This window comes from Protopterus annectens, chromosome 2.part0, assembly GCF_019279795.1.
Source record: "Protopterus annectens isolate FY-2018-M chromosome 2.part0, PAN1.0, whole genome shotgun sequence".
In the NCBI taxonomy this organism is placed as follows: domain Eukaryota; kingdom Metazoa; phylum Chordata; order Ceratodontiformes; family Protopteridae; genus Protopterus; species Protopterus annectens.
Window position 1 is genome coordinate 1,615,850,870 of NC_056728.1, and position 144,179 is coordinate 1,615,995,048.

General features: G+C 39.7%; 1 pseudogene; it reads left to right on the forward strand.

Moving 5' to 3' along the window:
• Window positions 1-28,315: 28,315 nt before the first annotated feature.
• LOC122792859 lies at window positions 28,316-95,756 on the forward strand (annotated as a pseudogene).
• The last annotated feature ends 48,423 nt before the right edge of the window (window positions 95,757-144,179 follow it).

Here is a 144,179-nt window from a genome sequence, read left to right on the forward strand (position 1 = left end):
GAAACAATGGGAAGATATATGTATGTTTGGTTCCACTTCATATCATCGAATTATCATTTCATTGAATTGCAAACCATCGAGACCAAATAGTCGAAAACCCATTTCATCGAAAACTCATTTCATCGAATCTCAAATCATTGAAAACTATGAAGCAACTACAAATAACATCCCAGACACTTTGTACTATGTGTATGCAGGGGGGGCAAGCCCCCCTGCACCCCCCGTAATTAAATATACCAACTCCAAGGTTGCACTACAGTGGGGGAAAAAGGTAATTTCCTAACCCCACTGTAGTGTGACCTTGGAGTTGGTATATTTAATTACAGGGGGTGTGGGGGTGGAGCCCCCCACTTGGGGGATGCAGGGGGGCTTGCCCCCCTGCATAAACATAGTAAAAACATTGTGGAATATTATTTGTAGTTGCTTCATAGTTTTCAATGATTTGAGATTCGATGAAATGAGTTTTCGATGATATGAAGTGGAACTATATGTTTGCCAAATATGCAACAAAATCTAGACAACTTAGGATTTTTGCCTGGAAATGTTTACATAGATATTTTTATACCCCAGGTAGACTCAAAAGAATTTTTCCTCAGTCAGGCAGCAAATGTTGGAGATGTGAAGGGAAGAAAGAGGTACTTAGGAACATATTTTCTGGGAGTGTGGTGAGTTGGTGGACTTTAGGGATTCTCTGTGGGTTGCACTGTTTGAGATGCTGGGTGGGCAGATTGGTCTGATGAGGGAGATGACTTTTCTGAGCTATGATACAGAATCAGAATTGCCTACACATGGTAGGGCCTTGCTGTGTCTAATAATGGTGGCTGCCAAAAAAGTAATTACTAGAAAATGGAAATCAAAATCTAAAGCAGCTACACTGGAAGTAGTGAATATAGTAACAGAGAGAAAACAATTGGAATTGAGATCTTTAAAAAAGGGTAGGAGCAAACTAAATAGGAAACATGTGAATTGTGGGAACAATACATACAAGGGAGGAATGAGGTTTAAAAGGTGGCAGGACTTAAATAAGCTATGTAATGTTTGAGTGAGAAATATTGGGTAGATTATAAGTGATGTATAATAATGTTTTCAACTGGGAGTATGTCAGTATGGTTTATGATGTAAAATGTTTGCAACTAGGATTGTGTCGGTGTGGTTTGTTTTCATTTAAATAAATGTACGATGGCCTATGTAGTAAGTAATGGTTTAATAAAGACGTGTCTTTAAAAAATGCAGGGATTGAATCATTCATGTAATATTGCATAGTTTACATGATATATAGCAATATATGTGAAGTATAATGTTTGTTATGTCAGTATAGTTTGATTACTTTTATACAAATGTAAATTTGCCTATGTCACAAGTGATAATTCAATAAAGGTATTTGCAAAAAAAAAGAAATCAGTAAGTTAATTTGTCACTGGAAGGACAGTATACTGTGAAAAAAGAAAGACCTGAAAGCATAGACTGTAAGAGGGCTCAGCCATGGCTAGTCTGTAAAGTTAATAAGGGGCTGTGCTTAATTTTGTTTGAGATGAGAATAAGGCCTTGGAGAAAGGTCTAATAATTTCTGGAGCTTATAGTGAGGACTAGGACAAAGGCCAAGAGATTTATTTAGCCAAGATTGAGAACTAAGAGAAAGGCCTAATGCCTGGCAGTGAATTACTGGAAATAAATGCCTTCTCAAACTAAGCATGAGGCCTACAAAGAAGGCCTAGAATTTGGGAACATACTGGGAGTATCTGAGCTTGGTGTGGGGCATAGGGAGAGGCCTAAATGCAACCTGAAAGAACTTTTTATAAAGTGATGAACTTTATGAATTAACCTATTTTGAAAGCGCTATTTGTTTTGTACCTTATAAAACCATAGTTTTAAAAGCATTGTTTTGTTGTAGTTTGAAAATCCAAATGATCTGATGTTTCAGTTGACTATTAAAAATGAATGTCAGTTTGTGTATATTCTACCTATTGTGTCCTTGTAAATACTATATAATGAATATCAAGAAGGGATGCACTCATGTCTTACCTGGTATTATAATAAAAAAGTAGAATTACTGTAAATGTCATTGTGGTGTTGAGTCCATGCAAACTATGGAAAGAAAACCTATGCCATTGCTTGTGGGAATAATTGATAGGATGGAAGAAATGAACCCTTCTGAGACCTGTTGATATCATACCTTTCAATTGATCAGATTTTTACAGAATATCCACATTGCCTCATATTTTTTGTGTATTCTTCATAAAATTTCTGTTTTCTGGCAAATTACTGACTATTGATGTCACTAAATAATGACAGACATCTGAGTTTCAGATTTCATATCCTTCAGAAAAATGCTTGCTGATATGAAACCTGTTATTCTAGCAACTTTGTAAATTTATAAGAGTAGTAATTAAAATCTGTCCCTGATTTTGGGCCTTTGTCACCCATTATTTATGTCTTTGTCCAGATTTCTTGGGGTAAGAGGTTGAGAGATCTGGTTTAGACAATATGTCATATGTGCAAGCAATGTTAGAGGTAGCAAGTATGGGATCAAAAGCCCTTGCATGAACAAGAAAAGGAAGTAGGAAATGTGGTCATCTCTTTGCTCCAGGTGGTTTCAGGTTTTGGTAAAAGTCCTGCTAGGACTGCATCATAAATGGACTTGCCTTTATCTTCCTCTGTTAGTTTGTCATACTTTATTTCTGTTTAGAAGGTGTGGCTGGGAGTCAGTGGAGGCGCTATACATAGATTAGGCCATTTTCTACTTGTTTCCTTAAAACTAGAGATGGCAGAGTTTATAATATTCATAGTTTGACTTTTATTCTGCAACTGGATCCACAAGTTAAAGTTTTTTAATCCTCTTGGTATATATATATATATATATATATATATATATATATATATATATATATATATATCCATCAGTGCCAATCATAAATCAATAGCTTTGGCTTCTCATATGAAAACTAATTTTTTTTTCAAAGTGGATGACTTATAGGGAAATTGCTCAAATTATTATTTTTTTGTTTATTTTATCCATTGCTTACTGGGTTAGTCCCACTAGGCTAGTGGGCTTTTTTTTAGGGGAGACCTGAGGTGGTATTTCTACTACTGCAGGAAATTTGACCAGGATATCAGGGAATTTCCCCGACTCTTTGGAGCTGCTGCATGCTGTTGGAGGGCTCCTACAACAGCAGCTAGGAAGAGATCTAAGGGATGCAGCAGCATGAGGGAGGAGAGAAAATCCATGGAGAGTTTGGAGTGGGAAATGAGAATTAGGAGAAAAACATGTTTGATATGGAGCATCAGAATGTAAATAAAGATTCCTGCCTGGTGGATGATACAAATGAGCAGCCTTTAGCTGGCTCAATAGAGAAGGAAGTAACTGAGGCTGCTGGAGTGGTGCAGATAACAGAAATGGGATCAGGTGAGTTTGCAGATGCAGGATCATCCAGGTGACAGGTCTGATGTTTCATAGGGTGAGATGGCAGGTCATTTTTTCCGAAGTGCTGAGCATGGAAAGGTGGAGAATGAACCAGGAGAAAGTAAAAGAGGAAAGCAGGAACAAACTGATAAGGAGTCTGTTTTTGTGGTAGAAGATAATGCAGTAACTAAAACATATGCAGCAGAGACAGTGGGCAAAAAAAAGACAGCAGCAAGAAACTGTAAGTAAAACTGTTCTTAAAAAGAAGAGAAGGCAAACTGTGAGAATAAAAACAAAATGACACTGCAATAGACAGATTATGTATGGGACAATTTATTAACTGTTCTGGGAAGGTAAAAAAATGTGGTCTATATATAAAGGGACAGAAATGTTTGTGACAACATTTGAAATTGAGGGACGGATGAATTTCTGGAACTGTGTAACAAAAAGAAGAACATTTATCTGTGGAACAATTATTTGTTTTCTGGTAGTAACTTAAATGTTAAAAAATGTTACTTTGCAGTTTAGAACTGATGAACTGAAAGAAGAGGATGTTAAAAACACATGAAAGGTGTTTGTGACACTGTTATAACACTGTGAAAGTTAGAGATAAGAGAAACTTATGGAATGGAGGTATGAGTTGGAAGATGTTTTAAAATGTGAAAAAAAACATGATTTGATACTTGCCAAGTGTCATTTTTGTGGCTGGTCCAATAGGGACACTAAGCTATACTGGTCTGCCTAAATCATATTCCTCTTGTAGGTACTTTTCTCATTTAATCAATGTGTGAGAAATTACAATGCAACCGTCATACAGTAAGAAGGTGTGTGCATGAATGCAGGTTGTATAAAAAAAGAACACATTTGGATGGCTTGTCAAGAGCAAACAGTAAATAATGAAAAAGAAGTGAAAAGAGAAAAAAACATACATGAGGAAGGACAACAAGAGGATAGGGATAGGGAGGTAAAGAAGAAACTGTAGAAGACAAAAACATATGGAAGAGGAAATAGAGGAGATATAGTGCATGCGAAGAGATGTCAGGAGAAAGGATTGACACTAATATTTTTTGAAGTTGTAGGCAGTGAAAAGTCTGATTCTGGTGACAAGGATTATTTGCACACAAGCCTGGGAAAAATATTCAATTGCAGAAGGAGTAAAAGTACGAAAATTTAAATTTAAAAATATTTCCCCTAAACTTAAAAAGAAGGAATAAAGCAACATTTTTCAAATAATTTTGGTAAATGTGGACAGTATTACTAACACCGTAAGAAGGATAGGGATACTGGAATAGTGTGCTAAATGTGATGTGGATATTATTCTGTTAGAGGATGTAAGATTCCTGACAAGTGAAGAAAGATTGCAATCAGAAAAAACTGTGAGGTGGAAATATAATATGAAAGTTAGGAAAATGAAAGTTGCTGTGGAGTGGCTGTGTTGTGTAAAAAAAAGACAGTGAAAATACTAGATGTAACATTGGTAAGGATGGGAAGGTTAACTGTTGTGGATGTGAGGTGGAAAGAACATGTTTATAGAATTATAGCATTATATGCATATTTATATCTGGCAAGGAAAGAGATAATCTGTTTCATCAAATATTAAGCTAGGTGGTGGTTGACATGAAATTTAATTGTGATTTAAGGGAAAGACAAAAAAAGAAAGGGAAATATATTAAAAACGGGAAGTGAAAAATGTGGCAAATTATCTGTATGGAACAAAAGTCAATGGACATATAGAAGGGAGAACTTGGATTTGAAGTTGATTACTTTGTATTATCAGAAGGCTTGTGGGTATCAGATGGTAATATAGTTATGAGAGGTATTTCAGACCATTTAGAAGTATGAATGGGGTTGATGGAAGAAGGGGAGGATATTAAAATAGGAAACAGAATGAAAAAAAACAATAAATGAAAAATTATAGGATAAAATTGGACAGTACTGCAGGAAGGCTCATATAACCATGAAGGACTTCTATAAACCTGGTCAGAGTGGTGTTTTGAATTTAAAAAAAAGTATAAGAAAATGTTTTTTTTTCAGAGAGAGGATGGTGTAAGAAAGGAAGGGAAAGTGAAGCATGGGAACATGTATAAAAATGTGTTACAGGATTTAGCTATTAATACAAAATATATTCTGACTTGGAAAAAGAAATATATAAAAGAAATTGAGAAAAAAACAAGCATTACTATTTATGCAGAGATATTATTTACAAGTGAGAAGGGAGTAGGTATCTGTATATTTGGGTGAAATAATAAAGGAGGATATTACTACAATGAAAGCAATTAAAAATGTAAAAGGAAAGGTAAAAAGAACAAAAGAGCAAATTATATTTATTGTAATATAGCATGTGGAAAATATCTATAAAATTATAAGGATGGAAAATAAGAGAGAGAGAAAGTAAAAAAATAATAATAATCCAGAAAGAGTTAAGGAAGAATTTGAAAAAGAAATTGCTTCTAGTGAATTGGGGGAAATACTTAGAAGAGTTAATGTTGATTCAGTATCAGGCCCTGATGGTACAGGGAATGAAATGCATAAGAAATTACTGGACAGGCAAATACAGTATTTTGAAACTGTACCAAATAAATGGTTGAAGGAAGGGTTTATATGCAAGAAAGATAAGACAAATGAAATAAAAAGTTGGAGACTCATCACAGTAAATAACCCAGATTACATATTTTTATGGGAATAATACAAAGGAGAAGGGAAGGAAGGATGAGGGATATTATGGAAGAATGTATATATGGTATAAAAGGGAGGGGATGCCAAGAATTGTCATTGATTGCAAAATAAATTGTGGATGATGTTGTAAGTAAATGTGAGGATATGAAACTTATAGTAGGTGATATTAGCAATGCATTAGCTACAGTAGGAAATTATTCTGAGTAGGATGTTATGGAGAAGTATGGAATAGGTAATAGAATTAGGAAAGTGTGTATGTCTGCATATCAAAGTAATACAGAGAAAGTGTTAAAGAATGGGTGGCTGTATAAAGAAATATTCATGAGGTGTGGTATAAGACAAGGATGTCCCATGAGTAGAATATTGTTTGCATTGGTAATGAATGTAATAGTGGAGTAGCTTATAAAATGAAAGATGCTAGATATGTGATGCAAAAGGAGGAGGTAATTCAGGTAGGTATGACATATGCTGACACTGTAATTGTAGTTGTTAAGAACAAAATATGGATAAGGGAATTGTTGGTTTATCTGTATGGATTTTTAAAGGAAATGGGAATGACCTTGAATAAAGATAAAAGGGTGATGTGGTAAAAACTAGGGTGTGCATTTTTCTGTGAATGAAGTGTTGTTACTAGAAATAAAATTTGGAAAAATGTAGTTATGAAGCAATGGTTGGGTATGATGAATGAAATGAAAGAATTATGTATTCTGTGGATGTATTGATTACCATTCAGCAAAAGTGTTTATCTTGTATTAATGAGAAAAATAATGTATATGCCAAATGTTTATGTGATCCCACAAAAATGTAAAAAGGAAATTTTGCAATTGTTTTCTTTCATACAAGATTAAAGATTACATCAATAGAAAGAGGTGTGTTATATATGAGTGAAGATGATGTGGGGTTGGGGTTACTAAATCCAGTTGTTTATTCTTCTTCTTTAAATTTGTATAGCTTAGTAAAGGTGGTAAATGAAGAGAATGAGAATTTATTAATACAAATATGTAAATATAAGGACAAACAATCATGGGAGATGAGGAGAATAATAAAAAGAAAAAAAGAATATGAAAATGAAGACATTAAAAGTTATAAAGAAAAAATACTAACATGGAAAATAAAAATTTATGATATACAAAAAGATGGATGGATGTGGTATAATAATGTGATGAAACAATATTATTACATTGGGAAACTGTACCAGGAGAAGTGATTAAAGCCATTAAAGTAAGGACAAAGTGGTGCATCAAGATAATAGAGTAAAAGAATTTCCTATTGAGACTGTAATAAATATGTTACCAATAAATGATTATGCCATATAAAAATAAAGTTGAAAGAGTGTGTTTATTTTCTGGGGAGGAAGAAACATTAGAGCATGCTTTTTTTTCTGAAATGTAAAGAGTAGTGAAACTCTGGAGAAAGTTGTGTGATGAAAAAAGTTTTTTGAGACTATTAATGACATATACAATATATATATGGCCATGATTATGCATGGATATTCTAAGAATACGAATTAAGATTATGTGAGAAGGGCAGATATGAATGTTATGAAAGAACTAGTGCAACATAGGTGCTTCTTGTCATTTTAGAGCTCCTTTTTGTCATGAAAAATGTAGAATACCCCACACTGGTAAAAATTTGGGAGGTCTGCCGAGGAGACATATAAAAAAATATTAATATGTAGACAAACAAAACTCCACCAGGAACCAAATGCTCACCAAACAAATTACTGGAGGAGAAGAAAGCACGGATCAAAGTAGAAGTGCTGTATCCAAAGGATGATCAAACTACAAAACCACAAAATGTAAGTGTGGTACTGCAAGGCCAATAAACGCTCCAAGGTACAATAAGTATGTTTATTAACACAGAATACAGTGCGTCGACCTAGGTTTCGTCCGACTCCTCGGACTTCTTCAGAACTCAGGTTCTGAAGAAGTCCGAGGAGTCGGACGAAACCTAGGTCGACGCACTGTATTCTGTGTTAATAAACATACTTATTGTACCTTGGAGCGTTATTGGCTGCAGTACCACACTTACATTTGGTTTTGTAGTTTGATCATCCTGATACAGACTACTTTGATCCGTCTCTCCTCCAGTAATTTGTTTGGTTAATATGTAGACACATCCCTGACCTATGACAGTAACACATGGTGGTACCAGTTCACAAAGTGGGGGTCATGTGGAAAATGGGCCAAATGGACTGATAATTATAAACTAGATAACATATTTTTGTACTAAGGTGCTAAAGCTCACAGGGATAGTCTACAATGATATAGTTTTGATGTTGTATTAATGCTGTCATGTTCAATGTCAATATGTGTAGTGCTATGTATGAGACTTGGCAATAAGAACATGGACTATGATCACAAAATAAAAGATTGAATCATAAAAATAACACCATCCTTAAAAGTCTGGGGATAGTACACAGCAATTTAAAATTTAACTAATGTGTATCTATCAAAGTCAAAAGAGCATAGTCTGTAACCCATCTTATTCTAAAGGACATGTCTAGTCACTTGGAAGAGAATTATATCACTTTATACCTTACTGACCTGATCTATTACTGAATACAATGACAGATGCTTGTAGCATTTAAACAAGCTTCTTGAAAATAGAAATGGAACATGAAGAAAAGAAAGCACTGAATCTTGTCTTGGAATTCAAAAATGGAACTTCATAAGTTTAAAGGTTCATAGGTGCTTACAAGGCTAAAGACCACAAGAGCCTTTTTAAACCTAGCCATGCATCCTAAATCTCTGACAAGTTCTGGAACCCTTGCTAAGTGTAAGCAATGGCTTGAGAGATTAAACATTTACAAGAATTCCTCATTCCATGCAGTTGTTACAGTCTTTGGTTCAGCAAGGTGTTTTTGAATTGCTGATCATTGAGCTTTCCTTAAGAGTAGTTATTTCTCCTTTCATCTATGTAGCCACCAGTATAGTGATTTTGTACATTCACATGTCCAGTTGCAGTACAAACCCACTACCTAGCAGTGTTTTAACAAATGCAACATGAAATAAAAATGCTAACCCTTGTCTGGAAATTGAGCCATTCTTTGAGTTTGCCACTGTTTCTAGACTATCAAGGAGTTACTATACTGTTAAGTACTGAGCTTTCTTTAAGAGCAGTTATGTCTCCTTTCAGCTGCGTTTTTAACATACAGAAACCCATATGCAGTTCAGATCTTCTTCCTAGCATTGTTTTAACAACTAAAACATGAAAGGAATATACTGACCCTTATCTTTGGAAAGAGTCTCTGGACATTTGGAAACTGAGCTTCACTTAAGTGTTTTGATTGCACTCCCTCTGTTTTGGCATGTAATGCCTATCATGCATTCAAATTCACAGTCAGCTGGGGGAGAATATCAACATGACCCCATTTTTCTCTCACCAGATTGCACAATACAAATTTGGATCTGGTTGTAGTCCTAATTATACTCAATAAATGTAATTACCATATTATAAACAATCATAGAAATCCATGATCCCTTCAGTGAATAAAGAATACTATAGCTAGTAAGAAAAGTTAAACATTAAGCCAAATATCATTTGTATGGCTGACTTCACTTATCCACGCATAAACTGGCAAGCATAAAGTACCAGCAAGAAGTACTTTCCCCTGCTTGTACCATCCGGCTTTTTATACCTTTTTTAGTCAAATCTAGTGACCTTGCTATGATCTTCTCCTCGAAGATGTGCATTGCAGCTCATAAGAGCTCCTCTACATTCAGGGATTACTCACAAAACAATTACATATAATTTGCTGATCTTATTGATAATCACTTATGATATAATTCAACAACAACCTAGTATCTGAGGCTGCTGCATACATCTCTGTATTTTACTCCATCTCAGATAGCTGTATTGAGGCAACTGTATCAGCCCAACATAACCATAATGGCAAGTTTAGAAAACATATGGTGGAACTACAACTGCAAAAGAAAAAGAAAAAAGCTCATGGCCATTTTGAAAAGATGTCTGTTACATGATTATAGCAGGGATATAAAGATGGCAAATCCTTCAAACTTACCATTAGGAAAAGCAAAGTCAGTTACGAACTTAAGGTTACAACTAATTCAAAAACAATCAATGCTTTCTTCAGATATGTTAGGAAGCATAGATATAACCAACAATTCTGTTTTGAACTCATCTCTAATGGTACCTCTTTCTTTGACTCCAAGAGCATTACTACTATTTTTGCGGACACATTTTCTTCTGAAGTCACTCCACCCACCCCATTATCTTTGCTGGCTGACTTCAGAGTTGTGCACTGTTATTTTTGCTTCACTGTATAGTTTTTCAGATCTCTGCTGAAGGTGTTGGTTTTCCCATACCCACCCTTCCTATTCCTGTGTTGTTGTTTAAATTTGGAAGTTTTTGCAGTTGCCCATCCCCAGTGTAGATTTGATCTGGGACACTCCCCCCAGTCCCATCTCTTTACCTCATTCTACCTAATAGACTCCTTCTGTATTGTTTTTAGTCATTTTTAATTTAATTGCATTTTTAAACTGTTTGCTCTAACATTGCTACATACTCAAGTGTGCTAGCTTGCACTGCATTTGAATTGTTTTGACTGCTGTTTTAGCTACTTTTCTGTATATATATATATAAAAAAAATACCTTTCCTGTAACTAGTGTAGTCCAGATTCAGATTTGCTGTATCCAGGACTATATGTAAGCTTCTGAGCTCCTCAAGCTTTCTGTGTTGAAGGGAAGCCTTCTAGCTTATCAGTGGGAGTGGTAAGCACTAGGTAACATATCTACCACATAAGGAGTGGTTCTGACCCAGAAATTGTAGTTATTGGCCGTTTGGGCAGTTTTTCCATCTCTCTCAACTTTCTGATTTAAAAGCCCACATTTGCACTTGTTTCCCCCCTTTCCTGTAACTAGTTTAGTCCAGATACAGATTCTTACTTTTAGCACTTGAATTTGCTTATTCGTGATCAGCACTTGTTCAGAACATGTAAGCACTAAATAACCTACTAATTACTACAGCACTCAACCTTCCTCATTACCTAGAGGAAAACAGTTTTGGTACTTACTTTCCTCACTTGCTTAGCGAAAAACAGCTCTTGTACTCACTTTCCTCACTTATCTAGAGGAAAATAGTTTTTTTTTTATTCAGGCATGTCCAAGGGTCAGCTCCAAGTGTTCTCTCCTATCTATCAGATGAATCTGGGCATTTTGGGGCAATGTAGAAATTGCCACATGTACACAGACAACCCTCTCCTCCTACCACCCAACACTACAACCTGTGAGAGATACACTTATCTAGCCAAACTGGAGGTAAAGCTCTCTCCAAACAAGACTGAACTTGACAGTCAAGAGGAGAAGGTAAACACTTGCACCACACCACACTCATCACATAGTCTCACTAAATCTACACCACCAAAATCCACACATAGAAACACAAAAACATTTGTGGAGGCTCTCAGTAATAATCTGCTCAAGCAACAGAGATCTCCAAAGCAGAAATGCAAGCAACTTCCACCCCCCCAACAATACCCAAATGACACATAGCCCGCAGACTCAGTGTGCCACTCAACCACAGCCAATAAGGCAAAACAACGTACCCAACACACTAGTCATAGGCGACTCTATAGTCAGACACACTGATGTCCCACTCACCAGGCTAAACAAGGAGAAGGTTACTGTCAGCTGCCTGTCAGGTGCCAGGATCCGCCACATTACCCACGCACTCAGGTCACTCCACAACAAGTACAAATATGACTCTGTCATTGTCCATGTTGGTGTGAATGACCTGAGACATACCTCCCTGGACTACATGAAAAGAGACATGGAAGAGCTCTCCAATGTTGTAGCCCAGGCAGGTATGACCCTAGCCCTGAGTAGCATTCTGCCATCGCCCAGAATGATGTTGCAGTACAAGGACAAAATGATGGACTTCAACAATTGGTTAAGCTTCTGGTGTCATTCTAAAGGGATCCAATATCTGTCTGCCTGGGATGACATGGTCGACAGACCATGATGCTTTGCCAGAGATGGCCTGCAACTGTCACCCCTGGGATTCTGGATACTGGCTAAGGTTCTTGCCGCCCCTATAGTGTCTTTTTTAGGCAAGGTTCAAATGACAAATTCACCACCATAACAGGAACTGGCAAGCAAAAGCTGAGGGTGATGCTACTCAATGCTAGAAGTCTAAATCTCAAAATGCACTCACTCGAGGCACTCCTTAAAGTGGAGAACATCGATATCTGTGCAGTGACTGAGACCTGGTTCAAAGCTCCAGAGAGCACCCCTGCACTACCAGGCTATAACTCATACTACACCTTTCGGCCATGTAACCTGGACCGGAATATCAAAGGCGGAGGTGTCCATATTCATTAAGGATATCCACACCTCCAGGCTAGTTGCTCAGCATAATGCAGCCAAGGTTATCCAAGTGCAACTAACTCTGGGCAAAACTGCAATCCAAATTGTAGTTTGCTACAGATCATCCACCATGCCCCAGGATTCCCACTCCTCTTTTCTTGATGTACTGGAAAATATTAGGGTTCAACCAAACACCCTAATAATGGGCGATTTCAACTACCCCACCATTAACTGGGAAAACTACTCATGTACCAACTCCTTCACTCAACGCTTTCTGGAATTCATAAACTCCAATGCCCTGGATCAGCTTATCCACATCCCCACCAGGGGCAACAATATCCTAGATCTAGTCATTACCAATATGAGTGACCAGTGTTCCACACCTGAAGTCAACGCTTCATTGGTCCGATCCAACCATAAGCTAATTATCCTAGATATCCACATCTTGCCTCCACCCCCCATTAAGGAAACCATGGTAAAAAATTTCTCCAAAGCCAACTTCATGCTTCTTAAGACAGAAGTGGTGAACTTCATGACACCCATGCAGATGGACAATACAGTTATGACTACTGAATCCTGCACAATTTCACTTTATAAGCACTTACATGAGTGCATGGATCATGCTATCCCAAACAGAACCAAGATGCTATCCTCCAAAAAAAGGAAGCCAGTCTGGTGGTCCTCTGCCATAAACAAACTGTACAACAGAACTAAGAAACTCTTGCAAAAGAGAGTAAAATCCCACAAGTGGAGGCGCTCCTTGGTCAGCCTCAGTAAGAAGCTGCGATCCCTGATAAAATACTCCATGGCGAGTTACGAAAACAAAATCGCCACTGATTCTAAAGACAACCACAAAGCATTCTATAGCTGTGTCAAGAATCTCAATGGCAACACTCAGATCTGCTCTGAGTTACAGCACAATGGCACTAAATATACAGACCCAACTGATATTGCCAACATCCTGGCAGATAGTTTCAGTGCTAACTTTACCCCCCTCTCACCCCCTAAAGAGCCCATCTCTATACCGGAAGAATGCAAAGCTCCTATAATCACAGCTGCACAGGTAAAAACCACACTCTCCAAAGCCAAGAACAAAGTATCCATGGGACCAGACAACATCCCCGGCTGCGTTATACATGAACTACAGAACAAACTGGCACCCCACCTAAGTACCATGTTCAGTCATAGCCTCACCTCAGGCTTTGTGCCTGCTGAATGGCGCACATAGGTTTCATAGGTTAGTTCATAGGTTCATAGGTTAGTAGTAAGCTAACTGCCCTTGTGAGCCATTTTAAGCCTAGCCAATTATCCCTTGTGAGACTTAAACCCTGCACCTTGTGTTTGTAAGGCAAACACCTTAACCATTAGGCCACCCTCCCAAACAGCAACGGTTATCCCACTCCACAAGGGGGGAGCCACCACGGACCTCAGGAACTACCGCCCCATTAGCCTGACGAGCCTGGTTTGCAAGGCCATGGAACGTATCATCATGGAACTTATAAACAAAGACATTGGTAATCTCCAAACTCTGGATCCCACCCAATTCGGGTTTGTAAAAGGCAGATCATGTCTCCTAAACCTGATAGACTTCTTTGAAGCAGTCACCAAAGCCATAGACAAGGGTAAGGTGGTTCACACAACCTATCTAGATCTTGCCAAGGCTTCCGACACCATCCCCCACTCTGGAATTATAGATAAACTCACTAAACTAGGAATAAATCCCTATGTCACAATATGGGTTGCCAACTGGCTCACTGACAGAACCCACACTGTGAAAGTAGCAGACTCCATATCCAACTTCAGACCAGTGACAAGTGGAGTACCACAGGGTTCAGTCCTGGGTCCTCTCCTGTTTGGTATCAACTTTTCTGAAGTACAGGCTAACACAGAAGGTCTTTGGCTAATGAAATTCGCAGATGACTGCAAACTAGGAGCCATAATTGAAACTCCTAACGATATGGACATCCTACAAAAGGGCCTCACTGAGACAGATGCCTGGTGTCAAAGCCATGGCCTCAAGCTCAATGCCAAAAAGTGCATTGTCATCCCCTTTGGTAAAAACCTGTACCCATGAACTACAACATAGGCGGTAGTATACTTAACACCGAAAGTGTGATAAGAGACCTTGGGACACAGGTGGACAGTAGTCTCTCCTTTGATAATCACATCACCACAGTAGTCAGGAAATCCTTCTATGTGGCACACCTCATCACAAAGAGTTTCTCATCCAGAAAAAAAGAGGTCATTGCTCCCGTCTACTCATCACTCATTAGACCCATTATAGAGTACAACGCCCCTTTTGGTATGTACCTCACAAGACATCTACAACAACTGGAAATGCCACAGAAATACCCCACAAAGAGGATTACTGCCTCAAACAGATGCCCTACTCAGACCGTCTCAAAAAACTCCAGCTTTACTCCATCGCATATCGCCTACTCAGAGGTGATCTCTGCCTAACATACAAAACTATGTCAAACCCAGAGCTGTTGGACATGCTCCACTTAAAGAAATCCCAATCCCTCCGAGCTACACGCTCTAGGGACCTAAACCTTGTTACCACAATAAACAGAACATGCCAGAGGGATAGATTCCTGTCCCAGAGACTTCCCATACTCTGGAATAAACTACCTATATATATCAAACAAAGCTCCTCGTTAGCACTCTTCAGGAAAAATCTTGATGATTGGATGGGAAATAGGAAATTCACCCCGGGGATCACCTCTGTGGCTCTGCTCGACAGTGGCACAGGAAAATAATTTTCTTGGGTGGCAAAAGCCAGGGTACCTTTTTGCTGGGCTTGTATAGGCCCCAGGGCTGATAGCCTAGTACCTACCTATGAATCTATGAACCTATGACCAATTCTGTTTTGAACTCGTCTCTAATGGTACCTCTTTCTTTGACTCCAAGAGCATTACTACAATTTTTGTGGACACATTTTCTTCTGAAGTCACTCTACCCACCCCATTATCTTTCCCCCAATTCCCCCTCACACCACCCTTCCTGAAATCACTTTGCCCAAATCCTTTTTTTCCATTTTCCCAAATTAAAATTACCAGTTTCATGGGATATTGAGAAGCATTTTTGCAGAATTTCAAAAGAAGATTCTTTTGATTTTCTAGGTATAAAATCAATAAGGGTAAAACAAGGGCTCTTTCAATTCATTTTGTCCTATCAATGACCTCAAAACTGGAATACCCATATTTCTGTGATGTTTAGTTTGTTAAATACTTAGAGGTTTGGTTTAAAAGTAATTGAATGCCATGCATAAATAAAATAACAGAGGACTTACTGAAAGGGATTTAAGGAGATGTGGTAAAATGGATGCTGATAAATCTAGAATTGGATACGTGGGTGTAAGCCTTACAGTTCTTCATGTTCCCCTCCTGTCATATGCATTCCAATGATTCTACATAGAACCTTCCCAAGCTTTTTGAAAGGAAGTCAAAAATATTATAAATGACTTCATATGGGCAGAGGTAAGACCTACAATTTCATGGGATGTGATTTTTGTGGTCTTTTGGTGCTGAAGCCGTATCTTTGATGGCATCCATTTTAAACTCTTATATTGACTGGAGTTTCAGGGTTATAGAATGGAACGGAAATCATGAACACATTTTAGCTGGGCTGATTTGGTAGAACTGTCAAGAATATCACGTTGGTTGTTTTTAAAGGAGAAAGTGAAACCACTGTCTTTACTGAAATATTCTATTAGTGTACTGAAAAATATATTGAGGTATAATAATACAGTTGAATAGAAATATTTATTAGTACTAATAGGGTATTTGAAATAAGGCATAAGGGGAGGCTGGTTTGGAAATAACAAAAGAGAACTTCAGGAATATTTTGGAATAAATGAGATACGGAAATAATTAGACAGACTGGAACACAGCCATGGAAACATTCATGGTACAAAGGGCATAGTTTGTAGAATATACGGCTTAATAGCTACAGTTAAGACAATGAAAACTTTGGAGTCTGGAATAGACTCTCGTCCCAGATTGGTATCAATCTTGTTTTAATCATGGGAAATACAACCATGATGAAAGGGCTAATTAGTAAAGTTTGCAGAGGGCTTGTAGACTTAAAGACAGAGACTGCAACAAAAATGAGTGAATCCTACTAAACTGCTGAGTAGAAAGGGCACAAAAAACATGTGGGGTACAATTTGCTTTTTTGCTAAAATATGCCAATAATGCCAATAAATTCAAAATATTTTCAAGGAAGTGTCTACGCAGTTATTTTTGCATCTCAGTACAAATTCAATGTATATTCCCTCAAGCACTTGACATCTGTTGGAAGTGTAAGGGGTATGAGATTAACACTTTGGAGCATATCTTTTGGCTGTTAAGCTCCTTCAGATTTTTAAAACATAATTTCATAATCAGCCAGCTCCATAGTATAGAGTGATAAAGCCCTGACTATATCATTGGTGAGCTGAGTTTAATAACAGCTTGGGTGCTTGTAGGAACTGGCAGATATAATGGGAGTGGGCAGACATTGCTGACTTATCTATCCTGTTGGGACTGAGGCTGCTCCAGCTCACCACATGGGTAACATCTAGCAGGAGTAGAAGAACTTCCACTCCATGGAACCCAAGTGTAGAAAACCTACATTCCCATGTGCAAGTCACACAAGAAGCCAAGGGGAATCCAATGTATGGAGGTACCCTTCCCCCTCAGACAGCAACACATGGCAGAGATTGAAAGAACAGCTTCAGGGCAGGGGTGTTCTCTCAGGTTAAAGTTAGGTCATCTCATGGAACCAGCAAGCTGACATGCTCCGTACCACCCGATTCTCACCATTGAGAGGATATACTAATTTGGATACCTGGGCAGGAACAAATGGGCCACAGGACTCTTTTCTAGTTTGGGGATTCCCAGTGTTCACTGAATAAATAAGCCAACTGAGTTAAGGTAGAGGCGCCACTGGTCTCACCCTGGGGAGATAAACAAAAAAACACCATTTTATAATGTCCTATCAAATCTTTTTTTTTTTTTTTTTTTTTTATCCACAGGGAATGCAGCTTAAACATATGTTGTTTTGCTAGGTTTCAAGGATAGTTATGATTTAACACTAAATGAAAAAAAGCTAGTATTCCTACTAATCACTGTTGCCAAGAAAGCTGTCATAAGAACCTGAAACAAAAATATTTGTTGTGACATCCAGGAAATTATCAATATAATTTCCATAAGGCCTTTTCATAGATGCAGAGAGAGTTTCTTATATATATCAATTTATTTTCATTAATGAATTAATAGCCTTGAGAATAGGTTAATTTGAACACAGAAAGGGAAATTGTCTAGGCTTAAAATGGCCCGCAAAGTCAGCTACCTAGTGCTTACCTATGAACCTATGAAACTATCAGGAAATAGGAAAAGGTAATAAATGGGTTTTAGCTGGGTGGAACAAAATAACCAAATGTTGAGAAATGAAAAAATAAGTAGAAAAGATATGAGTGAATGGTAACTATACTAACTCCCAGTTGCTTCCTAGACTTAAAATTCCCCTCAATACCTAAAGTCCATTTCCCCCATTTCACTTTCCCACTTACCATTTCTGTGAAGAGATGTTGATTGCATCTGACCATTGTGGCACCCACATCCCTGAACTTACAATTGCATACCTGTTTGGGCAGCATGTCAGTTGGGGTTACAACTATTTGAGTTTCCAGCTGAGAGTCACTGGAATTTGGGCAGCTGGGGTTGAGTGGCTATTATATTCCCCATGAGTATAATGGAACTGTTACTTCCTTATCCCCAACTGAAAATGAGCCAGAACCATTCTGTTATCTGTTTTCCACTTTGTATGTAGTGTGGATTTTATGTAGTATGCCTGCACTTCCATTTTATAGCAAAACCTGAACACTCTTGACTCATCAGCTGTGGAGAATTATCTGATACAACTCCCTCAAGTATTCCATGTCTAAAAAATGGAATCAAGGACAGCCCTCTTATTGTGCCTTTTAGTGTCTCATACTTGCATAGCTTCATGACATTGGCTTACCAGTCTACAGACACAAGATGATAACTCTCTTTACATTGATATTTAATAACTTCTTTTATATGGCTACAACTCAATGACAGCTTTCATTCATGGGAGACTTGGTATTTCATGAGATATTCATTTTTCATGAATGTTTTGTTACAACATGTATTACAGATATCACATTTCTGGATAAGTGCTTCTGTTTTCCCTGACATTTTTGGTCAGTATAGGATCTTATGAACTCTTTCTTTACATTTAATAATGTCCAAGTGTGATTTGTGAATTTTGTGTAGCACATGTGTTGTTTTAGTCATGTGTTTATGGCATAGTTTTGAGTGGACTTTCAGCAATTGTCTTTTGAAGATATTTTCTTAATAATAATATAGTAGCAACTGACAGACTTTGATTATTCCCAGCAGTCATACTGTTTGTGTGAGACAATTGTTCATTGTTGGTGAGTATTTTCACTTCCTCACTGCTTTAGAACTGCAATAAGATGGTAAAGTTTCTACATGGTAGTTACAAGGAGCTTAACCTCCTCCAACATTTTTTTTGCTCAATGTAAAAATAAAAACAGCAAACATTACTTGTAAAAATGCCATTCAGTTTAACACAATGAAAGCAAAGAAAACCCACACTGATCTCTGAATATATTGAGTTTGTATTGGCTATAAGTTCACAACATTGTCTCTTAAGAGCCGCTCTTCTCTATTTTCTCTTGTGCATTTTCTTAGTTCATCTAGCTTGTTGGCTGAAATATTTAAATGGGAAATTTGTCATAAAATGTTCAGATTTTTTTACAGCAAATCCTGTTTCTATTCCTGAAAATAAGCTTTGATAAGTACATTTACTGTATGCTAACAAGTCAGATTTCTGCAAACTTAGGAAAATTCTCTGAACTGCTCCTAGTGCCTTGTAGATAGACTCCTTAAATGATTTGTAATGGCTTGTGATCTTATTCCAATGCTATTGATTTGCCATAAACAAAAAAAATGTTGATAACTGTAGACAATTACTAACATTCTTTTTTCTTTTTACACATATCTTGGTTGTGCTTCTGTTAGTGCTCCTGGCCCATATGCTTTTGCCATAAAATTGTACTTAGTCCTTGTTTACTATCCTCCACTTGAAGTATTAGATGTTTAGACATGTTATAAAATGTCAAGGTAGGAGATTTTGTAACAAGTGTTTTCTGCATTTTGAAACTTCTGTCCTCCTGTGGCCAGTACAAGATAACGTCATGCTCTAGTGGCATCCTAAATGGTACTGTAATATCTGATTTGTTTGATATGAATATTGAGACATTAAGCCATGGAAAAGAAATCACATAATATATGACTTTTCCTGAGGATTTTGCATATTGGCTATATATTCACCTTATTTAAATACAGCTTTAATCTTGGTAATGTTAGAACATGACCATATTTTTAAACCTAGTCATTCATATTTGACATTTGCTTCTGTTGAGATTCAAACTCTTCTGTCTAAGTCTATTTAATAGCTTAATAAGTCTAGTATCTTGCTTTTACTTTGTGGTTCCCCACCTACAATAGTCATCTTTTATATTAACTTCATCTTTCTGGCCTTCTATCAGTTCACCTACAGCTCTTTGGAATATCTCTAGGTCTAAAGGCATACCAAAAACAATCTAAGAAACATGTATGTGCCCAAAAGGGTAGAAAAAGTGCATAACCAAAAACTATATTTGTCTTGTTTAATTTTTCTAGAGCCATGATTCACATCTTACGTTAAGAAAAATCTGGAATTGGGCATTACACAACTCATGACAGTTTGAAATGGGTAATGCATAAGACAATCTACCTTTTTAAGTCACAGAGATCTCTACACATCCTGAACTTCTCTTTTTCATGACCATAACCATATTATTAATCAAATATGCGGGCTCAGCTTGCTTAACATTTGTATCAAGGCTTTGCAGAATTTCATTTATTGTTCAGTTCTGCTTTTAGAGCTATGGGAAACCTTAATGTATTGTTTTCCTTGAAAAAAATATAATCAATCCTGTAAATAAGTTAGTATTGATCTGTAAAACTGCCATATTATCTTGATTGTTATGCTTAATAACTTTCGATGAAGTGCTTATAATAGTAATCCTGTTATTACAGTCACTCGCTGTGGCTATCACTACTGTTCACATCTCCAGAATTTTCTTGGTACTCCATAATGATACATTGGAGCTGGCATTAAATTGTGGGCTGTTTATTTTTCTCCAAAAGGTTTTCACAATTACTCTCAAAGTAACATCAGAAACATTCAGTCTGGTACCAGAAATCATTGCCCTCTGTCAGTTTCTGTAAATTACTTTTCACCTTTACTTTTCATTTTTTAAATGATGGGTTTCTCAGAAGCATATGAACTAAATATGTTTGGATGCTTCACATGATTTTTAAAAACATAATTTGGAATACTGGATGCATTTCCTGTGCTTGAACTCACACATATACAAATGTATGACCCAGTGATTTTAGCCTGACTATGTCAAAAGAGTGCATGGAAATTTATACACAGCAATAGGCAATTTCAGAACTTTAAAAGTAACTTCTGAAAATAAAAATTGCATTCAGCATTGGTATAGAAGTTATTTCTGTGTGTATATATATATATATATATATATATATATATATATATATATATCTGGGTCCCCTTCACATGGTCGACAGTCCATATAATCGACACTCATTTGGTCGACAGTTCATTTGGTCGACAAGCAGATTTGCCACCTTCCCCAATGTTGTGCAACCCTGGAGTTGATATATATAGTTAGGGGGGTGTGGGGGGGTGTGGGGCGAAGCCCCCCACCTAAAATGCTTGTCGATCAAATGAACTGTTGACCAAATAAACTGTCGACCATATGAACTGTCGACCATGTCAGGTAGACCCATATATATATATATTGTTGTCTCTGTACTGTCCACACATTCTGAGTTTTATGGCCAAAGATTCAACAGTACAACTCATGTTGCAGAGATGAATTGAATTCTGCTGCTCCGTCATTTAGTAACTCATATTCATGCATGTCCCCAGAGGTGCAGCATCTTATTAAGTAGCAATGTGAATCACTATGAATTGCTCGAAGCTACAGGTTTATATTAAAAACACGAATGTTTACTTACCCGAATACCTAAATGCCAACATGTCTTCATCAAACTGCTTAAACATCGATCGTCCTGAAGAGCAAATTCCGAAATGTCGAATCGTCATGGTTGGCCCTTCTGCGGTATAGCTCCGTAAGGTAAGTGTGCGATAGTTACGGACCTTAGGGTTAGAGTGTGGGTTAAGGTAAGTCCATAGATGGTAATGTATGTTAGATTTAGTGTAGGGTTTTATTAAGTGTATGTGTGTGAATTATTTAGTTTGTTTGGGTATAGATTTTTAAGGTAAGTGTGCGATAGTTACCGACCTTAGGGTTAGGGTGCGGGTTAAGTTAAGTGCATACACGGTGGTATATGCAAGATTTAGTGTAGGGTTAGAAGTAGGGTTTAGTTTAGGGTTAGAACTAGGGTTTTGGTTAGTGTATGTATGTATGTGGTTTATTTAGTTTGTTTGTGTAGGTAGTATGTAGCGGGCAGTGGGATGGGACAACTATGACATTTCGAGTTTTTGAATTTCGCGGTTTAGGGCATTTGATGTATTTGCGGTTCGTGGAATATGTGTCGACATTTAGGTGTTCGGGTAAGTAAATGTCCGTGTTTTTAATATAAACCCAAAGTTACAGTTTGGAACACTGGTTGTACTTTCTGTGCTTGAACTCACAGGTATACAAAAGTCTGACCCACTGATTTTAGAATGTGCTATATAGTAGCTCAGGAACTAGCAGACCTACCAAAGGGACACACTTCCCCCTACATATGGATGAGCCTAGCAGGCCACACACTGCTCCCACCACTTGGACAAACCTAGCAGAGTATACACTAACACTCTCTCCCTCCTACACACAGATAAATCTAGCTCACTATACATACTCCAGTCGTTACACAAACTCATACACACTCACATGAATACATATGAGCACACATGCACATTTACAAATGCACATGCATGTGTTTATACAGAAAAACATGCAAACATGAACATGTGGGCAATATTCATAGTATACCTACATGTGTTTCACCCTGCTATTACTTAAATAACAATGCAATGTCTACTTTCATTGAATCTATTTTTTTTTCAACATTTACTCTTCAAATCTCTGTAATGTATCCAATAGAAACTATTAAATTTATACCCACCAGCAAAGTACCCTACTTTGTAACTAAATGGGAAGCAGGCAGAAGGCTCTGCACTGTAAATATGTAAATAATGTGCATGCTCTACAGATTTAGCTGTATAAGTAGACTCACTTGAAGTATATTTCTAAAACTCAGTCTTAAGTATAACACTCTGTATGATCATAAAGTTGCTACTATGAAACTGAAACTGTTCTCTATTTACCTCTCTCTATATATAACTTGTCTTCCCTCTTGTTTCTACTATAATTTCAGAACTGTGGATGAACTGGGGCCATCTGGGATCAGTCCACTAGCCTAGTAAACCAGCAAACCAAATAAATAAAATACCTACCTGTGGCACTATCATGCTGTGAATAGTACATAGAGTAGAATCATGCTATAGATTATAGCTTTAAGGTTGCCATCCATCCTCTCTAATAGCGCAGACAACACACAATCAGACAGGTATACATCCTGAACAAACACTCTGACACTCACAAAAACGCTCCCATACTCGCATGCACAAACACACACACACACACACACACACACACACACACACACACACACACACACACACACACACACACACACACACACCCAAGTACCTGCACACTGTGCATCCACAATATGCCTGTTAGTACTAACCACAGGCCATAACAGGCAGTGGTCATTCACCAGTTACAAATGTTCATATACTGTACATTTTATTTATTATTATTTATTTCCAGTTTAATTACTGGGGAAGTCCACTGGGCCCAGGGAGCCTGTTTTCAGTGGAGGCCTGGGGAGAAAAGCTCAATATTATAGAAATACAGTAGAAATTGCAATACAGATACTTATCAAGAAAATAAAATGCGCCCAGTATTTGCACAGAACATGCTATTATGTGAATTACAGAGTTCAGTTACATTTAACAAAGTATTACATCCTTCAAATGAAAAATGAAAAGCTATTTACAATATTTACATTAAGCAGCATAACATATGGGAGTTATCAGCTGTTAGATTAAGCAAGTTTGTCAAAGTCTTAAAGCCCTAGGATGATGACACATCTGGTCTTTCGCATCAAAGAAGGACTAGGTTGGTAGGATGCAGTTGCATTTCCATTTAGAAGAGAGGTAGGAGTGAAGCTGAATTTTGAAGTTTTCAATATTATGCATAGTCCCTAGTAAGGTTGGGAGAAAATTCCATTTCTGGCCTAGTGAGAATGAGAGGAGAAGTTACCCAGCAGGGCGTTTGGGTTTATGGATAGTAATTAAATTTTGGTGTTCAGATCTGAGAGTTCTATTAGGGGTACAAAGGGGAAGGATGTTTGAAAGTGCAGGGCAGTTGATTGGGTTGAATTTTAATCTATGGGCAGTGGTAAGTTGTAGGTAGTCTAGATATTTGGAGAGTTCTAGCCAATTTAAAGACTGGAGGATAATGCAGTGGTGGGTACTATGTTTGGCATGTTGGCAAATTTAGAAATGTTGTTATAACAAGTTTTGAAGAGAGAGAGAGGCAGATAGGTTGGATAGCAGAGGGGCACCATGCATTAGGGAGGGAAGGTGAAACACAACATAAAAACACAACAAGCATTTATGCACAGAGATTCACAGTCCCTCACACAGACTGCCGCTGTACCTGTATATATATATATATATATATATATATATATATATATCTATCTATATATACACACACACACACACACACACACACACACACACACACACACACACACACACACACACACACACACACACACACACACACACACACACACACACACACACACACACACACACACACACACACACACACACACACACACACACACACACACAGTCAAGTAGACTTCCACAAACACATGCTCCCATACACATGAATACACTTTAACTTGCTCAGCAATGTTTTTAGGGTGAAACTACTCTGCTTCCCTTGTGCAGATTCCTTCCCACCAAAACGCATACATACATGCATCTAAGTAGATGTGCACAATTATGCATCTGTTGCATTGCTCTTAATCTGGATTGTGCGGGGTGTTTCATTATTGTACTATTAGAATTTCCTAACTGAGCATGTCTATGGCCCTCATAAACTTAGCCCCACCCACAGCCACTACATTTATGTGTTGTACCAAAACTCATACTGGGCAGTTGTGCCTTCATTTTTCTTTTCTTTTCTTTATTCTTTGCTTTATTTTATCATTTCAGTTGCAGCCTTAGTTTGCACCCTTCTAATTCCTGAAGCAAATATTTTAGCTGTACACTTGAAATTTCACTTACATACATTTAGTGCTTTATCAAATATAATTTCTGACTATTAAAAGTCTTCCTCTGAGTTGATTATTCTTGATACATGCACTATTCTACTTTACAGTGAATCATGCAAGTTTTTAAACGTACTAATTTTAGCTCTATAAGCTTAGTCAGATATACATGAACTGCTTCCTGAATACCTTGATTTCTAGTGAAAGAATAAATAGCTTTGTGTTGAAATTTTTTTTGGCTAATATCATACTTAAAATTTCTCTGTCAGTGCTGGTGATTTGTTATTTTCTTCCTCCTTGATGCTAAAAGTCTTAAATAACCTTTGTTTCTTCAATTTTTCTGGCTTCTTTGCAGTTTAACAAGCAGAGAGGTACAGATCAGACGTCTGGATCCAGATCTTCTAGTTTTCAGACAAGTTATCATTTATACATATGTACACGTACACATATTAAAGTATACTCAAATGATTAACTAAAGATGGACCCCTGCCCTCAAAAAAAAATATATATATATATATATATATATATATATATATATATATATATATATATATATATATATATATATATATATATATATGACTTTACTATATTGTAATAATGTTCTCCTTTTCACTAAAGTGCTTATGTATTTATTTATTTTATTTTATTTGACATGTGTTTACTGTGAAAGTCCAACTGGGATAATATCCCATTTTCAGCGGAGGCACTGGGAGAAACTTCAGAGATGTTAGTGGTCCTGCAGATAACATTCTGAGCTAAATTAAATTATTTCAGGACTGAAGAGTGGTGGTCCATTGCTTCTCTTTGTTAAATATGAAAAAAAGTTGAAGATCAAATCACAAAATATGGAAACTGTAGTTCAGACCTTTATATAAAAATCCAGTGGAAGTACTCATTTCAACATTATAACTATAAACATGTGAAAAATAAATTCTTGCATTAATTTGTTTTTCAAAATCTGAAAAAAGAAATGAAATGTTACTGCATGCAGCTGAGGTATAACTTCTTGCAGAAGAAATTAAGTCCTTTTCTGTCCTTCTCTATCTTTGAAAGTTTTACAGATAAAAGTTCAGCAAAAAACATTTAATTTTTGGTGCCAAAAATAGTTTTTATTTCTCTCACTGTGTAATATACTATATATACACTATTTCATGGTATACACTGTCAGTAATATTTAAATAAATAGACTGAACTGTTTCTGTAATGCAGTGGTTATCTCACTCACTACAGACAAGAAATGCCCACAGTTTGAAACTGGTCTGGATCAGGTGCTCTAGTTTGAGTTTGTTGATCATGGCAAACTCAAAGTGGATATCAGACCCATTCTGACTAAGCAAATGCTTGGTGTATTAGACATGGGCTTACCACCAGCACTAAGAAGTGCACCGTAGCCTCCTTTGGTAAATCTAGTATCAGTACTGTTTACTATAAGGAAAATATTCAACCATGTCTGATGCAGTTATCAAGGGACATTGGCATCTATACTTTTAAAATGTTCTCCTTTGACTTCCACATCTCTGCTATGGTTTGAAAGTCCTTCTACCTTACACACCTTATCTTTCATAGTATCTCTTCAAGGTCCAGAGAAGTTATAGTCCCACTTTATTCTTTACTTATTAGACCCATTATTGAATATTATGCCCTGTTTGGCATATACTTCACTAAACACCTAAATCAACTCAAGAGGCTTCAGTGTTTCCTCACTAAAATTATCTCATGTCTCAGTACCCTTAAGCACTCTGACAGAGTAAAAATCCTTTTCCTCTACGTAGTGTCTTAGTGGCCTCTGAGGTGTGATTTGTGTTTAGCCTTCCATGCTCTGAATGACTCAATGTGCTTTGCCCTCCTTCACCTAAATAGATACATTGATAAAGCAAATACTCTCGTTAGAAGCCTATACCTATCCTGCAACATCAACATTATCATCATTGTGACAGATATGCAGTTTCATCATATGTTTGCTCTAATATATCAAACAGAGTTATTCCCTGACAACTTTTAAAAGCAGTCTTGATTACTGGATGGGTGATCACCAATTTTTACCTAAGATATGTTGGGAAAATCTACTTAAAGGTGGACATTGTTGGTCTCCTACCAGTACTGGGTGATGTAGATAAGCTTCCCAATAGTCTCCTTGGCCAAAAGCTTAGAAAGAAATTATGAGTCTATGAGCCATTTGGTGTATTTCTTCAAAATATTTCCTTAGAATGCATTAGAAGACATGCATCCTCTTTCTGTTAACTCCCTCTTAATGTTATATACTCTACATGTATGTATATGATGATATACTTCAGCAGTCATTTACATTTCCTCACTAATCATCACTTATGTATGAGCTTCTAAATTTATGCTGTTCTCCATGTGTTATACAGGTGTATAAGTCATTATATACAAAATATCAACCAATAAAATACTAGAAACAATTAGTAAAACACTTAAATGCTGTCAATTAAAAAATACTAGCATTCTCTTGAAGTACACTTAACATGCATTCTTTTAAAAGGCACTTTATATTAATTGTTTCATTTAAACCTGGGGGGGGGGGCATCAGCCTTTAATTTAACTTGCCATTTGACCTCTCATTTCTTAACAGAATTTTTATAATCACCACCTTTCCTAATTTCTAAAACTTGTTCTAAAATAGCAAATGTAATTTTTTTTTTAATTCTGACACAGGATGGGATGTTTGTAGAGAGCATTGTTCATATCTTTGCTTTTAAGTGCATAAAGATGTTCTCTTATTCTCTGCTTAAACTCCTAGTTTCCATTCCTACATAAAAACTAGTGTATCCAGAGCATAACGCAATACAAACAACCCATGTTGCACTACAATTGACTCTACCATATGCTTTTATAGTACATAGAACATCACCCTGGGGAAACAACTGGCCCTTCATTCAAAAACCTAGACATTACACCTATAACATTTGTAAGTACCTAAAGGTTTTTTAGTACTTGGAGATTCAATTTTGGTAGTATCTTGTTTTAACATGTACCCAATACAGCTGTCGTTTTTATATATAAATTTTGGAACATCTCCTAACACTGGCCTTAGATCTTGATGCCAGCAATAATTCTCCACTTATTTTCTGTTATCTATTTGATACGAATATTGTCCACTGAAATATCCAAACAATAAGAAGGAATGGTATTGTACGTGCCACCAATTCCAATGTCTGTAATTGTATAATTTTCATCACCCCAAAACTGTTATTTACTATTTTTTAGTTGAGGTTTCCATTACTTTGGAAACCTACATGAAGAATGGGACCAAATTTTATATGCCTTTTAGAAATTATTCCTTAGTGGAAATAGTTAAACCTTCCCTAGGATAACCTCTAGAAAGAAAAAGAGAAGAAATAAATTTTACTTCTTGTAAAAATACTTCATCACAACTAGGCGCCGTGTGTAGCTAGAAGGAATTCAGATTATTAAGGCAATGTCTGAATACATTTGCGTAACAGAAGACGAGAATGAGGAGCCTATTAAAACCCCCACTGAAGATGATGGCACCATTCTCCTATCTACAGTCATGGCTCAGTTTCCAGGAGCCTGTGGTTTGCACTACCACAATCCTGCTTCGGAGAGTGTGCATGGAGTGCAGCTAGTGGAGGGAATCTTACATCCTCCAGAGACTGGTTGGTCTAACCTTGTGTTTATTGTCAATTATCCTAAAGATAATAAAAGGACAATGGATGAAAGTGATGCATCGTCGGCAGTAAATGTGAAAAGAGCAGAACAAAAGACATCTGACTTGATAGTTCTTGGCCTTCCATGGAAGATGACAGAACAAGATTTAAAAGAATATTCAGCATGTTTGGTGAAGTTATTATGGTGCAGGTTAAAAGAGATGTGAAAAGTATAAATAACTCAAAGGGATTTGGCTTTGTCCGTTTGCAGAGTTCGAGAGACAAGTGAAAGTAATGTCCCAGTGGCACATGATAGATAGAAGGTGGTATGACTGCAAGTTGCCAAATTCCAAAGTGGGTCCAGATGAGCCTTATCGATGCATGAAAGTGTTGGACGTTGCACTGAAGACATAACTACTGATGAGCTCCGGCAGTTTTTTAGCCAGTATAGAGAAGTGACTGATGTCTTTATTCCAAAACCTTTTCGAGCCTTTGCGTTTGTTACATTTGCTGATGATCAGGTGGCCCAGTCTCTCTGTGGAGAAGATTTGATTGTTAAAGGAGTCAGAGTTCACGTATCAACTGCAGAGCCTAAGCAAAATAACATGAGGCAAATGGAAAGAGCTGGCAGATTTGGTAAGCCAGGCTTTGGGAAACAGGGGGGCTTTCCTGGCAGGGGAGGTCCAGATGGCCCTGGAATGGGAAGCCAAAACAGCAGTATGGGTGGTCACGGGATGAACACAGCCCAAATGACACGTAGCCCACAAACTCAGTGTGCCACTCAACCACAGTCCATAAGGCATAACAACGTACCCAACACTCTAGTCATAGGTGACTTTATAGTCAGGCAAACTGATGTTCCACTCACCAGGCTAAACAAGGAGAAAGTTACTGTCAGCTGCCTGTCAGGTGCCAGGATCCACCACATAATGCATGCACTCAGGTCACTCCACAACAAGTACAAATATGACTCTGTCATTGTCCATGTTGGTGTGAATAACCTGAGATGTACCTCCCTGGACTACATGAAATGAGACATGGAGGAGCCCTCTGATCTTGTAGCCCAGGCAGGTATGACCCTAGCCCTGAGTAGCATCCTGCCATCACCCAGAATGATACCACAGTGCAAGGACAAAATTATTGACTTCAACAATTGGCTAAGCTTCTGGTGTCATTCTAAGGGGATCCAGTATCTGTCTGCCTGGGATGACATGATCGACAGACCATGATGCTTTGCCAGAGTTAGCCTGCACCTGTCGCCCTTGAGATTCCGGATACTGGCTAAGGCTCTTGCTACCTCTGTAGTGCCTTTTTTAGGCAAGGTTCAAATGACAAATTCATCACCGTAACAGGTACAAGCAAGCAAAATCTGAGGGTAATGCTACTCAATGCTAGAAGTCTAAACCTCAAAATGCATTCACTCGAGGCACTCCTTAATATGGAGAACATCGACATCTGTGCAGTGACAGAGACCTGGTTCAAGGCTCCAGGGAGCACTCCTGCATTACCTGGCCATAATTCATACCACACCTTTCGGCCATCTAACCTGGACCGAAACACTAAAGGTGGAGGCGTGGCCATATTCATTAAGGATATCCACAGCTCCAGGCTAGTTGCTCAGCATAATGCATCCGAGATTATCCAAGTATAACTAACTCTTGGCAAGACCGCAATCCAAATTGTAACTTGCTACAGATTCCCCACCATGCCCCAGGATTCCCACTCCTCATTTCTTGATACACTGGAAAATATTAGGGTACAACCCAACACCCTAATAATGAGCAATTTCAACTACCCCACCATTAACTGGGAAAACTACTCATGTACCAACTCTTTTGCTCAACGTTTTCTGGAATTCATAAATTCCAACGCTTGGATCAACCTATCCACACCTCCACCAGGGGCAGCAATATTCTAGACCTGGTCATTACCAACATGGGTGACTGGTGTTCCACACCAGAGGCCAACTTCTCGTTGGTCAGATCCGTCCACAAGCTAATCAGCCTAGACATCCACATCCCGCCTCACCCCCATTAGGGAAATCACTGTAAAAAAATTCTCCAAAGCCAACTTCACGCATCTTAAGACAGAAGTGGCAAACTTCACAACACCCATGCAGACGGACAATAGAGGTACAACTGCTGAATCCTACAAAGATGCACTTTATAAGCACTTACACGAGTGCATGGATCATGCTATCCCTAACAGAACCAAGATGCTATCCTCCAAAAAAGGAAGCCAATCTGGTGGTCCCCTGCCATAAACAAACTCTACAGCAGAAGAAAGAAACAGTTACAAAAAAGAGTAAGATCCCATGACTGTAAGAACTCCCTGGTCAGCCTCAGTAAGAAGCTGAGATCCTTCATAAAATCGTCCAAAGCTAGTTATGAAAACAAAATCACCACTGATTCTAAAGACAACCACAAAGCATTCTACAGCTATGTCAAGAATCTCAATGGCAACACTCAGATCTGCTTTGAGTTACAGCACAATGGCAATAAATATACAGAACCAACTGATATTGCCAACATCCTGGCAGATAGGTTCAGTGCTAACTTTACCCCCCCACCCCTAAAGGGCCCATCTCTATACCGGAAGAATGCAAAGTTCCTGTAATCATGGCTGCACAGGTAAAAACCACACTCTCCAAGGCCAAGAACACAGCATCCATGGGACCTGGCAACATCCCAGGCTGAGTTCTACATGAACTAGAGAATGAACTGGTACCCCACCTAAGCACCATGTTCAATCATAGCCTCACCTCAGGCTTTGTGCCCACTGAATGGAGCACAGAGATGGTTATCCCACTCCACAAAGAAGGAGCCAACACGGACCCCGGGAACTACTTTCCCATTAGCCTAATGAGCCTGGTCTGCAAGGCCATGGTACGTATCATCATGGAACTTATAAACAAAGACATCGGTAATCTCCAAACTCTAGATCCCACCCAGTTCGGGTTTGTAAAAGGCAGATCATGTCTTCTAAACCTGATTGACTTCTTTGAAGCAGTCACCAAAGCCGTAGACGAGGGTAAGGTAGTTCACACAACCTATCTAGATCTCACCAAGACTTTTGACACCATCCCCACTCTGGAATTATAGATAAACTCACTAAACTAGGTATAAATCCCTATGTCACAAGATGGGTTGCCAACTGGCTCACTGGCAGAATCCACACTGTGAAAGTAGCAGACTCCATATCCGACTTCAGACCAGAGTACCACAGGGTTCAGTCCTGGGTCCTCTCCTGTTTGGTATCAACTTTTCTGAAGTACAGGCTAACACAGAAGGACTTTGGCTAATGAAGTTTGCAGATGACTGCAAACTAGAAGCCATAATTGAAACTCCTAATGATAAGGACATCCTACAAAACAGCCTCACTGAGACAGATGCCTGGTGTCAAAGCCATGGCCTCAAGCTCAATGCCAAAAAGTGCACTGTCATCCCCTTTGGTAAAAACTCTTTACCCATGAGCTACCACATAGGTGGTAGTCTACCTAACACCAAAAGTGTGATAAGAGACCTTGGGACACAGGTGGACAGTAGTCTCTCCTTTGATAATCACATCACCACAGTAGTCAGGAAATCCTTCTACATGGCACACCTCATCACAAAAGGTTTCTCATCCAGGAAAAAAGAGGTCATTGTTCCCCTCTACTCATCACTCATTAGACCTATTATTGAGTACAATACTCCTTTTGGTATGTACCTCACAAGACATCTACAACAACTGGAAAGGCCGCAAAAATGCCTCACAAAGGGGATTACTGGCCTCAAACAGATGCCCTACTCAGACCATCTCAAAAAACTCCAGCTTTACTCCGTCACATATCGTCTACTCAGAGGCAATCTCTGCCTAACAGACAAAGCTATGACAAACCCAGAGCTGTTGGACATGCTCCACTTAAAGAAATCCCAATCCCTCCATGCTACACGCTCTATGGACCTCAACCTTGTCACTACAATAAACTGAACATGCTGGAGGGATAGATTCCTGTCCCAGAGACTTCCCATACTCTGGAACAAACTGCCTATTTATATCAAATAAAGCTCCTCATTAGCACTCTTCAAGAAAAATCTCGATGATTGGATGGGAAATAGGAAATTCACCCCAGGGATCACCTCTGTGGCTCTGCTCGACAGAGGCACAGGAAAATAATTTTCTTGGGGGTGAAAGCCAGGGTACCTTTTTGGCTAGGCTTGTAGAGGCCCTAGGGCCAATAGCCTAGTACCTACCTATGAACCTATGAAGTAGTCATCTGAGAGGCTCTGATGAATGGACCCCTGGGTATATTTCTTTTCATAAACTTAAGATGGTTACTGGTAAAAGGCAAATAGCTATTAGAAAAAGTTTCTGTTTTAAAGATTTTGCTATCAAAACCATTATTGTCTATACTCCATGATAAATATACATCTAAAAATGAGATGTTGTGTCCCGTATTTCCAACACTAAACTTAAGAAAGGAAGTACTACTGTTCAAGTTACTTAAAAAATCGAAATAATTACATTATTTTTTAACAATAAAAAAATACTCTACAAAATGCCTGTAAAATAATATATAATAATATTCAGGAATATTTTTAAAAATTTCTCTTTCCCACAAACCCAGAACTAAATTGGCAGCTGGTTGATGGCAGCTTTGGCGCCAAAAAGTTTTTAAAAACATGTCCGTTTTATGTATGAATTGTTCTGAAGAAGTCTGTATGAACAGATGAAAGCGGTTAACCAGAAGTTATTTTCAAAATCTATGTTACAGCTTTTTTGTATGTCATAGCACTATTGTTACTTTATTAAATATGTGGATCCCTGGTTCGAGTTCTGTCTACCTGCTGCATTATTTTACATTACACAAACGGTAGTGGCCGTCTAGTTGTTCGTTATTCAGGTGTTGTCAGTGCGCTTCCTTGTGGATATTATATAATCATATTCAGGAATATTTTTAAAAATTTCTCTTTCCCACAAACCCAGAACTAAACTGGCATAAGCTGGAGATACAGCTGACCCAATAGCTACGCCCTTAACTTGTTGGTAGTATTTATTGTTAAAAAGAAAAAAAAAATATTAGTTAAAAAAAATCTCAAGTAACAAACAATACAAAATCTCACTTTTCTGATCTACAGATGTATACTTGTTAAGATACAACCTAACAAATTCAAGTTCTTCGCTATCTGGTATAGAAGTGAACAATGCTACAACATCAACGGTAAACATAACAGTTGCTAGCAGATTCACAGGTAGACAAACTAAACATTCTAATGTTATGTAAAAAGTCCCAGCAATCCTGAATATAAGAAGGTAACTATTGTACCAGTGGATTTAACACAGAATCAAGAAAAACATCTACACCTTCAGTAACATTACCTGGGCTGGAACAATTGGTCGGGGGGGGGGTCAATGCGATTCTTGTGTATTTTTGGGATACCAAACAAATCCCAATTCTTGGGTTTTCATTTAACAGGAACTCATAAACTTCTGTTATCTCTTTATTCATTAAATAATCATATAAACAGTAATATATACATTTATAACTTCTTTGTATATCAGCTAAAGTAACTTCACAATATTCTTCAGTGTTACTCAACATTTTCTCAATAGATTTATTATACATGGAATACCCATTGCCACAATTCTACTCCCCTTATCAGCTTTCATAAATTTTTATTTATTTATTTTACATTTGTTAACCGGGGTGTCTGACTGAGCCAAAAAGGCCCTTTTTCAGCAGAGGCCTGGGGAGAAAAGCTCCACACAGAAAAGTTACAGATACATTTAGACATGATCAGTATACACACAAATTACAACAGACATGATTTTAGAGTGGTATGCAGCACATCAAAAGTTACAGTGGAGAGAACAAACAAAAAAAATATTTAAAAATAAAGGTACTTAATAGATTTGTGGTGTACAGCTGAAATTTGGAACATAGGTAGAATACATACATAGTACACAGGTACAGTATATACATTGTAGATTAGCCAATGTTTGTGAGAATAGTTTTCAATCTTGATCAAGTACTCTAGGTTTAGTATGTGCACCTTATCTGTTTTCACAAGCCTGGGGAGCAATCATGGCACTGCCAACTTTGCTTGAGATGTTGCCTGATGAGGTCTTTAAAGGAGGCTTTGGATGATGTGTTTTGAATGCTAGTGGGGACAGAGTTCTATTTTTCAGCCACTGAACTACTATATAGTGCATCTCCAAAGCTATTGTAGCTGTTGGTGACTTCTAGTAGTAGCTTGCTTGATGATCTAAGAGGCCTTTTGGCTGAGTGATGTTGTACTAGATTTTTGAGGGCAGAACACTTATTGGGGAGGTAATAGATAGAATGACAGAGGCAGAGCTGATTGTAGGTTAGGAGGTTGGGCAGTTCAAGCCAGTGGAGCTGTCTCAAAGCAGTACAGTGATGAGTTCTATATGAGCAATTTGCAGCAATGCAGGCAATTCTATTATAGCAGGCTTCCATTTTGCTTAGTTCAGTTTTGTTGAGATTAGTCAGAATGGGAGATGCATGGAGTAAGGTGGATAGAAGTTGGGAGCGAGCAATGGCTGTTCTTGTGTTGTTGGCAAGAAATGGTTTATACGGTAGAGTGATCCCAGTTTGGCATGTACTTTTTTAATAGTTAAGTTGAGATGACTATCAAATTTTAGGTGGGAGTCTATGGTTATTCCCAATAGCTTAGCATGTGCCATTGAAGTGATTGGAGTAGCATTTGTGTAGATAGTGAATTGACTGTTATCAGTGATTTTGTTAGAACTGGTTATAATCATAAGCTGAGTTTTCTTTGGATTGAGGATAAGTTGAGCTTTGGTTAGGTAGTTTTCAACGTCAGAGAATGCTAGTTGAGTTGTTTGCAGGAGGGTGGGAATGTTTTGTGCAACACAGATTAAGGTAGTGTCATCTGCATACTGAATGACAGATGTATGCTATGTGGAGGTATGGAGGTCATTTGTGAAGATTGTGAATAATAGTGGTCCTAAGATAGAACCCTGTGGGACTCCTATAGTTATGGGCAGCTGAGAAGAGAGAGAATTTTCCCATTTCACAGCTTGGTACCTGTCAGTTAAGTAGCTTTGGAACCAGGTAAGAGTGTAATTTTATAGGTGATACTGGTTTAGTTTATTTAGCAGGATTTGGTGTGAGACTGTCAAATGTTTGGACATATCCAAAAAAAGAGTTGACACCTGCAGGCCTTCATTTTTGAGACGGTTTACTGTGTCTGTGAAGCAGAGGAGGGCTGTAGTGGTACTATGGGAAGGTCTGAAACCATGCTGAGTAGGTGACAGGATGTTGCTGTCTAGGAGATATTTTAGCATGTGGGTATGGATGCATTTTTCAAGGATTTTGGCCAGAGGGGGAGAGTAAAGCAATAGATCTGTAGTTATTAAGTTCAGTGGAGGTCCCACCTTTATGTATGGGTGTAACATAGGATAATTTCCAGAGTTTGGGCACATAGTTTTCAACAATTGATCTCTTTATGAGAGTGGAGATTGGGATAGCAATAGCATCTGCTATGAGTTTCAAGAAATAGCTGAGGAGTAGGTCGGCTGCTGTTGATGAGGTTTTTAGTTTGGAGAGCATGCTTTTGATTGAATTGGTGGAAACTGTTCTGAGGGTAAAGCTTGTATTAGTGTTATTTGTGTTGGGGGGGGCTAGTGAGGAAGGAACTGTCCTATGATACTAAGGATAGAATTGAGTTCACAAAGTGGGAGTTGAATTGTTTTTCGATGGGAACTTTAGTGTCAGTGGTGGTTGGTTTGGGGGTAGCCTTTTGGGTGGATTTTAGTAACTGGTTTGCATTTTTCCAAAATTTTGGGGGGTTGTGTTGGTATTTAGTTTGTAATGTCATGTAGTAGGATTTTTTGTCCAGCCTAATGCATTTTTTGCACGGTTGTGCAGTTCTTGGTACTTAGTTAGGGTTTGTGTTTCTTTGTTTTTTTGATAGTAAAGCCAGGCAGCATTTCTGGACTTGAAGATTTGCTTGGTTTCTTTACTGAGCCAGGGGTTTGTAGAGGTTCTAACCTTGATTTTGTGTAATGGAGTGACAGTATCTAGGTGTTGTAGAAATGTTTTGTTGAAATATGCTACAGCCTGGTCAAGTGGGAGGGTTTTTAAGGGGGTCCAGTCACAGTTACAGAGTAAAGTATTGAGGACCTCAGGAGAGAATTGTTTTGTGTTTCTAGTGGATATATAGTTAGTGGTTTTGCATATGCTTGTTCTACAATGTATAAAGTATATTATGTTGTGGTCACTTAAGGTGTCTGGGAGACAGCCTGAGTGGGGGTACAATGTGGGGTTGTTAGTTAGGATCCAGTCAAGGATGGATTCCTTTTTAGATTTTTTATCGCATCTAGTTGGAACTTGGACTAGCTGCTGGTAGCCATGGAGATGTATTAGATGACTTGGTGGTTCTGATATGCAGGTGAACCAATCTAGGTTGAAATCCCCCAGAATAAGGGTTTCTTGTGAGTATGTGGAAGAACACCAAGATAAGAAGTCTTCAAGGCTAGCAGGTGTATAACCAGGTGGAATATAGATCACAATTATGATGATGACCTTTTTAGGGTGAAGTTGAAGTTGTGAGATAAGTATGTCCCAATTATTGGGGGAGGGGTAGGAGTTTGGTAATTGACGTACAGTTAAGTTGGACTTATACAGTAAGGCAGTTCCACCCCCTTTACGAAGTGGTCTGTCTTGTCTAATGATATTGTAGTTGGTAGGGAGAACTTCTGAGTTAGCTATGTTTTTATTTAGCCAGGTTTCTGTTAAAGCAACTATGTCTGGGGAGTAGTGTGCTCTTGTGGCCTGGAGTTCAGGTATTTTATTTTTGATACTTCTATAATTAATATTTAGCATTAAAAGATGGTTGGTTTTGCTGCTGTTGTTGATTTGCCCTGGGATGAAGATAGTGGGGGTGTTATGTTCTGACATTTGTGTTGGAGCAGTTTGTGTTGGACAGGATGGATTTGGGCCTGGGTTGGGGTGGATATCCCCACTTATGGTGAGCCTGGTGTTAAAATGGTGATACAGATGTTGGAGTTTGGTGAGGAGTGTGAGAAAGTATTGTGTTTTTTTTGGAGTAGGAATGAGAGCATGTGTGTTTAGCTCTGAATTGGTCTGTTATGTAGTTCTTGAATAACTATGGGCAGATATTATTATAATGTGTGGTGTCTGTATACGAGAGTGCATAATGCAGTGTTGTGCTACTAAGTTTAGGGATATTGCTAGAGTGATAACTTGTGGTATTATAAAGAATTATGAGAAGACAGATTAGACTTAGTTGTGTGATAGTCATGGTTATAAATTTAATATGGTACTAGGTGGGGGTCTGAATAAGAATTATAGGGTTGCACTATATGTGGATGGGTAAGTAGTGTGGGTGATATAAAAAATGGCTAATGGGAATAAGCGTGATTGGGAGTATTTTTTGTGGAGCAAGTTGGTGTGGTATAATGTGATCTGACTTGATGAGCTGTGATTGGTGGATGTGATGTGAGGGTGAGCTGTGGGTGTGGCTGTGATTACTATAAATGTAGAGGTAGTGGGAGCAGGAGGGAATAGGGGGCAAGGCAGGGGAGTGGAGAGAGCCCGAGCGTTAGCAAGGGTGAACGGAGCAGGGCAGAGCCCACCAAGACAAGAGTAAAAAGTAAATATTACTTTACAAATCTGAACACTTTAAACAAATTCCTGAGGTCTAATGGCTTACCAGCAAGCAGAATGCAATTGCTGAAGAGCACTTGTGTCCTGTGGGAGACTAGAAATTTAAAGATGGCTCCATGCTCAGCGGGATTCTAATATAGACTTAGTATCAGGGGAGGGAGATAGCACAAGGGATGTAAACCAGGTGGAATGCAAGCAAACCAGAGAGGCAATCAGTGAAAAACTATCAGTGAAGGCCTCAGAGTGGGTAAGTAAGAATTCAAGCTACCTGTAAAGTGAAGGAGAGAAGAGACAGCAAACTTCATTAAGGTTGGGAGTGTGTCTTCACTTTGATTTGCTGATTAGTAACCAGTTTGTGCACAGATTAGAGTAGGGAGATACATTAGCAATGAAGGGGAATGTATAGAGATGCAAATAAACAGGTGGGCCTCCAAGTGATACAAACTAAGGCAGAAAGCACTGAGAGTGCTGCTTGATGGTTAATTTAGTCACAGGGATCTGAATTAAATATATAAAGTAAATAAAATAAAAAAATATTCAGGATTCCTGGGACTTTTTGCATAACATTAGAATGTTTAGTTTGTCTACCTGTGAATCCGCTAGCAACTGTTATGTTTACTGTTGATGTTGTAGCATTGTTCACTTCTATACCAGACAGAGAAGGACTTGAATTTGTTAGGTTGTATCTTAACAGGTATACATCTGTAGATCAAGAAAGTGAGATTTTGTATTGTTTGTTACTTGAGATTTTATTAAGTAATATTTTTTTTTCTTTTTAACAATAAATACTACCAACAAGTTAGGGGCATAGCTATGGGGTCAACTGTATCTCCAGCTTATGCCAGTTTAGTTCTGGGCTTGTGGGAAAGAGAAATTTTTTAAAATATTCCTGAATATGATTATATATTATTTTACAGGCATTTTGTAGAGTATTTATTTATTGTTAAAAAATAATGTAATTATTTAGATTTTTTAAGTAACTTGAACAGTAGTACTTCCTTTCTTAAGTTTAGTGTTGGAAATACGGGACACAACATCTCATTTTTAGATGTATATTTATCATGGAGTATAGACAATAATGGTTTTGATAGCAAAATCTTTAAAACAGAAACTTTTTCTAATAGCTATTTGCCTTTTACCAGTAGCCATCTTAAGTTTATGAAAAGAAATATACCCAGGGGTCAATTCACCAGGGCCTCTCAGATGACTACTTCATAGGTTCATAGGTAGGTACTAGGCTATTGGCCCTAGGGCCTACACAAGCCTGGCCAAAAAGGTACCCTGGCTTTCACCACCCAAGAAAATTATTTTCCTGTGCCCCTGTCGAGCAGAGCCACAGAGGTGATCCCCAGGGTGAATTTCCTATTTCCCATCCAATCATCAAGATTTTTCTTGAAGAGTGCTAATGAGGAGCTTTGTTTTATATAGATAGGTAGTTTGTTCCAGAGTATCGGAAGTCTCTGGGACAGGAATCTATCCCTCCAGCATATTCAGTTTATTGTGGTGACAAGGTTGAGTTCCCTAGAGCATGTAGCACGGAGGGATTGGGATTTCTTTAAGTGGAGCATGTCCAACAGCTCTGGGTTTGACATAGCTTTGTCTGTTAGGCAGAGATCTCATCTGAGTAAGCGATATACGACGGAGTAAAGCTGGAGTTTTTTGAGACGGTCTGTGTAGGGCATCTGTTTGAGGCCAGTAATCCTCTTTGTGAGGTATTTTTGCAGCCTTTCCAGTTGTTGTAGATGTCTTGTGAGGTACATACCAAAAGGGGTGTTGTACTCTATAATAGGTCTAATGAGTGACAAGTAGAGGGGAACAATGACCTCTTTTTTCCTGGATGAGAAACCTTTTGTGATGAGGTGTGCCATGTAGAAGGATTTCCTGACTACTGTGGCGATGTGATTATCAAAGGAGAGACTACTGTCCACCTGTGTCCCAAGGTCTCTTATCACACTTTCAGTGTTAAGTAGACTACCACCTATGTGGTAGTTCATGGGTACAGAGTTTTTACCAAAGGGGATGACAATGCACTTTTTGGTATTGAGCTTGAGGCCATGGCTTTGACACCAGGCATCTGTCTCAGTGAGGCCCTTTTGTAGGATGTCCATATCGTTAGGAGTTTCAATTATGGCTCCTAGTTTGCAGTCATCTGCGAATTTCATTAGCCAAAGACCTTCTGTGTTAGCCTGTACTTCAGAAAAGTTGATACCAAGCAGGAGAGGACCCTGGACTGAACCTTGTGGTACTCCACTTGTCACTGGTCTGAAGTTGGATATGGAGTCTGCTACTTTCACAGTGTGGGTTCTGTCAGTGAGCCAGATGGCAACCCATATTGTGACACTGGGATTTATACCTAATTTAGTGAGTTTATCTATAATTCCAGAGTGGAGGATGGTGTCAAAAGCCTTGGCGAGATCTAGATAGGCTGTGTGAACTACCTTACCCTCATCTATGGCTTTGGTGACTGCTTCAAAGAAGTCAATCAGGTTTAGGAGACATGATCTGCCTTTTACAAACCCGAACTGGGTGGGATCTAGAGTTTGGAGATTACCAATGTCTTTGTTTATAATTTCCATGATGATACATTCCATGGGCTTGTAGACCAGGCTCATTAGACTAATGGGGTGGTAGTTCCCGGGGTCCATGGTGGCTCCCCCTTTGTGGAGTGAGATAACCGTCGCTGTGCTCCATTCAGTGGGCACAAAGCCTGAGGTGAGTCTATGACTGAACATGGTGCTTAGGTGGGGTGCCAGTTCATTCTCTAGTTCATGTAGAACTCAGCCTGGGATGTTGCCAGGTCCCATGTTTGCTGTGTTCTTGGCCTTGGAGAGTGTGGTTTTTACCTGTGCAGCCATGATTACAGGAACGTTGCATTCTTCCGGTATAGAGATGGGCCCTTTAGGGGTGGGGGGGTAAAGTTAGCACTGAACCTATCTGCCAGGATGTTGGCAATATCAGTTGGTTCTGTATATTTATTGCCATTGTGCTGTAACTCAGAGCAGATCTGAGTGTTGCCATTGAGATTCTTGACATAGCTGTAGAATGCTTTGTGGTTGTCTTTAGAATCAGTGGTGATTTTGTTTTCATAACTAGCTTTGGATGATTTTATGAAGGATCTCAGCTTCTTACTGAGGCTGACCAGGGAGTTCTTTCAGTCATGGGATCTTACTCTTTTTTGTAACAGTTTCTTTCTTCTGTTGTAGAGTTTGTTTATGGCAGGGGACCACCAGACTGGCTTCCTTTTTTGGAGGATAGCATCTTGGTTCTGTTAGGGATAGCACAATCCATGCACTCGTGTAAGTGCTTATAAAGTGCATCTGTGTAGGATTCAGTAGTCGTACCTCTATTGTCTGTCTGCATAGGTGTTGTGAAGTTTGCCACTTCTGTCTTAAGATGCGTGAAGTTGGCTTTGGAGAATTTTTTTATGGTGGTTTCCTTAATGGGGTTGAGGCAGGATGTGGATGTCTAGGTTGATTAGCTTGTGGACGGATCTGACCAACGAGAAGTTGACCTCTGGTATGGAACACCAGTCACCCATGTTGGCAATGACCAGGTCTAGTATATTACTGCCCCTGGTGAAGGTGTGGATAGGCTGATCCAAGGCGTTGGAATTTATGAATTCCAGAAAACATTGAGCAAAAGAGTTGGTATGAGTAGTTTTCCCAGTTAATGGTAGGGGTAGTTGAAATCGCTCATTATTAGGGTGTTGGGTTGTACCCTAATATTTTCCAGTGTATCAAGAAATGAGGAGTGGGAATCCTGGGGCATGGTGGGGAATCTGTAGCAAGTTACAATTTGGATTGCGGTCTTAAAATAAAAAATATTCAGGATTGCTGGGACTTTTTGCATAACATTAGAATGTTTAGTTTGTCTACCTGTGAATCTGCTAGCAACTGTTATGTTTACCGTTGATGTTGTAGCATTGTTCACTTCTATACCAGATAGCGAAGGACTTTAATTTGTTAGGTTGTATCTTAACAAGTATACATCTGTAGATCAGAAAAGAGAGATTTTGTATTCTTTGTTACTTGAGATTTTATTAAGTAATATTTTTTTTTTCTTTTTAACAATAAATACTACCAACAAGTTAAGGGCATAGCTATGGGGTCAACTGTATCTCCAGCTTATGCCAGTTTAGTTCTGGGTTTGTGGGAAAGAGAAATTTTTTAAAATATTCCTGAATATGATTATATATTATTTTACAGGCATTTTGTAGAGTATTTTTTTATTGTTAAAAAATAATGTAATTATTTAGATTTTTTAAGTAACTTGAACAGTAGTACTTCCTTTCTTAAGTTTAGTGTTGGAAATAACGGAACACAACATCTCATTTTTAGATGTATATTTATCATGGAGTATAGACAATGATGGTTTTGATAGCAAAATCTTTAAAACAGAAACTTTTTCTAATAGCTATTTGCCTTTTACCAGTAACCATCTTAAGTTTATGAAAATAAATATACCCAGGGGTCCATTCATCAGGGCCTCTCAGATGACTACTTCATAGGTTCATAGGTAGGTACTAGGCTATTGGTCCTAGGGCCTACACAAGCCTAGCCAAAAAGGTATCCTGGCTTTCACCACCCAAGAAAATTATTTTCCTGTGCCCCTGTCAAGCAGAGACACAGAGGTGATCCCCGGGGTGAATTTCCTATTTCCCATTCAGTCATTGTTCACTTCTATACCAGATAGCGAAGGACTTGAATTTGTTAGGTTGTATCTTAAGAAGTATACATCTCAGCAAAGACGGTGCTGTAAGTCATATAAGTTATTTCTGTCTTCAGTTGTTGTCGCCACAGCGGAACTCTGGTCCGCTAATGATTGGTAGTAGATTCAACGAAGGTGTGCCCATTCACACGTCTCCACACAGAAGACTCTCTAGCTAAGAATCGAACAGGACAATGTCTTACTGTGAGGCAACAACGCTACCGCAGCACCACCACCGCAGTGATTTCTATCTTCAGTAGAAGGATAAAAAAAATGAAAATCTGTTTTTTCAGACAAACAACTAATTTCTTCCTCACACACTTTCGCAAATGCTTTTAAAGTGTAGTGCACTGCAAGGGAGGTTTAAATGTAATAATAGTGTGCCTTTTAAAAAAGTAGGTTAGGTGTACTTTAAGAGAATGCTGGTATTGTTTTTAATTGACAGCATTTAATTGTTTTACTAATCGTTTCTAGTATATTATTGATTGGTATTTTGTATATAATGTGATGTGTATGCAAGTTTCTTTGATTTCTGATGAAGTTGTTTCACAAAAGCGGTAATTAAAAGTTTATTACACTAAAGTTTCTTTGGTTGTCTCCTTGCACATTTTAAGTTTTTTGTTGTTGTTTAAAAGGAAAACACAGCTTCCTTTTGCAATCTGTAAAAAAGAAAACAATCCCAATGTGCATATACCCCAGTGAAAACAAACTCATTAAAAAAGTGAATAAAAAAAGCCCTACAATGGGTGGATCCACACCCTCACCCTCTTATGCGTGTGTGTGTGTGTGTGTGTGTGTGTGTGTGTGTGTGTGTGTGTGTGTGTGTGTGTGTGTGTGTGTGTGTGTGTGCAGCCATAGATTATCTATTTGGCTTAATAACATCTCAGAGGATGTACTATTTTCTGTTGAAGTGATGTCATTCCTGCACAGATGCATGCAAACAGCTGTGTATAGAACTAAACTAGACTGACCTGGCAGCAGGTATGAGTGTGATGATTGTTGCACATGATCTACAAGACACACAGCAGTCACAATGGAAATAAACATTACTGATGCTACCACATGTTCTGCATTAAAGTGCAAATGATCTATCAAAAATATGGCTTTCTGTGAAATAGTGACCACAAATACAGAGCAGGTGCAAACACAAAGGATAATGTGGAAAATTAGTTAATCATAATAGCTGGGCACAATTCTAGGTTAATTGAGACAGGTTCACTGAAATGTCTGTGACTGACTGCTGGTGTTTACATTGAGTGCTACTCTGCCTTTTTCTTTATGAGATTAGTGTTCTCAGAGTTGCAATAATAAGACAGGAACTCAGTGCTCACAAGGGAGGTTCAACGATCTATATTCCCTGCATAGTGTGTGTGTGTGTGTGTGTGTGTGTGTGTGTGTGTGTGTGTGTGTGTGTGGTTTATGTAGTCATATGTTTATGAGATTTTGTGGATATCTTTTTGTGGCATTTTTAGCTTCTCACAGATTACCATCAGCTACTCCCTGGGTTCGCCCCTTATTCACCAGAACTACCAAATCCAGCAATCCTTCCCAGACTAAGTCTGACCCATATTGAAAACCAGAGAGGACACCAAGGCATCCTGGTACATCAGCACACTGTTTCCAAGTTCTGACCCACGGCATGCACCCATCCCCTCTGTCAGAAGGAGGTGCAATGAGATGCATCCATGGCAACTCAGCCACAGTCCTGCCTCCAATAAGGACAATGATCCATTGTGCATCCCTGGCCTCCACCAGGTATCTTCTCAAGGTATATTCATGTCTGTACACCTGCCCACAAGATAGGCATGTCCATCTTCCCTGCATGCACCTTCAAGTGCAGAGCCACTAACTGAACTCTGTTTGTCTGGGTCATAGTCAGGGTTTATATATATATATATATATATATATATAAAATATGATCCTTGTGGCCTAATAACTCTTGTGTGTGTGTTTGTGTGTGTGTGTACATTTGTATTTGTGTATGTGCATATATGTATGTGTGTGTGTCTGTACATGTTTGTATTTGTATATGTACATATGTGCGTGTGCGTGTGTGTGTATGTATACATGCATACATGTACTGTTTCTCCACCCCAGTCTGCTATAGAGGTACTAGGATGTTTCTTTAAATCCAGTATCCTTAACTGCAAGTAAAATTAAGACTCATCAACAGAGCAATGAAACACTCATACTTTTAATAACAATAAAACGGCACCTAATGAAAATTCCACAGACAGATGATATAACTAAGATTAATAATGTCTGCAAGAACAACGTCAACAAAAAATCAATAACAAAATTGCTCCTATTAATACTAACTAAAACAAAGAACAGAAACAAACAATAAATGCCATAAAATATCTCTTGTTTCAAGCAAGAGTGGTATATTTACCAGCATGTAACTTGTTACTATTTATGTATGATTGTTTGCAGGGTTGCCATCTTTTCAGATGCCCAAAGTGAGATATTTCTTATTGACGCACGAGATTTTGCAGGTCAAGCTGCGTCATCAAACAGCATACAAAAATATTTTATTTTTATTTTATTACAAACATAAAACACTTCTGTTGCAAACTTTCAGATGTTTCTATTGATTTAGAAAATATTAACTGCTTGAGTCACAGTTTCATAGTTTGCAGCAATATTTAAAGGGAATGTGGAAATATTTTTCTCTTAAAACATTTAGAATATTTGTCATTTTTCATATCTTTCTAACGAATACAACTATCCAAATAAGACCTATCTTGAGAAAAGAAGGATGGGTGATAACCCTAACTGAAATGTGCTTCTGTAATATAATAGTCTTAAGGGAGGGATTGTTGTTTGTTTGTTGCTTATCTTTATTTTTCTATGAAAGGTTGTTAAGGTCACAGTTTCTATAGGCAGGATTCATAGTCCAGCAGCAGGCAGAGAACACACTAGTGTTACGTAACCATGAATAAAAAGAATAGGAATGGATATCATAGGTAAGCAGATAGCTGTGCTTTAAGCAAATGGGCGTGGCAATAACGAAACTTTATAAATGAAGCGGAACAACGTAACCAAGAACTTACAAAGAAAGACAAATCTGTGATCTTGCACTATAGTGTGCTAAAGCTATGAGAATACATATGAGGAAAAAACAGCATTAATGTGAGCTGTCACTGGACAAAGAGACAGCACAATGTACAAAAAAAGCAGCGAATGTGTGTCTTACTGGTTAACTAAAAGGGGTGGAAAAGGGAATAAAAGAAAGAAAAGAAAGGGTTACAGTAAGCAGGGGAAAATGCAGCAGGAACACTGAAAGGTAAAGCAGTTTGGGGAAAGGTAGGGTATGCTTTTTCTGTAGGTAAAGGGCCCATTTTATATGGAAAGAGAAAGAGAGAACGAAAAAAGAAAAGAAGAAATTAAGAAAGCAGGAATGAAAGGATCAATAGAGAGGAACACATGGGGAAGGCAAGCAGCCAAGGCAAACAGACATTCATGTAAGACTCACAGACAAATGGGGCAGATAGAAACATGCAAGGATGGGTAGATATGACATACACATAGACAGACAAAGGGCAAACAAATGACAATAGATAAGACAGGGTATGGCAGCTGGCCAGCTACTTTACAGCCATGGGAGATATTACTGTGACCCAGTTAGTGGTGGTCCTATGCTTGGTTGACCAGAGACAATGACCTTATCCATCATCAGCCAATGTTGGCCGGGGACAATGACCTTATCCATCATCAGCCAACCAACCAGTCTAGGGATGCTGCTGTTTACTGCAGGAGAGGTAGCTGAATGGAAACCAAGTGAGCTATCACCTGGTCAGCACTGGCCTCCATTACATAGTCCAGCTCTAGCATACTCAAGGCTAGTGACCGAGGTGAGTTATCTCTGGGATGCCCAGAACCCACCCAGATGAGGCACTCCCACTCCACTCTCCAACCTCAGCAACTTGCTGAAATTGTTGTGCCTGCAGCTCTGGTGCACCATGGAGACCTGCTGCAGGGAAACAAAAAAATGGAAAGCCTGACATTGGTTAGGAGGACGTAGAGGTGACATGGCAGATATAAGTCAAGAAAGGACAACATATGCCACTAACATTGCTGTGCTTTAATTTTCTATTGCCTTTTACTGCAGATGTCAGAAATCTGCCATACCTGTGCTGAAAGACTAAAGTGACAGCAAGCCAACACATCACATGGAGAAATAGAAATAGCAGTTCAACTATACAGCCCCACATGCAAGCATGTAGATGCATTAAATGATTCTTACACCCAAACACACAACTACAGCAGCATGGCCATGTGCAAAGCAACAAAATGCTTTCAGGTTCCCATGATGGAGGCTAGCAGTCTATAGTACTGCATTTATTTACAAATGAACAGAGACAGCAAAACAAAACTGTCAGTTGCAGTGATACAGACACAGTTGCATTAAAATTACCTGTATGCATTAAATTTAATCACATGAAATGGTACCCACCATGTGCCAGGATCACAGCCCTGTGTCCAGTAATACATAACTAATTGCTACAGCAGAACTGCTGCCACCAAGAGCACACACAACAGACATACTTTTATTCATAGCAACCAATCTGGAATATCCTGGAATCTGTCAGATTGAATGAAAACAGAGAAACTCCTGTTTCAAGCAGCAAAAAGCTTTATTAATTGCAGAACTTTGTTTTGTTGTATTTTACTTCATTTTATTTAAAAATTGTTAACCAGAATAGACCACTTATCCAGTTGGACCATTTTCAAGCTCAGCCTGGGAAATAAGATTACAAAGTAGCAGTATACAAATTAGTAATATGCAGTACAGAAGGAAAGTACAAATACTGCACCATTCTGGATATCCTTGCCTGAACTGTGCTCTTCAGGATAATGGGTACACAGGTTATACTACAGGTGCCTGCACTGCTCACCAGTACAAGGAATGCCTGTTGCTCTAAACACCAGTACAAGGAATGCCTATTGCTCTGAACACCAGTATAAGGAAAGCCTATTGCTCTGAACACCAGTACAAGGAATGCCTATTGCTCTGTACATCAGTATAAGGAAAGCCTATTGCTCTGAACACCAGTACAAGGAATGCCTATTGCTATGAACACCAGTATAAGGAAAGTCTATTGCTCTGAACACCAGTATAAGGAAAGCCTATTGCTCTGAAAACCAGTACAAGGAATGCCTATTGCTCTGAACATCAGAGCTGTAATTCTATGCCAGGTATCAGCCTTCCTGAATGGACCTGCATAGGGTTCTAACATCTGTCCTCTGAACTCTCTGTGTAGGAAACAGAGCATAATCTTTTTCACCTATACACACCAGCGAGCTGCTCTCCATAAATCACTAGCAATGCCAGCCAAATCGATTAATGTAATACAAAATAAAAGCATGGGAATTAGACACATCACAAGACCATGAATCATAGGTAGTGCACCTTAGTGGCTTGTGGATATGCAACACGGATACATGGACAGCTTGTATGAATGAGCAGATGTGTACTGCATGCCAGTGATATACAGCTGAATATATCTATACCTCCATGTTGATGCACTTAAATCCAAAAGACAGTGATTCATGGTAAAAAACAAATTTGAGCTTCATTAACACAAATAAGGTTGTAAACTGGCATTTATTAATGACAGTTACAGGCTGTCCACCATTCTGGATGCCAAAACATGGGCCAAGAAAAAAAATTGAGCTTCATTAACACAAATAAGGTAAACTGGCATTTATTAATGACAGTTACAGGCTGTCCACTATTCTGGATGCCAAAACATGGACCAAGAAAAAAAAATGAGTAGTAGACTTAATTCAGCATTATCAATCATATTCTGCCAGCAGAGAAACAGCACAGACATAGGAGATAACCATAGCCACAAGAGTTGCACACGGGTCTAAAGTACTATGGCAATATGTGGAGTGTCATATACAGGTAATAATCTTCTTTTCTAACTACTGCCTGTATCTGAATAGTAATAGTTGTGTGGATAACATTAGTGGCAAGTATACATATGCTACTACAGGCACCTACACTTGTACCCTCATGTACCTGTTAACAGACACACCTTGCAGGGGTTGTCCACAGCACAGCCAGCTCCTCTCCCAATATTCAGGCAACCCTAGCCTTTGTAACACTGGCATTTCAAGCACATTGCAATCATGTAGTTGTTGACAGATGACCCTAGCAAGGGATAGCATCCCACTGACACAGGACAGCCATTCCTCCACATCCAAGTAACACTTGCCTTTGTAACACCAGCATTTCTAACCTATAGCAATCAATTACCTGTTCACAGACACATCTAGCAGGGGATGATACCTCAGTGATGCCCTGGCAGCCACCCTTCCCCAACAATGTAGATCTAGGCTGTGTGCAGCACACATGAGGACCACTTACTGTGGCCTTTCCAGGTTACCCAGGAATGTATACATGTACCAGCCTAATTTCACTCTGACATGGGTACCTCTGTGCACCCACACATGCTTTTCCAGACATGTCTTGTCCCCTAAGTGTATGAGTATTCTCTAAAGGGGATGGGCAGTCAGATGCTGGACAAGATAAGCCCTGCAGAGAATGATGTCTTGGTACAGGCAGTCAGAACTCATGTATAGTGGTTGTTCAAGAGAAGCCTCTGTATAACTATGTGTCTGAAATACTGACATAAAATTATAGTGCTGTGGGTGGGTGGGTGGAACTACACCGCACACGAATGCAAAAGCATATAAATGATATGATACAAAGGTCCAAAAAGTAGGAAAGGAACATAGCAGCAGTATGGATGGTAGCAGGGGGTGGTCTACTGTCATGGTCTACCCTAATAGATGAAAGATCCTTTCTGGCATCCAGGCATGGTGATGCTGATGGGACAGGCATCATACACAGAGATACTGACACAAGTACTGGGGTGGCTAGTTGCCTCATGTCATGTACCTCCACCTCAGCTTACTGTTACTGAGTGTGTACTCATGCCACAATGGATACAGTAACTGCCTCCTTTGTCCTATATGGGTACATCAAGCTTACAGACACAGGGATGTACTGCCAAAGGTAAGTGTTCATATTTATCTGTGGGACTGTAGCTGTCTGTAAGCATACACTCTATCGGACATGATGTTTGTAGATCATGAATAATCACATGGATTGTTATGTGTTGGTATATACAGGGAGCACCACCTGTACTGTGACACCTTTAGAGCCTGGGCAACAACAACAGACTGAGGCAATGTCTGCCAGATTTAGACAATGACTCCAACGTGCATTTTCAGTCACATTCCCAGGACACACTGACGCTGTTCATATCACTTCTGGGTATGCTTGCATCTACTGACCAGGATAGTACTGTAGCCTTCTCCGCACACTCCCAACAAATTGCACAGTGCAGCATACTGACTACCTACTCTGAGGGGCCTTCCACTCTTACTGATGGAAAAGCCACTACTAGTGGTGGCCCAGCTGAGGAAGATGAGCTCAATGTTTCTGACATTTAATTACCCACTGTAAGGTGGGCTAGAAGTGTGACATGGCATCACTCACTCTCTCTGCCAGCACCTGACATGTGAGCAACTCTCTGCTAGAACAGACAAACAGATCTGCAGGACTGTAATCAGGGAACAATCCACTGTTGCACACATGGAAATGGAGATGGTTGGTGTTGTGCAGGGCCTGTGGAGACAGTGGAAGCTGGACAGGATGTAATGATTGGCCTTGTGTACTTCACTGTGTGCCACTTTGATACCATGGCCATGTCCATGAGAATATTAGCTAGTACCACTATGGCCCATGGCTGCAGGTAGATGCATACCTGTAGAGGGCACATAGGATGATAACTGTGAGGTACACAGTCTGCACTTGCTAAGGTTGAGGTATCCCTATCTCCAAGGCAATGGCAGGATGATGGTGACTCTGCAGCATGTCACAGATATTAGGCTTGCTGTAGCTGGTGCCTATTCCACTGGTCTCCCCAGATTTGTCCAGGCATAGGAAGCATGACTTCAGCAGGCCAGGCATATGTTCAACCAGGTTTCTAGTCTGTGCATGGGTGAATCTGTACTGCTGTTCAGACAGATCATGGGGGGGGGGTTCCATGTGGATATCATCAACCAGGGCTCCAGGGGCAACCTTCATCACCTGCAACACATCAACAAAAGGGGTAAAAGACTAGGGGGTTGGTGTTCTGTTCCTGTTATGTGTGTTCAGTTTCTGTTATATACATGGCTGTGGGTATGTAGGTGCACTAGTTTACCTCTACTTACTTAATAGATGTCCCTGTGTGATGTATCTGTGCAGGGTGTGTCAATACAGATGATGTGTATGCTGTATGTGATACTCATGGACACTGACAGGGTATAGTGCAGACACTGGCTACTATCCCCTGTAAGTTGTACACTATTGACAGTTAATTAAATGGTAGACCTTCCTAATGTTATAATGCTTTCTTAAGACATTGAGAAGGACCCTTAATTTACATTGGAGCAATTTGTGGGTTACAGCACTTTCGGGAGGTAGTAGATATCACAGAATCTACTTATTGAAGTGGCACTCTTCCCTGGTTTATTAGTAAGCAGATGTGCTCATCCATATGTGGAAGTATTATGTATTGAAGAATGCCCAGAGTATTCTACAGGATGACAACTTCAGAATATCCAGGATATCTCTAATTGCCTTTACATTGACAGGCCAACCTTTCCTCCACTTTCAGTCTGTGAGCCATAAATGTCTGCCAATGCCCATAAAGTGTCTCTGTCTAAACATAGCTATTCCCTGACCTGTACATGTGAGGTAATTCTCTGTATCATTTTTGTTGTGTATACAGCCATGTCATATCCTGGAGGGAACGCTGTTTACAGTAAGTATATGCTGAGTCATGAAAGGAGCTGCTACTGCTGCCATTTTATTTGGAGCACCACAATTTTTGGGTGCACTCCCTGCCTTTATATTCAGACATGAGCACCTGCACCATTTTCCCCCTACTATGAACAGTGACTTGTTTTCTCCTGTTTGCATATCCATGTCATTATGCACTCACTGCAAAAGTGTAGCTAGAGTGAGGCAAAGGTTTCAAACACCTCAGGTGCAAAATGTTTGAGAGTGCATTTGGAAGAGCAGTACTGGCTTTTATTTCCATGTCAGCATTTCTGAATGCCAAAACATAACAAATACCAATAATACTTGTGCGAACAGGCTTCATGTGTGGTATAATATAAGTTGTGACAAGATGTTGCTACAAATGTTTGCTATGGTTGTTATAAAGTAGAAGGAATCTTTTGTTTTAGGTTCATAGGTTCATAGGTTCATACTAGGCTATCTGCCCTAGAGTGTGTTTGGCTTTCGCCACCCATTTTAAAATAATTTTGCTATGCCCTTTTTCGAGGTTAGTATACTGTGCCTCTGTCTAACAGTGACACAGAAGTGATACCCGGGGTAAACCTATGATCACCCATCCACTCATCAAGATTCCTCTTGAAGAGAGTCATTGAGGGACTCTGCCTAACCTGGACTGGGATTTTATTCCAGAGTGAAGGGAGCCTCTGGGTTATGAATCTGTCCCTCCAGCATGTCCTATTTATTTCAGTGCTGAGGTTCAAGTCTCGAGTCGTAGCTCAATGGGATTTGGATTTTCTGAGGTGCAGCATGTCCATTAATTCCGGGTTGGACATGGCTTTATACGTCAGGCACAGATCACCTCTGAGCAGGCGGTATGCCACTGAGTAGAGCTGGAGTTTCTTTAACCGGGCAGCATATGGCATCTGTTTGAGCCCTTTGATCCTCTTGGTGAGGTACTTTTGGGGTCTTTCCAGTTGCTGCAGGTGTCTGGTAAGGTACATCCCAAAAGGGGCATTGTACTCATTTATGAGCCTGATGAGGATGAGTAAAGAGGCACGATGACCTCCCCTGATCTAGATGTGAATCCCTTCATGATTAGGTGGGCTATATAAAATGTTTTTCTAACCACTTTGGCCACGTGGTTGTCAAATGAGAGATTGCTATCAACTTGGGTCCCCAGGTCCCTAATTACTTCTTCTGTACTTAATGGATTACCACCTATGTGGTAATTTGTGGGCACTTTGTTTTTGCCAAAGGGGATGACTATACACTTTTTGGCATTTAGCTTGAGGCTATGGCTCTGGCACCAGTTGTCTGTTTCTATGAGGCCCTTTTGGAGGATGCTTGTGTCGGCTGGAGTGTTGATTATGGCCCCCAGTTTGCAGTCATCTGCAAACTTGGTCAGCCACAGTCCTTCCGTGTTGGCCTGTACCTCCGAGAAATATATACCGAACAAGGGAGGTCCCAGGACTGAGCCTTGTGGGATGCCACTTGTAACTGGTTTGGAGTCTGACATGGCTCCAGCAATTCTAACCATGTGGGTTCTGTCCTTGAGCCAGTTTGCAACCCATCTAGTGACATAGAGGTTTATATTTAAGCTGGTGAGCTTATCTATAATGCCCGAGTGGGGTATTGTATCGAAGGCTTTTGAGAGGTCCAGGTAGGCTGTATGGACCACCTTCCCCTCGTCAATGGCCTTAGTGACTGTTTCAAAGAAATCAACCAGGTTTAAGAGGCAGGATCTGCCCTTAACAAAGCCAAACTGGGTAGGATCCAGTGTTTGTAGGTCCCCAATATCTTTATTTATGAGGTCCATGATGATCCTTTCCATAGCTTTGCAGACCAAGCTAGTCAGGCTTATGGGTCGATAGTTTCCAGGATCCGTTGAGGCACCACCTTTGTGGAGAGGGACCACTGTTGCTGTACGCCACTCTTTGGGTACATATCCTGTAGTAAGGCTGAGACTGAACAGTAGTTTTATGTTTGGGTTTAGCTCTTCTTGGAGTTCATGTAGGACGTAGCTGGGACACCGTCTGGTCCCACTGATGCTGTGTTTTTGCTTTGGCGCGGGCAGCTCTTACCTGAGCATCTGGGATGTCAGGGGGGGAGCACTGTGCTGGCATAGAGATGTGCCCTTTTGGTGGAGGGGAGAAGTTTGCGCTGAACCTGTCAACTAGGATGTTGGCAATGTCTATGGGTTCGGTGTATTTTTTGTCATTTTGGACTAATTCTGAGAATATCTGGGAATTCCCACCCAGGTTCCTAACATAACTAAAGAAAGCCTTGTGATTATCCTTAGTGTCCTGTGCAATTTTTCTCTCAAAGCTGGCCTTAGACGATTTTATGAGTGCCCGTAGTTTTTTGCTAATACTGATCAGAGATGCCTTCCCTTTTTGGGATTTTGCTCTATCATGTAGTAGCTTCCTCCTTCGATTGTATAGTTTGTTTATGGCTGGAGACCACCAGACAGGATGTCTGCCTTTGGAGGATTGGGACTTGGTTTTATTTGGGATTGCATGATCCATGCATTCCTGAAGGTGTTCATAGAATGCGTTTATAAAGGATTCTGCGGTCTGGGCCATATTTTCCACAGGCCCAGGGGCTTTGTAGGATTCCAGCTCGGTTTTGAGGAGTGTGAAATTTGCATTAGAGAAGTTTTTCACTGTGGTTTTCAGGGAAGGGGGTGGAGTCGGGATGTGAATATCCAGTGAGATTAGTTTATAGTCTTACCAATGAGGGATACACTTCTGGTCTGGAGCATAGAGTCCCCATGTTGGCGATGATCAGGTCCAGTATGTTTTCCCCTCTTGTGGAAGTGGTAACAAGTCGTTCCATAGCATTTGAGTTTATAAATTCTAGGAACCTTTGGGCTAGGGTGTTGGAGCTAGTGTAATGCTCCCAGTCTATGTTTGGGTAGTTGAAGTCACCCAATATAATGGCGTTTGGAGAGACCTTCATATTTTTCAGTATTCACAGGAAGGCTGAGTGGGGTTCCTGGGTTTGGGATGGTGGTCTGTAGCAGGCTATAAACTGGAAGGCAGTTTTACCCACTGTTAGTTGCACATGGATAGCCTCTGATGCTTCATGCTGTGCCACTAACCTGGAGGTGTGGGTATCTTTGACGAATATTGATACTCCCCCTCCTTTTGTGGTTCGGTCCAAGTTTTGGGGCTGAAAAGCATGGTGTGAGGTATAACCTGGTAGTGCTGGGGTGCTCTCGGGAGCCTTGAACCAAGTTTCTGTTACTGCACAGATATCTATGTTCTCCATGCTAAGGAGAGTTTCGAGTGTGTGCATCTTGAGGTTTAGACTTCTGGCGTTGAGTAGCATTACTCTTAGTTTCTTATCCCTTGTGATACCTATGGAGGTGGGTTTGTCTTTTGAGCCTTGCCTAAAAAAGGCGCTATGGGGGTAGCGAGATCCTTTGCCAATATCCGAAAGCCAGGGGTGACAGGTGCAAGCCGTCCCTTGCGAAGCATCGTGGCTTGTCGAGCATGTCATCCCAGGCTGACAGGCATTGGATCCCCTTTGAATGACACCAATACTTAAGACAATTGTTGAAATTTATCATCTTGTCTTCATATTGTGGCATCATTCTTGGTGAGGGTAAGATGCTACTCAAGGTCAGGTTCATTCCGGCCTGGGCTACATGCTCAGAGAGCTCCTCTATGTCTCTTTTCATGTAGTCCAGGGAGGTACATCTCAGGTCATTCACACCAGCATGAACAATGACCGGGTCATATTTGTACTTGCCTTGGAGTTACCTGAGTGCTTGTGTTATGTGGCGGATCCTAGCGCCTGACAGGCAGCTCACCATGACCTTCTCCTTGTTCAGCTTGGTGAGCGGGACATCAGTGTGCCTGACGATAGAGTCACCTATTACAAGTGTATCAGATGTGTTGTTTAGCCTTAAGGGCTGTGACTGTTCGGCACACTGGCTTTGTGAGCTATGTGTTGTATGTGTTTTGTTTTGGGGTAGCGGTTGCATGGGTGTCTGCTTTGGAGGTCTCTGCTGCTTAGGCAGATTTTTATTTAGAGCCTCCGAGTATGTTTTTGTGTGTTTATGTGTTTGGTTTGCTGTCGTGGTAGGTCTATGTGAGACTGGAATTGTAGTGAGTGTGGTTTCCTTCTCCTCCTGACTGGTTACGCCAGTACTGAGTTGAGAGAGCTTAGCCTCCAGTATGGCTATATGGTTGCATCTCTCACATGTGTTGGAATTTGTTGGGAGGAGGAGAGGGTTGTCTGTGTACATGAGGCAGTTGTAACATTGCCTCAAGATTCCCAGATTCACCAGCTGGACTGGAGAGGAGATTGACAACTGACCTTTGGACATGCTAGAATAGTACTGGGAATTCCTTTATAATTGAAAAAAAAGGGCTAATGGGGAACAAGGTACTCAAGGGGAGTTTGTGAGGGTGTAGTACTTTTAATTTATTAGTGCTGACTTATATAATTGCTTTAGTGTGCAAGTGCCAGGTAACTTAAATCCAATGTGTTACAGGTAACTTAAATGCAAAAATGACAAACAGTAACTTTCTTTCAAGTGAAACAAGGAAATAAGTACAGTAAGCAATGCAGATATCACTAGGAATCCACAGAATCGCTGAAAAGCTGTGTTTTAGGTGGAATTAGCGTTTCAGGGAAATGACAAGCAAACAAACAACAAGCATACAAACAAAGCTAGATTCAGCAAGCCTGGATCTAGTCTATGCTACAGCAAACAAGGTGTACCAATTTCAGTAAGAAACAGCTCAAATATGCAGGCACTATAAGCCTTTAACCAGAAATTCCCAGCTCAGAAGGGCAGAGTCCAGCCTCTCCTCCCACAAGAGTGCAGACCACAAACCCTTCTAATGTAAAATAACTGGCCTGAAGTCCAAGTGCTTAAACCAGAATTAATACACTTTTAGAATAACAGACACTGAGCCCTCAATCAGCAGTTCCCAGCTTAGAAGGATGTAAGCTACCTGTTCTGCCACCACAGTGCAGACCACAAACCTTCTTAATGTAAAACAACTGGTCTGAAGCCCAAGTGCTTAAACTAAAAGGCTTAGAATGAGATACACCAAGCAGTAATAAATACAACTGAGTACTTTTAAGATGACGCAAAAGCAAAATAAAGTAGGAAGAAACACAAATACAGTAAAAGCAGATAAATTATTATTTATTATTTTTTTTTTCAGAAAAGTAGCAAAAACAGTAGTAAAAACAATTCACATGCAGTGTAAGCTGGCACACTTGAGTATGTAGCAATATTAGTCCACACACAGTTTGAAAAAATGTAATTAAATTAAAAAGGACTAAAAGCAAGTGCAGAAAGGGTTTATTAGGTAGAATGCAGTAAAGAGATGGGACTGGGGAAGTGTCCTAGATCAAATCTACAGTGGGGCGAGCACTGCAAAAGCCAGCAAATTTAAACTACAACCAAGAACAGGGAGGGGTTTTGCTCCTTAACATTGAACATAAAAGCTGATGGTTGCAGATTAGAAGAAAAGGACATGGATTTGGTTTGGTCCTTTGGTGAGGAGTGCCCACTTAGACAACTGAATTTTTTTACTCTCCAACAAAGAGTTGAGGGGCATCAGATTGGGGAATGGCACGAAACACTACACAAGAAAATACAGATCTGACGCATTGGAATGCACTTCTTTATTTGCATGCCATTATGCCATAAGTTACAATTCTTTTTTTTTGCACCTTTTGGCCATTCACATCATAGTGCAACATGGTTTTATTGTTCACTAGTAAGCTGCATGTCTTGGTTTTAGAGTCCAACTGCACTGTGTACTTTTGTTAATGTTTATTTTATTTATTTAATTTATTTATTGATATTTGTTAACCAACTGCCGTGGTGGTTTTGCGGTAGCGTTGTCGCCTCACAGTAAGACGTTGTCCTGTTCGATTCTCAGCTAGAGCGTCTTCTGTGTGGAGACATGCGTGAATGGGCGTACCTTCATTGAAGGTTGTGTGCCAGGGCTGGCAACTCGGCACGTAAAAATCTACTGCCAATCATTAGCAGACCGGAGTTCCACTGTGGCAACCCCTAACCGGGAAAAGCCAAAAGACAAAACATTGATATTTGTTAACCAGGTTGTTTCAGCTGGGTTTGTAGCCCGTTTTCAGTGGAGACCCAAGTAGAAAAGCTCCATGAAAGCACAATTAATAGCAAAATACAAATATTTCCAAGAAAAGTTAGATAACAATAGAAAATAATACTACAGACATTGAAAACAAAATGTACAATAAGCAAACACTTAAAATGCACCAATCTTATTTTTACAGAGTAGCAAAATACATTTACATGTTTACATATTTACAAGAAAGAGTGTGGTCTTTGTCTCAGAATGCCTTCTATGTGTTTTACAGTACTGTTTTTATTTTATTTTTTTTATTTTTAAATGTATTGCAATGCTTGTGAAAATGTTATTTTCAGTTAATGTTAACTTTACTGAGGTTATGATATGCGTATGTGTACTGTTTGAGTTAATATGCAGTTACTGCTGTTGTTTCATAAGTTAAATTTTTTGTTGATAATAGAGTTATTATGGCAATATTTTTTGATGATGTATGTAAAATTACTTTTTGATAAGATAGGCAGTGTGATGGTAAGCATATCTAGTACTTTAGTTCAGACGTGTCTTTATGACAGTTTATGTAGGTCAAAATGGATGGTAAATTATGGAAAAAATGGGAGTATGGGGTATAACATGATATTTTCAGTTTTGGGAAAGTTTCATGGTGTAGCAAAGCCAGAAATCACAACATTAATTTTCATAATCCAAGGTATCAGATATTTCATTTTTATACCCCAGACCCCATATATTCAATTTTTTCATTTTCTTAATTTTCATGTACAATACAGTTTACCATTGATTTCACTGAAATGTGTTACTGGACGGGTTGTCTTGTGAAGGGAGACTTACAGATGCTAGGTTTTGTGAATGTTGTGAATGGTGTCACACTACTTACTTGAGTTTTGTATTTATTAGTTTATTTGTTTTGCTTCCTTTTTGATTAGTTTGTGACATATTTACTTTTTTGAAGAGCTGGAGTGTCATGGCCATTATTAGCAAGGTTCCACATGTCAGTACAGTAAGCGAGTTCATAGGTTCATAGGTTGGTACTAGGCTATTGGCCCTAGGACCTATACAAGCCTAGCCATGACAATTCCCTGGTAGTTTATACCCACAATGAATACTTCCCTGGACCCCTGTCTATTAGGGTGATTGACGTGATTCCCGGGGAGAATTTCCTATCTCTCATCCAATTGTCAAGGTTCCTTTTGAAGATGGCCAAAGAGGTGCTTTGCTTCACATGTATGGGCAGTCTATTCCAGAGTATGGGGAGTCTCTGGGTCAGGAACCTATGCCTCTAGCATGTCTTGTTCATTGTGATGATGAGGTTTAGTTCCCTGGAGCATGTGGCTCTGAGGGATTGGGATTTCTTTAGGTGGAGCATGTCCAACAGCTCAGGGTTAGACATGGCCTTATAGGTTAAGCAGAGGTTGCCTCTGAGTAGGCGATATGTGACAGAGTATAGCTGGAGTTTTTTAGATGGTCGGCGTAGGGCATCTGCTTTAGGCCTGTGATTCTTTTAGTGAGATATTTCTGAGGCCATTCCAACTGTTGCAGATGTCTTGTGAGGTACATACCAAATGTAGCATTGTACTCTATAATGGGTCTAATGAGGGACGAGTACAGTGGGACAATGACCTCCTTCTTTCTGGATGAAAAGCCCTTTGTGATGAGATGTGTCACATAGAAGGACTTCCTCACTGTTGTGGAGATGTGGTTATAAAAGATGAGACCACTGTCCACCTGTGTTCATAGTCTTGCATCACACTTTCAGGGTTTAGAGTATTGCCACCTATGTGATAGTTCATGGGTACATGTTTTTTTCCAAAGGGAATAACTATACATTTTTTGGTATTGAACTGGAGTCCATGACTCTGGCACCAAGCATCTGTTTCTATAAGGCCCTTTTGTAGGATATCTACATCATTTGGGGAACCGATAATGGCTCCCAGTTTGCAGTCATCTGTGAATTTTGTTAGCCAGAGCCACTTAGTGTTGGCCTGTACCTCAGAGAAGTTGATGCCAAACAAGAGCAGTCCCAGGACTGAACCCTGAGGTACTCCACTTGTCACTTGTCTGGAGCTTGATCTGGAATTGGATATTTTTACAATATGTGTTCTGTCAGTAAGCCAATTGGCAACCCATCGAGTGATGTAGGGATTAATGCCCAGCTTGGTAAGTTTACCTATGATTCCAGAGTGGAGGATGGTGTCAAAGGCCTTGGCGAGGTCCAGATAGGCTGTGTGGACTGCCTTACCCTCATCCACAGCGCTAGAGACTGATTCAAAGAAATCAATCAGGTTGAGGAGACAGGATCGGCCTTTCACAAACCCGAATAGCATGGGGTCCAATGTTTGAAGGTTGCGAATGTCCTTTATAAGTTCCATGATAATGCGTTCCATGGCCTTGCAGACCAGGCTCGTCAAACTGATTGGGCAGTAGTTCCTGGGATCCAGGGTGGATCCTCCCTTGTGAAGTGGGATGACTGTAGCTGTGCACCATTCAGTGGACACGAAGCCTGAGGTGAGGCTGTGGTTGAACATGATGCTTAGGTGAGGTGTCAGTTCATTTTGTAGTTCATGTAGTACACAGCCCGGGATATCATCTGGTCCCATGGATGCTGTATTTTTAGCTTTGGAGAGTGCAGTTTTTACCTGTGTGGCTGTGATAACCAGAATTTGGCAATCTTCCGGTATTGGGATGAGCCCTTTAGGGGGTGAGGGGGTGAAATTGGCACTGAATCGATCTGCCAGGATACTGGCGATATCCTTGGGATCAGTATATTTAATGCCATTCTGTGGTAGCTCAGAGCAGATCTGAGCATTGCCACTTAGATTTTTGACATACGTATAGAATGCCTTGTGGTTGTCTTTGTAATCTTTGGCAATTCTATTTTCATAACTGGCTTTGGAGGATTGTATGAGGGATGTCAGCTTTTTGCTAAGGCTGGTAATGGAGTTTTTTACATCTCTGGATTTTCCTCTTTTCTGCAACAGTTTCTTCCTTCCATTGTATATTTTGTTTATGGTTGTGGACCACCAGATTGGCTTCCTTTTTTTGGAGGAGAGCATCTTGGTTCTGTTAGGGATGGCATGACTAATGCATGAGTGTATATGCTTGTACAGTGCCTTAGTGTAGGATTCAGCTGTTGAACATTCAGTTTCCTTCTGCATGGATGTCGTGAAGTTTGTCACTTCTGACTTGAGTAGCATAAAGTTGGCTTTGGTGAAGTTTTTAATGGTGGTTTCCTTACTGGAGGGTGGGGATGGGTTGTGGATGTCAAGGGTGATTAGTTTATCGTCAGACCTGACCAACGAGGGGGTGACCACTGGTGTGGAGCATCTATTTCCCATGATGGTAATGACCAGGTCTAGGATATTTGAACCCCTGGTGGGACTATGAATTAGTTGATCTAGAGCATTGGAATTAATGAATTTCAAGAAACATTGGGCTAAGGTGTTGGTACCCGAGTAGTTTTTGCAGTTAATTGCGGGGTAGTTGAAATCACCCAGTATTAGGGTGTCTGGTTGTATCTTAATATTTTCCAATATGTTTAGAAAGGTGTGGTGGGACTCCTGGGGCATGGTGGGGTATCTGTAGCAAACTACAATTTGGATTGCAGCCTTACCTAGTGTCAGTCACACCTGGAGAATTTCAGATGCATTATGTTGGGTGACTAGCCTGGAGGTGTGAATGTCCTTGGTGAATATGGACACTCCTCCACCTTTTGTGTTTAGGTCATGGTTTGGTGGCCTAAAAGTGTGGTAAGAGTTGTAGCCTGGTATTGCCGGGGTGCTCTCTGGAGCCTTAAACCAGGTCTCAGTTACTGCACAGATATCGATGTTCTCCATTTTAAGGAGTGCCTCGAGAGAGTACATTTTGAGTTTTAGACTTCTAGCATTGAGTAGCATTACCCTCAGATTTTGCATGTTTGTGTTTGTCACGTTGGTGGTTTTGTCACTTGAACCTTGCCTAAAAAAGGCACTATAGGGGTGACAAGGGCCTTGACCAGTAATTTGAATCCCAGGGGTGACAGATGTAGACCATCTCTGGCAAAGCATCGTGGTTTGTCGATCATGTCATCCCAGGCAGACAGGTACTGGATCCCCTTTGAATGACACCAGAAGCTTAGCCAATTGTTGAAGTCAATCATTTTGTCCTTATACTGTGGTATCATTCTGGGTGAAGACAGGATGTTACTCAGGGCTAGGATCATACCTGCCTGGGCCACATGGTCCGAGAGCTCTTCCATGTCTCTTTTCATGTAGTCCAGAGAGGTACATCTCAAGTCATTCACCCCAACATGAACAATGACAGAGTCATATTTGTACTTGTTGTGGAGTGACTTGAGTGCATGCGTTATGTGGTGGATCTTGGCACCCGACAGGCAGCTGACTGTAATTTTTTCCTTGTTCAGTCTGGTAAGTGGGACATCAGTGTGCCTGACTACAGAGTCACTTATGACTAAAGTGTTTGGTACATTGTCTTGCTTTAGGAGCTGTTTTTGGATGGCACACTGGTGTTGTGAGCTATGTGTCACTTTGGTTGTGATTGGTGTTTGCTTTTTGGCTTCGGAGGTCATCGTTGCTTGGGTAGGTTAATGTTAAGGGCCTCCACATATGTGGGTTTCATGTTGCTATGTGTGGGCATTGATGGTGTGGGTTTTGTGTGGCTATGTGTTGCTTGAGGTGTAGTGCAGATGTTTACCTTCTCCTCTTGACTGTCTAACACAGTCTTGGCTGGGGAGAGCTTTGCTTCCAGTTTGGCTATGTAATTGCATCTCTCGCAGGCTGTAATGTTTGGTGGTAGGAGGAGAGGGTTGTTTGTGTACATGAGGCAGTTGCTACATTACCCCAGTATGCCCAGATTCACCACGTGGACAGGAGAAATCACTGGAGCTGACCCTTGGACATGCCTGGTTAGGTGTTATTTGGTAAAGTACAAGAGCTGTTTTCCATTACCTTGGCAAGGTACTTTGCAACTTTAGGTTTCTTAGTGCCTACAGTTAATTTTATTTATTAACAGGGAGAATTTTAGTGCTTGTATTAATTTACAACTTCTTAGTGCTTTCTAGTAGTTCTAGAGCAAGTGCTAGTTACAGGGATACAGATTTTAGTGCTGCTACTGAAAAGACAGCAAGTTCTAAGGGAAAATTTGAAGAGGAGGCTTTCTGGCACCGGGAATAGTTAGCACTAGCCTCGCGGCCTTGTGCGATGTGCAAATTCATGCAAATGTGCGCAAACACAAATTTTTATGCCAGAAAGAATAAAGGGATAGAAATCAGCCCAAAATGGCCAATAAGCTACAATTTCAGTGCTGAAACCATTCCTCCAGTGCTAGATTGGCTGTACAATGCTTCTCGCTCTTACTGGTAAGCAGAAGGACCTCCCTCTAACATAATAAGGTCTGGAATAGCTCTGGTCACAAGAAATAAAGTCCTGAAGGCAGCAATGATTGGGAACTGGGCTATAATAGTTCAGAAAGGTGGAATACAAGCAACAAGAACTTTTTTTTTTCAGAAAAGCAGGCAAGGGCAAGCAGTAAACAGTGGATATGGTCTGAAAAGGCAAGCACACTTGAGTTTGTTTGTTTGTCTTTTGGCTTTTTCCAAGTAAGGGGTTGCTTAATGATATCACATGTCCCATACACATTGTTACTATAACGTAGCATTACCTTAGGTTTTTATCATACTTGTTAGATGGCCTCAACTTGTCTCCCTGCTGTTCTTTATTATCAGAACATGGCCATGCCCTAGCTTTCCTGTTAGATATTATACTGTTCTTAGTTTTTTCTAAATTTTCCTTTGAATACCCCTTTTCCTTAAGATATTCAATGCTGGAGAAATCATTATTTGAATGCACATAGTATGCATCCTAGGCATACTTTTCATAATATTATGCAAGGTCAAGGATACAGAGTTTCTCGGCTGTGCACGGATAATAATGAGTTTCACAAAGAAATTGATGTGTTAAATGAACATCTTAAGGAAAAGGGGTATTCAAAGGAAAATTTAGAAACAACTAAGAACAGCATAATATCTAACAGGGAAGCCAGGGCTAGACCATGGTTTTCTGATAATAAAGAACAGCAGTGAGACAAGTTGAGGCCATCTAATAAGTATGATAAAAACGTAAGGTAATGCTACGTTATAGTAACAATGTGCATGGGATATGTGATATTATTAAGCAAAACTGAAAGATACTAAAAAGTGACAATCACTTGAAGGATATTTTAGATGAGACACCCAGATAAGTGAAATAGTAATATAAAAGACATGTTATGTATAGAACCTGGTTTAAAAAATAAGAAGAAGGCTAACAGTGTTTCCTCTGCACACATGAGAACAGGGACTTTTCCCTGTAGGCATTGCAAAGCATGTTCAAATGTGAATGGTTTAAATTATTTTAGACATCCTGTTACAAATAAAAAATACACATTTGAGTTTTATGCAGATTGCCATACAGAGAATGCGGTTTACTTGGCATGCTGCAAGTCATGTCCGAGTTTTTATGTTGGAAAAACTAATTGTAAGTTAAAAACAAGAATATTGCACCATTTGTCCTCTATTAGATAGAAGGATAAACATAATGCATTGTACCAGCATGTTTCTAGCTTTCCAGATCACACTTTTGTTTTTATGGTTCTACATGTTGCACAGATGAAAAAAATGGGGGAGAGGGATATTGTCAGTGATGCAGAGTATGCAGAGTTAAGATGGATCATACAGTTGGCTGCTGACAATCCACCTGGGTTAAATAGTTCTGTACCTTTAAAACCAGCCTTAAAGAAAAGGCGGGTCAAGTATATAAAGTAATTGGTTGCTTTTAGAAATGTTTTAATATTTAAAAGACTTGTCATGATTATGTGAAATTTGTCTGATGAAGGGTTTTTTAACCTGAAAGCGCTTACATTTTATAATAAAAGATTACAGCCAGTTTGGACTCTGTTTTGTTTGTTTTTGGATTTGTTCTTACAAAAGGTTCGAAAGGAGTCCTTAAGGAAGCTAAGAGGCATGTGATTTGCTGCATCCTGGGAATATCTGGACAGTTGAGAGGTATGAATCTGAAGTATATGGTCAAAACACAGTACAGGGCAGTGTGCCTACAGTACAGAGTATTGTGTTATCCCATTCCTGGCATACTGTACTGAAGCTGTGTTAATGATCTGTAACAGGACAGGGACTGCCATGTAAAATGATCACTCAGGGGAAGTGTGTATATTGAATAGGGGTAAACAGATGACTTGCAGGACTGAACACAGGGAAAGAGGACAGATGAAACTCCATTATATACAGCAGAGGAGGCATGGCAATGGAATATGGTTGCAGCAGCAACACCAAACACATATCTATGTGGTACTGTACGGACTATGCAGTGCAAATGTGTTGTCTGTGACTGTCACACAAGGTGACATAACAATGGGGAGGATGTCTGTGTGAGATAAGCATCCTTACATGAATAATGCAGAGGACATCTATCAGGGATCTGATAGATAGTAGGTAGGGTGCATTTTGTGAGGCTGTGCAAACTGATATGCCTGAATATGAGTGTATTCTCAGCAGAGGTCTCCAGTAAGGTGGCCACAGGTAAACGATCATGGAAACCAACAACAATCAGGGAGAATATCGACATAATGCCACCACTAATCCCATACCTCTGATATATCATATGTGATGTGGAGTGATAGCAGATGAGGCTGCACACACACACTTGAACAACTATTATGATACAACCCTACTCTATGAGGGTAACCATGCACACTGTCCTGGCACTGTAATATCTGCAGGAAGTGTTAGGAGGGACACTGCTATATCTGTATTCAACAGTATGGGCAATACAGACTAGTTGCCTTGTGTGCATGGCGTATATAAATATGGCACAATCCACACCATCATGGAAGTGATACATGCCATTAATGTTGTCAAACATCTATGTATGTAGTGTGTGTATAAGCAGAACAGGTAGCACACATGCCTCTGCTGTAGCAACTTGATTAGTATTCTGCACCATCTGGCAGTTATGTATATTCCACAGAAAGAATACTTAGATATGGTCAATAAGCTGTGTAACAGTGCACTGTGACAAAGGTGGTACACTTCAGTTACACATCACTGGAAGATGTGTAGGGAGGTACATGAAGAAGGGTGCATTGTAGACAGACATTGGTGTGATGAAGGCTGGGGAAAAATGTGGGAACCATGAAGTTATTATGGCTTCTGATGTGCATGTTCTTTAAATACCCAGTGCTTGTGTTACATTCAAGGGAGTAGTCTGCACTGTGACCACAATCCTAGTGGATGTACCATTTACCCTTTACCCCAGGAGACAGGTCACATAACTATTGGTCTGATTATAGGGTATGATTTCCACATTATACTTGGGTGATGTGTCCGTTTCCCGATTCAACAAATCCAGCTAAGTTTATTGTCAATGCAGGTGTTATCATGAGTGTGGCAGCAGTTTTTGGTCTGTGTTGATACTGTCTGTATTATACTAAAATCACAATTGGAGTCACTGATTGCCCACAAGCTGTAGTCCTTCAGGCAACTGTTTGGACACAGCATGTGGATGTCACCTGTGATGTCCCTCACTTAACTAATGGGCAGGAAAGGGTCTAGCAGGCACCCCTGATGTACTGACCTGATCAACTGGACCCAACATATAGGTCACGTCATACATTTTGACATAGTTGTATGCCATGTATGTCATACACTGGTCTACCCGTTTGGTGCTATAGCTGTTTATGGCCATATATGAGAGTGCTGATTGAATACCTCAGTGTGGATTTGTGGCTAATGCCTTGACCTGTTCAAGTTCCACAAGATGATACTGTTGTCATCATGCATGCCCTCGATGACATCTTTGAGGACCTGAGGAAGATGTAATGGACCTAATGTAGCATTAATAACTCTCACTCTGTTGCATACATCTGGAATATTACTAGTGTACATATAGAAGAGGTCCATGATGATGTGTTGGTGTACCTCACAGTTGAGGAAAGTCAGGATGTCTGTATTCATGCATGCAGCAGGTACTAACCAGCAAATGGAGGGTATGTTGAACTGTGTATTCAACTGTATCAGGAAGATATATGTGCTAAGACATGCCATAAGTGATCTGTGATGTTGTCACAGCCCATTGATTCTATGTGATAGGCCTGGATGAAGCTTAAGACAGTGCATACTGCCTATTAAGATCTGGCACAGGGTTGGGTTTGTGACACTATTGAGGAGATAACAATGTCCCACATAATGGTGTAAAATGCTCTCTGTAATGTCAAGCAGCAGCTCACACACAGACACACATACACACAGTTAACTGGAGTGAGAATAGAACCCCTACCTATCTAATTACACAGACTGCAACACAATACTCTACACAAGTACCACAGCTCAACTCCAACTTGAAGTGTGTCAGACAATACTTTATAGCTGATGACATCAGCAGTGACTGTTGAGGAGAAGATAACAGTGCCCCAGATGCTGGTATAAAATCTCTGTAATGTCAAGCAATGGCTCACACACAAGCACACACATCCCCCACTTGATTGCAGTGAAAATAGAACCCCTACCTGTCTAAGTACACAGTCTACAGAATACAGTACTTAATGCACGCCTCATGACACAAGTCTGATTTATACAGGAGTGCAGGTGAACTTATAGTAGATGACATCAGCAGACCATGTGGGGGCCAAGAAGTTGGCAGGACTGTATGAAATGGATGTGTAGGCATGCACAAGTATCAAAATACTGTCATTGCATGGCTTTGGAGCAGTAACTGTGAGGTACACACTTCTGCGCTGCTGTCTAGACATACATACATACACCCAGTCGACTGCAGTGAGAACAGAAGACCTACCTATCTAACTACACAGACTACAGAACACAATACTTGCAAGTGCCATGGCACAAGTATGATTTATATAAGAGTGCAGGTGAACATATAGTAGATGACATCAGCAAGCCATGTGAGGGACAACAAGTGGGGAGGCCTGCATAGGCACATATCTTCATAGGTTCATCTGAGGGTACTAGCCTAATAGCAATAGGGTGTTAAGAAGCCTAGTTGTGTAACAACACAAGTGCCTTTATTGAGGATAGTTGGATGGTTGTTTTTAGCACAGCAAGTTTGTGAGTAGCATCAAATGGAGCTGTCTATTAAGGACATAGGTACCAGCCCAGAGGTGAGTTTACAATCACCCATCCAGTAGTCAAGGTTGCGCGTGAACAGGGTCATTGAGGAGCAGTGCTTCACATGAAGTGGGAGCCTATTACAGAGGAATGTGAATTGTTATGGGATATATCTGTCTCCCCAGCATGTTCTGCTTATGTCACAGGCTAGGTTGAGAACCATGGGCAAAATTATCTTTGTCCCATTTGAATTGCAGATGTCCATCATTCCCAGAAGGGCAGGGTTTGAGACTGCTCTGCAAGGAAGATATAGGTCACCTCTTAGCAGTCTGCATGATACCAATTACAGTGACAGGTATGCCAGTCTTTCCATGTATGTCATGTTTAGTTGTGTGGGAGTCTCTTAGGCACAGTCTGGTTATGTCTCCAATTGCTGCAGGTGTCCAGCGAGGTACAGACTGAGGTGAGCATTGTATTCCATTATTAGTGTGATAAAGGTAGAGTACAGCAGAGGTATGACTACCCTGGTCTTGGATGTGATGTCCATATGTATGATGTGCACAATGATGATTGTGTGTGTCACCACTATGGGCACAGAGTGATGAAAGTGTAGATTGCTATCAACGTATGTTCCCAAGTCTCACACCACTGTATTTGAGCTTAGGGGGGTGCTATGTATATCATAGTTAGCAGGAGTACTTCATTGCAAAGGTATCAAAGAGTCATTGTATGCTTTAAAGTTCAGTCTGTGAGTTTGGCACCAATCATCACTCTGTGTCAGCCCCTACTGCTATATGTTTCCATTATTAGGGGACTCTATATGAGTGCATACAGTTAACAGTGATATGCAAACTTGGTAAACCACAGGGCATATACTGTTGCCTGTGCTTCAGAGAAGTATTTTCCAAACAGTTGAGGGCCTGCTACAGATCCTTGTAGAATTCCACTGGTGAGAGGACTAGTGGTGGAGGTGCAGTCCCCAACTTTGAGAGTGTGTTTTCTGTTATTGAACCAGTTGGTTATTCATCTAATACTATATGGCCTGATTCCCAGATGGGAGATCTTCAGTATGAGACATGAATGGGGGATAGTGTCAAAGGCCTTGGATAACTCAACATAGGTGGTATATCCTGTTATCACTTATTCACGTCTTTTAGGTCAATAAGCAAGATCTACTTTTGAAAAAAAAAAATAGGTAGGGTCAAGTGTACTGAAGATCACCTATGTCTTTATGGCTATTGTCCATGCTGATTCCTGCATTAGCCTTGCAGATAAGGCTTGTTAGTTGTACAAGGCAGTAGTTGCAATTATGCATGTTACCAGATTGATGTGCATTGCATAGCACACAACATTTTATTTTACATTTTGTAGTGTGGTTGATATATACAGTATGTAGAAAAAGTACTGAGATCCCAGGGATATAGTGCTTTGGGGGTGCCAACATGTGGATGTATTTTAAATATATGACATATAGTTAGATAGGGCCTTCAGTTTGTAATGTTTCTACATGTAATTTCATGTCATACAAAGGGAATGGACAGTAAAAAGCAGTGATACAGAATAATATATACATTCCCATATTGTGGCGAGCAGCATGCAAGCCACATTGCTAATTTCTGACAGTTAGTACTGAGTTTATGAAATACACTTGCTGCTTAACTGATGTGTTAATGCATTGATACATTCCTTTTTTGGACCAGGTGGTACTGGGTTTAAATACAGGTGTATGTCATACTTTAAAATACTTTTCATTACAGATTGATAATGCAATGCCATGACTTGTTTATATGAGATGTGTTGCTGTGTGTTGGCATAATGCAGTGGTGTTAAGTGTCATTGTGCAGGAGTAACTGCATCTGTTTGCTGCCACTCACCCTTGGTGAAAGATGTTGACATCTGCGCAAACATGGAGCCCAAAAAGTGAAGGGATCCATTGCTTCTCCAGCATTGCTAAAGCCTGACAGTTAGTGTTGAGGCTCTGGAATACATCTACTACTTAACTGACTCTGTGGCAGCGCTTGTTAATGTGGTTACTGCAGAGATACATTGCATTTTGGGGGCAGACGGTACTGGGTTCGAATACAACTGTAGCTAATACTTTCAACTACTTTTGCATTACTGTTGCTGCGTGTTGGTGTGTGATGCTCACCATCACACAATAATGCATTAAAGAAAAGAAATGGGAAAGATAGGACAGTGGTGAAATGGGATCAAGCAGGGGAAAGCAATACAGGAATGTGCAGGAGGGAGGTAGAAAAAAAACACAGCTATCCATTTCTTCAACAGTAAAAACTGATAATATATGCAGAATATTAGCTGAATTTGGACTGTCACCTCCAGAGAGAGGGGTAACCACAACACAATCATGTTGTATAACTAATTGGACTGAATCAAGTGTGCCAAGAAGAAACATGTGTGAAATGGAGAGCTATGTATGGGATTATGTTTTTTTGCTTGACAGGTGCCCATGTCTTTTTTTTCATTGAGACAGAGAGAGAGAAATGTTGGGGGAAGGGCACAGGTATGTCTGGGTCTGGCAAGTTGGGTAGGTGAGGAACCAATTGGAGACAGACAAGAAAAACAAGACAAAACACAAGAATGGTGATGGACACAAGAAGTCGGTGGACACCATGGTTGGGATGATGGTGGGGACATCCAGAACTCATGGTCATCAAGCTGGGTGACAGTGAGAATAGAGACCTCACTCACAGGACTGTTATCACTGTGACCTCACTCTGCCACTGGCTAGAGCACTTGACATCTCCTTCTTGTCCTCCTGGTACTACATACAATAATGGAGAGCAGCCTTGTCAGACGGCGTAGGTGTTCCCCAAAAGTGCAATGCATAACCCTATGCACCATCCCTTGCAACTCAGTGTAGGTGATAAATTCACCACCTCTGCCACTGCTCCCAAAGGGAACTGCTGGACTAGCCTTTGGGGCAGGACTACCTGCGGGAGTGGGTATTGCAGGGGTAGCAGAGGTGGTGTTTCCAGGTTGACTCTCAGACATGCTGGGCAATGGTGCTGGGGCTGGTGGAGTGGGATAGGCAGATCCTGTAGGGCAGACCTACCCTCTGTGCTGTAGAGGATTTTGTGATGTGGTACACATGGATAACATGGACTCATATTGATAACACACAATAAAATAAAACAAAAAATGAAAAAATAAAATAAAAAAAATAAAAATAAAATAAAAAAAGAGAGATAAGAGTTGGTGTAAAATTTTATTTTATTTTTATTTTATTTTATTTTACATTTGTTGACAAAAACAAAAAAGAGATAAGATTGTACCTTCATGTGTAACATACAATGCATTAATACAGTTATTTGACTCTATTACCTTAACCTTTACTCTTAAGACTACCACCTCCTAACAGATAAATTTTACTTTTAAGACAACCAGCTCCTAACAGATGTACATTATACTACACAATGCAGCAAGTACTACTTGATATGTGCCTATATTGCACATATGAGTGTCAGTTATACAGATAACAGTTTACAGCAGAGCATGTGTGCCACTGGTGTAGAGGTTTTACTTTGAACCTTTAAGATACACATAATTGGATGAATTAACAGTATTCTATAGTTGGGAAGTGTGGTATTTCAACCTACAAGCTCTGACTAAATTCTAATATCATACTCTTCGTTTGTGCTACAAACTAATGTATGCATACCTGGTTTTGCAGTTGAGATATGTATGCTCAATTTGATACAACTGTAGAAAATACCAAAAAAGCCATCTTTAACTTTTAAAGCTAAAATGACACTAATCTTCTGCTGCATACATAGTACGTGCTTCCCTCATCCTTGCCAATCAAGCCCCTATGGGTTCTTGCATTAGCCTCTCTTTCTATGGCAGCTGTGGAAAAAAAAAAGAATAAAACAGAATACCATTATGAATACCAGACTTGTCGATATTTAGCTTTCAATAGTCTTACAAGTACTCTCTGTAGTTAATAATTAAACATATGTGTGATGTTCACAGTCCTAAATTCCTTGATCCAAGCATTAAGGGTATACCTCTTCCTCCAGCAAAGGTGATGCCAACATTAGTCACCAGTGAGCGGGATACCGGTGGCACTGGATATAACCTAGGCCAGACTTTTCTAAGCTTCAGATTTATACTGGTGGCCAGAATAGTCCCCCTGCAACAGCCTGGCACCATGGTGTTCAACTAGGAGTTCAATAAAAATCTCGGACTCCTGGACACCCCCCCCAATGCCCTAAATGTCACACCCTCTCCACAAATACCTAACATGTCTGCCATGGATCAAGAGCAATGGAGACTGATGGTTTCCCAGCAGTTCCAGTTATTGCATTTACAGGGAGTGTACTCACTTTTTGAAAATGTTGCACACCCCTTACCATCTTGCAAACACTGTGCTCGGCAGTGTGCACCACTGAGCACCATGTTTGCGCAATCGTAAGTGATGTACAACAGTGGAAATTACTAACTGAAGTTGCAGTTATGTGGGTTATTGGATGTACAGGCAGTTGTGTATGTGTGTTTGGGAAATGTGAAGGCTATGCCAGTCCAGATAGCAGAAATTCTGTATACTTACAAGAATATAGATGCGGGTTATTGGATGTACAGGCAGTTGTCTATGTGTGTTAGGGAAATGTGAAGGCCATGCCAGTCTAGATAGCAGAAATACTGTATACTTACAGGAATATAGTACACAGTATACCCACAGTCATACATTTCCTAATAATGTGATAATACATAATGGGAAGTGGAACAAAAGTAAAAGTGTGTGGAATGTATTCAAACCCAGGACCATGTCTATGGCAGTCCTACACTTACATCTGTTGCCACAAGGGGGTTGAAAAAAAACACTTGTCGATGTTGCAGTTCATTGCTATAAACTGCAATGTCACAACAGTAAAACAAAGGTTTCACATTCTGTACTAGACCCCAGGACCATCTGTACTCCAGCCCTACACTTACACCTGCTGTCACAGGATTAGTTATATGACATTCCATATTTTACTAATCATTCTGGAGGTCTCGCTGTTAACTGCAGAACAACATCACTTAGTGGGTTTGTGAGAGGCAGAATAGTATTAATTGACTGCATCTGTTTCTATTTTTTGGCTATCTGGGTCCTGTCTGCTTCCTAGGTGGCCACTTTGTGCCAACCAGATAAGCACAGCCAAACCTATCATTCATTTTTCTTAATTTCCCATGTTTGTGCTAAGCAGTGCATTCTGCAAACACTGGCAAATTAAAAACAAGAGAGAAAAGGGTGTGGTAGTTGAAATGAGGAAAAGCAACCTATGACATACACACTAAAAATGTTAGTATACATGAGATATTACTGCATGTGTCTGGATTTGAACTCTCACTCCAATGCACCTTCAGAATACAGGGTAGGTGCCTTATCCTATTTGGCCACACAAACAGCTTTGCAGCAAAGAACTTAACTCAATATGCACACAACCAGCTGCAATAGCATTTACAGTGATATAAAAGCATGCACATATTGTTTGTACATTTAGTAGTTTTGGATATAGTGCACCTAGTGATCAAACAGCCTGTCATGATTATTGCTTACAAATATACAGCTCTGCCTTAAATTTCTCTGTTGGCCATTCTTCATTTATCTGATCATTAATCTGAGACATGCAGTGTGTAAGCCATTTTATATCACTGGCCTTAAAATGTGTGAAGATATTAAGTGGAAATAATATCATATGCGGTTGCCCACAAATGAAAGGCAGGTTGAATGTTAAGGAACACAATCTGTGACTTGTGTGCTGTGTACTTACATTTCCAACCTTACATCTCACATTTAATAGATCTAACCAAACACACCCAGTGGAAGTAAGGCATCATGCAGCACTGTTGTGTTTTCCTTCTCCCAAACACTAATCATTCACATGTGCAGTCTGTTAAAACAAACACTGAGTGCCTGCACTATGTTTGTATCTTCTACATGGATTCAAGTTTTTGAGCTTCATCAATTCTAATGAGTTCACACCTCATTTGCATATTTACCATGTTAACAGTGTGTAATAGCATAATAGTGGCAACACTGTTAGTTTGTTAGCATATATTGAACTGTAGTAGTGCAGATATTAAGTTATTCCTGTGTTTCTTGTTTTTTTTCCACAGGTGATCATGACAGTGGGAGTGTAGACCCTATGCCACCTGATGTCAGTGTATCAGCAGACTCTGATGATGATGGTGGCCAAAGTGAGGCATATGTGGAGGGTGCCAAGGTTAAATCTGACACTGAGTTTGACATATAGCTATCCCCTGCATTTCTATCAGACACAGCCAGTAGGCCTATACCTACCTAGTCCAGTGAGCCCACAGATATTGGACAGGTGGAGGGCGAGGGCATTAATCAAGGGAAGTGTGGCTGTTGTGGCTTCAGTGCCTGTTGAGTCTGGCTGTAGCCAAAGTGTGGGCAAGGTACCACACAGGAGGATTGATAGGGGTGCTCGGAGGGGACCTGCTGTCCCTCCTTTACTTGTTGTAGGTGTCTCTTCCTGTACCACTCAACATATGTAAGGCCATCATGGAGGGACAGACACATTCCCATAGGTGCTACAGACAAATGCTCAGGGTTGTGAATGTGGCATAGTCTGACATGAGTGACTGCCTGCATCATGCTGCCAATTCAATAGATCAGATGAATGACACATTAGAATGAGGGATGCCTGTGATGGACCGAGGGGTGTCTGTCATGGAACGAGCAGTGTCTGTGATTGAACATTTTCTGGGAGGGGGAATAGCATCCTCATGGGTGCTGGTCAGCCACATCATCTGCTGTCAGCCAACATGGCCATGCCCAATCACACTGCCATAGTGACAGTACTTCCACTGCTCCATTAGTGAGTGTGCTGTCCACACCCAGATGTGGCAGGTCATGGGGTTGTGATCCTCGGCGTCCCCAGCAGACATCAGTCAGTTTCAGGTAGCAGCACTGCATCTGATCTTGGGTGTGGAGGTGCCAGTGCAATTCCTGGCAGAGGCAGTTCTTATGGTCGAGGATGGCAACAATAAACTGCCACTTTTATCATACATGGCACACACCTATCCAACATACCAAGACATTGAGCCAGCCCAGAGGCTGTGTTCATGCAGGCACTCACACATCAATTTCACCTGGAGGACCCTTACAGACACACACAACAGCTACTCATTTTGTCTCACTGGCCATTTGTTGGGTTATCCACATGTCTGCCTTTTTCTCTTTTTTACTCACACACATTCACCAACCTTTTGTGTCAGCTTATGCTTCCTGGCCCGCCACACAACACCCTGTGCAAGTGATGATAACTGTGCCATATCCCTGTTTTTCTTTTAGATTCAATGATATAAAAGCTTTGTGTCTAATGCTCAGGGTGCATAGCTACCTTAGTGATTAGTATATATGCATTTGTGGTGTTGAATTGGTAATTGTACAATTGTACCATTGGTTTATATTGGCCTTGGAAAGTTACACAGTTGACAGCATCAAAATTTCCAACTTTATAGTGAATGATCTTGTGAGAGTAGTCAAGTCAGAAACTGCAATGTGTATCATTACTTTCTAACTTTTCTCTTTAATCATTTTCCAGTACAAACATATGGTGCTAAACTGAGGGCATGCAGTGATTATCATTACTTTTGAGAGGTATGACTGCATGAATCTTTGATGCCTGAGGCTTACTACTTACTAATGGACACATAATTCAAACAAGACTCTGCTGTCACTTATTAAGGTAAGTTCTTTACAGATCTACCACCTTTTACTAGTTTACTGGACTAAGTAATGAAATACAAGGATATGCCACACAGTCATATTATTAAACAATGCACTCCATGTTCAGGACTTACCTTGTAAATACAGAAGTTGACACAATTTTAGTTTGGGGCTGACTCTGTCTGATGCAAGCAGTACACAGCCAATACATGGGGAGGTAAAGGTTGTTTGAGTTGCCTGACATCAATGTTAGTATATGCATGTGAGTAGGAGGAAGATTTTAGGGCTCTAGGTGGTGAGTGAGTGTGCTTTGCATTGTCTCTTAGCCAGTGCAAGGGCATACTGAGCATGCCTACATCTGCCTACACCTACAGCAGCTGGTGTTTCCCTCTGTGGCTCCTTATCTGCCTGTGGCTGTGGTGACCTTGGCATTGGTGGTAGGATGTGTGCTCCTTCCCTTGCTGATCCTGCTGAAGCTGTTTTCTCAGGATTGTGTTGTGTACAGTGGCACATACTGTGAATATTTCTGTACATGTCCATGCATAATACTGCAGGGCTCCTCAAGATGTGAGCCTCTGGGACTGTGACTTTAGCAGCCCAAACACATGCTGTATAATATTTCTTGTTTGAGCATTTACCTCATTATGGCCTTCTTCCATGGGTATGTGTGCATTTCTGATGGGTATTATCATTCTCGATTCCATTACATAGCCTGCATCCCCCAGTAAATGACCCTGTAGGATATACCCCCTTGCAAATATCTGGTACAGTTAGGAGGTGTGCCAGATATGTGAGTCATGGTAACTGCCACATGTTCAGGATTATTCCCTTGGCATTACACATCACTTGGCAGTTGATAAAGTGGTAGCCTTTTCTGTTAATGTAGAGCCTACCCTGTTCCCTGGGTGGTACCTTAATTTCTACATGTATGCAATCTATGGCACCCAGTACTTCAGGGTAGTGTGTTACATGGTAGAACTCCTGCATATTTCTGGCACTCTACTCAGAACTACGGGGAAAATATATGTGGTCACTGGCATGTTGGAGCATAGCATTCAGGAACTGGTGGAGGATCCTGGCTGCTGATGCCTATGACACCCACAGCATGTCCTCTGCTCATCTCTGAAAGGTACCTGTAGCTAAAATTCTAAGGGCTATACATATGTTTGCCTCCAGTGGGATGGGTTCCCCTAGGTTTGCTCTGTCTCTGAGTTGAAGACGGCAGAGATCGCAGAGTTCCTATAGTGTGTCCCTGTTCATCCTGTAGTGCTCCACAAGTTCCACATCATGTCAGTTGTAAAAACTTAAACAGGGCTTAAAAAACTCTTTTCCTTCTCAGTCTAGGCCTATTAGCAGCAGCAGCACTGGCTTCAGCCTGTAGCAATCCAAATGAATTAAAGTAGCAGCAGCCTCTAACATTCTGTCCATGTAGACTGCTCTCCATGTCTGTATTCCAAAAGTTTTGGAATCTGCATGAAAAGCCAGCACAGAGTCTATATGGATGCTTTATATCTTGTTGAATAGCTAAACAGTGTTGCATTGGTTAATTAGCATGCAATTCAGCTGCTTATGCAGTAATTAGCATGCCGTGGTGTCTACCTTGTTTGCATGGTGGTGCATACCACTACATGGCACTTACTGAATCTAAAACTTTCTGTGGCCATGTGAGCATTGCAACACGCACACAGTGAAAAACAACCATGTAGGCTTTACTGAATTCCCCTTAGTGTGTTTTTTCTTTGCTTTTAGCCTGCATTTTTTAATTTATTTACTTTACATTAATGACTTTGGAATTCATTTTTCCTTATATTTTTGTGGTTAATGTTTATTTTGTAGTAGGCTTGTATTTTGTTAAGTTTTTGTTTGATTTCTTTAGGTTTCCAGGTTCATGGGTGTATACTAGGCATGCAGGAGACCATTGAGAAGCCTAGTCAGCTAAGCCCAAGAATAATTGGATGAGTTATACTCTCAAGCCAAAGACTACCAATTTTCAATTGCATTTCCAGTCATGAAGAATAGTTTTGAACGCAGCCAAAGTGCTTCATTGCTTGACAAGCATAGGAAGCTTATTTCTTAAGTAAGGTAGTTGGTGCATTAGTACTCTACCGATCCAGCTTGTTCTGTTTATGTGTTGGTGAATGTTAAGGTGCAGACATTGTTAGTGCTATTTGTTTTGCATAGATATAGAAGTCAAGCAGGGTAGACTGTTTGGGTCTATATTATAAACACAAACGTTTACTTACCTGAATACCTAAATGTTGACACATATTCTGTGAACTGCAAATACACTGACTGCCCTAAACCGTGAAATTCAAAAAGTCGAACTGTCATAGTTGTTCCACCCCACCGTCCGCTACATACTACCTACACAAACAAACTAAATAAACCACATACATACACTAACCAAAACCCTACTTCTAACCCTAAACTAAACCCTACTTCTAACCTTACACTAAATCTTGCATATATCACCATGTATGCACTTAACTTAACCCGCACCCTAACCCTAAGGTCCATAACTATCGCACACTTACCTTAAAAAGCTAAACCCAAACAAACTAAATAATCCACACACATACACTTAACAAAACCCTACTTCTAACCCTACACTAAATTTAACATACATTACCATCTATGCACTTACCTTAACCTGCACCCTAAACCTAAGGTCCGTAACTATCGCACACTTACCTTACGGAGCTATACCGCAAACAAACACAAATACATGTGAGAGATGCAACTATATAGCCAAACTGGAGGCTGAACTCTCTCAACTCAGGGCTGGCATGACCAGACAGGAGGAGATGGCAACCACACACACAACAATCCCAGTCCCACATAGACCTACCACAACTGCAAACCAAACACATAAAAACACAAAGACATACTCGGAGGCTCTAATAAAAACTTACCAAAACAACAGAGGCTCCCAAAGCAGACATCCAAAAATCCACCACCTCAAAACAAAACACATGCAACACATACTTCAATAAATCAGTGTGTCGACCAATCGCAGCCCTTAAGGCCAAACACCTTGCCTGATACACTAGTAATAGGTGACTCCATAGTCAGACACACTGATATCCCACTGACCAGGCTGAACAAGGAGAAGGTGACTGTGAGCTGTCTATCGGGAGCTAGGATCCGCCACATAACACATGCACTCAGGTCACTCCAAAGCAAGCACAAATATGACTCTGTCATTGTCCATGCTGGTGTGAATGACCTGAGACGTACCTCCCTGGACTACATGAAAAGAGACATAGAGGAGCTCTCCGATTATGTAGCCCAGGCTGGTATGACCCTGACCCTGAGCAGCATCTTGCCCTCACCAAGAATGATACCACAATACAAAGACAAGATGATCAGCTTTAACAATTGGCTCAAGTACTGGTGTCATTCTAAGGGGATCCAATGTCTGTCTGCCTGGGATGATATGTTGGACAAGCCACACTGCTTCGCAAGGGATGGCTTACACCTGTCACCACTGGGCTTCCGGATATTGGCTAAGGCTCTTGCCACCCCATAGTGCCTTTTTAGGCAAGGCTCAAAAGACAAACCCACCTCCTTAGAAAACAAAAATGGAAAAAACTAAGGGTAATGCTGCTCAACGCCAGAAGTCTAAATCTCAAGATGCAGGCACTTGATGCACTCCTCAGCATGGAGAACATCGACGTCTGTGCAGTAACTGAAACCTGGTTCAAGGCTCCTGAGAGCACCCCAGTGCTACCAGGCTATACCTCATATCATGCTTTTCAGCCCCAAAACCCGGGCAGAACCACAAAGGGAGGGGGAGTGTCCATATTCATAAAGGACACCCACACCTCCAGGTTAGTAGCAACACATGAAGCATCAGAGACCATACAGGTGCAACTAACCATAGGCAAAACTGCTATACAGCTGGTAGCATGTTACAGACCACCCTCCCAATCTCAAGAACCCCACTCAGCCTTCCTGAAGACATTGGAGGATATGAATGTATCACAAAATACCATCATACTGGGAGACTTCAACTACCCAAACATAGATTGGGCACATTATTCTAGCCCTAATACCCTAGCCCAAAGGTTCCTGGAATTCATAAATTCAAATGCACTGGAACAACTAGTCACCTCTCCCACTGTGGAGATAATATAGTAGACCTGATCATCACAAACATGGGGACAAAATGCTCCACACTGGAAGTATACCCCTCACTAGTGAGATCTGACCACAAACTAATCACTCTGGATATACATATCCCACCTCCACCCCAGCACAAAAGACCACAGTGAAAAACTTCTCAAAAGCAGACTTCACTCTTTTTAAGACTGAGATGGTATCCTTTAAGCCCACTGTGCCAGTGGATACCACATCCCACAATGCCGAATCCTTCACAAATGCTTTCTATGGACATCTCCAAGAATGCATGGATCATGCAATCCCAAACAAATCCAAGTCCCTCTCCACCAAATGTAAGCGTCCTGTCTGGTGGACCTCAGCCATAAACAAATTGTATAACAAAAGAAGGAAGCTACTGCACGCCAGAGCGAAATCCCATGAAGGGAAGACATCTCTGATCAACATTAGCAGAAAACTACGTTCTCTCATAAAAACATCCAAGGCAAACTTTGAGAGAAAAATCGCTAAGGACACTAAAGATAACCACAAAGCCTTCTTCAGCTATGTTAGAAACCTGGGTGGAAACCCTCAGATATGCTCAGAGTTGGTTCACAACAACAAAAATACACTGAACCCACAGATATTGCTAACATTCTGGCTGACATGTTCAGTGCAAATTTCTCCCTCCTTCACCCCAAAAGAAGAAATACGTATCCCAGCTGAATGTAATCTCCCTGTCATCTCAGATGTCCAAGTGAGAACTGCCCTAAACAAAGCAAAAACACAGCATCAATGGGACCTGACGGTATCTCGGGTGCGTGTTACGTGAACTCCAAGAGGAGCTAAACCCACACATAAAAATGCTATTTAACCTTAGCCTTACTTGGGATATGTACCTGAACACTGGCGTACAGCAACAGTGGTCCCACTCCACAAGGGGGTGCCTCTACAGACCCTGGAAACCACCGCCCCATAAGCTTAACTAGCCTGGTCTGCAAAGCTATGGAAAGAATCATTATGGAACTCATAAACAGAGACATAGGGGACCTACAGACACTTGACCCCACCCAGTTCAGCTTTGTAAAGGGCAGATCCTGCCTTTTAAACCTGGTTGACTTTTTCAAACAGTCACTAGAGCCATTGATGAGGGCAAAGCAGTCCATACAGCATACCTGGACTTGGCTAAGGCCTTGACACAATACCCCACTCAGGCATCATAGATAAGCTAAACAGCTTAAAAGTAAACCCTTATGTCACTAGATGGGTTGCAAACTGGCTAAAGGACAGAACCCATAAAGTTAAAATCGCTGGAGCAATGTCAGACTCAAAGCCAGTCACAAGTGGTGTCCCACAGGGATCTGTCCTGGGACCCCTCTTGTTCGACATTTATTTCTCAGATGTTAAAGCAAACATGGGAGGGCTGCGGCTGACAAAGTTCGCAGATGACTGCAAACTAGGCGCCATAGTCGATACACCAGCAGACACATACATCCTACAAAAAGGCCTCACTGAAATGGACAACTGGTGCCGTAGTCACGGCCTTAAACTAAATGCCAAAAAATGTATAGTCATCCCTTTTGGAAAAAACAAAGTACCCACAAATTATCACATAGACAGCAACCCACTGAGTACGGAAAAAGTAATCAGACACCTAGGGACCCAAGTAGACAGCGACCTCTCATTTGACACCCATGTTGCCAAAGTGGTTAGAAAAACATTCTACCTTGCACACCTCATCATGAAGGGATTCACATCCAGATCCAAGGATGTCATTGTACCCCTATATTCCTCCCTCATCAGACCCATGATTGAGTACAATGCCCCATTTGGTATGTACCTCACCCGGCATTTGCAACAGCTGGAGAGACCACAAAAGTACCTCACCAAAAGGATCAAGGGTCTCCAACATATGTCTTATTCTTCCAGACTAAAGAAACTTCAGCTCTATTCAGTAGCATACCGCCTGCTCAGAGGTGATCTCTGCCTGACGTACAAGGCCATGTCCAATCAGGATCTGATGGACATGCTCTACCTCAAAAAATCCAAATCCATCAGGACCACGAGAGCTAAAGACTTAAACCTCGGCACAAGTATGAACAGGACATGTTGGAGGGATAGATTCATAACCCAGAGGCTTCCCATGCTTTGGAACAGGATCCCAGTTCGTCTTAGGCAGAGCCCCTCACTGACTCTCTTCAAGAGAAATCTTGATGAGTGGATGGGAGATCGTAAGTTTACCCCAGGGGTCACATCTGTGTCACTGCTGGACAGGGGCACAGTAAACTAATTCTATTATATAAGGGGACCTTCATTGTGTCAACTACTAGACAGAGGCACAGTATTCTAGATTTATTCTGTACATTTTTGTACCATTTCATGGGGTGGCAAAAGCCACATTACTATGGCTAGGCTTACAAATGCCCCAGGGCAGATAGCCTAGTACTATACTATGAAACTAAACTATGAAGGGCCAACCATGACGATTCAACATTTCTGATTTTGCGCTTCTGGACGATCAATGTTTTCACGGTTCGATGAAGACATGTTGACGTTTAGGCATTCGGATAAGTAAACGTTTGTGCTTATAATACAGCCCCGACTATTTTATGACTTGGAAAGGCTGGTACATATCACCATAAAACAGCCAGTATGAGACAGAATGTACTAAGAAGATTTTTAATCTGACATTGTATCTTAGTAGGTTTAAACTGGCAATTTGTCTTGCTCAAATATTTTTTGAGGACTTTCAAGTTGGATGAGATGGTTATAGTGAGGTACATGCCGAAGGAATAATTGTATTCCATGATGGATTGGTATGAAGAGGGATTATAGTTTCCTTACTTCCAGAAGATATGTCTTTGAAAATGAACTATGCTAGACTGAACAATTTGCTGATTATGACTTGCACATGATGATAAAAAGATAGTCTGTTTTCCATGAAGATACCCAGATCCTTGATGGCTGAGTTGACATGGTATAAAGAAAATTGGAGTACAGCAAAGAGAACAGAAAGGATGCTCTGCTACTATTTGATCAAATAAAGGAGTTTAAACTGGCATTATAAGAAGCAGTGATGTAAACAATGCCTAGTTTTAAAAAAAGACAGCTAAAGTACAAGGTGTTGTACAACAACCAAGAATGGATGATGACACTGTGTGTGATACCAGTGAAGAAGAGGAGGATGTCCAGAACTATGAGTTATTTCCTGCACCTGGAGTCATCAGGCTGAAGGGTGGAAACTGTTCATGCCAGGTATTGTGCTGATTTAAAAGTGTGCCTTCTAAAGTCTTAGCTGAGCACATGAAGAACGTTTATATGTGGAGAGCCAGTAGCAGAAGAGAATGCTCCTTCTGGACAATTACCTGTATGTCAGGGAAAAAGGTGTGAAGGAAAGGGCATATTGGGTGTGCAAACTCAAGAACAATGAGAAGTGTTGTGGTAGAGCTGTGACAAGACAACAGTGTCAGGTGAAATATTACTAAGATCTGTACCCCATCAACATCATCATCATCATCCATGAGCATATAGCGTGCTTTCCAACATATGCACAAGAGCACTACAAAGTAGAAAGCCACCATGGGAGCTGTTAAAGCATGTCTGTAATTCAAAAGATGCAGGTTATTCCTATACCTTGCTATGATGGAGGGTACTAGTTAGGCATATACATTGGCTAACATGCAATACATTTGTTAGGAAACAAAACACATTACAAATAATTTGACTGTGACCAATTGCCACTGAACTCAGGTGTCTTTTTAAAAAAAATATCATGAGGATATGCAGGTCTTGAGACTCTACTCCTGACAACAGCAGCAAACCTACCTGATCTCATTGGTGCACAACAGTAGTCCATTGATGGTACATTCATGACCAAAGGGCATATAATGCACTAGTTATACAGTATTCATGTTGCCCTGACTGCAGTGGCATTTAGCAAGAGTGTACCAAAGGTGTATGTTGTTATGTCATATAAAACATTACATTGTTATAACATCATGTGGGGTTTGTTGCTAGAAGTTCTGGAAGAACATGATCTCCCAGCTAAACAAGCCTACATAATGTCGGACTTTGAATTGGCAGCCATTTAAAGTGCCCATTCCAACTTCCTTGATGAATGCCCCAAGGCATGCCTATTCCATTTCTGTAAATACTTGTGGCAGAACCTACACAGCATGGATTGGGAGCACTAGCACTGAGTGCTCCTTTCAGTCATGTTAGACTTTGGTTGTGCTATCTTTTCTTAACCCTAAAGAGGTTTGGCATGCTTTAGAAAGTGTGAAACACATTTCTGGAATGTGCAAGCCCTGTATTGCAATATATGGAAGACACATTCATTTTGGGAAGTCCACAGAAGTTATAGCACAAGGGCATCAAAGAATATACATCTCCCTCTTGAATGTCCCCCCAAGGTATGGACAGTTGCTAATCTGTGTAAGGAGGTCTGCTGAGAAGCCAAAACACCATGGAAACATAGCGACACCTGATGCGTTGATTGCTCGGGAAGCAGCAAGTAGAATTGTAGGCTGTGTTTGAGTTACTACAAGGAGAGAAGAAAGGGTGGAAACTGTTCATGCCAGGTATTGTGCTGATTTAAAAAGTGTGCCTTCTAAAGTCTTAGCTGAGCACATGAAGAACGTTTATAAAGATTAACTGAGCGCCATGTGGAGTTCCTCCTGTTGTAGTTTACATATATTGTTTCCACTTGTCTCAAGCTATGATGTCAGTACAGCATTACGGCTACTTATATTCATTTTTTTGCACTTGTGGGCAGTTCAACATTAGATGTAATGGTACTTTTGTCCTTACCCTAGATGAGTCCAGTCTGTATGTTTGCAAAAGATTTTTCAACCTGTTTGTCTTGTTTTGTATGGTGCATACAAGTATTTACTTACTGTATTTTGTCTGTCTGGCTTTATCTATGTTTGTTTACATCTTCTGTTGTTGTACTGTTTGTGTGATGCACATAACATTTCATTTAGCTTGCTCCTTAAGAGTTTCATGCTTTTTCTGCACATATCTGTCCATTATGCTGCTTGCACATTTTCACTTTATCATTATTTCTGTGTAGTTATCTTATCATTTGACATCTGTGTATCTTTGTTCTGCTGCCTTGTGATACAGTCAGGGTGTAGTTCCTGAATGTTTTTTTTGCTAAATTGCAGTTGCAGTCTTGAATACTCAAGGTATTTACAATTTGTAGGAATAGCTGCAGTATTTCTGCTGTTAAGGAATGTGTTGTTAACAGGTCAACATAAATCCTGAAACTGCTATAGCAGTGTGTCAAGCATCAGGTATGTAATTGGTGGAGAGAATGACATTATAAACAGGTTAAGGAGCAGTTGAGTAAAGCTACATTTGACACTTGCCAGGAGGCAGCCAGGTACATTGTCCGGACCCATGGAAGTGGTGTTTTTGGTCTTTGATAAAGATTATAGGACTTGATCAAGAGAGGCAATAACAGAAGAGGACTTAGGTGGGTTATGGAGAGGCTGAAGTTTGGGCTGGTTTAGTGCACTAGGAGCTGAATTTTTTAGCACTGGTGTTGGCTGTGGTCTCAGGATCAGATTAAGTAGACATGTTGAATATAAGCTCAGAGCACAACTGAATGTTACTTCATAGATTCCTAAGAGTGTTGTCTTTGTCAGCAGAGGCAATTTCTAATTTAGGCATAATATTATAATTTAAATATAATGATATTTTTGGTAATTGATTTTACATTCTTTTTATGGTCAGGGGAGGAAGAGGATATCTTATATAAGCTCAGAAGTTTTTTTCCTTCTATTGTACAAATTATTTATGTGATAATCCCACCATGAGGGTTTATTCTAGAATTTTTCATTGTATTTGTAACATATGCTAACAGTTGCCTCAATGGGGCTGTTTAGAGGGGGCAGAATTTGGGGCTGAATTCAACAATTAGGGTGAGAGGTTTGGCAGAAGGACACATTGAAAATTAGCTAGGTCATCTAAGAACAATAGGAGTTTGTCTTTGAAGTAGTTTACAAACTTAGTAGGGTTCTGTGTGGAGCGGTATTGGTTCATTGGCAAAACATGACAGTCTGATGGTCGGACTCAGACAGAGAGAGTGTGACACATGGTTGAGTGCAGGCATGGACAATACTGATAAGGACAAGTTCAAGAAGGTTTGTATCCAGAAGGTGAATGATCTTGTCTAGACAGTTAGCATTTACCAAATCTTGGTACTACTGTGAGTGCATGTATTATTTGTTGTGCAGGTGTCCCAGCTGGTGGAAGGGTAGGTGAAATCATCTAGAAGCAGAATATTAGGTTTAATAGTTTCTTTGTCAAGTGATTCAGGTATAAATCATGATCAATGAGAGACATTAAAGGGGACATGGTGACTACAACCTCAGAAATAGTGAGACTGGTGTAATATGGATTTTGGCATTGAATGTGGGTGCCATGCATAAACATAGAGATGCCTGTGTAGTTCTTGGTGGTCAGAATGAATGATAAGCACTGAGCACAGGTACAGAGGGAATGCTATCAGTACACTGAAACCAAATTTCCATAATTATACAGATATGGATATGCTCAAGGGTCAGGATGGCCTCAAATTTGGACATTTTCTTCTTTAAACTCCTAACATTAAGCAACATTATCTTGCTGTAAGTCAAAATGGAGTTTGCTACATTAGTATGTCCAGGAGATGGATTTTGCATTAAAAAAGCACTATGAAGGCTACAAAAACTTTAGCCGGTATGATAAAATCAGGCACAGTTCACCTTTAACAAAGCCAACTGTCCTGTCAGTCATCTCCTTTCATGCTAGCACATGCTAGATCTCCCTAGAATGACACCAGTTAGACAATCAATCATTAAAACCAATTTTTATTTTTGTATTTTGGCATCATTTTTGATGACTGAAAAATTCTATTTGAGACTAGAGTTTCCCCTGCCTCAGACACGTGGATATTGGGATCTATAATGTGTATTCATACTTATGGTCTAGTCACATTGTAGATTCTGGCATTTGAAAGAAAGCTTACTGTCACCCTCTCCTTGTCTAGCTTGGTGAAGGTAGAGTCTGTATGTCTAATTGTACAACTTTACCTTGGGGGGCTGAAGTCTTTGTGGAGAATCTTAGTGACAATTTTCCTGTGCCATTTTTAATTTTTTCTTATAGGTTCATAGGTTCATACTAGGCTATCTGCCCTAGGGCATTTATAAGCCTTGCCAGAGTGTGTGTGCCTCTGTCCAGCAGTGATACAGAGATGATTCCTGGGGTAAACCTACGATCTCCCATCCACTCGTCAAGATTTCTCTTGAACAGAGTCAGTGAGGGGCTCTGCCTCACATGGACTGGGATTCTGTTCCATAGTGTAGGGAGTCTCTGGGTGATGAATCTGTCCCTCCAGCACATGCTATTTATATCCGTGTTGAGGTTTAAGTCTCTTGCTCTCATGGCTCTGGTGGATTTGGATTTTTTGAGGTGGAGCATGTCCATTAATTCCGGGTTGGACATGGCCTTGTATGTCAGGCACAGATCACCTCTGAGCAGACGGTATGCGACTGAATAGAGCTGGAGTTTCTTCAGACGGGCATCGTATGACATATGTTTGATCCCCTTTATCCTTTTGGTGAGGAACTTTTGGGGTCTTTCCAACTGCTGCAGGTGTCGGGTAAGTTACATTCCGAATGGGGCGTTGTACTCAATCATTGGTCTGATAAGTGAAGAGTACAGGGGTACAATGACCTCTCCTGATCTGGATGTGAATCCCTTCATGATCAGGTGGGCAATGTAGAAGGTCTTCCTAACCACTTTGGCAATGTGAGTGTCAAAAGAGAGGTTACTGTCAACTTGGGTCCCCAGTTCCCTGATAACTTCTTCCGTGTTTAATGGATTACCACCTATGTGGTAATTAGGGGTTACCTTGTTTTTCCCAAAGGGTATGACTATACATTTTTTGGCATTTAGCTTAAGGCCATGGCTCTTGCACCAGTTATCCATTTCTATGAGACCTCTCTGGAGGATGTCTGTGTCTGATGGAGTGTCAATTATGGTGCCCAGTTTGCAGTCATCTGCAAATTTTGTCAGCCACAATCCCCCTATGTTTGCCTGCACTTCAGAAAAATAAATGCCGAACAAGAGGGGCCCAGGACTGAGCCCTGTGGGACACTGCTCGTGACCGGCTTAGAGTCTGACATGGCACCAGCAACTCTAACCCTGTGTGTTCTGTCCTTGAGCCAGTTTGCAACCCATCTTGTGACATATGGGTTTACATCTAAGCTGGTGAGCTTTTCTATGATGCCTGAGTGGGTATTGTGTCGAACGCTTTTGCTAGGTCAAGGTAGGCTGTGTGAACTGCCTTACCCGCATCAATGGCCTTAGTGACTGTTTCGAAAAAGTCGACCAAGTTCAAGAGGCAGGATCTGCCCTTGACAAAGCCAAATTGGGTAGGATCCAGTGTCTGTAGGTCCCCAATGTCTTTATTTATGAGTTCCATTATGATCCTCTCCATAGCTTTGCAGACAAGGCTCGTCAAGCTTATGGGGCGGTAATTTCCAGGGTCCGTAGAAGCACCGCCTTTGTGGAGTGGGACCACAGTTGCCGTACGCCATTCTTTGGGTACGTATCCTGTAGTAAGGCTAAGATTAAACAGCAGCCTTATGTGTGGGTTTAGTTCCTCATTGAGTTCGTGTAGCACACAGCCTGTATTATTTTTCTTTGTTTGTATAGCTATTTAGATGCATTAATGTATATTTTCACAGTCGTGTGCTTTGCTTACATCAGGGATATGCCTAATGGGCTGGTGCTCTGTATTTTCACCTTTTGCAATTTTGGCAGTTGGATGTTTTTCCAGCTGGGGATGAATGAAAGACTGTGTAGCTGATTTCTTCTAGTCTGTGATTAGTTCATCAGGATATTTTGTTTAAATTGTAGAGTGTGTGTGTGTGTGTGTGTGTGTGTGTGTGTGTATGTGTGTGTGTGTGTGTGTGTGTGTGTGTGTGTGTGTGTGTGTGTGTGTGTGTGTGTGTGTGTGTGTGTGTGTGTGTGTGTGTGTGTGTGTGTGTGCGTGTGTGTGTGTGTGTATGTGCGTGAGTGATTGTGTGTGTATATGCGCGAGTGTGTGTTTGTGTGTGTGTGTGTGTGTGTGTGTGTGTGTATGTGTGTGTGTGTGTGTGTGTGTGTGTGTGTGTGTGTGTGTGTGTGTGTGTGTGTGTGATTGTGTGTGTATGTGTGTGTTTTAATTATGCATATCATATTTTGTCATTGTAGTCTATGCTTTACCTCAAAGTTGGTGAGAGTTTTAGCCATTATATAGTCTATGGATATATAAATCCAGCTTGGTTTGCTTTCCTTAGGGTGATGCAAGCAACATGTACATATTTGTGGATGATGAAATATTTACAGTTTGTACTAGATATGTGTTTTCTAGTCCACCCTCACAGGAGTACAATGTTAGGATAAATATGGAATACTTTTTAGTGGATTGCAGTATCATGCTAGTTTTTCTGTGAAGCTGCTAGGTTTTGCGAATGGACGAGGTGAAGTAGTATCAGATTATTTTTATTGTTTTTAATTAGCTGGGGCATTTCTTCAATTTCTACAAGAACTGGACTGGCATGATTGGTGTTAGTTAATATTCTAGAGATCGGTATAAAGCTATTTCTTTATTTGTAGCTATTTTACTTTTAATGATTTTGGAATTTATTTTTGTTGTTGAGATGTATGTTTAACTTTAGTTGTTTTGCATTATAATGAGTTTTAATTTGATTTCTGTTATGGGATTTCTTAATCTAAATTTTCATTTGTTCTCAATGGGTATTTAATTCATTTTTATTATACATATATTTTATTTTATAGACAGCCTATTTATATTAAAGTTGTTTTTAATATGTACTTTATTTTGCCAGGTGTATAATTTTTTATGGGCTAGTGCTCTGTATTTTAATTCTTTGTAACTGGTTATTTGATTAAGTTTTGCCCATTGAAATGATTGGAAAGATCTTTTTTTCTTATATTACACTAACATGATCTCTCTTCTGTTTTTTTTTGCCTAGTTGATTATTTGATTGTGATGATTTATGGATTTTTTGTACCTTTTTTTATTGTGTAAACTGTTTCCCCTTTGACATTGGTGAGATTTGTTTTACAATAAAGTCTATGGAAGAGTTTTTCCCATTACAGTCTTTGAGAAAGTTACTTTGACTTGGTTTGTTTACTTTTCTTATGATGCACACAGTTGCACTTAATAACAAGATATGTGTTTTCATTCTACCCCTTTCTCTGAATTAAATATTGAAATACTTATGATATGAAAAGATATATATATATATATATATATATATATATATATATATATATATATATATATATATATATATATATATATATATATATATATATATATATATATATATATATATGCATATATATGTGGGAACACTACTAAATCTCGAACTTTTGAAATCTCGAATTTCAAAAGCTCAAGACCATGTAGCCGAAACCCCACATTACCGAAAGACCAGAAGCGCGAAATTCAAAATCCCGATGTTAAGGGATTTTGAGTTAGCGCTTCTGGTGTTGCGGTTCAAGTAAGTATGTGTGTGTAAGTGTGTTTGTGAGGGGCTTTAGTGTGTGTAAGTGTGTGTTGTGACTGTGGTGTTTGTTTGTGTGTGTGTGTGTGTGTGTGTGTGTGTGTGTGTGTGTGTGTGTGTGTGTGGCTGTAATGTGTGGGTGTGAGTTTGCCTTGTGTGCATGCTTGTGCAATCTCAGAGTTAGAATATTAAAGTAGGGGTGGGGGTGTAGGGTGGTTTGTTTGGTTATGGGGGGAGGCTGTGTGTATGTTTGTGTGTGTGTGCTGTATGTATGTATGTAGTACTTTCGCGATTTTGACTTTGAATTTTGCGGTTTTAATATTTCAGTAATCTGGGCTTTCGGGCTTATAGTCTCAATATTTTGGGCTTCGGGCTTGTGTAATTTCAGGATTCAGTAGTGAATCCATATATATATATATATATATATATATATATATATATATATATATATATATATAAATATATACATACACATAGATGCACACATTTATAATGCACTTAGAAATGTGTATGCATATGTATGCACACACACACATACACACACACACACACACACACACACACACACACACACACACACACACACACAGACATGCATATATGCAGCCCAGATCCCATTAATCCATTTTATTTAGGACTAGAACATACCTGAAATCACGATGGCATAATGGTAAATCAAACAATAAAAATGTGGAACAAGCGATAAGGTGGAGAGAGCAACACTAAAGCAACAACAAAAAAGAAAATAGTCTCTCCGCACTGTCAAGCCAAATAAAATTTATTAAAAAACGACAAAGCTTTTGGATATAAAAAACATCCTTCCTCAGTGTCTTACCCAAAAGAAAAGTTAAAACCAACATTTATACTAATAGCACATGACACAGCTATTAATTAATTAATTAATTAAGGTGAACACCCAGTTCTTAAAGATACAGAAACAATGATAAAATGGTCTCCACATCTAATACTTGGGTATACAATAGATATGACTCTGAAGTCAAATTAACGAGCAGCACCCATTGCAGAAATGTGGCAAGCCAGTGAGTTAGTAGGTATATTCCTACGAATCTCCGATCTATGCTCAATAATTCTATCCCTCAGGTGTCTGACTGATTTGTCCACCTAAAATCCTGAACATTTCTTACATGTGGCAAGATATATAATACCAGTGGTATTACACGTCGCTGTACAGTGAAAAATGAATCTCCTGCCAGTCATAGGATGTATAAATTCTGGGCACTGATTAATGCTCTTACAACATGAACCATTGTAACATGGAAAAGTACCTTTTTTCTTAAACTCAATTCCTTGTGTATTATACAAAGAAAAAGCTTTGTAACATAAAAGTTGTTTCAAATTATTACAATTACGATAGGTATACATAGGTTGGTCTGGGAGCCATTTCTCATGACCGGGTATAGATTTCAGGACAAACCAATTTTTTCTTATAACATTCTCAATTGTTCTGCTCATTCTATTGTATGTCATGAGATATCTAAGAGGTTGTCCATTACCAGGACTGATAGTGTCAGTATTGGAATCCTCTTAAACAGAAAAGCAGGGTCTGGCTACCGAGTCCCTTAGTGTCAGAGCATCCCTCCTAGTTGTCTCTATTTCTGTCATATTGTATCCCTTCTCCAAAAAACGTACAGTCATTTCCTGCATCTAAGCATTACATACCTCCAGCTCTGTACTAAAGGCTGTACTAAATTTATTTGGCTTGACGGTGTGGAGAGACTATTTTCTTTTTTGATGATGGTAAATCAAAGCAGAGTGAAACAGCAGATGTATTGGTTGTCATTACACTAAACTCTCAAACACACACTCAAAAATATAAATTATTTAATCAACAATCTTTATTACAAGTATTTTCCACAGAAAAATGCAAAAAAGCAACTGTTATTGATATTTTAGTCATTCTGCACAATAGAAGGTGATGCAGCAGTTGCTGAACTTAGTACTGAAATCTTGTCACATAAAGAGAATAACAGCTTTACAGTTTTTCTTTCACTCACTGTCAACGATTTAAGAGGTTATAACCAAGTACTGAGGGCATTGTCACAAAACATTAAATAAGTTTAATGAAGCCTTGCTTAATAGTTCAGCCCTAAATCCTGACTACTTAACTGCTAGAAAACAAAAACAATCTGTAAGTAGTGAAATTGTAAAGACATGTTAAAGTAAAAGTAGCCGATACATTACCTTTTTCATTTTATGAGGTATAAAATATATCTAAGCAGGAGTAAACAGCGGCTGCACCTGTATTTATGTGACTGAACAGTAACAGAAAACACTTAAAAAGCAATAAACAGCAGCTGCAGCTGCATTACTTGCTTCTATCTTAACAGAAAGCACTTTTCTAAAATCATGGTTTGTTACAAAACTTGTTCCTTAAATCTATTTTACAAGGTATTTCATGTATCACACACTAGATCAACATATGCGCTATATCTATATTATATATCTGTATCCATATTTATATGCATATCTCTATCTGTCTGTCTATATATTGATCTATCATCTATCTATCTCTACAGCTAAATAATTGGTGTGTGTGTGTGTGTGTGTGTGTGTGTGTGTGTGTGTGTGTGTGTGTGTGTGTGTGCGTGTGTGTGAATATATCAGTATTAGTCAAGGTTCCATTACAACAACAGACATTTTATCAGTACTAGAACACTGACTGCATCAAATATCAAGCAAAAACTCAGCAAATCTAAACCCACTGCAAAAAGAAACATACAGAGCTTTGTTTTGTGGTTGGTAACAGTAAAACATCACATCCACATATTCCCAACACAACTAATATATTAACAAAATCTAAAAAAACAACTATGTGGAAGGCTTCACTCCCCAAACCCCTTAACATAGGGACTCTGCCCCACAACCCCTGATTTATAGATGCTAACACAATGGTTATACAGTCATGACCAAAGAGTAATACAGGGAGTCACACTCACTGTTATAAAACTTGAGTGATCCTACAGTTGATAATGAATGCATTTGATAGCTTCTGACAGCTCTGTGCACTTGATAAAATGACTGGATGCCATGTGTGAGTATGTGTATGTGTGTGTGAGTGTGAATGTGATTGTGTGTGAGTGTGTGTTTGTGTGTGAAGGACACTTGTTTTGAGTATAATTTTCCCTACCTTGGTAGAGCAGCATTCTTGTAGCAATGCATTACCTAGTGTGAAAGAGACAGACATATGGACATGTTAGAAGTTCTTTCTTATATGTCGAGTGCACCTGGGTGTGTTAATCCTTTTGTCAGGGAGTTAAACTGTAGATTAGTTTCTGCAGATCATCACTACTGCAGCTGAAAGGATAGTGCCAATGGCTAAATTGATGGCTAAGCCAAGGGCAGTTCCACCACTAAGCAACTAACCAATGAGGACAACCTAGAGATGTGTCTTGTTGCCTTTGAGCAATAGGAGCCAAGACGAATGGGACCCAGCCAGCTGGGACAGAATCCTTTCAGCTCAGCTGACTGGTGAAACATTAAAAGCCTTCATGGATGTGGAGGGGACTGGGTATTTGGACAATGAAATATTTAAAAAGGCATTACTTATAAGAGCTCCGAGACACAAGCTCAAATGTTTCGTAGTTTCATTGCTGGACTTTTTCTTATAACAAAACAGTAAGATTGCAATTATCTGACTTAAAGCTGATAATTGTTTTATGGTTAGTTCCTGAGCGTTGACATACCACAAATAAAACACAGAAATATTAGTTATTGACAAATTTGTGAGATCTTTATCCACTGCTTTAAGAAAGTAGGTCTGGCAGACTAACTTTCAGGACACTGAAAGTTTTGATGTATTAGCAGAAAAATAAATATGCCATGAACTATGCATAGAACCAAGCAATCTAGACCTGTAGAAAACATGTTGTCAAATAGACCTGTCATCTGCAGACATACTCTGTTTTAAATGTAGGAAAAAAGGGTAATATAGATTTTGTACGAGTATTAATAACACTGTTATAACTGTAAAAACTATAAAATCTGAAAATTGGGGTACTAAGGATGTAAGGCCTAATAAATGTGATAAATCATCTTCTAGAATAGTTGGGCTTGAATTCTGTATGCTGCTGCAAAGCTTATTAAGTGTAGTGTATTAACCACAGGCAAAGGTATGCAAGAATTGCTTTAGTGTGCAGTAGGATTGTGTTAGTAAATGCGCAGCATGTATCTAAAAAAACCTTACATAGCATGTCATAGTGATAAATGGTATCCCATTAGTCCTCTAAAATACAAATGGTGTTTGGGAGTTTAGTTCATCCTATTGCTGTAGTACTTAAGTTAACACATGGCATTAATAATAGGGAAAACACCCTCATTTTATACATTTGTGGAAGCAATGGGAAATAAGTAGTTCTTTTAATGGCCTCCTTACCAGTGTAGAGAGGGGAACCAGAAAGTGAATAAGCCTACAGATACACCTCCACCTAATTTGGAAAAATGAGGTGAGGGTAGGGCCAACAACCAGCTACATTCATTGCAGTGTATTAATTCAGCAAAGATCAGTGCTTGGTGTTATAAAGCCTGCAAGGTACAAAGATGTGGTTAACTGTATAATGAGAAGAACATGCATCATTTAAAGAGATATGCCAGCATACACCTAAGACAGCCTGCAAGAGAATAACTAGCTGAAGGAAGAGTCACAACAAAATAGTGTAGCCTGAAATTGTTACAAAGCAGAGAGTACAAATTTCACTGTAATTTGAGGGTGTTACAGATGAGGGAGTAAGAGTGACTAGTAGAACTAGAAAGATGGGATCACTCATGGAAATAATTTGTTTTGCATGAATGAAGATAGGAAGCATGAAAAATACACAGCCTAAGGAGAATTCTAAATTTTCTGTCAAGCTAAAACTGAAAACCACAGAAATAAAGAATTCTAAGCAACAGGTGTGTGTTGAGAAGGAAAAAAAAAGTTTCTAGTAAGAAATATTTTATTGGTGTGGTGAAAGAAGAAGTGACAGTGTGTGGGCAGAGGTCTAAACTCAATATATCAGGGTAAGAAAAAATAAGCAAACAAAGGTTCTAAACAACAAGTATCTATAAGTAATGAAAACATGTAAAACTGGAAAAAGTGTGTTCTAGGGAAAGCAACAAAAAGAAGAAAAAGGAAGTAAGTGGCAGTATATACTGAGAGTCAAAGTAATCTTGCATCTTTGAAGAGAACAATAATGCTACTCTTAATGAGAAAAAGTGTGAGTGCTCAAAGCAAATGGAAGAGAGTTTTGCCCATCAGCTTCATGAAGAAAAAGAACAAGAAGAATTAAATAAGGTAGAAATAGCAACTGACACTAAAGAATACTGGTATGACTTTCCTTTTCTAGGAGAGGAGTTAATTCTTCTACCCCAGTACCAGTGCTGGTACAAGAATAGACAATGTCTTCTACCTCATGACAGGCTGACCTTCAATTCAGCCACTTTTAAAAAGGCACAACATGAAGAAGACACTTTGAGCAGAGCAGAGGAAAACCTAACTAGAGTTGTAGGAGAAGACGATTAACAGGATGTTTTACTTTTTACTCACACTCTGAGTTACAAAGTTATTTATTTAGAGTGAATAACAATGCAAAGGAAGTAGTATGCCATCTGCTGGTATTCAAGTCTTTCAAAACTCTATTGTTGAGATTAGCAAATATTAACTTTTGTTTTTATTTAACATTTGTTTAGCAGGAAAGTCCAACTGGAACAGAACCCATTTACAATAGAGGCCCAGGAAGAAATGCTCCAGATGCATGTCTTTTGGAATGTGGGAGGAAACCGGAGTACTTAGAGGAAACTCATGTGAATGCAGGGAGGACATGCAGACTCCACACAGAAGGCACCCCAACTGAGAATTGAACTGGAGAATTTCTTGCTGTGAAGCGACAATGCTAACCACTGCACTGCCTAATAATAATAATAATAACAATAATAATAATAATAATAATAACAATAATAATAATAATAACCATGTATTTGATGAGATAGCTAGGAATTTATAAGACCAAAACAAGGATCCTGTTTTTACTGGTGAGAACTTTTCTGTTGGATGCATTTCATGCCAAAAGACAGACCCACACTTGGGTTTTAAAAATCTTTTGCTTACTCTGCCTGTCAGAGAGGTGCCATCCAAATATGTTGCTATAGGCAATTGTTAAAATCCAACAATAGTTTTCAATACATTTGAGTTGTTTTGGAATATGAAACTAAGTACCCTAAATCTATTCTGCTTTATAAGGCTGATGCTAAAGCTATAGCTTGGGTACTAGTCTTATGTTTTTCTAGAGTATATGTATCTAAAGATATACTCCATGACCAGGGAAATTCATCTATATAAAGATACTGCACCAAATATGATAGCGTTTTAAGGTTAAGAAATTGTACACCTCTGTGCCTCCCACCCCGAAATGATAGATTAACAGAGCATTTTAACTGAGCATTAAACTCCATACTGAAAAAAGTTGTAAGATGGCAAAAACTGGAATAAGTTAGCACCATATCTCCTGTGTACCATTAGCAAAGTGTCACAAGTTAACAGAGTTCACTTGTTTTGATCATATAAAATCTATATTAATACATCTTATAACAATCAGAAACAAATACATTCATTTAAAACCATACACAGTGAACACATAACTTCTCACTTCCATCTCAGACTCATCATTATTTTACTAATGTGAGTGCATTTATATTAACTTTGGAAAGAAATGTAGAATAATAATCCCTTCAAAACTACCCACCAACCTATCTGGTAAAACTACATACAATGAAAACTCAAAATGGCTTAGTGTGCCAAATAATTTAGCTTGTCCAAGAACATCAAGACACATAACCTATCAACATCTCTGCACTAACTATTTAACTTCACAAAATCATAACATTCCAAGTGTTCCTCTATCTGTCTCACTCTTGGTTACTATCTGTCCAGAAACTTTTCATCTTTACACCTCTGAATTAGGTCCTCATCCCTTCTAAGGTATTCCACCTTACAAGCTTTACAGATTACTTCCCCTGTCATAATTCTAAGCCCCTTCTAAATTTTTGCAATTTGTCACAAGTCCAGAAAATATGTTTCCAGTCTTCCATTCTACTGTTCCATATCCCCAACAATTGATCTCCAAAACTGAAAACAGTCTATGCAGTCTACATGTTGTATAAAAATATTTATGTAAACACTTTCATGCAACAATTCTAAATTTACTTAAACTTATTGTCCACCTCGCTGTTTGATACTCTACCACTGATATAAACTTAAGTTTTCATTTAGCAGATTTTCACATTTTTGTCTCATTGTATTATTTTCAGTTGACAATCTTCAATTCACACTTTGTAAAAGTTTGACATGACTTCCCTAGGTACCCTTTCTTCTGCTGAGTATCCACTTTATAAAACCCAGCAAACTATCCTCTGATAACACCCCCTATCTCATATGTTTAGCTTCCTCCCCCAGGGTATTATAGGGTAAGAATTAATACTGAGGCAGCGTATAGCCATCTTGAATCTCTTCCCATTTCCTCAACCTGTTACCTGCCATAATCTGATCCCAATATTTTACTGGTGTGTTTGTTGTTTTCATCTCTTTGCTGGTGTATTCTCAGCTCTGTCACCTAATCTTCTTCCTGTAGGTGGGATATCCTATCTCAACCCTACAAGTTTACACAAAGTGCCCCAAGGAACTGATCATCATCCACTCAAAAGGCTTTCAGAAAATCTAATTGCCCTATTGCCCTATCCAGCTATTTATTCTGTGCGACAAATGCTGCCATTTTATATGTTTTTCTCTTTGCTCAAATCCTTGCCATTAAGAATAGTTGGATTGCTCTAACATGTTTGTATATATCTGGAGCTCATATCCCTCTTTAATCCTGGGTAGTGCTTGTTCACATTTAACTCTTGGCTTTTCCCTCCCAGGAAGAAAAAAAATCCTTCATCCAGTCTTTCACTTTTGAAATAACTGTCTTTTCTAGAGTCTTCCAAAAAGCTTACCTAAACATAACATATGTGGAAGTACATGCCAATATAACATTTATATTCCCTGGTCCATGTCTAAATTTAGCTGCTTCAATTTTTTATGATTATCATACATTTTTGAAGTACTTTATTATAGAAATACTTCAATGACCCTTGAAAAGTTCCCATCAACTATATCTAATGAATTTTATTTCTTATCTTACCCACCAGTTAGGATGGAAATTGTTTAACTGACTATCAGCTATCTGGTTAATCTCAAATGCTCTCATTGTTTTGTTTATTAATTTGATATCCTGATAACTCCTCAAAGTCCTGAAAGATTTTCAGAAGCTATCACAAATCTTCCCATTGGTTGAATAACATCGGTATCACATCATTGGCATATAATGCAACCTTTAACTCCATATCCTCCCAGAGATCTTGTCATTGACATTTTCCAGCTAATTGTTAAAGAGTATGAGAAAATTGCAAAAAAATATTAATGGGGAGAGTGGGCACACCTGTGCTATCCCCCCAAGACAGTGATATATTCTTAGTCAGTCTTCCTTGAAATTTCACTCTTGATATAGTCCCATCATATACCCTGTATATTAAATTGTGAAGACCTGGGACAGCCCTGCTTTGTCTATCAGTAAAAATAAGTATCCCCAGTCAGCCTTATCAAAGACCTTTTCTGCACCTAGCACCCAGGGAAAACTCTGCCAATTGTTTTTCCCTAACAGACACATCCTGAACTATCAGTAGAGTATGAATTATACTATCAAAAATTTGCCTCCCTTCCTCAAACCCACACTGGTCTGAATTTAAAATTTGGTTTGTTGAAGGGAGATGCTGCTGGCCCTGATCATGCTAAAAGCTTTATAGTTATAATTTAGTTCTTTGATAAGATGATAAGAGGTGGTTAGATTTAAATATTTTCTTTCTTTCATTCTTTTGTGAGTACCACTATCATACCATCTATCCACGGCTGTGGGATTTCGCCGCTTATCCTTTCAGGATCTGATTGGAAAACTTTGTCTATAATACAACTAGGAAAGTCACCTTCATTTTCTATATGTCAGCTGGAATTACATCTATTCCCAGGGATGTATCACCTTTTAGTTATTGTATGGGTTCCTGAACCTTCTGGTCAGATTTGTCTTTAATTAAATTATTGGCTAAAATCTCATCTATCTGCAGAAGGGATACTTTTATTCAAAAGACTTTTTCTTTTTTTTTTCTTATTTGTCCTGTCTTCTTGTCTTAAATACCCTGTGCATAAATTTTCATAATAAGCTCTGAAAATACTCCCTACCTCAACTTGTGGATATACTAGGCCCTCTTCCCTCTCTTTTGTCAACTGGTAAATCCTGCTTTCTGCGTTATACTGCCATAGTTTGGCTGCCAAGGCTTATATACTCCTTGGAGTTGTGACATTATTCAATACCTTTGTGACATCCCTCCTCTGTGCCAGTGATTAAGGAGCATCAATCCTCACCACTGACACTGGTGGGGAACATTCACTGAGAAAAAAATAAACACATACAGTGTTTTCAGATTCAGCTCTCTGCAGCAAGTTCAATTTCCATTAAGAACACACAGGGAATGCACTCTCCAGTACTGGGGCTGGGCTTTCTCTCCAGGCCCCAAATAAGACTCCACACTGAGACAGGTATAGAGGTAAGTCCTTAGCCAGGTATTCCAAGCCACATCCTCCATGACCATCTCTGCGAAATCATTGAACTCAGTGTCCCTATTGAAATTCAGAGTGGCTGACACACACACGCACTCTCTTTAAGATTTGATTTTCACACACACACACACACACACACACACACACACACACACACACACACACACACACACACACACACACACACACCTGAGAAAGGCTGGCACAGCTTAACCACTTTGCCACCTCCATCCAGACTATACGGTAGATACACTGCTACCACAATGCCCCAAAGCCAGCTACTCTAAGGCTCTTACCAGGGTACCCAATTACTCTTAGTAAAATTAATACTTATACAAATGGTAATGTTCAACCAAGCAGCAAGACTTTCCGGAGCATGCAGCCACAGTGCCACTAAATAAATGCAAGTACTCTGAAAGGTTAAAATATTTTCTAAAAGACCAGCCACAATGAAAGGTTTAGCTATATTTAATAATAAATATTAAAAGACATGAAAATACTGAATATCTATTTACAATAAACACCAGAGTTTCAATCACAGGAAATATAAAAAACACCACAGATGGAAAGATTCAGACAGATACAGAAAAAACATTTAGCTAATCTCACTATATTTTCCTAACTGACTGAAGAATTACTATTCCTTGGTTACTTACTAAATCAAGGCAAGATGAAGTTAGATGGGTGTCTCTTGTCAGGTCTAATAACAAAGTGCATCGATCACATTTCCCAGTAGTATTCAAATACAGTTTCAGTGCTGGCTACAGAATAGTATCACATCTGGTCACTTGACTCTGTGGTTCCCACACTACCCCCTCACTAGCCAGGATTTGGCACAGATGTATCACAATATACACACAGAACTTTGCTAAGGCTTAATGCAGCATCTGAAAGCTATAAAACAATCCTAGACCTTCCACCCTTCCTGCAGAAAGGCTTTTCACAGACATTATGTCTATGGCTGCATTCAGACCTGTGAGATATAATCTTTATAACCTAAACAAAGTTATTTAATTAGGCTATTTTTCTTAATGTTAGCTGGGCTGAGCTTAACCCCTTCCCCTCCAGTATTATCTGTTAAAATTCATGCATTGCCTCAGTTACAACAATACAGTCTGACATACATGTATATTTCTTTTCTGTCCAGCAGGATCCACCGTTGTTACATTTTAACACAAGCAGCTCTACAAATAATTTTTGACAAAAGCATCTGTACAAATCAGTTTGATATTCAAATGATGCAAAATTCTTTATGAAACTCCAGCTAGCTATGCTGTCATATATTACACATGCAATGCCCTACTCCTGCTAGCACAGCTCACACTACCTCATATCATCACAACCTTCATCACTATTCTCTGCTGTAAAATTCTGTTATCCTCCTGCCTGTGCATCTCACTTTGTGACCTTTATATTTTTTCCTATTCTTCACCTGCTAAAGTATGCCTACTACTCTGAAGTAATGTAAGTACTTAAATGTTGTAGTCTCCTGTCTGCCCATCTCTTTTTCCAGTTTCACTAATAATATACCACTTGATTTTATGTTCCTTTTTAATCCATGCCCAGCACCCTGCAAATACCACACAGTAAGGGAGAAGGTAGAACCTCATCCTATCTCGCAGCCATCTGATGTAGTCCTCCCTTTCCAGCAATTGTCCTAGAAATATCCATTGTACCTCTAATGACTGAGAGGGCTGCCTCTTAGTGTAATTTTCAGACATGAATAATTAAAGAATAACATTAGACCTAACACAACTTGAAGCTACTTCATCACTGTGTTCCTTTGATGTAAAAATGTTGTCAATTCTCAGCCAGATTCTCAATTTATGACTGAAATAGCTGAAGCCCCTTCTTTTCCCCTCTATATTCCTTATCCCATAACAATGAAGCAATCCAGATGTTTCCATTATAAATGTAATATTTTTACTCTAGTTCTTTGTATCCCTTCTCTTTTCCCATATGTTTCATTATCAGAAAAAAATCATATTCCAGTCCCCCATTATCAATAGGAGCCCCTTTATGAAAATACCTTTTTTTGGAGAAGTATGTCCTTTACCATCTTGTATTTCACCTAGAATGGAAGACACAATTTACTATTATCAGATGAAAGCTCCTAAATCTGTCCTTCCATCCAGCTAGACACCTGCTATGAGCTTCCAAAATCCCTTTCTCCAGTAAATGTAGATATTGTTCAGCCAATTAGGCCCTATTATATGTACTCTGGACCAGTTTAACATATTATCTACAATCCAGTTTAGTGTGCTCCTCTATCTAAATGAGTTTCCTGAAACATCACTTCTCCCAGTCACTCCCAGTGCAAAAACTGATCACACTATCTCTTTTCACTAGATTAGTTGATCTATACACATTCCAAGTTACAGAATTATAACCTCTCCAGCATTTAAATTAAAGATTTTCAATTTTTCACCCAAATTATCCCCTTATACTCTTTAGTCTCATACCTACTCTCATATTTTGCTTATGATCTTCCCTATTTTTGATCCTGTACTCACATTTTTTAAACACCTTGAGTGTCCTCCAGTACATTCTCTACAATCAGGTCATGTTTGCTTTATTTAATTTTCGCCTATCACTGCTTGAATAACATTCCCATTCTTCCCTAAAGACACTGCTGAGGTACTTATTACATTATTTTTTTCTCCTTCTCCAATCATAAATTTAACTATAGCACAAACTAACATGAATTATAACATACAGAATTTCCCATAACTATGTATGACTTAGTTAACATCCAGGATTTGGCCCTGAGATTATATGGATATACATATAGTCATTGGTCCCTATATCCAACCCTCAGTATGGTTGAAATGAGCACCTGTATTTAGAAGCTAAAAAATCCCTTCTCCCACCCTGCATTTCTATTACTTTTATCTTAGAGCATCCCTGCATCTTCATGATTCACTATGGACCACCCACAAATACTCCATAATCCTTTCCTCACTATCTGTCACCCTCCCACCTCACCTCACTTATGTTCTCACTTTTATTCTCTTATTTACATTGTTGTTGTTTCAAAAAAATGCTTGTTATGGAACAGGAGATGCATAATCCCTAGTTACTAATTGTCAACATTTAAACTCTACTTCGGATATGAATGTTTAGAAAGTGTTAGTCCTTAATGCCTTTCCCACAGCTCCTGTCTCCCATTCAGACTTTTGGAATCCTTTAATTCATCATCACTGCCTGAAACTAAGTGCATTACCTGTGGTCATAGATTCTGAAAGTTTATATAACTCCCTTTCTATTAGAAAACCCAAGACAGTGTGAAATGCTGTATCTGCATTTTTTCATGTCCCTCTTATTTAGTAAAACATGGTTTAAGCAAATTGCCTTAACTATAAACTCATCATTTCTGCCTGCTCTTGCATCATTTGTGGTAATTATGCTCAGCTCTAGGCTGACATTACTACTGCATACTTTCTTTCTACAGTCTGTCCAGTCTACATACAGGCCCCTAGTTCATTTGCCCATTTTAAATAGGTGCAAGAACTTATTAAATCTCATCCATTTCTGTTGTTATCTTGCCTAAATGCATATAACCCATAAACTCACATTACCCTTCCTTTTCACTCATCTTAACACCCACCCCCAGATCATGCCAAGTCTCATGTGATGTTGCCATGCTTACCCACTCATTCATGTTCACCTAGCTAATTTTGAATTTGCCCTTTGTAATGATATATTTCCCACACAGTTTGTCCTTCTGTAATACCCTACTTACTACATACCCCAGTTTTCCACAACATTAAAATTAAAGAACTTAGGAAGAGAAATAATTAATACTAAATGAATACACTTTAACATTTCTCCTTCTCTGGATCTTAACTTGGTATCATTTTTGCAAGTTTTTATAATCATTATCATACTGCTTTAAATGAGATCCTATCTACACAAAACATAAAATGTATGTTGAAAACAGTACTAAACACAGAGACAAACCATTTATGCTTCTGAACTCAAGGTCTCAGGTCCCATGGGTGGTGTAATGGTTAAAGTGCTTACCTTAGAAACACAAGGTGCAGGGTTTGATTCTTGCAGGGTTAATTGGCTAAGCTTAAAATGGTCCATAAGGGCAATTAGCCTAGTAGTAATCTATGTGCTTTAATATTGTACAAGTCTTTAATTCTGTAGTTTTACAAAAAAAAATCATGGGTAACTATGACTATATAATAAGCCAAATTCCTTCTAACTCTATATTAAAGCAATAACAAAGAAATGAAAGGAAATAAGTATTTCTGTCCTCATTTAATGATTCCTTCCATCCAAATGAAGACATTTATTTCAATATTATGGAAATGGCCCATTACTCAGTACATTTTGTAAGATGTCCACTTTGACCCTCAACATTTTATATTTTTTGAATGATGGAAGAAAACCCTTCTGACCATGGTCTCTTTCTCCTGGAACTTGCTGTTCTTCTGCTGAAACTTCAATATTGGGTTTTGTGTGATCAGAAGTTCTGACTACTGATTTTCTCCATTTGATTGCCTTCTTCAATTTCACTAGAGTTAGAAATGATTTAGGATGTTTGTGAAAGAAAACTATTAGGATTGCTGTGTATATCAAGTTAAACCTTAATCATTTATGTTTACATTATTTCTGGATCAGGATGAAAGCCACTCTTCCTGTCGGTAACCTGAGAATAGTCCTGGTCTATCTATCTCTCTGTCTATCTATATGTATGTATATAAGTATCCCACAGGATAAACATATTCCAGGCTGCCATAATTTAGAAAGTATTCTTTTCTTTATGTCATAGGTAGCTAATCGTACTAAGACTGGTCCGGGTATCCTTTTATTCGAGCCAACCAGTATCCAAGCAGTTCTGTGAGCCCTTTCAATTTTAATCTCCCCCTGCAGAATCTGGGACCACTTGGAGAGTTGCATCCATGCAAACATTTTACAATCTCTTCCCTGCGTACTACTTTTGGGAGTCTCATATATTATTCTTTTTCTCCTAACCCTATCTTCCTTTTCAGTTACTGCTGCCACCAATATTAGAGTTGGGCAACAGAAGCTGCTATTTTGGTTCTGAGCACATCACTTTCATAAAGCAATGATTGGAGCATATCTGAATACTCATCTACCTCTTTGGCCACTTCATTCAGATTCTTCTCAGTTTCATTTATGTAATCTTCCAACTTGCTGTTCACATTTCTTAATTCCAGGAAGACATCCCTTGCAGTATCGTGACTATGTAATGCCAAGCACTTCAGTGGTAGCCATGCTCACCATCTACTGAGTTTTTGTCTTCTAATTAAACTTACTTCCCTTTTTCTTCATGCATAATTGCAAGCTATTATGCTGCTACTAACAATAAGTGATTAAGTTCACTTTAAGAAGCAATGAATAATCTAACTGGGTACTTTTAACTTGCAGAGAGGTAAAAAGAATTACCTTATCTGACCCATGCCATACTGAAAGTTAGGGTGCAGTTTAGAGTTGTTATATGGCACACATCCTTGGGGAATGTTTGGTATTACAGGAAAAACTTGTGAAGAGAAAACCCATTTAAAAGTGTCATAGAACACTGTACCATCTTATAAATTATTCTGAAAGTTCTTATGTTGATAGTCAGGGAACACATAGAAAGATCCCAGGCTACACAACAAGGAGTGTATAATAGACATGTATGCACTATGGAATTTAAATCCAGTACAGGTGTCCAGGTGTTAATTTTGATCCCATCAACAGAACAGAAATTTTTGTCTAACTGTTAGGTTCCATTTAATATAACAAAAGTTAAATGAGTTTGACTACAGAGTTATGCAGAGTGGTAAGAGAAGATGAGAACAGGTATACCATATCAATGTCCTGAAGGAAGTATAAACCTATGTAGTTAGTTTAGCAGCAGATGCCAATAACTTTATTAAAGAAAAAAAACTAACCTCTGAGCCTACAGTTCAAGTAGATGATATACTATTTAATAGGTTCATAGGTGTTTTCTAGGCTAAGGAACACAAGGGCCTTTTTAAGCCTAGCCATGTATCCCAAATCTTGGGCAAGTTATGATACTCTTGATAAGTGCAAGCAGGGGCTTGGGAGATGAAACATTTACAAGCTAGGACTTGGGAGATGAACCATTTACAGGGTGTCTGTGTCCATTAGAGACATAGGTGCCAAACCAGGGATGAATTTCCTTTTCCCCATCCAGTAGTCCAGGTCGCACTTGAATTGGATTAGGGAGGAACTCTTCTTCACATGGATAGGGAGCCTGTTCCAGAGATGGGGTAATCCCTGGGATACATACCTGTCTCTCCAGCAGGTCCTATTTATATCACAGGCAAGGTTTAAGTCTTTAGAATGGATAATTCGTGTGCTACTTGTTTTGCAGATATGCAGGAAGTCCATCAGAGTGGGGTCTGACAATGCCCTGTATGTCAGGTGTAGATCTCCCCTCAAAAGCCTGTAGGAGAGAGATTACAGAGATAGAGCCTTGAGACAGTCTGAACAGGACATTTTACTTAAGCCCTGTATTCTTTTAGTGAGGAACTTGTGTGACTTCCTTTGACTTAGGCGCCATACCTTTGTTTATAAGTTGCGCAATATATAAGGATTCCTCACTACTGTAGACAAGTAATGGTCAAAGGCTAGATAAGTATCGATGTGTGTTCCTAGGTCCCTGACTACTAGGTCAGCTCTAAGGGGTATGTTGTCAATATGATAGTTACCAGGGGTGGATGATTTCCCAAAGGGTGCAATTATGCATTTCTTGGCATTTAATTTTAGTCCATGGCTCTGACACCAGTTGTTTGTTGGTGTCAGCTCCTCTTGGAGAACATTTGTGCAAACGTGAGATTCTATGACAGCTCCTAATTTTCAATCATCTGCAAATGTAGTCAGCTGGAGACCATTGACATTGGCCTTGACTTTAGAGAAGTAAATGCCAAAAAGGAGCAGTCCAAGGACTGATCCCTGAGGGACCTCACTTGTGACTGGCCTCTTTGTAGAGGTGGACTCCCCAATTTTCACTTCCTGGGTCTTGTCTGTGAGCCAGTTGGCTATCCATTGGGTGACATATGAGTAGGTACCTAACCTTCTGAGTTTGTCAAAAATGCCCATGTGGAGTATTGTGCCAAATCCCTTGGCCAGGTCAAGGTAGACAGTGTGAAACATTTTCCCCTCATCCATTGCTTTGGTGACCTTCTCAAAGAAGTCCACCAGGTTAAGTAGGCATGAGCTGCTATTGACAAAACCAAATTGGGTTGGAGGTTTACTATATCACTATTGATCACTTCCATGATAATTATTTCCATGGATTTACATGTAAGACTAGTGATATTATGGGTCTGTAGTTGGCCCACCTTTGTGCAGAGGCATGACTGGTGCTGTCCTCCATTCATGCGGCACAAAGCCTGTTTGGAGGCTGTAGTTAAATAGCAATTCCAGAGGTCCTAATAGGTCATGTTTCATGCTATTTAGAAGGCATCTTGGGATATTGTCTGGGCCCATTGATGCAGTGCTCTTGGCCTTAGAGAGAACATTAAAGATCTGTTCCCTCATGATAGCAGGGGGAGTTATATTAGATGGTATTTCCTGAGGGAAGGTTGAGGCGGAGAAAGGGGTAAAGTTGGAGCTGAATTTATCGGCCAGTAGGTTTGCTATATCTTCTGGCTCAGTACAGGTGGTTCCATTTACAGTGAGCTCTGAACACAATTGTGTATTGCCTTTGGGGTTTTGGACATAGCTAAAGAATGCCTTGTGGTTGCCCTTGGCCTGGGAGGCCAGATTCACCTAAAATTTGGCTTTGGTAGACTTTGTCTTCTGAGATTTTTGTTTAGTTTGATGAGTCCTTTTATCCTGCTGGGTGCTGCACCTCCTAAATTTGCCATGATTTTCTTCCTTCTGTTATACAACCTATTGATTTTGTGAATCCACCAGAGTGGCTTGTTTTTTGAGTTAGTTCTGTACTTCTTCCTGGTGGGTACAGCTGCCTTTATGTAGCTATTAACATGTTTGTACAGGGTTTCTGTAAAAAGTTCTGCATAGGCAGCAGTGTTCTCAGGGTTTATGGGGGCTTGAAATTTTTGCTAGGTTATCACTTAATAGCAGGTTAGCCTTTGGAATAGTTCCTGAATATTCTAGGTTTAGCTGGGGGTCCAGGTTTTATTTTTTACTTCAGAGGAGACTATTTTGTGGTCTGAACTTGCCAGGAAGACATTGCAGTACGGGATGTGCAGGACTCTGCCATATTAGTGAGGACCAGATCCAGTACGGCAGCAACCCTGGTTGGTGTATTGACTGTTTGGTTCAGGAAGTTTGTGTTTACAAAATCCAGAAATCTCTGTGCCTGTATGTTTGGTGTTGTATAGGATTCTCAGTTAATAGTGGAATTGTGAACGAATATGGTATTTGTTTGGATGGTTAGTGTTTCTAATAAGTTTAAATATGTTGTATGGGTTTTGTAGGTCATAGAAGGGGACGTATAGCTGGCAAGGAAGTGATATTGGAGTTTGTCTATGGTTATTTGAACGTGGGTGGAGCAGCTCAAGTGTATTGTCTTGTTTGACCAGCCATGAGGTATATTTATTTTTGATGTAAACACACCTCCACCTTTAGTCCCTGCCTGTGTATTAGTTGGTCTAAATGTGTGGAAGGCATTATAACCTTGCAATGTTGGTGTGCTCTCCACAGCTTTAAGCCATTTCTCAGTGATTGTTCAGACATCAGCATTCCCTAGGGTGAAGAGAGCTTCTAGGGAATGGAGTTTTTTGGCTACTGCTTGGCTACTACTACTGGCTCTGGTCTCACCACAGTTTCACTCTGCTGGGATACAATGCTCCTTTGCTTCTTCTCTCACCAGAAGCAAACATTAGCACCATTCCCATGGTGAGAAGCAGGTCACAGCTTGTTTGGTGATCCACTGTATTGTCCCAGATGATGCAAGGGTTTGTAGGCTAGTTGTACCCTTTTCCTGATAGATGCCTTTAACAGCAACCAGACCAATCAGGAAAGTTAAGCACAGACACTCAATGTCCAAGCAGAAACAGTCAGGAATCAATGCACTCTACGCTTTCTCTCACCAGGAGCAGAATATTAGCAGAAATTACCAGGAGAAAACAAAAGCACTAATTCCAAGATGACTACTGAGAGGCAGCATGTGCGCTGTCTAATAACTGGTGGTCTTGCAACAGATATTTAAAGGTAAGATGATAAAATGGGTTAATATTATAAACACTGCAGAGTGCACTAAGCAGTTAGATATGAAAAAAAGGGAGTAACCAAAGTTTCAGCTGTCTAAGTGGAAACACATTAATTTTAAAAGAGCAAGATAGATTAAAATGGGGTGGGCACTTTTGTTTTCTGGATCTATGGAATACAGTGGGATGCCCAATAAATTTAAACAGTTGATAGGGGGTGATTTCACAAAATGATAATTTTGGGATGGAGATATGTGTTCAAATTAACATAAGGGGCAGGCAACTAGAAAGCCAGTTGTATTTAAGAACACAACAGAAACAGGGTGTGAGAGTGGGAAAAATTCTGTGTGACTCACAACAGACATAGCTGTGGTCTCTTTACAAGTGTAATATGCAATTGAAAGGAGAATGCAATTAAAACACAGTGTAAAGAAAACAAATCACAGTATACAAAATAGGAGAATTACAGAAACATGAAATAAAAGTTTCTGTTAAGGAGCAAGGAAATGTTTTCACTGGTGACCACAAGAACTAACCTTATCCAAAACCATATTAAACTATTCCATGGGAAAATGTTAACTTGACATCTGATAGAATGCTAGTCACAAAGAAAGCCTGTACAGGAAGGAATAAAGAAATGGCATAATATAGGGATAATAGAAGAGTAATAAAAAGGTTATAAAAACAGTGTTATCCCAAATGCCTAATGAAACATTTGGGGTTTGTTGTGATTTTTATAAGGCTGAACAGCATTTCAGACTTTGACAGATGCCCATTGCCTGGGAGTAAGGAAATCCTAGAAAGACTGGCGAAGGCAAGAATTATGTTAAAGGGGACTCAGTCATTTTATGTAAGGCATCAGTTTAGCTACACCAACTATTTCTTTACTGAAAGCCAAAAGCCCTCCAAGGGGGAATGACACCAATAGTTTCATGCTGGGGGATGGTCATTTGTTGCACAGCATGGTGCATAGTGATTTATTTTGTATGTAGAATGTATAAATATGACTGCTGTTGTAAATAAAAAAAGGAACAAAAGCTAAAGAACAAAAAGTCTTTGCTGTATAACTGTTCTCACCTCAAATGAGAATATTGCTTCAAGAACAGAAATAAACTTTGCTGTAACAGCTAAAACAAGGTTACTTAATAAAAGAGTTCATGCTGGCTAAGAAGATCACTGAGATAAGTCATAAACTGGCATTTGCTCTTCTTGGAGATGGATTTGATGTTTGGCGTAACATCTTTTGGAGTTAGTCAGCAGGGTAAACGATGGTGTGGTGATCTGGAAGAAAAGAGCAGGAGGAAGCCGGAAACTATTCCTAAAATAGGAATCCACAAGACAGAGCTACTGAGAGGCTGAGAGAGAGAGAGAGAGAGAGAGAGAGAGAGACCCCTCCACAAACATACATATGCATGCAGACACACACACACACACACACACACACACACACACACACACACACACACACACACACACACACATGCACGCACACACACACACATGCACGCACACACACATACACAAACACATGCTGGAGACAGAACTTCAAGTTCAGTGCACTTTATTTACAGTGAGGAATAAAGGTAAAAAGGTGAAAAGTACTTTTCTTGTTCCACTGAGGAAAGCCATGTTAGGCTAAAACTGGTCTGGATTATTGAATTGTTCGATATGTATTAAAACACTTAAGTTTTACCTTAATGTTGCTGTAGTTTTGTTGCTGATATATCCTAACCTGACCAATGAAGAGAGACAATTGTTAAGTGATATCAGGAATGACCATAATATTAGAGTGATGGCCCCTGATAAAGGAGGGGGCTCCATCTTCGTGGACACATTTATCTATGAGTCTAAGGTTATGGAAACTTTGGAAGACCACAGCAAATATACTAGGGTTTCATTAAATGAAATCCATATAGCTTATAAGAAAATTTTCTTAGTATTGAATGACTTATTGCTTGAGGGGTCCATTGATCTAAATTTATTTAAGTTTCTCCACAATGACAGACCGAAGATTCCTACGATATTCGGTATCCCTAAAGTACACAAGAACCTGGTGGACCCACCCTTGGGACTTATAGTGGTGGCAGAGGGGTTGGTCACTTCACCATTGGCCAGGTTCTTGGATATTAAATTAAAATCTTTGTCTTTACGATACTTAGATACCTTAAAAGATTCTTGGGATCTACTTAGACAGATTAAACCAGAATTGTATGATGAACAAACTATATTTATTACAAAAGATGTAGTAGATCTGTTTTCTTTAATCCCTCATGAGTTGGGAATGCTTTGGTTAGAAGAAGCTATGGTGTCTTCAGGTGGATTAACCAACACTGATTTCCATGTGTGTTTAAGTCTTATTGATTTAGTGCTTAACAATAATTTTATTCAGTTTGAAGGTGAATTTTTCAGGCAAGTGAAAGGTGTGGCTATGGGTGCACGATGCGCACCCACATACGCCAACTGTATGGGAGAACAAATATATTTTCAACTCCAAATATGTTAGGTGTTGGAAATTATACAAGCGTTATTTGGATGACATCTGTTTGATATGGAATGACTCTGAAGAGAAATTTTTGGAGTTTTATAGTTATATTTCTAACACGACAAATTTTTTTGAAATTTACTTATAACATCCAGTATCATTGTATGCACTATTTAGACATCACTGTTCATAAGTACAATGACAAATTTAAATCTACAGTATTTAGAAAGGAAACTCATTCCAATTCTTACTTATATTTTACCAGTTCACACCCCTATACCCAAAAAAGAAGTTTGGTTAAGGGGCAATTTGTGAGGGAGAGCAGGATGTCCTTTGAACAGGAAGATTTTTTAGCTGAATGTAAATTGTTGGAGCTGATGTTTACTGAAAGAGGATATCCACTTGACCTGTTAAAAGAAATTCAAGTGGAAGTAACTTTAGGTAGGAATGGTAGGTTTGCACCAATTCTGGGACAAAATAACCAGGAGACAACTAATAGCAATGTTACAACTGACAACAGCACAGTTTTTGAATGTGCCTTTATCATTAATTTTAGTGGGGATGCAGGGGCAATTTTGAAAACAGTTGAAAAAAGAATGGAACAGATTTGCTGCTATTTCTGAAGTAGAAATTTTTGATATCCCTTTGAAATGTGTGTTCAGGATAGGTTCTAATATTAAAAATATTATAGAGAAAAAAGGTGGTAATATTTACCCATATGGATGCAACAAACAAGGAAATTATAAATGTGGACACTGTTCTCAGTACCCTTTTATACTGCATGGAGAGAGTTTATACTTGTCAGCCAGAAATAGGAAACTCACATGCAAGGGGTATGCTACATGTGATACTAGTGGGGTGGTCTATTTAGTGGTTTGCACAGGATGCACTGGTTTTTATGTAGGAAAAACTGAAAGAAAATTGTGATCAGGAGCCACAACAGTAATGCCTTATATAGACATAGTACTGGTTGTTCAAATGCATCCTTTTTTTTTTTATTTTGGAAGTAGTGGCAAAAGATGTGAGAGAAGGACCCTGGGAATTATATATTGAATATAGAGAACTTGTATGGCAGGTGGTACTGGAGGCAAATAAATTTCCGGGGATGAATGATACTCTTTCTATTGCTCCAGTATTGAAAAGTAGAGCAGCAAAACTCTAGGTTTGCATTATTTCCCCTTCATTAATAGGTTGTACTATGTTTATATATAACTTATACAAGTTTTCTTCTTTTGTATTTTCCAATATATATCTTTATATATATTTATATTTTGTTTACATAAGGTTTTATAAGAATGTTTTTAATTCACGTTTTAGGTTTTGAGATAGATTAGCAGGTCAGTGATTTTTAGGTTAATATTGCTTTAAATGGATAATGGCTCTATTTGTTTCAATTGTATAAATATTTTTATGTGTTGTGAATGGAGGAAATTAATTGATTATGTTATTTAAGTTTAACTTTTTTATGGCTTTCATCTGATGAAGTAATTTCAAGTTTTTCAACCCTATAATTTTTCTTATGAGGAATGACTGTGCATTGTTTGCTGGCTGTTTCAGTGGGTTTGTTTGAAGGGTGCAGAAAGCAGTGCTTCATTCAAGACATGATCTGATCACTGATGTATAAAGTGGTACAGTTATCTTATTGGAGTATCTAGACATGCTTCTTAGATCTAGATGGAATACAAAATATACTTCTCTGAATATGGTAGATAGTCAATGGTGAAAGTTTAAATTGTCTTCCAAAGAGCTCCCTAAATATAAAATTAGGGTGCCATTTTGTTTACAATTTACTAATTTATTTAGTAATCATTCCTTGTTGTTGATTGCATGAGGAATGGGGATAGAGCCCTAAGTGCAATTCAGGGAACTTTGGTTTAACTAATGAACCCAGTCTTGGGTTGGATAGAATGGAGTAGCATTGTTGTCAGCTTGGGGGAAGTGTTGGATGTACAGCTAAAGGTTAACAATTATTACTGGAGACCAATGATGCTAGTCCAAAAGCATATCTGTATGTAATGTACATTAAAAAGTGGGGGGACAGTAGCTAGCACATTCAAAAACACCATCTCCAGCTTTCAGGATGGCACTGTACTACAACAACCCAAGGCCTTCTCAGAGCTCTTCCCCTGACTAATTATGCTGAGGATTTCTCTGATTATGAGGTCTTGCACTAAAGAGATAAGTTAGACAGATGTTGAAGAAGGGAGAGGGGAAGATAAAGAAGGGGCTGCAATGCACAGCTGATGACAGCTATAGTGGGAACAAACAAAAATACAGTGAGTTATGTCCTTTTCACCATGTTTCATAATGCTACATTTATTGATGTTAAAGGTGAGGTCAGGTGTACATTTTTGTAGACCATCTTGGAGAACTTCAGCATCTTTCAAGAAGTAATTGTTATCCAGTTTGCAACCATCAGTATGTTTGTCCAGCCAGACCCCATTTTCCCTTTTTCATATCTAAGAAGAATAGTCCAGAATGAAGTGCAGCAGTCCATAGTCTAATGAGAGCCCAACTTGTAATCCCTTCGGGGTGGACAAGTAATCTCATATCCTGACTTATTGCATCCTGCTGCTTAACTAGTGTTTTACCCATTGTACTACACATGGATCGAGAGTTACTCATTTTAACTTGTTAAGTATTCCCTTACCTGCAATACTGTTGAATGTCTTAGCTAGGTCAGGATAAGTACCATGCACTGCCAGTACTATAGCAAATGCTGATGTACCTCTTCAAACAATGGCACATGATTCAAAAAGCCAGGTATCTCCTTATTAAGCCCATACTTCATACCTAAAATAAATAGGTGCCCATGTTATTTTTGGATAAGATCCATTATGGCTATCTTCTTGATCATATATAGAATGTCAGTAAGACTGATGGATCAAAAATTGTTTGGATTTGATGTGCCCACCTCCTTTGTGAATGGGTACCCCTATAGCTTGTCACCATAGACCAGGGACATTATCATATAATAGCATTTTGTTAACATGGCCAATATGGATTTTAATTAGATTTTCCTTGATTCTGTACAAAAAAATCACAAGGTATGTTGTTTGGTCTCATGTGAGTTTTTAATTTAATTTTAATTTAATTTGTAGCAGCAATTATCATACCATAAGTTATATAAGGGATATTTTTCCTTCTGTGCATATCAGTCTTACATGTCTGTTTTCTAACATTTGGGAGGTGAATACATGTTGGTTTAATTCTACCAATTCAATGAGTTTAACAGGAAGGAGTTTCACGAATACTTTTTCAAATAGTTTTTGAACAATTCATTGACTTGTAGCTTCCTAAATCCTGCATGTTGCCACCTTTAAATAGTGAAACAACAATATATGTTTTCCATGACACTAGCACAAGACAACGTTTAACGATTGTTGGAAGAGAATAGTAATTACTGGGGATAGACATTTACCCAACTCTGTCATAAAAATACCAAAGATCCCACCTGGGTCCGCAGCAGTTTTAGACTTTAAATAATAACCTTTGCACAAACTCCACTCCACACACCTTCAGATAGAAACAACTCTGATCCAAAACAATACCAAAACAGCAAAATCTTCAGAAGTCAGGAATCAAAAAACAGGAACCAAAGTCAAATCCAAAAGCAAATTTGCTGTTGGATTTGACTTTGGTTCCTGTTTTTTGATTCCTGACTTCTGAAGATTTTGCTGTTTTGGTATTGTTTTGGATCAGAGTTGTTTCTATTTAAATAATAACCTGCCTTATATTCAATACATCCTGATAGTGGTGACTGCCCTGCTGTATATAACTAACTCTTGTGTTAGAGGCAGTTGACAGTTTAAAGTCTAAAACTGATGTATAATTTAAACCACGTGAAGTAAAATACTTATTTAAAACATCTGCCATTTCCATGTTATCTTTCACTACCTCATTACTGTATTTGAGTTTAGAGAGTGTTCTAGACTGTGCATAAAAAGCCTTTTTGTCATTCTCTGAGTTAAAAACTAGTTCTCACTCATATGTAGCATCCTGGAATATATTACCGTAGCCAAAGTTTTAGTACCTTTTCAGTCTATTTTGGGTTTTAAATTATGGGGATGTTTTGTAAATCTTCAAATTATGGCATTTTTTAATGTGTAATCTCAAAATTTTCTCATTCCACCAGGGTGGTTTGCTATGCCAGATAAAGCAGAGCCCAAGTATCTACAGCAGAAAAATTCCAAGCTTGTCACAAATGTATCAGATTCAGTGAACATAACTGGCTCAGTAAGCCTCAGTCAGGAAAAGACTTTAACATAAATCATAAAAACAGTACAGCAGCACAAGCTTTCACACTATCACGATGTCCCCTCAGGTGTACCTCTTATTGTTTTTTTTTTTGTTATGAATGTTATACATAGTTCTAACATTTGATGCATAATGATCAATTAATTTATTTATGGTGTCAATGAAAAGGGGCCATGAGTGCTTATGGTTGTTGATAGATACATTCTTATCCCAGTTTTGGATTATTTTGTCTGTGCTGGATTAATCACCACTGTATTATATTTTAACTACCTTAAAATTATGGTGGCCATTCTTAACTAATATAACAGTAGTATTTGTAAAGATATGGTCAGAATTCTTCAGAGAGGGTGTAACAGATGCCCAAGCACTGGCATCAAATGTCATTGATGACGGCAGTGATGAGAGCTAGAATCCCACCACTGTCACACCAAATATAACTGATGACATCACTTGACACCCATATGCAAAAGTCCAGGCTGACACTGGAGGGGATTTAAGTGTCACCATTGCTAACCAAAACATAATAGTTTGATACTGCCTTCAATATGTGATAGGTCACTGGCACTGATGAGGATTTGAATCCCACCATTGCCAAGCAATGTACCACACAGGTATCTGTGGGACAGAGGCTATGGTCCTGAGGTGTATTCCACTGTGCCAAATAGATCTGATGACTACCAGAGAGAGATGGTCTTTCAAGTCAAATCACCAATAACCAACAGATTAAAGTAAAGTGAAAAATATCCAATCCAATAACAAATTCAATAAATGCAACTTGGCCCAAAGGCATAAAATGAATACACACTTCTGTCCTGGGTATGGGCTTCCAAGGATATAAAATGAATACACACTTCTGTCCTGGGTATGGGCTTCCATCATTCACCACCAAACTAATGCTACATACTGATCACTTACACAGTTGATGCTTTGGCTAAACACCCCCAGCTCCTTTCACATTACTCTTTCCATGAACCACAATGTATTTTAGTTCTCATTGTCCATTTTCAACAAATTATTTTCACAGAAGTGCACACATACACACACACACACACACACACACACACACACACACACACACACACACACACACACACACACACACACACACACACACACACACACACAATCTCAAAACAAGGCTAGTAGAATTCTCCATCTCCACACTGCTTTCATCATGACACAGTACTGCTACCAGCACTCTAGACAGGACTAGACATCCAAACACACTAATAAGCTGTCACTGTTGATTTAGTTGAATATAGTCAAATTTAGTCCAATATAAAGTATAATAATTAATATCTTACTGGCAGCATGCTCAATTGAGCTGCCTTCTGGGGATAGATACTACAAAAATGCCATTGTGCAGTCCTAAATAAAACCATCTATTCAGTTAATAAATACAATGCATACACTGCATAAATAAATAATATACACCAACTTCAAAGTGAATACAATCATTAAAAAGTGTGTATACAGATTAAATATGCAGAGGTTAAGATAATTCACAGATAATATAGCAATAACATTCAGTTGTACAAGACAAAATACTTTCTAAACTAAATACCCTAGTTGTCTCTTATAAGTTAGAAAAATAACATACATACTAGATGTCACTCGTCTCTATTTAGATGATGAACAAGCGAGGTAGTTCTTTTATATGCTTTATTACACAGAAACATATAGAATGGATAGCAGATGTACAAAATATAAACAAACTGATTAACAGACAGACTACACAGGCATACATAGATCTCAACAGCTTACTACAAAATGGCAGTCAGATTTGCATGTACTCAATATTTATACACTTGTGCAAGCCCTTAGAAAGCTTCTTAAAGTTGTATACACACACTGATCTACACTAGATTTCAAAAGGAAACATTCCTAGTTCTATATCTCTCAAACAAAGGCTAGCTGTCATTACAATGGTTTCATTTCTAGATATATACATCTCAACTAATCATTCTCTCTCCATACAAAACTGGAGGGAGTTACATCACATTTTATCACATCTTCTTCAAAGAAAAAGTTTTTCCACCTTTATAAAGTAATGTATTTGCAAAATAGTGACTGTTTAATCAGCTTTGTCCAGCTCTCTGTTTGAAGCATACTATAATTGCTTTTTCTTCCTGACTTCAATCCCTTAGCTGACTTAATTACAAGCAATTAGGCCCTACTTGAGAAACTGCATGAAGTTAAAAGTTACACATTATATTTCAATTGCAAATTGCATGCATTTCTTTATCTTCATCTTCTTTTACTTTCAAAGAATGAAAGGGCAGATGATAATACACATTTTACAGAGATTTCAGAGCTTATAAACAGTAGTATAAAAAGTAACATTCTGAAATAAGAAAAATTTTGTAGTAAGGTCAGACCATAAAATGGTCTCCTTTGAAGTAAAAATAAAACCTGGACCCCCAGCTAAACCTGGAATATTCAAGAACTATTCTAAGGCTAACCTCCTGCTATTAAGTGAGAACCTGGAAAAATTTCAAGCCCCCATAAACACTGAGAACACTTCTGCCTATGCAGAATTGTTCACAGAAACCCTGTACAAGCATGTTAATAGCTGCATAGAGGCAGCTGTACCCACCAGGAAGAAGTACAGAACTAACTCAAAAAAACAATCCAACCTGGTGGAATCACAAAATCAATCTGTTTAACAGGAGGAAGAAAATAATGGCAAAAATTAGGAGGTGCAGCACTCATCTGGATAAAAGCACTCTCATCAAACTAAACAAACATCTCATAGGACAAATAAAGTCTACCAAAGCAAATATGAGGTAGGTTTGGCCTCCCAGGCCAAGGACAACCACAAAGCATTTGTTAGCTATGTCCGCATCCTCAAAGGTAATGCACAATTGTGTGCAGAGCTCATTGTAAATGGAGCCAGAAGATATAGCAAACCTCCTGTCTGATGAATTCAGCTCCAACTTTACTCCTCTCCCCTCTCAAACTTCCCTCAGGAAATATCATCAAATAAAACTCCCCCTACTACCAATTAGGAACACGTCCTTAATGGTCTCTCTAAGACTATGAACACTGCATCAATGGGCCCAGACAATATCCCTGGATGCCTTCTCAATTGCACGAAACATGACCTATCAAGGCCTCTGGAATTACTATTTAACTGTAGCCTCCAAACAGGCTTCATGTCTCATGAATGGAGAAAGGCAGCAGTCATCCCTCTGCACAAACGTGGGCCATCTATGGACCCTGGAAACTACCGACCCATAAGTCTCACTAGTCTTATATGTAAAGCCATAGAAAGAATTATAATGGAGATGATCAAAAGAGATATAGTAAACTTTCAGACACTGGACCCAACCCAGTTTGGATTCATCAAGGGCAGATCATGCCTACTGAACCTGGTGGACTTCTTTGAGAAGGTCACCAAAGCAATGGATGAGGGCAGAATTGTTCACACTGCCTACCTTGACCTGGCCAAGGCATTTGACACAATACTCCACTCGGACATTGTTGACAAACTCAGGAGGTTAGGTACAAACCCGTATGTCACTCGGTGGATAGCCAAATGGCTCACAGACAGGACCCAGGAAGTTAGAATTGGGAAGTCCACCTCTACAAAGAGGCCAATCACAAGTGGAGTCCCTCGAGGATCAGTCCTTGGACTACTACTTTTTGGCATTTACGTCACAGATGTAAAGGCCAATGTCAGTGGTCTCTGACTGACTAAATTTGGAGATGATTATCAGTTAGGAGCTGTCATTAAATCTCACACTGACACAAATGTTCTACAGGAGGGGCTGACACAGACAATTGGTGTCAGAGCCATGGAATAAAACTAAATGCCAAGAAATACATAATAGTATACTTTGGGAAGTCATACATCCCTGGTAGCTACCATATTGACAACACACCCCTTAGAGCTGATCCAGTAGTCAGGGACTTAGGGACACACATAGATAGTAATCTAGTCTTTGATCATCATGTGTCTACAGTGGTGAGGAAATCATTCTATGTTGCACAACTTATAAACAAAGGTATGGAATGTAAGTACAAGGAAGTCATTGTTCCACTGTATTTCCATTCATCAGACCTCTCATTGAGTACAAGGCCCCCTTTGGTATATACTTAACCAGGCATATCCAACAATTGGAACTCCACAGACGTTCTTCACTAAAAGAATACAGGGCATAAGTAATATGTCCTATTCAGACCACCTCAAGGCCCTATCCCTGTATTCTATCTCCTACAGGCTTTTGAGAGGAGGTCTATGCCAGACATACAGGGCATTGTCAGACCCCACTCTGATGGACCTCCTGCATATCCCCATAACAAACAGCACCAGAATTACCCATTCTAAAGACATAAACCTTGCCTGTGATATAAATAGGACCTGCTGGAGAGATAGGTATGTATCCCAATGACTACCCCATCTATGGAACGGGGTCCACATCCATGTGAAGCAGAGTTTCTCCCTAACCCAATTCAAGTGCAACTTGGACACTTGGATGGGAAACCGGAAATTCATCCCTGGTTTGGCATCTATGTCTCTAATGGATACAGGTAGCCTATAAATGGTTCATCTCCTAGGCTCATGCTTACACTTATAAAGGGTAGCAAAAATTGCCAGAGATTTGGGATGCATGGCTAGGCTTAAAAAGGCCCTTGTGATCATTAGCCTAGTAAACACCTATGAATCTAAAAATGTGTCACATTTGTAATCAGTTTTTCCTGCTTCTAGAGAGACAATGGACTTATTAATATTATTTACTTTATTGTTTAGGTTAATTAACTCCACATCAAAAGTATGAAGTGTGGCATGCTGAAAATAAAGAGTGATAATATGTGATCATTGTACCTAGGTGATGCATTTTCTAACCATTCTATGTGCTGGGAATTTAGGTCACCATTTATAATATTGTATTCTTTTCTTTACGGAAGGTGTTTGCTAACATGGCCATAAATGTGTCTTCTGCATCAGCTGATAAACTTGGATTCTTACAGAAATCTATATCATGAGGAGCATCTCTTGTTTAGTTAACTACGACACCAGTTATTTCAGTAGTATTTTTGTTAAAAGAAAGAGAAGGCTGAAGGTTATTGCTGTCATAGTTGGAGATGCTTCCCCTATTTTTTTGATATTATAGTAGCCAGTAAAACTATTAAAGGACAATGGAGGTTGTCAATAGTCACCATGTTTTGCTTCAGTGCTTACTGATAACATAGATGCAGTCACGATTTTCCATTCAGATTTTTAGGCCTAATTAAAGAATATGATATGATTGCTTTCAGCACTTAAGATCAAACTGAATTTGTAGTTGTACCTGGGACATTTCGTAATGTAATTAATTGTTGTATTTTTATGTAATCTACATTTGTATTTATTTATATTCATAAGTACGTAGTGGGCTAGCTGCCATCATGCAACATTGTAAGCTTACTCAATTTCCCCTTCAAAGGTAAGACTCGAACCCTTTATCATGTGTCTGTGAGGTAAACACCTTAACCATTATACCAAGCCCCATGTGTTTTGTTGATCACGTTGAATTTCTTGCTCAATGGATTTTTAAGATCACTGTTAATTAAGCAACTTGCTCAGAATAACATATTAGTCAAAAAGAGAATGAGGGAATTTAACCCAAGTCAACAAAATTAAGTACACAAGCCACTCATGCCCTTGAGCCTCTCCAATAAACTGTCAGGTATTTTTATGTCAAAGTTAAATTCTGAAATGTAAGCAGTACCTTTAATTTTTCTTTTATATATCTTATTAGTTTTGTTGTTCTGCCAAATACTTTGTAGAATTTAAATATCTATTTACATCTTGCCAATATCTATTCACTGAATGTGGATGTTAGTAATATCACAGAACTCATTGATAGTATCTTGAGTGAATTTATTTGGGTCACTGAAGTCAGTATCCTAGGCTATTTTTCTAAGTATACTGACCCCTAACAGGGGAAAAGCCGAAAGACAACAACAACAACAGCTTCCATTGGTGAGATTTAGGAAGATTGCTTTTATTTGTGACGGAGACTGATTTTACTCTTAGGTGAGAAAATAGTGATATCATGATCTGTATTATTTACACAGAATATAACCTTGGATGGGGAGAAAATATATTATATTTATTTATTTATTTATTTATTGACATTTGTTAACCGGGAAAGTCCACTGGGCCAAGAGGACCTATTTTCAGTGGAGGCCCAGGGAGAAAAGCTCTAATTACAGTTACAAAAATATAGCTACATAAGAACATATTTAAAAGTGTTGAAGGTGTGCAATAAATGATAATTACATTGTCAGAACATTAATTCAAAAAGCTATCATACATCAAAGTATTGATTCAAAATGCATTCATAACCTGTGTGTTTGTTTTTAAGTCATGCAATTTAAACAGCTTACATAAATAAACACTCTATTAAGCTATCAATACAGGCCAAAATGGTTAGTAGTGGGATAATATCTTGATATGAAGCAAAAGATTGAGATTGTGATATCTGAGATTTTGCCACCTCCTGGTGGATTTCGGACCATTTGTTCTAAATGATAATGCCTAAGAGTGAACAGGACAGGGCTTCACAGTAGGTCTGTGCTTTTATTTCTAAAGATGCATACACACAGAATTAATTTTATTTAACAAATGTTTAGTTATATGCTTCCCCTATAGTTTCCTGAGTTTCAACAAGCATTTCAATTGTTTCAACAAAGCTGGTAAAAACTTTAGATTTTCAAAACCTTTTCAAAAAGCATTTACCTCTCTCTTTTCAGGGTACAAGCTCCAGTTTTCTGTACTCTACTTGATATACTAACTCCATGGTCACATAACTGCAGACAAAGAGAAAAAAGTACACATATAATAAATCATCGCCAGTGCAAATATAGGAACCCCACCTTTAGTAATGTCCTATGTGAAACAGACATTAATGAGTTAAACATAAGCAGACTGAAATTACTGAGGTGAAACCTCTAATATTTTACTCTTTACACTTGATGACACATAAGATCACATATTATACTTGTTCATTTGTGCATCTAAATTTGCACCATATTGCTACTGGAATGCATAGTATGCTGTCTGAAGTACCCATTCATTGAAACAGTGTTGTAAATCCAAAATGTTGAGCTTTAGATGTGTAATCAACATACTTCTCTGCTTCTCTTGGAACATCCTTGCAGCGCTGAGAATCCTTGTCAATATGCACAACTGCACAACAATACAAGTATACATTATACTATAAACATTGTCATATTTGTATGTGTATGCAATATTACTGTCATTATTACAAATATTTCAGCATCAATTTGCCAGAAGCAACTGTCATACATTCATGGACATATATGCATGTTGCCGTCATTGAGTTTTCCACATTCTATGCACATCCACCAATTTCTGGTAATGAGCATCACATTTACTGTAATAGCATGACTGGCTGCATTATCACAGTCAGTATTGACAATGTCTGATAGACAGTAATGAGGAAGGAGAATTGGTAGCTCATGCAAACCATCTCTTGTTTGTTATGCAATAGCTATTGAACTGCCTTATTATCTCATCACCTGAAACATCATAACAGGGCTGGCACATGCATGTTGTATAGTATTTGATAATATCTCACTGACAATAACAAAATCAGGAAAATCAGTACCTAGTTTCCAAGGTCATCTTGCTTCTCTGCTTTCCTGATTAGAAGAAAATTGTAGCACTTTGTAAGTACGGTGCCCCTCCATCCACCATGAGAGGCAGACACATGCATGGTAAGTACAGTAAGCTACAGGGTAGATGTGCATTAGCTGTTGTTCACCAACCCACTGCCTTCTTTCTAAACACTCAGCTCCATGTGCATGGTGTATTTGTTCCAAAATCACTTAATATCAAACTCTTGTATGAATGATATCAAAATCAATATTTTATAGCAAATAACATCCATTTGGCAACTGAAACAGTATCTGACAAGGATATAAACGTTAAAATATATGCGGTAATTCCAAATTGGTGGACAGCCTGTAAGCACACTGACAGTGCAGCTCCTGCATTCCTATTATAATCTGACTTCAAACCAGTGCATTACTTAAGAAAAGTATACCAAACATCAATGGATTAAAGCAGAAATACGAGTACTTACTTGTTTCATCTTTATTTTTCAAAGATTTTCTCATTCTGAAGGAAAAATAATTACTTGTTGGAAACAGAGCCCTGAACCGCATGGTGTGGATTCTTCAAGACTAACAGGCCTAATAAGAGGAAAGTAACAAGAAAAACAACTTTCATAACAAGACTTATTTAAATTTCTGCACTACTACTAGGAATCTAACTTTACAAGATTAATAGAGAATCAGCCAGATCGGATGGAAACTGTAATCACAAAAAACAAACTGTCTGCAATTACTACTCCTGAGAAAGAAACACTTCTAAAAGGCAAAAAATTAACAAGCAACAACAAGAAGCTGATAAAATGTCTCAAAGATTAAAACAGGAACAACCTTTAACACTGGAGAATCTGTAAACTGCTTTACAACCTTTCCAAACAGAAGTGCAGGGTTTCTCTCATAAGCTAACTACATTTGGCTCTACTCTGGACCAAACTGTGCTTGGGCTTGAACAAAATGAAGCTAAAATTATGGACAATCCGCTAAAAATAAATGAACTGCAACAAAAAGCACAAACCAATGACATCATAATTAAAGAATTACAGCAAAAATGTTAGATTTGGAAGCTAGAAGCCGGAGAAATAATTTTATCATAAGAGGTATTCCAGAGAGCTTTGATAATTCACAACTTATTCCAATAATAAAAGAAATACTAAGCTCTCTTCTGGCTAATAAAAATCTCCTGGATGAGATAGTGATCGAAAGAGCTCACAGAGCTATAAAGCATACACAAACAAGTGATCTTCCTAGACAAATCTATATCAGACTGCTTAATTCAGCACATGTTCAACAGATACTGTCAGTTTATAATATTAAAAAGAATGTTACATGGAGAGCACATAAAATTATTACTCAAGATCTTCCTTTACAAATTAAACAAAAACGACAGAAACTCAGCAATACTGCAATTACCTCATTGAAAATAAGATTTGTTTCCAAATGAGATATCCTGCAACTTTAACATTTTATTACAAAGAAGAAAAAATATCCTTGGAAGCACCTGACCAGGCAAATTCTACCTTTATGCGTCTCTTCAAAGTAAATCGTGTCTGAGACAACTCTTTTCATATCTTTTGATCCAAAAACAACATTTGGAAGGCTAAACAAGTGCTAAAGCTCCAAAGAACTACAGGACAGAAGAATAAACCACTCTTATGGGAAATTTTAAACAAATGGATGTGGAATGTGTTCTAAATAACTCTGCTTACTTGCTTGTAAAGATAACCTCTTTGCTACACTGTAATACTTAAGGTACAGTCTTTTAGTAACTGCCTTTACATTTAAACGTTACTAAGCTACCTAACACTGTCTGCATAGAGAAATGACTTTAAAGTGCATTTATAGCTTACAAAAAAGAAAATGTTAAATTACATTTAAAACATGGGATATAACCTTTGGTATAATAGTTTAAGTAGGACAAATATTAGACATAAGTAGTTTCAGTTAAAATGTATACTCATTATTCTACTGGCATAATCATTGAGTTGCTTTTAAGTATGTCTATGAGCAAGGTCCAAAAACATTTCTCTTTTTTTCTTCTTCGTCTCTGTCTGTTCAGTTGATGGCACTGGTTAATTATTAACATATGAGTTCACAATGATGTGTTTATATGGCTTTTGACAGTGCAGTGTTAAATGAAGATTCCAATACATTTAAAGAACCACAGTTAGTTGCTGTTAGCAAGAATAAGGCAAATTCTTGAATTTTAAAGTGCTGCCTTCTTTAAATGTTTAAAATGTATAATCATTATTCTGCTGACATAACCAATGAGTTACTTTTAAATGTGTCTATTAGCAAGGTATAAAAACATTTTTTTTCTTTTCTTTCTGTTTGTTCAAGTAGATGGCACTGGTTAATTATTAATATATGAGTACACAATGATGAATCTATATGGCTTTTGCCAGTGCAATGTTAAATGAAGTTCCAATACATTTTAAAGAACCACAGTTATTTGCTGTTAGTAAGAATAAGGCAAATGTTGTTGAATTTTAAAGTGCTGCCTTCTTTAAATGTTTAAAATGTATAATCATTATTCTACTGGCATAACCATTGAGTTACCTTTAAAGGTGTCTATGACCACGGTACAAAAACATTTTCCTTTTTTTCCCCCTGTTTGTCCAGTAGATGGCACTGGTTAATTAATAATATGAGTTCACAATGATTGCTTGTATGGTTTCCAATACATTTTAAAGAACCACAGTTAGTTGCTGTTAGCAAGGATAATGCAAATGTTGTTGAATTTTTAAAATGATGCCTTCTTTAAATATACATATACATGTATATAAATATACATATACATTTAAAGAATATACAAATATACATATACCCCCGGATTCACGAAACCTCCATGTAAGACTTAATATGTCTTACTCAGAGGCTGCAGTTGAACGGTATGACGTCAGCGTGCCATGAATATTCATGAGGGCACACTGACTCATCCGTAACTCTTACATGGACTGAGTAGGAAAGCAGGGGGCGTGTCCGACTGCCGAGCAGTCTAAAAGTCCATGTCAACAGACAAGAGCTAGTTCGCTCAAATGTACTTGCACCCAACACCACACTCCCTGACACTGTAACCCCCATCACAGTTATAAAACGTAAAATATTAATTTTATTTTTTTTAAATCCACGATATAGCTGCCCGTATTTGCGCTTGTTTGCGCAGGTGTGCCCATTGCTTAACCACAGTTAGCAATTATGACATTGAAGAGCATATAAGAACTACTTATGCAAATTAAGTCAAATAGCAATAGCATAATGGAAGAGTGTATGCACAAAGAGGAGGCATTCACGGTTCGAGTTCCACCACTCCCCTTCTTATTTATGTTTTAAATCAGTATTTGAAATAATACCAGACATATATGATTAAAATATTATTAAAAGCAGTGAAATGGCCAATGTATCAGTGAACAAAATATATATTTTTAAAGGATCCAGATATATAATAGCCTGCTGTTAAGCAGCACTTTACCCAGCTAAACAGAGGTGCCTATAGTTTAATAGTGCTTTACCCAGCTAAACAGAGGTGCCCGTAGTTTAATAGCACTTTACCCAGCTAAACAGAGGTGCCCATAGTTTAATAGTGCTTTACCCAGCTAAACAGAGTTGCCCATAGTTTAAAAGTGCTTTACCCAGCGCAATAGAGTTGCCCAAAGTTTAAAAGTGCTGTACCCAGCGCAATGTGTTTGCGCGGACGTGCGCGCTGTGCCACGCAGGGCACTGTAGGGCACCGGGGAGCAACATAGAGCTAAGTTGCTTAAACGCAGCCATACCCCCTAGCCTGTCTAGACAGTAATAAAGTAAAACAATGACAAGGTTCGAACCCAGGACCCTGTGCATCATAATCAAAGTACAGAACCACTAAACCATGACAGCTTAGGAGAAACAGTCACTATTAACATACATATACTTAGAAATGGTAGATTAACCATTATGAAGCAGGTCTAAAGTCAGCTTAGAATTCTCAAAAACAGCCAATCACAAAAAAGTGCAGGAAATGCAGCATATTTAAGCCCCATAGGTGGGAATACTCGCCATAACTGATTGTAGCTCACATTTGCAGTCAGAATGGCAGGTACAGTAGAGGGTTCACGCTTCCGAGCGCAGCGTTGGGGCATTGAGGAGTCGAAATACATGGTTTGGCTCCTTGTCCACCGTCATGAGTCCAGACTCCTGCAGGGCCAGTTCCAAGGGATTGAATACAAGGCTGAGGCTTGGAACCGGTTAGCTCATGACCTCACCAGTGCCACAGGCGTTCCTTGCACCAGTGAGCAGGTCTGTCACCACCATGCAGACCTGAAGAGACGAAAGGAGGACTGCTTGAACCAATGGATCCAGGAGGACCGTGGGATGCAGGATACCCCACGACTGAGTATGTAGCCATGGAATGCAGTATGTAAGAATTGATAATTGAGTTGGTATAATGGATAGGTATGTCTCAATATCCCTTTATTTACTTTACAGCTGCAGGTGACCATGCTGCGAATCAGCAAGCCTATGCTGATAGGCTGCAAAGACTGCGCCACCAGGCAGGTTAGTGATTCATTTGCATGTTTTGCTATATAAAATAGGGGAGAGAGCATGAAATGGTGTTGTAGTACAATAATGCAGCCATAAAATGATCTGAATAAGTCCTCTGCATGTACTGTTATACGACAATTCATAGAGCTAGAAAAAGAGAATAGTAACCCATTAAGAAAGGTAACATATGTCTGGAATAAAATCTCTGCAGGTACTATCATATAACATAAGTGACTGAGCCTGAAAAAGTGTGTTCTAACCCATTAATAAAGGTCTAATCTGTCTTGAATATGTCTTCCATATGCACTGTTACAACAAATAAAGGTGTGAGTCTGTGGAAAAGTGTGTAATGTCAGTAATAAAGGTTTAAAACCCAGAGTGTGTGTGTGTCACTTAGTTTGAATTGTTGTTGTATCCTTGCATTATACAAATAGTACTGTTTTAAAAAGTACTGGCAACCCAGAGTTCTGCAGTCCCATCTAAAGCGGGTGTTGGAAGTGCTAGTAGCTGTGAAGCATATATACAGTCCTCAACAGTCAGTTACTGGCTGGCATGCATAAGTAAATCTTGCACATGAGTAGCATGCTAATATGTTCCCCAGAAATGTGAGTGTGCTTCCATAAATGCAGGGTTTTGTACAAACTGAAGTGAAAATGTCATGTGAAAACATCCAATTTAGATAATGAAATATAAAAGAAATCATGAAAAATGTAGCAGTAACATCAGCATCTTGGACAGTTAGTATGTCAGATATAGGTCAAGTATATATTGAACTAGCCAAACCCATTACACAACCTAATGCATGGTGGCAAGTGTAATAATACATCTAGGGAATATACAGTTGCAGTCACTAGGAATGTAGTGTAGAGTAAAAGTAATAACATGTTAACTGAGGTTCTTTTCTACATCCTGTTTGTGCATAAACCATGCAATTCCACACCTCAATGGGTATGTGTAATCTTAAATATTTTTTGGACTTATGTCCTATTGTTTTATAAATATTTGCATTCATGTTGATGTATGTGCCCTGTTCAAATGCCATGTTCATGGTGGCCTGTTGCTACCAAACATACCTGCATGTTGTTGGAATATCCACTGTCGTTCAATATATGCATGTGTTATGCTTGCTGTTCAACTGTGGGAACCTTGGTGCATTGGGTTAATGGGAATATTACTGCATGCTGTTACAACTAATCTGTAATGCTGTTGTTTATGTTGTAATTAAACACACCTAATCACAGAATGTATGGGAAGGCCGGTCCCAGCGGACCCACCTGTCCCTCCTCAGTTGGCGAGTGCACCTGGCACTAGCAGTTCCAGTGCCCAGCCCGGGCTCCCCTCCTCCGTTGGTCCTATGCCACCTTCAGGTGGAAGCACTGCAGGGGATGGGGCGCATTCCCCCCATGCAAGCATGGGTGGAGAAGGGCCACCTGTCACCCTTTGAAGGGTCCGGGCTGTGGTGCGTAGGGAGATCCAGCGTTCAGTCACTGATCCCCTACGCCAGCTCGAGGTGAGTGTGACGCGTCTCTTGGGTGAGCCTGCCCGTCCTACTCAGCCCCCAGCACAGCCACCCTCAGGGCTGTGAAGGTGCAGTGGTGACTGCCCATGGGTGGGGATTTCAGTTCCACTGTTACCATCTGTGGGCTCATGGGCTTGCAATTTCCAAACAACCTTCCCCATCAATTGTGTTCACCCACCCCTTGTGTCAAATACTGGCCCTGTATGCGTCTTGTTTGTCTTGTCTGTTTACCTCCCCAACCTACCTCCCCAAATATACCTACATCCCCTACCTCACATTCCACTCTCACCTGAAAAAAAAAATTAAAAAAGGGGCAATCTGTTTCCACAAAAAAATTATGCCCCATACATAGCTGCCCATTTCGCACACATGTCTGCCGGACATGTAAACTGAGAATTATAATTTGCACTACAACATACTCTGTTGTCCTCACCCCTCTCTCAGGGGTGGAAGGTTGCAAATTTCACACCAAATTACGAAAATATGCACAGCTGTTGCTGGTAAAGAAATGGGCAGCTATGGGCCTTCCCTACACCCTTCCTGCACATCTCGAGCTGGTTTCTCTACTGTCTTTGCCTCTTTGTGCCCCCTTTTTCACCACTTTCCTATCTCCCCATTTTCTTTTCTTTCAAAGAAATTAGCACAGGGGTTAGCGGGAGTACGCACTTTTAAGCAGTAGTTAGCGGGGGTGCACAAGTGTGAGCTTGTGTGCGCTTAGCTAAACATCGCTAAGTGTCACGCAAACCCGCTTACAACTGCTTAAAAGTGCCTTAGTCACTCTGTATGACAGGGCCCTTGCACTGCTCAGCAGAAAAATAAAATACCCTTGTCAGTCTCAAACCCCACACCTTGGACTCACCAGTCTGCATGATGTACCACTAAGCCACAGCAAATATACAATAACTTGGTGCTGAAAGAAATATAACATGCATTACAAGGAGTGAATGTAAAGGGAAAATAGGAAAGCCATAGGAATACATTGCAATAAAGAAATATAACATGCATTACAAGGAGTGAATGTAAAGGGAAAATAGGAAAGCCATAGGAATACATTGCAATAAAGAAATATAACATGCATTACAAGGAATGAATGTAAAGGGAAAATAGGAAAGCCATAGGAATACATTGCAATAAAGAAAATATAACATGCATTAAAGGGAGTAAATGTAAAGGGAAAATAGGAAAACCATAGGAATACATTGCAATAAAGAAATATAACATGCATTACAAGGAGTGAATGTAAAGGAAAAATAGGAAAACCATAGGAATACATTGCAATAAAGAAATATAGCATGCATTGCAATAACTACTGCTGTATGCCAGTTAATTCCCTAATTCCAAAAGAAAGTACATACTCCCATGTATCCAGTGTTAGCATTAGGAGGTGTGAGTAAACTTACACACTGAGAAGAGTGTACTGGAAGAAGCAACAGTCAGGTTTCAGTACAACATGCATTTCACTGGCTGCAACCCAGCTTCAGATATGAGACATATACCAACCTTCTGACTGACACAACAGTGTTCACAGCAAACAAGCATGGTCCTCACCTTGCAAAACTGAAAGGCCTATGCCTACCTAACCTATCATTTCAGTGTCCTGAAATCACAATGAGAACTGCAATTACCACACAGCAGGCTGCATACAATTACTAAATGGTGGGCACCAATTGGTGCAGAGGCCATCACATTCACATGTGCAGATACCTACAGAAGCAGCCTGTACTTGCTGTCCACACAGGCAATAATATCATTGCAGCAACTGGAGAGAGAGAGAGCGAGAGAGACAGACAGACAGAGACAGACAGACATACAAACAAACAGAGGCAGTTGGAGACACCAAAAAAAAAAAAAACCACGTCGACAGGTACAACAGACAGAGGTGAGAAATACAAAGGTAAGGTATGTAACAGATATGTATTTGCTGGCATCCGAATGATGTGTCTGAAGGGTACTCTACATACTGTGAACCCTCCATATGTGGTAGCAGTCCGTATCTATATGTATATGCAGATGTGCATAGGGCAAGGGACATACTGCAACTGTTAGTGAAGGCTGGACATATATATGTAGTTGAAGGTTGCTATGTGCACATATCTATGTAGGTTGTAGTGTGTGGCATTGAAAACAGCAAGCAGTGCAGGTATATGTCATGTGGTGGTTAAATGCTGTGGGACTGAGTTACAGCCAGTGAGGCCTGCTACAGCTATATGGCCTGAGGACAGAGAAATGCATTCTGCACAACACTGTGCAATATTATTACATAATTGTATGTCTCACAACTGTTTCATAATTGATATTCCCACGAAAGGTGAGCAGTATATGTGCCTATATGTGCATGTATATGTACAGCAATGGATGTTTACAAGTATGTGTGTGTGTGTGTGTGTGTGTGTGTGTGTGTGTGTGTGTGTGTATATATATATATATATATATATATATATATATATATATATATACACACACACACACACACATATATATATATATATATGGATACATACATATATAGATATATATAGATATATAGATATGTAGATATATAGATATATACATATATAGATATATATAGATATATACATATATACATATATAGATATATATAGATATATATATATATATAGATATATATATATATATATAGAGATATATATATATATATATATATATATATATATATATATATATATATATATATATATATATAGTGAGAGAGGGAGACATGGGGTCAGACATATTGCAACAGGTGCCTGGTGACCAAGGCATGGACTGAACACCAGTGTTGATACTGCAGTGCCATACCCCATTCCAAAACACTTTACCCACTAACTACCAGATAGGTGGTTGCCTGCCTAACACTGAAGGTGTCAGAAGGGAATATGGGACACAGGTAGACAGTAGCCTCCCCTTTGATATTCACAGTGCCACACTAGTCTTTTAATCTGTCTATGTGGTACATGTTATCACAAACGTTGTGTCATGTATGGAAATATAGGTCAGTGTTCCCCTGTACTCATCACAATGCCCCATGTGGTATGTACCTCACATGACAACTACAGCAAGTGGAAAGGCCACAGACATACCTCACAAAGAGTAATACTGCCCTCAAACACATACCCTATGCAGACTGACTCACATAACCACAGCTACAGTGCATTGCATACCGGCCACCCAGAGGTTACATCTGCTGAACATACAGAGGTATGTCACACCCATAGCAGTCAGACAACCACCATGTCAACACCTCACAATCCCACCGGGCTACATGGCCTAGGTCCCTAAGCCTAACCACCTCACTAAACAGCACATGCTGGAGGGATAGGCTCCTATTGGCAGATATGCCATACTCTGGAGTAAACCACCCAGCATTAACAAACAATGCTCCTCAGTAGCAGATGTCATACATACCCCTGATGATTGTCTGGGGGATAGGTAACACGCCCTGGGAATCACCTGCTGTAGGCCCTAGGGCCAATAGCGGATTAGCTACCTATGACACAATGCACACGCACATGTACTCAGTGCAATACCTGCTATGTGAGGTGGAATGAGTGTGACAATGAATGTGTGCAAGGTCTGTAACGGTGTGATAGCTTAGTGTGAGGTTGTTTCTGTCATGGTCGTTTGTGTCCTAGGTGTGAGGCCAGAGAAAGATGTGTCAGTTATTGGGATGCAGACATAGTAGGATGGCATATGTTGTGATGTAGTTCCTTGTGTACGACTGTGGTGTCCCATCATAGGCTGAAGCAATACATGTATGCTCAGTAAGTGGTACTGCTGGTGAATCCAGCTGACATTTGAACTGTTGTACTACCTGAAGCTGTAGGCCTAAATAGCACAGTATGGTGTATGTTCACATTCCCTGGTAACACTGTCTTGTGTGTTTCCTGTAGTCTGCACAGATTACATACCTCAGGCATAGGTATCTGTAAGTAGGGGCACACAGTACTGTAAAGTACACTGGAAATGCTCATCTGTGTCAGCATACATTTGTGTGTTGTATGAATGTCTGATGTGTGTGTAATGATGCCTGTACCATGTCTGCAATCACATGTGTGTTACAGGGTTTGTGTGTACCTAGCAACATGTATACTCTGTTACAGCAGTATGCCAGCTATATTAACAACTGTGCACATATGTTAGGTAGGGGTATGGCATCAACGACTAGGGTGGGTTACTGGTAATACTGTAACTGTACTTCACATTCATTGCAATGGATGACATATTTCTTCATGCATTAGCTTGATATGTACCCCCGTGGTGAGGTTGTGCATTGGATCCCAAGCAGTGTGCCGAGTACTGGTGTATACTGGTTTGTTATATGGAGTGTGGCAGGCACTGTCAGCCAGTTGTGGGCTGAGCACTGATATGTGGTATTGAATATGTGTATCCTCTGACAGATGAACAGATGCTGTATATGGCAGTTAACTGATATCTGTACTGTATAATGTCAAGTGTGCCACATGACTTGCTCACACATCTAGTTTACTTGTTTTCCAGGCTTATGGCTCATCAAAGGAATCCCTCCTACACAGCCGCAGAGGAACAGGAAATACACCACAGCCTGGTTCAGCACTATACCCTGCTGTTTTCCAGGGCCAGCCAGCACCAGCATGAGCGTACTGCACTGTGGCAAGATCTTGTCCGTCGGGTAAATTACATAGGTATGAATAACTGGACATATGAGCAGGTACGCCATCACTGCAGTGATTTAATTAGACATGTCCGGCGGTGTGCATCTGATATCCATAGACAACAGCTTGCCACAGGTGGTGGGATGGCCAAACATCCCACCCTCACCAGAGTGAAGGAACTGCTCCTAAGTGTGGTTGCTCCTGGCCTACAGCAGCAACAACATCACACATGTGTCATCATGGAGGCCAGAGCCACCCAGCATGGTGACATGGAGCATGCAGGTAACATGCCCTAGCTGTAGACTACTGTTACCTGTAGTGTTAGATTATGCATATGTGAGATGTGTACTGTGTTTAGCAGTTGTGCTGCCTATTGTGTGCAATACTGATATTTTGAATAGTATCTGTACACCTATGCCTGTTGTCCTACTGTAGTTTAGCACACTCACAGTAACAATGCCACAGTTGTGGCCACTGACAAACTGTGTCATATTCTTGTAGGTCCCTCTGGTGTGACAGCAGGACAGATGATACATGCTGGTGAGTGTGTTAACACTTTAAAATTGGTATTGAAATGTGCATGTCATAGGTAAGGTGTAGACCATGTACACATAATGCACATACGCATAATGCATGCTGTGCATGTTTGCTGTGAGATGTTAAACATCTCAGCAAAGTCAGTAGCTGCCTCAATCCCATGCAATGCACACAGCATCAGACACAAATGTGACAACACTGTACTGCACATTGGATAGGCATAGTTGACACACATGTACACAACATAACACATTTTTCATACGCAGTACACCTCAACATGCTACACATAGTGTAACCGGACACCCGCTGCCAGGTCACACTTCAGTATCCCACATGTCATCCACACACCACACATAATATACCTGAGGGGTAGGGACCTAACATGGGGCTGTGCAACACTCTTCAACACATAACACAGTCATGTTAGGCAATGCTCCCTAATGGGCACCTCACACACCCTAGTGCAACATGGCTGTGTAATTGTGAACTTAGCCATGGCACTGCGGTTCAGGTACAGCATGCTAGGCGGTGGTCTAGCACACTTTAGTGGCCTTGTGTGACCACATGATGCATGATGATGATGACTAATGGTACTACACCCCATACAGTTACAGTGACCACAGTACTACACATAGCTGTCATTGCTTTGCACCTCCATGTTGTGCATGTGTGCACACATATGGACCTATACACATTATGCATAGCATGTTGTGTGTGTGCAAACATATGCAACTATACACAATATGCATAGCAGTCGCATTCTGTACAAAGTGACACATATTTGTCCCAGAATGCTATTGGGTATATAGGTCACATGACACACATTGGGTATGTGTGATGTTTAATGTTGCAGTCATGTACCATGCAATGTCATGGTTGGCACTGGCATATCTGGAATATGACCCACACTCACCATAACCACTGTACAATGGCCATGTCCAGGATTGGTATTCCATCATGTATACATGCACCACTCATCCCGTGTGTGTACGTAGCATGCATGTGCTACACCTGTGTTCACAATTATCTGCTACAGACACAGACACTGCAATCAGACATGGAAATCCATGTGACACACAGATAACACATGCAGCCATGGTATGTATAACTGTGAGTGATGGTGCACAGGACATTGGAGAGCTTATAATACTTGCACAGAAATGTTGTGTCCTTGTACACATTGTGTTCCAGGGTGTAGGCAATCACTGAACATGTACACACATGCACCACAGCCATGTACACTGTCATTAACTATGGCTGTCTGCACTCACACTGCATGGACTTGATCAACACTTATTCTGCATGCTGACACTTGTGACATGACTATTTGCCTTCTGATACTGTCACCCACCTTCAACCACTATTGAGTATGTTTTGGATTGCTGTTGTGTATGTGTATCTGCTGTAGTGAGGAGTGTGCATGTGTTCCTGTGTGCATGTGTGCATGTGTTCATGTGTGCATGTGTGGATGTGTTCCTGTGTGCATGTGTTCATGTGTGCATGTATGTGTGCATGTGTTCATGTGTGCATGTGTGCATGTGTTCATGTTTTCATGTGTGCATGTGTGCATGTGTGGTAACATCATGTACAGATTGTAAAGTGTGTTTCCTGTCTTACTCTCACAGGTGCAGAGGTTGGGTTGGTTGAATGCAGCAGGGAACCTGAAGTCACTGCCACAATTAGTGGAGATGATGAGACATGTATTGTGGCACATGCAGGTTTGACAGGGTCTGTCATTGGTCCACCAATCGACAATACACAGTTTTCAACCCCATTTATGCGCACACTCATACTGCCAATATATCCCTCATCACCAATGGCTGTAGCCGAGGGAGAGCATACAGTTGGCATTGACCAGGAGAGTGTGGTATCCATGGCACATGCATCCCCTCACAGCAGCCATACCCAGATCCATGGAAATGTAACCCATAGGCAGATGTCCAGGGGTTCTTGTGGGAGCACCGCTGGTCATATTGCCCCTGGCAGACGTGCCTCCACAGGTCTTACAACCTCAGCTATGTTCCGGTCTGTAATGCAGGCACAGGCACATATGGAACAGTACACCAGACAGGGACTAAGGGCACAGAGGTCCCATAACACCACTATCAATGACAGTATTCATGACCTTGCCGGTGCCATATGTAATTACACCGAGGTCATTGATAGATGTTGGGGGGAGACATTAGATGCCCTCCAAAATGGGTTTTCCATGAGCCAAGACCATGCGGGATGGCTGAGACATCGACGTGGATGTATGTCAGCAACATCAGCAGCTGGCAGTCATCGTGGACGACACACAGATCACAGCCACTCCCGCAGTGCCAGTACCAGCCCCAGCAATGCTGGGGCTGGCCTGTCCATCGGCCATCCTAGTAGGCCATGTGCACATGGCTCTGGGCAGTCCCAGCAGGGATGTAGCTCCAGTCAACATACCTCTGCCTCTGATGATAGTACCCAGTCAGGCTTAGTACCCGCTTCTGTCCATAGCACCCCTGCCAGGCACAGGTTCCATATCCGTGCCCAGAGACAATGATCTGTACAGCCTAGCAGGTACAGTCTGTGGCTGTACCATAACCTCCCGTATATGGCAGCCACATGGTGGAGCTGTGTGCATGCAGACACACAAACATAAACCAAACACCTAGGGCTCACACAGACACGCGCACATCACATCAACATTGGCCCATGCTGTACTGTTGTCCCACACACACACACACACACACACACACACACATACACACACACAGACATGTTGATTGTATGGGTCAGTGTCGGGCTCTGGCAAACTGGCAACACACCCTATGCATATGGTGAGACCTGTGCCACCTCCTGTCATCTGTAACACTGATGCAGGAACAGGCTAACATGGTGCTGATGCACAGGGTGACTTTGTAGCAGTGTAGCAATGTTAGCAGATTGTCGACAGGAAAGTGTAATGATATCCTTGTAGGTATATCTGAGCAGGCATGGTGCATCGAAGCTATGATTGTCAATGTCGTATTGTGTACATCTGTGTAATGTCTGAGTATGTCTTGTTTGCCCATGTGCCACGTGGATGCAGTGTGTAGTGTTGGCAGCATGTGTTAGTGAGTGGACAGTACTTGTGTGATGTGTGCAGTACAGATTTGCAGGTGTACATCTGTGAACATGGTGGGGGTACACTGTCTGCATGTACATGCATACTGGACACATGGGATGTGTGACATGCCCTGTATTACACAGTGTTAACATCTCCGAGTATCTCTTGGTGGCCAGTATGCATACTACTACAGATATGTTCTAACATGGGTACACATGTGTGTGACATGGTTTGGGACTCTGCTGTGGGTGATACTGTTACTAACTGTCACTGTTTAGCATTCTGGTAGCATACACAACCTCATCAGCCTGACTATAAACAATTATCAGATGATGTACAGACAAGTGACACACAGATGTAGTGAACTCAGTAACAGTTGTATCCTTCCGGTACTATACTATAACAGTAACCAGTGGTATTGACCGCCACCCGTTCCTGAGCCCACACATGTTTGGCATATAGCCCCTTAGGTGCATGCAAACACACTAGGAATATGTCCATCCACATCTGGAAATGCATGCAGTGGCCTACAATGCATTCTCCAGATGGGACACATATCCTACACAAGGGTATCATGCAGACAGATGCCTGTTGTCCAACACATGCTGCAGAGCTGTAAGCCTACTATAGCATTGTCATCCACATTTACTATACACAGTACCCTGACAGAATCTGGGCATCTTGGGGCAATGCAGCAATTGCCTCATGTACACAGAAAACCCTCTCCTCCTACCACCCAACACTACAACCTGTGAGAGATGCACTGATATAGCCAGACTGGAAGCAATGGTCTCTTCACCCATGACTAGACTAGACAGTCAAGAGGTGATGGTAAACACTTGCACCATACCACACTCATCACATAGTCCCTCAAAACCTACACCATCATAACACACACATAGAAACACAAAACACACACCTACATTCGCGGAGCCTCTCAATAGAAACCTGCCCGAGCATCAGACACATCCGAAGCATAAACGCAAGCAAACTCCACCCTCCAACACAACCCAAATGACACATAGACCACTAACTCAGTGTGCCACCCAAACAAAGCCCATAAGGCATAACAACGTACCCAACAGTCTAGTCATAGGTGACTCTATAGTCAGGCACACTGATGTTCCACTCACTAGACCAAACAAGGAGAAAGTTACTGTCAGCTGCCTGTCAGGTGCCAGTATCCACCACATAACGCATGCACTCAGGTCGCTCCACAATAAGTACAAATATGACACTGTCATTGTCCATGTTGGTTTGAATTACCTGAGACGTACCTCCATGGACTACATGAAAAGAGACATGGAGGAGCTCTCCAATATTGTATCCCAGCCAGGTATGACCCTAACCTTGAGTAGCATCCTGCTATCACCCAGAATGATACCACTGTACAAGGACAAAATGATTGCCTTCAACAATTGGCTATGCTTCTGGTGTAATTCTAAGGGGATCCAGTATTTGTCTGCCTGGGACGACATGATCGATAGACCACAATACTTTGCCAGAGATGGCCTGCACCTGTCGCGCTTAGGATTGCAATAACATTGTCATCTGTGCAGTGGCAGGGACCTGGTTCAAAGCTCCTGAGAGCACACCTGCATTACCAGGCCACAATTCATACCACACCTTTCAGCCACATAACCCTGAACGAAGCACTAAAGGCGGCGGTGTGTCCATATTCATTAAGGATATCCACACCTCCAGGCTTGTGACTGCTGATTCCTACACATATGCACTTTATAAGCACTTACATGAGTGCATGGAGCATGCTATCCCTAATAGAACCAAGATGTTATCCTCCAAGAAAAGGGTAGACAATCTGGTGGTCCTCTGCCATAAACAAACTCTACAATGGATGAAAGAAACTGTTGCAAAAAAGAGTAGAACCCATGACTGGTGGAACTCCCAGGTCAACCTCAGTATGAAGCTGAGATCCCTCATAAAATCTTCCAAAGCTAGTTATGGAAACTAAATTGCCACTGACTCTGATGACAGCCACAAAGCATTTTATAGTTATGTCATGAATCTAAATGGGAACACTCAGATCTGCTCTGAGTTACAGTACAATGTCACTAAATATACAGAACCAACTGATATTCCCAACATCCAAGCAGATAGGTTCAGTGCTAACTTTATCCCCCTCTCACCCTCTATAGGGCACATCTGTATACTGGATGTATGCAAGGTTACTATAATCACAGCTGCACATGTGAAACACACACTCTCCAAAGCCGGGAACACAACATCCATGGGAACTGTCAATATCCCAGGCTGCATTCTACACGAACTACAGAATGAACCGGCACCCTAACTAAGTACCATGTTCAATCATAGCCTCACCTCAGGCTTTGTACCCACTGAATGGCACAGTGCAATGGTTATCCCACTCCACAAAGGTGGAGCCACGAAGGACCCTGGGAACTACCGGCCCATTAGCCTGACGAGCCTGGTCTGCAAGGCCATGGAACATATCATCGTGGAACTCAGAAACAAAGACATCGGTAATCTCCAAGCTCTGGACCCTAACCAGTATGGATTTGTAAAAGGCAGATCATGCATCCTACACCTGACTGACATCTTTGAACCAGTCACCAAAGCCATACATGAGGGTAACATGGTTCACACAGCTTATCTAGATCTCGCCAAGGCTTTCGACACCATCCCCCACTCTGGAATTCTAGATAAGGTCACTAAAGTAGGTATAAACCCCTATGTCACAAGATGGGTTGCCAACTGGCTCACAGACAGCACCCACACTATGGATGCAGCGGATTCCAAATCTGACATCAGACCACTGACGAGTGGAGTACCACAGGGTTCAGTCCTGGGTCCTCGCCTGTTTGGTATCTACTCTGAAGTGCAAGCTAACACAAAAGGTCTTTGGCTAACAATGTTTGCAGATGACTGCAAACTAGGAGCCATAATCACAACTCCTAACAATGTGGACAAACTACAAAAGGGCCTCCCTGAGACAAATACCTGGTGTCAAAGCCATGTCCTGAAGCTCAATGCCAAACAGTGTATTGTCATCCCCTTTGGTAAAAACTCTGTACCCAAGACCTACCACATAGCTGGTAGTCTACTTAATGCTGAAAATGTGTTAACAGACCCTGAGACACAGCTGGACAGTAGTCTCCCCTTTGATAATCACATCGCCACAGCGGTCAGGAAATCTATCTACATGGGTCATCTCATCACAAAAGGATTCTCACCCTGAAATAAAGAGGTCATTGTTCCACTCTACTCATCGCTCATTAGACACATTACAGAGTACAATGGCCCTTTTGTTATGTACCTCACAAGACATCTACAACAACTGGAAAAACCACAGAAGTACCTCACATGGAGGATTACTGGCCTCTAACAGATTCCCTACACAGACAATCTCAAATAACGACAGCTTTATTTCATTGTAGGATTCAAACCCCTACCTATGTTATGATACTAGTGAAGTACACATTAACACCACGCGCTATATGCTTTACTGAGATTTTTCATTTCCACTGCTATATTTGTAGGATGCTGACATCATCAGACTTGCCAAAGGGGAATATAACACTTGTCAGGCATTTTCCTACTCACCAAAAGGGGCACTTCTCTCTAAGGAAATCACACAGAAACACACATTCCCTCACACACACACACTCTCAGCAATTGCAGGATTCAAACCCCTACCTAACTATGTTATGATACTAGTGAAGTACGCATTAACACAACTCGCTATATGCTTTACTGGGATTTTTCATTTCCACTGCTACATTTGTCAGATACTGACATCATCAGACTCTACCTGGTACTGTGTGCACTTTGTTTTATGCAATCCCAGGACTGCACCATGGGGGACAGCAGGTGTTAACAGCTTGAACAGGACACCACAATACTCGGCTTGTGTGATCTATCTCTGGACCAGTTGCCAATCCATCATATGACAATACATATCTATGCACAGAGTGTTGACTATGTAGATATGACATGTGTCTGGGATATTGGATATTGTTTATGACTTCAATCATGTAGGACCCCATGGCCTTGCAGATCAGATATCATAGGCATAAAACACTATAGTTCCCATGGTCTGTTGTGCACCAACACTTGTGGGATGTGCCATATGTTGCTGTAACCAGTTCAACAGTTTCATATCCTGTAGAGAGGGTAAGGCTCATCAGACTGTTCAGGGGCAGGGTCTGTTTGTTCTGCAGTTCACGTATGACACATATGGGATACATTGTAATCCATATACATTGTAATCCGGATATTTGTGAGAGATGCAACTCTATGGACAAACTGGAGGCTGAGCTCTCTAGACCTATGACTGGCACAGTCTATCAGGAGGAGAAGGTAACCACACACACTACGACTCCAGTGCCACATAGACCTATAGCAACAGCAGACCAAACACATAAACACAAAATCACATACTTGGAGGCTCTAAATAAACCTCTGCCTAAGCAGCAAAGACCCCCAAAGCAGACACCCAGACACATGCTTCCCCACCAGTATAACCACATATCACAAAGTACACAATGTCACTGTGCCACACAGTCAGTGCCCTTAAGGCTAAACAACACACCTAATACACCTGTGATAGGTGACTGTATTGTCAGACACACTGATGTCCTACACACCAGGCTAACCAAGGTGAAGGTCACTGTAAGCTGTCTATTGGGTGCCAGGATGCACCACATAACACATGCACTCAGGTCACTCCAAAGCAAGTACAGATATGACTCCATTATTGTCCATGCTGGTGTGACTGTCCTGAGACGTTCCTCCCTGGACTACATGAAATGAGACATACAAGAGCTCTATGATCATGTAGGCCAGACTGGTATGACTCTGTCCTTGTGTAGCATCTTACCCTCACCAAGAATGATGCCACAGTATAAAGACAACATGATCAATTTTAACAGTCAGCTAACGTATGTGTGTCATTCACAGGGGATCCAGTGTCTGTCGGCCTGGGATGACATGCTCATCATGCCACGTTGTTTCACTAGGGACGTCTTGCACCTGACACCCCTGGCCTTTTGAATACTGGCTAAGGCATGTGGCACACCCATAGTGCCTTTTTTAGTCAGGGCTCACATGACAAATCCCACTCTGTAGACAATACCAGGTGAAATTAATGAAGGGTAATGCTGCTCAATGCCAGAGGTGTACACCTCAAACTGCACACACTCAAGGCTCTCTTCAGTATGGGGAATATAAATATCTGTGCAGTAACAGTCACCTGGTTCGAGGCTCCCGACAGCACCCCAGCACTACCAGGTTACACATCACACCATGGTTTTCTGACACAATAACCAGGCCACACCACATAGGGGGGAAGTATCCATATACACCAGAGATACATAAACCTCCAGGATAGTAGCACTGCACAAATCATAGGGGACCATCCATGTGTAAGTAACAGTGGCCTAAACCGCCTTTCAGACCACACTCCCAAACCCAGGGAACACACTCGGTTTTCATGAGAACAGAACACTGTAGAATATGTAGGTGTGTACAAACAACATTATATTGGATGACCTGTAGTAGCCAAACATTTACTGGGAATACTACTCAAGCCCCAAGACACTCGCACAATGGTTCCTCGTATATATATAATCAAATGCTATGGAACAAGTGGTCAACACCCCCACATGAGGGGTGTACATATTGGACCTGGTCATCACCAACATGGGGACTCTATGTTCCACACCAGAGGTATACCCCTCATTGTTAAGGTCACACCATACATTTATGTCACCGGACATCCATATTCCGTCCCCACACCCAGCCAAGGTAATCTTGGTGAGGTACTTCTCGAAAGCAAACGTCATACTTCTCAAAACAGAGGTGTTTTTCTTCAAAGCACCCAGGCCACTGGGAACTACGACTCATATCACAGTATCCTTTGGAAACCCATTGTATGGACACCTACAGGAATGCATGGATCATGCTATCCCACATGACTCTAAGGCTCACTCCTCTAAAGGCAGGTGACCTGTCTGGTGTACCCCAGCCATAAATAAGCTATGCAACAAAAGGAGAAGGCTACTACATGATAGAGCAGTCTCCCACAATGGGGAGGCATCTCTGATCAGTACTAGCAAGAAGTTACAATCAGTCATAACATCATGTAAGACCAGCTTCGACACTATGATTGCACATGACACTAAAGGCAATCACAAGCCCTTCTTTAGTTATGTCAGGAACCTGGTTGGCAACTCCCAGATATACTCTGAGTTACTGCATAATGACAACGAAGGACACTTAACCCACACACATTGCCAAAATCCTGGCAGACAGGTTGAGTGCATATTCCTAACCCCTATCCCCCACACACACATGTCCCTGACAACAGAGTGTAGCCTCCCTGACATCACAGATGAACATGTGAGAGCTGCCCTCTCCAAAGCAATAACACAGCATCAATGGGTACAGATGGTGTCCCAGGCTGCATCCTACACATGCTTCATGAAGAACATAACACTCACATAACATCACTGTTC